This window comes from Papaver somniferum, chromosome 10 (genome assembly GCF_003573695.1).
Source record: "Papaver somniferum cultivar HN1 chromosome 10, ASM357369v1, whole genome shotgun sequence".
NCBI lineage: Eukaryota > Viridiplantae > Streptophyta > Magnoliopsida > Ranunculales > Papaveraceae > Papaver > Papaver somniferum.
In genome coordinates, this window is record NC_039367.1 from 91,230,452 (window position 1) to 91,374,630 (window position 144,179).

Below are 144,179 nucleotides of genomic sequence, written 5' to 3' on the forward strand. Positions count from 1 at the left end.
CATGCCTCTATGTGGTCATCTCTTGGCGAAAACGTGGAGTTGCGTTGTTCATCTACTTGGTCAGGGAACATATTTTACATACGCACCGAAATACATCATTTGGGATGAATCGCTTAAGGATCGAAGAATTCTTTTATTCAACCATAAAAACATACATTATATCGGTTTTAGACTACGTGAAGATTGTACCATCCATATGTAGGTTTCATTAGGACTCAGAGATCACCAAGGAATGGATGAAAAAATACGAGTCCAACATGAAGCGATGGGAAGAATTGGTCGGGTCGGATCAAATCAAGGGTCTCCAAGTGTTGGAATAAGTATTCTCCTTTTGTTAAGAACACGAACTATCAAATGCTTATATTTTGTCGCTTTCATATATTGTATATTACAAATTGAACCAAGCTTAATGAATAAAAGTGATTTATCTTTTTTGGTTATATTAAATTCAAGAAATTTCTAAGAGTATCGGTCTATTTATATGTTATTAAAATCCGATTATGAAGCTTTTTCAGAATCGTTTTGTATGGCATGAACTATAAACCTATTCTAGATTCAAATAGGAATCAGCTTACTTTGATGTCCCTATAAACCATTTCTGAAGAAATCTTGCCTGGGAATTCGTTCAGAATCGGTCTACGTAGTTGAAAATGTAATCCGATTTTGGATGAAATAAATTACAAGAAAATAGACAACTTTTAATTATACAAGCGGACTACGTACATATAATCTAACATGCCCCGATTATGGTCCATTTCCAATTTGCATAAACTCTTAAAATTCAAACTTAGTACATTACGGTATTATACCACCACATTGATCTTGTAACTGCATAAACTGAATTTTTTTTATTTCTTAGTGCCAGATTTAATTATCAATGCAGCTTCGAAATGATAAAATGTCTCTCATCTCCATTCGGTATAAGCATCATGTGCCACAAACCTGTCGCCTCTATGCCTAGTGAGAAACTCGTTGTACTTGTAGCATAATTTCTTAACGTGAATTATCCTTGAAAAAACGTAATCGGGTCGATAATGATGGCATGGTTTCTTGTACTTATCGTCCATCTTTGGAACGAAAGGACCCGATGCAACCTGAACCCAAAATATACTCTCATGTTGATGTTCTTCAGGAAGATAATGTAATAATTTTTAACCCATTCGGTCTCTTCCTCAACATTCTTTAATTTATGTATTAATTTGAATTGATGTTGACCTCGTTGATAAGCATGTAAGTGCGACACTATTATATTTATACTAGCTAAGCCTCGTTAGTTGGTTAATAATATCATTTATGTGATTTGTAGGAATCACAAGGAAATACAATCACCTGGTGAAAGAATCATCTAGAATGGTTGATTAAATTGGAGGCTAGTTGGAGTTTGCGACTTTCGACATCAGGGACCGAGCTTAATAAGATGGCCATGAATGTCACATAAATGGATGCAAATAAGGCTTCATTTCTTATTCCAAGACTCCAAGCACGTCGATTTCACTGAAAGCCGAGCGAAAGTGGTTGAAGGATTAATGTGTCCAACTATCTACCACACATTTGTTTTTATCAAAATAGAAGAAAAAACATTTCTTTCTAGCAGCTGAGTCCACATTTCTCTATGTCATTTTCCTCTCTTCACTTATGAGAAAGAATATCTCATTTTTCTTACTCAAGCAGCAACTTCTGGGGACATTCAGGTGAAACTCTACGGAGAAATGCATATGGTAAATCTTAGAGCATAGCTCGGTACGTTGAACCTACCAAGCGTTGGTGTGTCAAGTTTGATTGTTATATTTTACTATCAAAACTCATCTAAAGTGTCTTGATTAAATGTACTATAGTCAACTTCGTTTAGGTTAGACTAGAAAGTCTAGGAATGTTGAGACTTACAAGTATTACTCTGAAGACCTAAAGAATGTGAAGAAGTAACGAATATTTATTTACTTGATTATGTGTGGGATATAGGTGTAGTTTCATCCTAGGAAACTATGTATTATTACATTGGTTTAAGGAAGTAGATGTATGAACTTGTTTAATAATCGAAAGGGAAATAAACAAGTGTATTGGTCCGGTTTTTCATTGAAGATTATTTGGATGACCAATGCAATGACAAGGTAGAATCGATCTTAACTTATGTTGAAAATCAAGGTATAACTGGTCATAGCCTATATTGTGTGACAAGGTATAACCGATCATAACTAGTATTCGGAGACAAGGTATAGCATGTCATAACCTATATTGAGTGACACGGTATACCCGATCCTAACTAGTATTCGGAAGCAAGGTATAACCGGTCATAACCTATAGTGGGAGTCATGGTATAACTGGTCCTAACTTAGTTTAGGAGTCATGGTAGAACCGGTCCCAAGAGCAAAACTGAGTTTCTAATATTCACATTTATTTATGTTGTGCGTGAATTTGGAATTAGGGTTGGCTAAGATAGGAAACTTCTAGATATCGACATTATATGAACATATGCATAACTCTTATCACTAATTGTTCAAGGATATTCCTTGATGCTCAAGGCGATCCCAAACCGAAATATTGAAAAACATTTAATTTTGATTTTCGATTTTATATGTTTTAATTACCATCAATTAAAGCATATACTCTAGAAAAGGATTATTAGTTAATGTGTTAAACTAATAATAAAAAATTTCTAAGAGAGATTTCGAAAATATTGTTTGACATTTATTGGAAATAGAGAAACCGAAATTAGATACTTTAATGCATATCTTGAGAATATTTTCAGTTTTGGAATTTCCTTGTTGTCTAAACATCCTTGGTCTATAAATACTTGAGTTTGCATTTCTGCAAACTATCCTAAGAGCCAGGCAAACTTCATTCGTGTTGTTTCTGGTGGAATCGTCAATCTGGAGAGGAAAGTAACCTAATTACGCGAAATCTCTTATGACCGCTCTTTTATAGACTTCTGTGGGATCAAGAAGCTCTACGAGTACCGTTGGTGGGAAACTACATAATTGCATTGTTATTTTAGTTCTCGATTATTGATTTGATTGACTAACGGTTGTTGAAACTTTGATTGCACTAATTTGATTATTCTTGAGAGCTTTCTCTTCTGACATAAGGGTCACTCGAACTAGATCAAAGTATCGACGGGATCTTTAGAACTGTTATTAGATCTAAAGATATCTTGTGATAATCCATTGTTAACAGACTCCGTTCTGTGCGTGATTGATTACAAGAGGATTCAAGTTTTTGTGTGCAGGTACTTTAAAGATAATCGAAGATTTGAAGATGAAGAAGATTTATCTAATTAGTTTTTGTATCTTGTGAATTTTACGCACATGTCTTGATCGGATGGGATCCGACTTAGATCCAGTTTATCTCTTAATAGATTTGATCATAAAGTCGTTTAGATCGGCAACTATCATTTGGTGGTATTTTTCAATATGTGAATTTGATATATATAGTTGTGAATCTGAATCTAAGTTACTGATTCAGATTAAACTTACTCGACAAAGGATTTTATTAGATTAAACACAAGAGCCTTTCTCAACAACACAACAAATCTTTACCATAAAGATTATTGAAGTGATTACCAAAAATATTTGTTCCTTTAATGTTTGGAATGTGATCAAAAGGAGTTTAGTACATAAGACTTTACTGGGTAAAGAAATTCAAGATAGTTTTTTTTATCTTTTGATTCATGTTCGTGAACAATAGGTCGCGAAGACGCAGGGATACTGAGGAAACTAAGTAACTAGGGGTACTTTACTTGGTCTCAACTATACGAAGTTGGCTTTTGTTATTTGTATAGTGACTTAATTCTAAGAGTATTCAAAACTGGACTAGGTCTTGGAGTATTTCTGCATTTGCGGTTTCCTCGTTAACAAAATCTTGTTGTGTTCTTTACTTATACTTCCGTATTATAATTGCGTTATTATAATCAAGTGAATTACACTTGTGCGTTAATCCTAATCACTTGATATTGATCCTATGGTAAATCGATTTCGGACCATAACTATTATCAAGTGAATATCTTGAAGTTTTATTGTCCCGACTTTGTCCATAGACGATCACTTAAGATATCAGACTTATAGGTTGAAATAAAAGATTGTGATGTATTTGGGTACCCTCGTCTTTTCAATTGGTATCAGAGCAGACAAACATGAAAAGATCTAACAATTAGTGTTTGGTGCGATCTAACCTATAAGAATGAATTTGAATTCACATGAATCGAATTCGGTTAACGTACCGCCAATATTTCATGGAACTAACTATCTGTGGTGGAAATCTGTTATGAGATCTTTTCTTCAATCTCGTGATTTTAATCGTTTACAAAGCAGAATTCAGATGGTTTGAATGCTATCATACATGCTGTAAGTCGAGATCTGTAACATCATGTATCCACATGCCAAACTTCAAAGGAAGCTTAGGATAATCTTCAGATTGTATCCAAAGGTAATACATCAGAAAATGAAGATAGACTTCAAACCCTCACTTCTGATTGGGAAAACCTTTGTATAGATGATAACGATACTTTTGAAGAGTTTCATGTTAAGATCTCTTAGATAGTTATGCTTCTTTATCTCTTGGAAAGACTATTTCTGAAAAAGATATAGTGTGCAAAATTCTCAGATCATTGTCATCTAGATACGAATCTAAGAAACATGCAATCAATATATTCAAGCTAAAGAAATTGCTTTTAAAGCTAAAAAAATTCCAAAAGCTCATGTGGAGAAAAATAGATTGGTAAATGATTCCAATGAATTGATTTCAGAAGATTCATACGATGATATTGAATTAACATTGTCATTGATTACCGGACAGTTTCGGGATCTCTTAAAGAAAATAAATAAGAGATTCGTAAAGGATAATCATCATACTTCTCGTCCTCATGATCGTGTTCCAGTCAAGACATGAAAAGATCAAGAATAAGATGATGAATATCATCCTCAGTGCTTCAAGTGTAAAGGTTTTGGTCATTTGGCTAAACATTGTCCTAATCTAAGAAAATACACTGGAAGGTAGGCATTAGCTGTAACTCTGGATGAGACCTCAGATTCATACAACTCTGAAGAAGAGGAAACAAATAATATTGCACTAATTATTAATTTAATCCCGTCTTGTTCCGAAAGTGATTTAACCATTTTGAAAATGGATACATCTTCCGATGTTGAAAATCCTACTAATGGTACAAGGGAAAATAAGACAAAGTGCACAACTATCTTTAATCCAAGAAATGCGAAGATGTCCTTGTGCAATTCCAAAAATCATCAAGGTGATCGATATCATCTTAACCAATCTCCAAAAATTTCGGTGTATCAAGGTAACAAGAGAAGGTCTAAGAATCATACTTCACTTGATCAAGAATATCATGCATATTTTAAGTCCCATAATGAGAGAAAATCTCATACTCATGCCACCTAATCGGTATTAGATTGCATCCTCACCTTTGTGTGCAAATTGTGTGTGAGGAAGCAAATTTAAGGCACTTGTTGTGTATATTATGGGAATAAAATATATGATTGAAAATATATATAAATATATTTTTATTTGTAGGAATATTATATTTTCGGTAATATGATAATATTTGTTAATCTTCTTAATTTATATATGATGTGTACATAGAAGAGTTTTTAGTTGGCAGCTGAGCGACAAGCCGCACCATATGATAAACTGGAAATATTTTTTCGGAACTTATAAAGGATTCTCCTCATTCTGTGGTCATTCTTTGGCCGAACTATGAGTCGGATCCGATGTCTTCTCTTTTAAAGGTGCTTTATCTAAAATAGTTCTTTATGAATAATTCTGCACCATCCCTTGCTAAGAAACAAAAAGAGAAAACATACTGAAGAAATCTCTATTGCAAATAATAAGAAATCAAAGTCTCCAACAGTTCGAAAAAGGAAAGGGTCGTCACAAGAATATCCACAAAAGGGTAACAACAAAAATTATAATTTTTATAATACCAAACATTCTTATTTTTGTGGTAATAAAGATCATTTGCAAAGAAAATGTAAGATTTGCAGGATGCCAAATGCCCTTCTATTTGTATCAAAGGAATTGGCAAAAACTTCGTTTCATACGAAGAACTATGATCATCGTTTCTCAACACACATACAAATGAACTACTGTAATAGTCCATGGTCTGTTCATTATGTTTAAAGTCATTAAAAAGGGGTACAAGAAAAATTACTTTGAAAAGGCAAAAACAACATCTGTTGCTCATCCTTTAAAAGAGCAGCTTCAGAGACAACTTTTGAATGTGATGATACATCATATCTCAAATAGAAGAAGAAAAACAATAAAAAATAACGAACTTTTACTTAAAACAATTTCTTCTTACCCAATCACTATTTTGTGATTTAGAGATTTGTTTGCACAATATGGGTACTTCTAATTGTTTTCTCTTAATAAAGATTTCCGAAAAATATACAATTATTTCGAATAAAAAGTTTCTTTTTATAAGAGGTCAAAGTCTTATAAGAATCCTACTTATATTCGAAATCTGCTTCTCTTTCATGATTCTCTTGGAAGAACCATGAAAGACCTAAAAAATATTATATCAAAACTGATATACTCTTGTAGACTTCTATTATTTTAACTATAAAACTTTATATAATTCTTTTCACAAAGAATGGGAAACTTTACAGTGAATTTGTTGGAGAATACTGTGTTCAGCAAGTAGAAAGTATTCTTGATACCTCTAATAAGGGAAGATTCGAACTCTGTTCTGAATTGTGCTCGTTCCAAATTATGCCCTCCTTTACTGAAGTTAGGGAAACTAGTCTTTGTGAAGGGGTTCTTGAAATTATTGGAAGAAAAGAACTCTTGAAAGAACTATTCTTAATTGCTCACAATGAGATCATTTTTCATGCTGTCTGTTGGGCATCCCATAAAGTTTTTTATTATCTTCAAATGATTAGATTTCACTATGCCAATCTGAAAATGTGTGAAGAAAATCTTGAAGAAATCTTGGAGACCGAGGAGAACAAAGATGAATAAGTTAAAGATCTATTCAGATAATAGACATCAATTTGTTAATTTATTTCGATACTTTGTATAAGGTCTATTTTTGAATAAAACTATCAATATTTATTTATGAATGAATAAAATTAGTATTGTTCCATTATTTGATAGTTCCGATTACATATCATGTATATGAATGCTTATATTTTATGCTATGTGCTTTTGGATTTATGAGATGTTTAGTTTCGGTTTCTATTAACCTAAATATTCGATCTGATATAGTGATAACCCTTATGGTTTGTGTGACTTTTTGATTTTGTGAGATTAAGGTCTAGCCTATGTTGGTAGGCTTTATCAAAAGATCATAAGGTGTTCTGATTGAAACTCATATGTTAAAAGTCACAATATGTTCATAATCAATTTATGTTTACATAAAATACGTGTTTCCGATTTAAACTTTTGCTATTGGCACGCATTAGTTAAAACTGATTCAACCTTTCTCTGGTAAATAAAGAAAGGTTGAATCGGTTAAACGAATGCGTGCCAATAACAAAAGTTTAAACCCAAAACTCATATGCGTTGCTAAACACAACTTATGTAAACATAGTAAACATAAATTGATATCAACATCATTGTGACTCTCATACATGATTTTTAATCATATCTCCTTATGATCCTTTGAGAAAGTCACCTAAAGAGGCTAGAAATTAACCCCGCTAAATAAAAAAGCCACACAAATCATACGGGATATCACAATATGAGATCGGAAATTAGGTTTTAACAAAAACCGAAACCATCATAAACCGAAAGCAATAGCATAAAAATATAACCATTCATCACAAGCTTATGCAATCCGACCTATCAAAGAATGAGACAAAGAATTATACGATAAATTTATTCATTTGTAATAATTGATCGTTTACACAAAACATTCAAATAAATAAACAAATTGATTAGTATATTTTTATAGTTGACGCATTTTTTTGGGGTTGCTATTTTTGTAGGGATTACTTAGACAAGACAAGATAAGGTTACTACGAAATAACCTTGATCACCAACATGTCCAATCAGGTTCAACAACAACGTTAACAACATCCTTTATGACTCTAGATTTTTGCAAACCGTGAAGGTGTTAACATCGGTAAGACATTACACACATACTTGTTAGACTGTGAGCTTGATTAGGTGTTTACGATGACTCTTATAATGCTAGTGCTAATGATGTAGTTGTTAAAAATATGAAGGATAAATTGTGATTGCATGCTTGTTAGATGCGACGCTCATGTGCTCAAACTTGTGCCAAGAGATGTTTTCAGTAATCATGAGTCAATTACATGAATTAGGAAAGTGGTCAATTGTGTATGCTTCGAGTTCTCTTTCCAATTTGGCAAGATTTAAGTAGTGTGTTGCTAATAAAAGATAAACTCTAAGGGATTAACTTTAGATGTCAATACAAGATGGAACTCTACTTTTCTGATTTCTCAATATGCTGGCCGAGATACAATTTGATGACAACCTTAGAATCTCTCTTGCAAGGAGTTTGTTGTTTAAATAGGAAACTATATTTCTTTTATCTGCAAGAGTTGTATGTGCTTAAATAGTATGAATGGTGATAGAAAAAAGGCAAAGAAGAAGAAGATTCTGTTAATAGTAGAGTCTATGAATTTCGAACATGTTATTTTACATCACAAACTGTCAAACAATAGACATATCTCTGAAAATAATTTTATTCAATTTTGGGTTTAAAATAATTAAAAATTTTACTATTAAATATAAATATATAACATTAAAGTCCCATGCTCATGTGGATTCAGAAATTTTGTGAAGTTTCTAAAGGTATCCTTGGATCCTAGCTAGTGTTCAGTCTTCAGTAGCTACATCTGTTAAATCAGATTCTTTCATGGCTAATGTAATGAGCGACAGATTTATTGAATTAAACCGAGCAACAAAAAAAAAAGTGAATTAACGTTAGACTTAAAATATTATGTGATTTGGACAGGATTCCATAGTTAAACAGCTGTGCATCCCAAGTTGGAGAAAATCACAATAAGGTTACAGAACAAAATATGGGATTCGCAAAACAAAAATAACCACACTGAAGTTAAGGAAGTGCGAAACATGAAACGGATTACCTGTCTAGCTAAGTCATAGCTAGGTGCTCTAAATATTCGTCAATCGCCATAAATCAATGTTTTTAAAACAAAATAATGAAGAAGAAGATTTTTCTTTTGAAGCATCCGAAGAAGAAGATGATGTCGCCCTTTGTATACTGCATGAGTTTAAGAAACAAAAATAACAAAAAGAGCGTCTAGGGTTTTTATTTTGACGAGGGTTGCGTGAGTTGGCCACTTTCATGGGTCAATAAGGCTTGATCCATTAACCTCGGTACAATACGTTTGGGACTTCTTTTCTCCTTAAATATTGAATCGGATGATGAAAAAACTGCGATCCCCGTTGAAGTAAAAAGAATACAAATCTTATTAACTGCGATCCTCTTTTATGTTGGATTTTCTTTTTTTTTTAAATAAATAAATAAATTCGAATACCTCAAATACAGTTAAAATCACTTCTTCATTTACACAGATCATCTTGCAATCCGTAGAGACTGTCATACTCGTCTCCAAGCTAGAACCATCAGTGGAGCTAAGTGGTGTACTATACAGATCAATTGGCTCTGATGCTAAGTTTCTCATTCCAGCGTTGTGCTTTGGTTGATGATTCCGTCCGGATGCCTCTACCCTTCTCAAACCTTGAAGATCTGCTGCTATTTGTTGCATGCTAGGCCTATCTTTACCCTAAAGGTTGAAGATCTGCACGTGCACCTACGTACGTATCAATTATTTACATCTAGACATTATCATTTGCATGTGTAAGTCATGTACTAAAAAATGAAGCAATAAAATTAGGAAGAACGGGTGATTTATATATATAGTAAATATCAACAAGGAAATTACCGAGCACCACCATCAATTTTGGCGATTCATCTTTGTCAGAAGTGCAACCATTGCCGTCTTTCCTCCCATCCCCCTTACCTCCGTCCGGACAAGAGCATTTGTAACCTCCTATAGTGTTTGTACAAATTCCTGCACAAGGATTGTTGTTGCGATCCTCGCACTCATTCACATCTGTTAATCAGTAAGTTGTTCAAGCCTCAATCAAAATTCCTAAATGGAATGTAAACATAGAATAGAATCAACAGATATGCACTAGTAGATATAAATATATATACCTTTGCATCCAGGACTAAGGTAAGAATTTCCCTCGTAACCATCACGACAGGTACAGCGGTATCCAGGATTATCATTGATTTTGTCAGTACAATCACTATTATCCTGGCAAGCATAAGTTGTTGAGTTAACTTGTGCCTCTTCAGACGTCTGATCTCCGATGGCCCAATCGAGCACTACCGGTACTATGACCTTATTCTCGCATTTCTGATGCATTTTTGTGGTATTCAGAGTAAGATCCACGGAATCAAATTCATACTGCCCTAGCTCAGCCAGTATGTCAAAGCTGGTCAAAGTTTGCCCCGAAAAAGGACCTATAGTACTCTTGGTAGAAGTTCCATTCACAGCCATGATAAATGACTTCAACCCCGTTGGGACGGTTGTCTGGCAACAGCCACTGCCACTCAAGATCCTTCTACGATATTCTCACAGCTTGATTGACACTCTTTGTTTATGTGATCCACCGTCCCTAAGAGATCAATGAGAACAGCAACTAAGCCGCATCCAATCCCATATAACTTGTTTTTAGTATATGCATGATACCGTTAATGGGTTATTATCCAAGTTGAGAAGTTGGGGTTCTCTATCTGTTTCAACGAATGCTCTCGCTTTAGCAGCCATTGCCCGTAGTAGAAACGTTTGTTGTGGATCATCCGAAACACTTGAATCATGTTGGAAACAATATAGAAAATTCACAAAATAAATCTCAAACAACTGAGTCGCGGATTAGGTCGCTATCTTTAAGGTATTTCACGACTCAGCCTCTTTGATTGTGCTAGCAATCAAAATTGTCGAAAAACCTATGGGATAAAACAGCTGATACTCTCTTGTTCGATTTCTCTGCACTATGAGAAATCGAATCACAATACTCTTTCAACACTTGCTCAGAACTCAAAAATAGATGTAAAACTTTGTTTTTACATCATCTGCAAAACTAGTCTAATATAGTTCAAGAGAATCAATCAAATTTAATGAAAATAAATTTTGAGTAACTCCCCTCAATTAACTTTTCGTAACAGTAAGAAAACGGGCAGAAAAGACTGTCAAAATTAAAGACAATTAATTAGAGAATAATTACCATAAACGTTTTTCAAAACCAAAAGTCAGATGTGCAAAAAAAATAAGACCCCGCTCTCCCGGATTTTATAAATATAGATATATAAATATACCTGGTCAAATGCATGGGGTGAGACTTGAACCCAAGTCTTTAGTGTGGGAGCCCAAAATAATACCACCACACTATCTCTCTAAGTTTGGTGTAATATTACAAAATTATGTTTTTAAATATACATATCCCAACAAATCATCTGTAGCATTCCAGTAGAAGTCGCGATTGAACTTAGTGAAGAAATTTCTGATGCGAACTTCTGTCTCTGATATGCTTAAAATCTCAAGGTAATTACCAGCTGTTTTCATAAAGGGCTTAGGAGGATTATAAGAACTATTACAGATGATAGTGTATTTGATATTGGCATCTAAATCAATCATGGAGCAGTTATTACCTATACCAAATGGGTACGGAATGGTAACATTCCCACATTTCAATTGGCAACCGGGTTTTGCTTGTGCCAATTCAGCTGATGATGACAATGATGGTATAGATACCATATAAAAGATCATAATATGCAGGAATAACCATATTGGTTCGCGAAACATTTTATTTCTGCTGCATATACGGTTTCTCTCAATATATTGAAAAGATTTTTAGCAATGGCTCATAACTTAATTATTAAAGAAACTGTGTATATAATCCTCGTATCATTTTCAAAAAAAAATATATAATCATCGTATTGGTCCAGTAGTGTGCGCCACATATCCTGAAGACATGTAAACGACCACTGAATATTTATCAAGTGGCAATTGATTTAATTGGAAGATTAAGTACTTGAATAATTAATTAAGTTTGAGTTTTTCTTGCTAAACAACGTGGAGACGCTACTTATATAGACAAAGTAAGCAGCTGAGCTGCACTTACCTGTCCCGCGGTTTGTCTCACGCATGACACAGCCCCTATATCAACAAGACAAACTGGGTGATACGACTGTAAGGTTAGCATTTCTACATAACCGAGTAAGAAGAAGAAAAAAAATGTAAAACGACAAACAGAAGATAACAGATTTTTCTGTCATACGGATAACTAAAAAAAACTGGAGGTTTTCAAGCTTTCACTAGTTGATTGTTTTGATCCATGATTTTTTTTCTTATCAATCAAAAACAAGAGTACCATTAATTTGGATTTCATTTCATGTGATGTAATCTCTAAATGGTCAACAAGGTCAAGGCAAGTCAGCTGTTTGACCGGTATCTGCGAGATATTTGGGACCCTGCGGTGAAAATGCATAGGACTCGGAATACAAAATAACCCTTAGAAAAATTTGGTGGTCAATTTTTTGTTTGCTTGATCTAGGTTGATTATTTTGATTGAGTTTTCAAATAATTAATATTTATTTGAAAATTGATAAAAAACTGAAAATTGGCAAGCCACACAGAAATTCAGTCCACAAAGGGTTATAAGACGAAATTTTGCATACAGAACAGAACCACCCATGCTTCTTTTTTATTTCCACCCATCCTTATTACAACCAACTTATTGAGTTCAGTTGAATCAACCACCTCCTAGATGACTCAGTGAGAATGTACTGTGATATAGGATGTTGTTCAGCAATTCATCGAGACACATATATACACCATTCATGCTTGTAAGGATATCGTACTCATATCCGTAATTTCAATGTTGATATTAACCTCCACCACCCTTGAATTGGTAACTCGAAACTCACATGAGCTTTTGAGCCGAATAATACCTCTGTAGAACTTGTAACCTCTCAAGCAGTTTCTCGAATGTTGGACGTCTTGTTGGGTCACTACAGTATCAAGTTGCAGCAAATAAAAAAGAGAGGAGAAAATGGGTTAAGATGGGAGTATTATACTAAAATGTTTACAGTACACTATACTGACAGAAATTCAGACCACTTCAAAAGGAAAACATGTTGCTGGACAAGAGCACCTGTTCAAGCAATTCTCAATTAGAGATGCCCATTGTGGGTGGGTGTCTTTTGGGATCTCAATTTGTTGGTCCATGAATCCTACAGCTGCAATCACCTGCATAATTCACCTCCAAAACTGTAACATCATCCATCTGCACAAAGGTTACATGAATATACCTGCATTGAGTTCAGGTCATCCCAGGGGATTTTGAGTGTGCCAAGCTCCCACAGGATTACCCCAAAGCTATATACATCAGACCTGAAAGATTCCCCGTGTATTAAACAAGATTATAAGCAATTTAATTAACAGCACGAGAATGAGAATAATCATTGACGAATGATTAACAGCACGAGAATGAGAATAATCATTGACGAAACATCTGAGAGAATTTGAACCTACTTTTCATCTGCTGGCTCATTACGAATAACCTCTGGCGCCATCCATTGTGGATGCAAAAAAACAAGGCAACTTCAATGGCTAAGCAAATAATTCAATAAACAACACCATATAGGATTTTTCAGATGATAAAACCATCTCAATCCAAAACTATTAAATCAAGAAAGAAAAGGCGATGTTGTGAAATATATTACCGTTCCTTCCCCAATATTTGTAGTCAAAAATGTTGCATGCTTCAGACGTGAGAGACCAAAATCACCAACCTAATAATGAAGACAATTAAGAAGATGGGCAGATGTTTCATTCACATTGGTACTGTGTGTACATATTTCACCATCAACCACGTGTTTATGAAGAAACACGTGGAAGGCATGCGAATCAAGCCATCAAAACATGATGAGACACGCTTATAACCAAGAAGCATATCCCATCAACATCAGATCTTCGTCCAGATAATCCGATGGCAGAAAATTAAGGTGTACCGAAGTATGATGTTATTGCGGAGCACCAAATAGCTCCCAAAGATCTACTTTCTCTTATCCCCAGAAAGAGTCAAGATCAACGGCGAGGAGAAATCTGACTGACACGGATGTGACAGGGGCAGAAGACACTTGTCTGACACGAGAAAGCGTTTCAACTACCCGCATTAAAGACTCTGAGCAGTGTACGTGTCAATCAACCCATGGAACGAACGAGAACAACCCTTCGTGATCAAGCATGGAACGCAGGGGGCATCGTAAAGGACGTAGACCTCTGCGTGATGGACACAAAGCACAAGAAGATAAGGTTGCAACGGCTCTCAGAAGTAGGTCCCACGGTCCAACCCTATAAATACCCCTCTCCACCAAGAGAGAAGGAGGTCGACCAAGTTAGAGTAATTAGAGGAGAAGATAGGAGAGAGAGAAATAGGAAGAGTAAGTATATCCTTTATCTCCACAGACCTATGTACAATCAAAAGTCATTCGACTATCTCTGTAACCGTTCAATACATAGTGAAACACCAACCCCGTGGATGTAGGCCTTAGTGCCGAACCACGTAAATCTCCATCTTATTTATATTTTAGCACTTTTATATTCATCGTATATCCTTTACGTTTCTTATTTATGTTCGTATTTGTTTTCTTACTCATTATACGATCAACTCCTGATATTACTCGACTAGGCAATGATGAGCCCGAAGGCTTTGAGTCGATGAATCGATAGTATCATCCCTTTTACGCATCTATCATATTTAATTAAAGAATTTTATGTATGTGCGAACTTTGTTTGTGAACACGTGGACTCCCTCGTGATTTGTGTGTTCACAATCTGGCGCTAGAAACAGGGACTTTGTCCCGGTAAAAGATTTATCTTATCCTGTGATTTCACCTTAAACGCGCACTATGGCTTTGCTCTATTATTTTTAGCATCACTTATCTGTTTATTAGCCATTTAATACTAAGGCTTCAGCGTGCTTTCAAAACCTTTTTTATTCTGGGTTTACTGTCTTTATCTTCAGGGACACCATTTCAAAACAGACAAATCCACGGCTATCTATCACAGATCTGCACGTTCGGCGTATTTTAAACTAATTAAAAGACTTAATAATCAGATTCATGGATATTCGCTACGGATCTGCCTTTTCAAAAGATTTCCTATTTTTATCTTCACTACGGATATAGATCCATGATGGTTTATTAGAGGATTTGTACTGCGAAAACAAGATCGTTGAATTCTTTATGTTTTTTTCTTTTATTAAGGACCTCGGACAACTCTCTTCTTCCTTAAGGTAAACATTTTTTATTCCATACATTTTACGAACACAAATAACACTAACCCGATCCACACGGATATCTCTGGTTCTCTTTATTTGAAATTCCCCTATGCAGAAGGACCCAAGATGGAAAAGACACTAGAGGCAGGAAAAACCAAAGCCTCATCAAAGGAAACACCGAGGACTACCCCGGTCATGACCCGAAGTAAGCAGAAAGGAGACAAAGCTAAAATAGCAAATCAGAGGCAGGATGCTGCGGAAATCACCTCACCTATGAACACTAACTCCATTGCAGCCGCGGCTCTCAAAGCAGCAGCAGCGAAGAACTGTGCGACTGTTGCGGCCTTCCATGCTGCAGAAGCTAACAAAACTTCGGCTACAAACCAAGTCCATCAACAAAGAGAAGGGGTGGCAGAATCTATGACACATCAGCCCGCACACCCACCAGCCTTCGGAATGCCGTCAACGAACGGTCAGAATCAAACTATACCAGCGGTTTTAGCACCGCGGGTGGAAACTCAACCGAGGGGACCAAACTTGGAGATACCAACAATCGAAGTTGATCCTCTACCACCCTTAATACACACATTAGATGAAGGGGGCACCTTGGACGTAGGGGTACAAGCAGGAACTCCCAATCAGGGGTCTAACCAGTCTCATCGAATGATGGCAGAGCTCGAAGAATTGAAGAAGAGCCAGCAGGTCTATGTAGGATCAGAATTTCGCGACAACGATATGCTCGCGAAATTCTTAACAACGCATTACAAAATTGTCGCAGAGCACTTTGAGAAACGATACAATAGGTGATATTAGCTTAAACATAAGAAAAATGTAATAACTTTGCAAAGATTAGAAGATCTGCGAAATTAATATTTGTAAGCTTGCGATATCATCGCAAGCCAGATCCGAAATTAGGAGAAATATTAGCTGTATATGAGTTGTCATCCACTAGGTAGCATCCTATATAAAGAGAAAGGTAGGAGAGAGAAAAGGAACTTGTATTATTATTATCTTCTTATTCTTCCCCAAAAACCAGAGAGAGAGAGCACCAAATACTCATTAATGGAGTCTCAATGTAATTCATATGTAATTCAATGATCATAGTGAAACCTAACCCCGTTGATGTAGATCAAATTGATCGAACCACGTAAATCTTGTGTCTTATTTTCTATTTTCATTATCTTTATCTTTATCTTTATTTTCATATCAAATAAGTTTAGATCTAGAAATCATAGTCATGATAATACAAGGGGTGTGTTGTAGGATTTCCTGCAACTACAGTCTACGCAGATGCCGTAGCTCTGCTGGCCAGAGAAAATCAAGACTTAAAAGATCGGATTGCCCAAAGCACGAAGACCAGCCAACAACTTGAAGAAGCAAATTCTAAGGCACCACAACCTAATCGAGACCGAAGAATCATCCTAGAAAACGCCGCTAGGGGAAGCAGTGCATTTGATCCGGATTATGCCGCCGAAGACTCAGATTATTACGACAGTGAGGATCGAAGAAAAAAACGCTCAACTGAGTATGAGAACGTGGGGCATCACCGCGCGATGGAAGAGCTGCGTGATGAGATGATGACTGAGATCAGCAGCTAAAAGCCAGACAAGGCGGAGGAAGGCTAGAAGAGGTGATAAAAGAGGCTACATCCACGCCCCTAACTCATCGCATGGCAAACACCCCCATTCCGCTGAAGTTCCCTGTCCCAACTTTCGAATGCTATGACGGGTCCAGTGATCCCGCGGCACATATTCGGTATTATAATCGTATCTTAGCCCGATGGAGTCAAACGACGTTGTCCCCTGTAGGTATTTCCCATCAAGTCTGAAGGGGTCAACTTTTTCTTGGTTTGACAACTTGCCACCTGACTCCATCAATTCCTACGATCAACTCGCAGAGAAATTCTTGAGAACCTACATGTACAACAAAGCTGTCAACACCGGAATGGATAAACTCTTTTCGCTGGCAATCGGTTACAAGGAGAATACAAGGGACTACACCAACAGATGGCACAAGATCTGCCAAGCTATAAGGAGTGTAGATCCCGTAGTGAGCATCAACTGCTACAAATGGGGATTAGACCGAATGAGTCCACTGTTTGTTGAGATCCACGGAAGAGTACCTAAGATAGAAGTAGATCTTCGAATAATTATTAAGAAGAATGCTCGTCTTGAAGAAATCCAGCATGAGAACCCGAGGGCAAAAACGCAAAGGTCTCACCGTACCAATTCCGCAGAACAAACCAGCGGGGCCAAAAACAATAACTCAGTGGAACGACCGCACGAAGATAGGAAGGAACGAAGAGATGATCGACAAAAAGGCGATCGAAAATTCGAAGATCAGGTTTATACGAAGCTCAATGCTAGCTACGCTCGGATCTTGCGAGAGATCAAGGGACGGGAAAATTTGGAGTGGTCATGGTCTAAGGTAAAACAACCCCCAAGGACCGAGAAGTCAAAAGATTATTGTGAGTATCATTGCTTCAATGGTCACCAGACCGAGAAATGCAAAAACCTCAAAATAATGATCCAAAAATTGATTGATGCTGGCGAACTCAAGCAATACATACAAAAAGAAGTCACCGAGGATAGATCCAAACGAAGCAAGCAAGTCCAACTTCCAGAGGGAAACCGCACAATCAACACCATTTCATGTTCTGAAGCCGTAGGACCCTCACTTACAGCGCAGATAGGAAAGAGGTTAAGAAAGCAATTCGAAGATTACTGCGAGTTATATAAGATTGATGGTAGAGGTGGACGAGCACGAAGAGTGGATGGACGCACCTATCACCTTCGATACTGAAGATATCGAAGAAGATATGGAAGAACATAACGACCCTTTGGTCCTCACACTACCGGTGGCCGGATGTAACCTGAAAAAGATCCTCATCGACGGGGGAAGCTCAGTTAACGTTCTATTCTACGACACCTTCAAACGGATGAAGCTCAATGATGAGAAGCTGATGCCATCTTATTACACCATCTACGGGTTCAACGGAGCACCCACAAAGCCATTGGGAGACATCGTGTTACAGGTGGACGCTGGTCCCATGAAGGTAGAAACACGGTTCAGCATGGTAGACCCCATCCCCCTATAACGCCATTATTGGCCGAAAATGGGTACACAAACTCAAGGGAGTGGCAGCAACTTACTACCAATATCTCAGATTCCCTACACCCAATGGAGTAATGGAAATCAAGGGAGATCGAGTCTCTGCAAAGGAGTGCCAGGCCACTCAAGATCGTATCAACAACGAACAGGAAGAGCAGCGAGAAACCCGAAGGGCCGAAAACAAAGAAGCTGCGAAAGAAAAGGCCATAGACTTGTTCCTCAAGGAAACCGAGGGGAAGAGCTTGACAAAGAATGATAATATTCTTAACACAGAGGCAAGCACTTCAGCAGCCAGCGAAGAACAGGAACCTACCAAATAGCAATTAAAGAATGTCCCTATCCTTGGGGACCCAAAGCCGATGTTCACACCAGTGGAGCCCGTAAAAGTAATCAACATAGGAACGGAATAAAATCCGAAGATGATCAAAATAGGGACCATAATGAACGAAGAAAGAGAAGCTTCCTTAACCAAACTACTTAAGGAATACGCGGATGTATTCGCCTGGAAGTTAGGAGACATGCCGGGGATTGATCCAAAGATAATCCAACACGAGCTACGCATCAAACCGGGCACGCCACCTTTCAGGCAGAAAATAAGAAAAGTTGCACCGGAGTATCACAAGGCAGTAGAGAAAGAGCTCCGAAAACTGCTAGAAGCAGGCTTCATCAAGGAAGTCAAGTACCCAACATGGATCTCGAACATGGTCATCGTTCCCAAAAACAATGGAGGGGTTAGAATATGCATCGACTTTACTAACCTCAACAAGCATGTCCAAAGACAGCTATCCACTACCGAGCATAGATCAACTGGTTGAAGCAGTGGAAGGGTACGAAGAGCTATCATTCATGGATGGATATTCTGGTTACAACCAAGTAGCCCTGGCAGAAGAAGATCAACAACACACACATTCTACACCCCGCGCGACCTTTATTGCTACAAGAATGCCCTTCGGACTTCGAAACGCAGGGGCAACTTACCAAAGAATGGTCGATGCTATCTTCAAGCCATGGATTGGTAGTACCCTGGAAGTCTACGTTGACGACATGCTCGTCAAAAGAGGCTGCGCAAAGATCACCACCAAATCTGAGAGATTTTTGAAGCAATGAGAAACATCACATGAAAGTAAATCCAGAAAAGTGCACCTTCGGTGTCACCTCAGGGAAATTTCTCGGATATCTGGTAACAAAAAGGGGCATTGAGGTAGACCCCGCAAAGATTCAGGCCATAGTGGAAATGCCATCTCCGAAGAATTTGAAAGAAGTGCAAAAGCTCAATGGATCCTTAGCAGCCTTGGGCAGATTTATTGCCCGATCCTCGGAAAATGCAAACATTTTTTCAATATTCTCAAAAAAGGGAGTAAGTTTGAATGGACCACAGAGTGTGAAGAAGCCTTCCAAAAAATCAAGGAATACCTGGCTTCAATTCCGATCCTACAAAAACCTGATCCCGATGAGGTTTTGGCGCTGTACATAGCAGCGACAGAAGACGCAGTTAGCGCAGTGTATTGGTCAAAACCAATACGAAGATAGAACACCTATCTATTATGTCAGCAAGACCCTCAATTCTGCGGAAAGGAATTACACGAAGATCGAACAACTCATCCTGGCATTAGTATGGGCTACTCAAAAGCTGAGAACCTATTTCCTAACTCACTTCATCCGCGTCCCATGCAAAGCACCATTGGAAGCAGTCCTCAAAGCAAAGAGGAAAGTAGGAGAATAGCCAAGTGGAACACCCACCTGGACCAATTCAACATCATCCATGAAATTCAACACTCCCAAAAATCCCAAGTATTGGCGGATTTCTTAGCAGACCTCCCCTGGACAACGATGAAGAGATTAGGGGCATACCAGAAGCTGACGAGGAAAAAAGGATCCAGTTGATGTCCTCGAACCCGAGTCAAAGACAATGGGAAGTCTTCGTCGATGGTTCCAAAAATAAGGAAGGGGGGAATAGGCATTGTCATCACCACCCCAACCGGAGAAAGGATCGTACATGCACTCAGTTAGAATTCAAAGAGCATACTAACAACATCGTCGAATACGAGGCAGTCGTACATGCCCTCCGCTTGATAATAGAGATGGGGGTAACTGATGTAAGACTGACAAGTGACTCGCAGCTTGTCATACGACAATAGGGTTCGAATACAATGTATACGACGACACCCTCTCAGCTTACATGGCCTTGGTCCAAACATTGGCATCACAAATTCCGAACATCAAGTTCAGGCACTTATGCAGGAGAATCTCAGGCACGCGGATGCCCTAGCATATATATCATCCATGCTGAAGGACAAAATATCGAAGCTATCAAAATAACAAGAGTATACGAGCCTTCAATTGCATCACAAGTTTCCTTTGCTACCAATCAAGATACAGTGGAAGAAAATATCGAAGATCAGGTGGGAGAAGACATCCATAACGATTTCGACGAAGAAGAAACCCTGTTGAGAGCAAATCAAGACGAAGATTTCAGCAACGAAGATGATTGGAGAATGGTGATTCATGCGTTTCTCAAGGATGGGACCTTACCCGCGGATCATAAACAAGCCAGGAAAATACTCTCCAAAGTAGGAAGATATGATCTTCGGGATGGGGTCATGTACAAGAAATTTTTCCTCGGACCGTTACTACGTTTCTTATCCAGGAAAGAGGGGCATCGAATTCTAAACGACATTCATTACGGTGATGCAGGGAATCATAGCGGCATGAGATCACTAGCCGACAAAGCGAAAATGCAAGGATATTACTGGCCCACAATGATACAAGATGCCGCAAGAATGTCCCGACGATGTGAAGAATGTCAGCGTTTCTCCAAAAAGATACACGCACCAGCAACAACGCTAAATTTTGTGGATAGTCCGTGGCCATTTGCAAAAGGGGGCATAGATATCGTTGGGCCTTTCATCGAAGGGTCAGGGAAAAGACGATTTTTGATAGTAGCCACGGACTACTTCATTAAATGGGTGGAAGCTAAAGCCTTAGCCAGGATCTGAGACGTGGATGTGTTTACTTTCATATTCCAAAACATCATTTGCAGGTTCGGCATACCAGCGGAAATCGTGTCCGATAATGGTAAGCAATTACAAGGGAAAAATATAGACATGCTCTTCGACACTTTCAAAATAAGGAAGAACAAATACACACCCATATACCCTCAGAGCAACGGACAAGCGGAAGCTTCTAATAAGACCCTCGCCCTTATCCTCAAAAAGCAATTAGACGAACATAAGGGGCGGTGGTGTGAGCAGCTACACAATGTATTATGGGGCTACAGGACAACACGAATATCTGCCACCGGGGAATCCCCATTTCTCCTCACTTATGGAGCTGAAGCAGTCATCCCAACAGAGATCCTCATGCCAACCACAAAGACCGAGGCATGGGAGAAAAATCACACAACAGACATGATGTTAGAGAGACTGGACGACCTGGAAGAAAGGAGGGAAGCAGCATTGCAAAAGATGGAAAATTATCAACGAAGATTAGCGAGAGAATACAACAAAAAGGTTAAGCTTCGAAATTTTGTAGAAGGGAAGTATGTGTTAAGAACAATCCCGCAGTATCAACGAGAGAAGAAATGGGGCAAGTTAGCACCTGCATGGGGAGGACCTTTTATAACACACGACATTGCGGGAAACGGTTCCTACTATCTTCGAAATCTGAAAGGCGACGTCCCCTTACACCCTTGGAATGCTAAATGGCTCAAACCATACTACCCATAGGAGCAGCGCAGCTTTGCATCTGCGTGAAGAATACCAGAAGAAGAAGGCAGCGTAACCGCTCTACATGTTTCTATCTCTGGACGAGGAGTAGCAGGCCTCAACCTATCAATCAAACAAACTTTTTGCAAAATCTTCGAGCAAACGAAATGGTCAAAAGGCCTGCTGGGTGAACGCATGTACATTACATAATAAATTAACAATATTTGGGAAAGTAGTTAATCTACAATCTCTCAGGGCTCCCCTATCAGTGTCTATGAGTGTAAGACCATGGGGAAGCACCCAGCAGAAAGAGATACCCAACCAATTTTAAGGCAGCGGGTCGACGGAATGGGTGCATGTAAACATTTCAAATAAGCATCCCATATCCTAGAACGCTGCCTCGGCCCCCACTGTTTGGGAATCCTCTGGCCCAGGATTCGCCAATGGGGTGACAGGTCTCAAGACGATCACGAAGATACCTACCTTCGGTGTCGCACCCAACACTCGAACTTTTTACAAAGCAAGTTATTTCTAATTTAACGCCTCACAAGACTTAAAATAAAAATAAATTGATAACGCAGGTATGCCAAAAGGATGATCCATTCCATAAAGAGTTGATTACAAGTTCAGCAAATAAGATAGAGCAAGAAACACATCAAAAAATGATCTGAAACTATATAATCAACGAGGATCAACTTTCTATGACTAATAAAAGAAATCTACTTGGACGATACAGATCCATCAGCAGGGTTGTCTTTGCGAGATGAAGGTACGCTACCACCTGAAGAAGGCCTAGAAGAACCAGGCAAGGGCGCGGGTGGGAGATGGTAGGTTTCTAAAAAGACCTACAAACTAATACCGCAAGTGCACGGTGTCGAGGTGTAGAACAATGCAAATACGGGTCGATCCACAGGGACAAGGTGTGTGTAGTTGAAGCTTAAGGTTTCACTAAAACTGAGTTGTAACAAAGAGTCTTGGTTGTGTTAAAACACACTTGAGATGATGGCAGTGACTGAACTGAAAAACAGTAGAATGTAAAGCAAGTAAACAGGAACATGCTAGGGCTTTTGAATCCACTTCTTGATCCTAAACTAAGGCAGATCCTAATCAAATCATGTTCTTGCTTCATCTCAGGGAAGATTATGGATGATTTACTTAACTAATCTTACTAACTTACCCCTAGCATCAACTGTCTTCTCACAGTACAGCTGATCACATGCTTGTTTGCTCAACCAGTTATCTAGCAATCCACATTGGTGGAAGGTTAATCCCCTAAGTTCTCTAGTTCACCCCTAGCATTGAGTGTCTTCTTACAGCACACTCAATCACAGGTGCATTTGATCACTAAGTTTACTAACTTCCCTACTTCAATTAAGCACAGTCCTTCAAATAGACTGAATCCTTAGCTACTCTCACTCTTACACCCCTAGAATCAGCTGTCTTCTTACAGCACAGCTGATCACAGGTGCATTCACTCAACTAGCTAATTATCATTCCTACTTAGTTTCAGCACTACAAGAACAGTGACATGAACATGGACTATCCTAGCTTACAATTCAAGAGTATCATCTAACCCCTAGCATATGAAGTTAGAGAATAATGAAATTAAATGACAATGGAATTGAAATTGTATAAAACATTGAACCGAACTTGAACTGAAATTGAAACTAAAATTAAACTTGGATTGAGAAGTGACAGTAGAGAGCACTGGCTAGTCCAGGCCTCTAATGGGTTGTGCTCTGGCTAATCCAGGCATGAACTCAATGTTGTTACAGTTCTTCAATTTATACCCAAAAGAAAAATTAGGGTTACACAAAAAGTAGCAGTAGACAATTTTTTTGGGTTACTCAACTTACCCATGCCCTGAATTTGTCTCCTCTGTCGAACCCCTCTCTCTTCTGCTATTGTTTGCTCGATCAACTCCTCGATTTGGGTCTCCTCTTCAACTGTGATGAAACCCTAGTTTCATCTCTTTCTTGATTGTAGCACCTAGGGAATGGGTTTATGGGGTTTTTGGTGATGGACAGGGTATGGAGATGGTGGCGCAGAGGGTGAGGGGTGAAGATATGGAGTTGCAGAGCTCTGGTCGGGGAGAAAATAGTTTTGGGAGAAAGGGAGAGTTTGGCTCGACTGGTGTAGAAGATATTTGATGATTCGGTGTTGAGCGGTACATCGGAGTCTGATGCACAGCGAACGAACGACGCTGGATGATCAGTTTTGGATGTAATTGAACGTCACGATGGGATGAAGCTTGAAGCGACCGTTGGATGATGAGATGCAACGAAACTGACGGCTCAAGATGGGGTTAGGTACTATGGTGTTTGACAGGAGCTTTGGATTTTGATGCACAATGATGAGGTGGTCGTTGGATGATGAGATGGATCCAATCTGACGGCTCTCATGGAAATGGGTATGGATAATGGAAATGGATTTGGGTAAGGGTTTTGGGTCTTGGGTATGCCAAGCCCATATCTTCTTTAAGAACAATTCTTCCTCTTCAAGCCCACTTCTAATTGATTCGGCTCTTGCAAACATCATTCTTCGCTTCCTTCTAGCGGGAGTCTTTGCCGTTCCTTTGCTCTTTTCGCTCCGTGAGATAACCAGGCTTTATTTAGTACCTAAAAATTCAAAATTAATTAAAAAAAGTATTTATTCTTGAAAACAACGAAAACACAGAATATGGGATAAAATGTAGAATTAATGCACAAAAGATGAGTTAAATGCCAAGAAAAATATATAGAAATATGCACTTTTTAGCACTCATCAAATACCCCCAAACCTGAATTTTACTTGTCCTCAAGTAAAACAAAACTAAGGAAATCCTACCTATACCACTGTCGCTGGTCTCTCGAATGCATTTAGCGTATGCACTAAGCCTTTTAAACCACTAAGTGTCCCTAGTGGACGAGTGAAGTCTCGTGAAGGTTTGCTTAGAACGTACCTACAAAGTTCTAGGTCAAAATATAAGCTCATATTCCATCAAATGTGACATGTGCAAGACAGTTTAAGCTCACAGCAAAATGGAGATGTCAATCTAGCTATCAAAGGCACAATCCTAGCAATGATAACAAATAAAGACATGTGATAAGAGTGTAAAGTGTATCTACACATGTGTAAAGAAAGATCGGATGTTATGACTACTAATCACCAAGAGATAGTTTCTCAGGCTAAGAACCAAGGTCGAAATCTAGCTAGCTGTCCGGACTTTACGAGAATTGTGAATGAGTTGGAGGTATTTCACAATTACTCGCGTTGTACATCAATGGCATACACCCTTCCTTGCTTATTGCAATAAAACACAAAAGATGACTCTTTACATGACTCTTATTTACATTGACTACTCTCTTTTATTTTTGGAACAAGAGAGGATGAAATTGATAAATACTTGATTGATTTTTTCATTTTTTTCATTCTTTTTTTTTTTTGACTTTTTTTGACTTTTTTTTTTTTTTTTTTTTTTTTTTTTTTTTTTTTTTTAACAAGCAATACTTTTGATACATATACAAAAGGAAATAAAAAAATTACATGACTCTTAGCAAGAGGTAGCCCTTTTTGATGCACCCAGTTAAATTTGATGGTTGTTTTCTTAATGTAACCTCCACCTTCTATCCCAACCAACCAAAGAACAAGCTAGTCAATTTTCGTTCAGTATTCTAAAGTGATTGGCAACTAAAACTTCCGATAGAACACCTCAAGGATGAGGTTATACATGTATTGGTAGATCGTGCGCGTGCAAGTTTCTTATCACTATGTGAATTGTGCTAGAATCAGGGTGCCTAAATATCTAGACTAAGACTCCTAAAAATTACATATTTGCACAAGAGTCAACATTTCAAGGTAAATGAGCTCCATTTTTATGTTTTTTTATCATTTTTTAATTTTTTTGGAATTTTTAAATTTTTTTCAAAAAGAAGGAGTTCTTGTTTTCAATTATGGCATATTATCAAAGTATCTACTTTTCACCCCCAAACCTAAACTAAACATTGTCCTCAATGTTTCAAAATATGAACAAAATTATAATACAACATATGAAGAGTATCATGTTGAGTAGAGAAAAAGGAAAGAGAATACCCGATTTCGTCGAAAGCAATATTAGAACTCCGTTATTCAAGGCAAGAATCCAACATATGTCAGCCGAGATCATATTGGATTAGCAAAATATATACAAAAGGAATAAAAGGATTTTTAAAATTTTTATCTACTGGATTATATACAAAAAATTCACCATACACTAACAATCTAAAGAGTTGAGGATCAACCCAAAAGACAAAGTGTAGAGGTTTCAACAGCTTCACACAATAATAATATGATAGGCATGCAAGTGAAGCTGTGAAACAAAATGAGCTACCCCCAAACCTGGATTTTTCAACAGATAAAATTTTGGATACAAAATCTCGCAGTTTTTGGGGTTCATCATGCACAAGGTCTAATTCGAAATGAACTTTGCTAGGGACGGGTACACATGATAATTCCAACTGTGGTTCCTCAAAGATATTATACTTAGATGCAAAATAGTCCAAAAGGACTTGGGAAGCACACAGTTCCAAACCTAGATTAGGGACTCTCAGTTTTTGGGGACAAACCAACTCTAGGTTGGGTGGAAGGCTATCAGATTGTGACTTAGGCAAGAAAGTGACATCTAAGTGTCTCACATGCATGAGATCAAGAGTATCAATATTATCAGTTACATCAGCATTATCTAAGTCACACTCAAGATGTGTAGCATGCTCATCATCACAAAAAATTTGCACAAGTCCTAATTCAGAATCGTGGTTATCCGATATATTCAAATTATCATCAACAGAAGCAATATATTGTGGCTTAAGTATGGAATCAGACACATCAACTATGTTTTCCTGCATAGGATCATTAGTGTCAACAGAAGATTTACCTAAGTCATGTTCTTCACAGGATAATTGCACAATATCAAAATCAGTATCAACATCACATGCATATGGAATATTAGAAGAAATATCATTCATGAAGGTCGAGGCAGAAAAGCCTATTGTATTTGAAACCAAAGGTTCCACAACATTTTCAGCATAGACATGTTCTTCTAACATAACATTATCATCATCATCATCATAGTAATATGCATACTTGTCCCTATTAGCAGTTGTGGTGTCATTAGTCAACTCATGTTCCTCTAGATTAGGTTCATATTCAATATCATACACATGAGAAGGACTAGACATGTTATTTTCAAAGTTCAATTCATTACCACCTATATCATGTGATAGTGTCTCAGTTTCCCTAATGGATTCCCATTGACGGGTTTTCTCCGCAATCTCAGCTAAAAATTTCCATGCATCATCCACAGTTTTATCAAGAAATCCACCATTACACATACACTCAACCATGGCTCGATATTTAAAGTCTAGTCCCTCATAGAGGATAGCGACAAGTCTCCACTTCTCAAATCCATGGTGTGGACATTCGCTCAACAAATCATTAAAACGTTCAAAATAGTCAAAAACAGTTTCCTCATCAAATTGGACAAAACAATTGATACTTTGACGAATAGCGATGGTCCTATGATGTGGAAAGAATTTTTTTAAAAATAGATCTGTGAGTTGGTCCCAAGTGTTGATTGATTGTGGTCTCAAACCGTAAAACTATGTTTTGGCCCTTTCCTTTAGAGAGAATGTAAACAAACGCAATTTCAGAGAGTCTTCGGACATATGATCAGGTTGCATAGTCCGAAAAGTTTGTTTAAACTCTCTTACATGAGTATAGGGGTTCTCAGAATCGAACCCTCGAAATATAGGAAGTATTTGTATCATGCTTGCATTTATTTTAAAAGGGTTATTGGTTTGAGGTAAGACAATACATGATAATGGAATTTTTATTGTGGGATACATGTATTCATGGAGAGCACTAGGTTGGCCCATATTGAAAAGACACAAAGCCCACTATTTGGTTTTAAAGGGTTTTCAAAATTTTGGTTTTTTATGGGAAAATTTTGGTTTTGATGGGAATGAAAAACATTTGGTTTTTTAGGGGTTTTGAAAAGAAAATTTGGTTTCAAATGGGAGCAAAAATTTTGGTTTTAGTATTGGGAGCAAGCCCACATTGGTGGGATAAATTGCTTTGCCAAGGGAAGGTGAACTAAGCCCACAATGTGTATGCAAACTGAAGCCCAATGTAGCTTTTGAAATAGCCCAACTGTTGCTTGTTTGGTTTGAGGCCCAGTTGGGCTTTCAAAAGTTCAGTTTTTCTAATTTAAAACTACAGGCCCAAATCAATCTAACACCACAAGCCCACAAGAAATTAAAGAAACAAGCCCACAAGTAATTAAGATTACAAGCCCAAAGAAAATATAAGCCCAAAAAAGGGTTTAATATTACAAGCCCACAAGAAAAATGGAAGCCCACAGTTTGGGTTCTCTTAATGGGTTTAGGCTTACTTGCTTAAGCACAGCCCAGCTGTTCAGTTTGGTTGCAAAAGCCCAGTTGGGATTTGGATCACAGCAACAGCAGCTCCAGCAGGAGGTAGCAGCAGCTTGCCTTTGCACAGCAGCAACAGCTGAGGCACAGCAGCAGGACCAGGAGCAGCAGCAGGAGAAGCAGCTCAGCAGCAACAGCAGCACCACAAGTTCAGCAGCACCACAAGCAGTAGCTGAACAGGGGCAATGTTGCAGGCTTGGCAGTAGCAGCTCTATTTGGGCTTCACAGCAGCACAACAGCACCAGAGGTTTGTTCTCAGCCTCACAGCAAGGTCACAATACCTGGTCACTCAACAAAAATGTCAAGGACAACAAAGAAAGGCAGTGAACAAGAACTGTAACGCAAGATTGACTGCAAGAATGTAAAGATGACTAATATGCAAATATGATATGCAATCAGGACAGCAAGATGCAATGAGTATGCAATGCAAAGATGAATATGCAGTAATGAATGCAAGTTATGATGAGATAAATGCTTACACTAAATTATTATACGAAATGCAAGATATGCAAGTGAATAGCAGCAAAAGAAAGCAAGGAAAAACAGCAACCACACAATGACAAGTCCCCGGCAGCGGTGCCAAAAACTTGGTAGGTTTCTAAAAAGACCTATAAACTAATACCGCAAGTGCACGGTGTCGAGGTGTAGAACAATGCAAATACGGGTCGATCCACAGGGACAAGGTGTGTGTAGTTGAAGCTTAAGGTTTCACTAAAACTGAGTTGTAACAAAGAGTCTTGGTTGTGTTAAAACACACTTGATATGATGGCAGTGACTGAACTGAAAAACAGTAGAATGTAAAGCAAGTAAACAGGAACATGCTAGGGCTTTTGAATCCACTTCTTGATCCTAAACTAAGGCAGATCCTAATCAAATCATGTTCTTGCTTCATCTCAGGGAAGATTATGGATGATTTACTTAACTAATCTTACTAACTTATCCCTAGCATCAACTGTCTTCTCACAGTACAGCTGATCACATGCTTGTTTGCTCAACCAGTTATCTAGCAATCCGCATTGGTGGAAGGTTAATCCCCTAAGTTCTCTAGTTCACCCCTAGCATTGAGTGTCTTCTTACAGCACACTCAATCACAGGTGCATTTGATCACTAAGTTTACTAACTTCCCTACTTCAATTAAGCACAGTCCTTCAAATGGACTGAATCCTTAGCTACTCTCACTCTTACACCCCTAGAATCAGCTGTCTTCTTACAGCACAGCTGATCACAGGTGCATTCACTCAACTAACTAATTATCATTCCTACTTAGTTTCAGCACTACAAGAACAGTGACATGAACATGGACTATCCTAGCTTACAATTCAAGAGTATCATCTAACCCCTAGCATATGAAGTTAGAGCATAATGAAATTAAATGACAATGGAATTGAAATTGTATAAAACATTGAACTGAACTTGAACTGAAATTGAAACTAAAATTAAACTTGGATTGAGAAGTGACAGTAGAGAGCACTGGCTAGTCCAGGCCTCTAATGGGTTGTGCTCTGGCTAATCCAGGCATGAACTCAATGTTGTTACAGTTCTTCAATTTATACCCAAAAGAAAAATTAGGGTTACACAAAAAGTAGCAGTAGACAATTTTTTTGGGTTACTCAACTTACCCATGCCCTGAATTTGTCTCCTCTGTCGAACCCATCTCTCTTCTGCTATTGTCTGCTCGATCAACTCCTCGATTTGGGTCTCCTCTTCAACTGTGATGAAACCCTAGTTTCATCTCTCTCTTGATTGTAGCACCTAGGGTGTGTGGGTGCTAAGAAGGAGAAAGAGAGGCAACTAGGGAATGGGTTTATGGGGATTTTGGTGATGAACAGGGTATGGAGATGGTGGCGCAGAGGGTGAGGGGTGAAGAGATGGAGTTGCAGAGCTCTGGTCGGGGAGAAAATAGTTTTGGGAGAAAGGGAGAGTTTGGCTCGACTGGTGTAGAAGATATTTGATGATTCGGTGTTGAGCGGTACATCGGAGTCTGATGCACAGCAAACGAACGACGCTGGATGATCAGTTTTGGATGTAATTGAACGGCACGATGGGATGAAGCTTGAAGCGACCGTTGGATGATGAGATGCAACGAAACTGACGGCTCAAGATGGGGTTAGGTACTATGGTGTTTGACAGGAGCTTTGGATTTTGATGCACAATGATGAGGTGGCCGTTGGATGATGAGATGGATCCAATCTGACGGCTCTCATGGAAATGGGTATGGATAATGGAAATGGATTTGGGTAAGGGTTTTGGGTCTTGGGTATGCCAAGCCCATATCTTTTTTAAGAACAATTCTTCCTCTTCAAGCCCACTTCTAGTTGATCCGGCTCTTGCAAACATCATTCTTCGCTTCCTTCTAGTGGGAGTCTTTGACGTTCCTTTGCTCTTTTCGCTCCGTGAGATAACCAGGCTTTATTTAGTACCTAAAAATGCAAAATTAATTAAGAAAAGTATTTATTCTTGAAAACAACGAAAACACAGAATATGGGATAAAATGTAGAATTAATGCACAAAAGATGAGTTAAATGTCAAGAAAAATATATAAAAATATGCACTTTTTAGCACTCATCAGGAGACCATGTTCGGATTTAAGATCAAGTTCAATCTTGTCTAGGACTTTGTCGGTCTCCTCAGCTAACTGACATCGAGCTTTATATGTGATAGCAGCGGTCCGCTGGTGGGCCTGAGACAACAATGAAGATAGGCGTTCCGCCTCTTTGGAGGCAATCTCTGCTGCTTCCTCACGAGACGCGGCCAACCCTTTAAAATAGTTGGTTTGTCCCTCCTGCTGCACTAAGGCAGATTGAGCTTTTTCAAGCTCATCATTTGCTGCTTGAAGCTGTCCCTCGAGCGCTGAAAACAAGAAATACCAAGGGGTTAAAACAAAGAAATAACATAATCACACTCGATAAAACGAGGTTATACCTTCGACATTAGCCAAAGCCTCTTCATACTCATTAACAACTGCGTCCCGTGCCTCGTCAAGAAAGTCATACTCGTCGGATAATTTCTTATAATCCATTTGAAGGTTCGTAAGAGCAAATTGACTCGCATCTAAGTCTACCTGCTTCATTGAATCCAAGTGACAAAGATGGTTGACTTCATTATTCATCTCCCCCATCCTTTTATGGAGTCGATACACATTTACTTCGAGATCTCTCTCAGACTCCACTTGGCGGGCAACATCAGCTCGGGACGCTGCTAGGGATTTACTAAGAACGCCGACCTCGGCCCTATCATTATCTCTTTCTTCGGTAAGACGCAGCATACTATCCCTAACCCCGGGGCCTAAGAAGGAACGAGCCTGTCGTAACTCTTCTTCCAAAAGGCGCACTCTAGCCTCTAAGTCCGAAGCATGTCCTCGAGCTTCCCGCAGGTTATCACGCATCCATAGCAGCGTACCATTGAACAGACGACGGTCATGGTTGTACTTATTTTGCATATCAACCATTTGTGTTCGCTTTTCACGCCACTCAGCTGCTAAGGCGTTGTGTTCATCAGCACGAGCGTTCCACTTTACGGCTTCGCTTTTCATCTTCTCCACCAACTCTACAATACGGGATTTCTGTCGTTCCCTTTCTTTCCGAAGCCATATCAGCTTGGGGACTCCACCCACTGAAGATAGGGTGGGGAGACTCAGACATAACACAAAAGTACAAATAGGGAATCACGATGAGTGAAAGATTGGTAAAATACGAACTTGTGAGGGATGATACATTTCTGCGAGTCTGCTCCAATTCGTTGCGGACTGCAGCAAGCTCTAAACGAATACTCTTCTCAACGTTACCCAGTTGTTCTTTTTTCCTTAAGGAGGCCCCTCAATCCATTTATCTCCACCTCAGCCGCAGACAGTTCCTCTTCTCTATGACGAAGCTTAGACTCCAACTTTAAAGACTTTGCTTTGAAGAATTGGTACAAAACATGGTTACAATGTTCGCTCCTCATCATCTATGTCTCAAACAACAAACATTATTACACCGAAGGGTTCGAATATCACGAAGAAAAAAGTACAAGGATTTACCTCCAAGACACGCTGCTAGGGAAAACCGTACTGGTACCCATCAGTTATGGCCATCATATCAGCAACAGAGGATGGAGGGTCAACCACGAGGTTAGCTTCCGAAGCTCTCAAATTCTTCTCCCACATCTCCGCAACACGGTCCTCAGAAGACAATTGCATCATCTGACGAGTATAAGCGTCGGAATTCTTCTCACCAGTGACCACTGGGGCAGGATTAGGGACGAACATCAGATTCTTCTTCTTAAGCCAATCCAAGATGGAATCTTCACCCTCAGGCATCAGCGAGTGACGGAAATCCTCCGAAGGAGACTCAACCGCAGACTTCTCCCTGGCTGTTATTTCCTCGTCCGCGCAAGTTTCAACATCATAGCCCCGGGCATGACCACCTGCGTTTTCAGCCTGCTGACCAGTGACACCCTCTTTACCAAGATTCCCAAGCACATCCCAATCATAATTTGGGGAAAGCAATGAGAAGTCTTCGGCAAGACCCATGGCAGCGTTTACATCAAAGGATTCCCCTGCGGAATATATCCTACCAAAGGAAAATTCTGGGGAAATAACAGGCAGAGTACCCACAACCTCATTCCCACCAGCAGCAAATCCTTCACCACCCACACCACCAGTATTATCTCCAACAGGGGCAGATCCCTCCTCGCTGGTACCACCTGAGATAATATTACCCTCAGCTTCACTATCACCACCCGCGACAACTTCTTCCTCACTTATACCACCCTCGTCATCAGGGGGATAAGTATCAGTGCGTTCTTCTCCATCGGACATTTCTTCATCCTCAGCAAACCCTTCGTTCACATGACTAGTAACCTCCTCATAAACCTCAGCCTCACCAGTCACAACAGTAGAAGATTGCTTGGTTCCAATTTTCTTCTTCTTCGACACCTACAAACCAGTACACGTCCCAACAAAGGCTCATTTTCTCCCTCACTTAAAAAAAAATTTCAACCAAGGAAAAAAAGGGGCAAATAGAATAGAGAATATAAGAAGAAACTATACCTTGGCAGTAGCAGCACTCTTCGTAGGAAGGGTAGCACCAGAACCCTCATCCTCATCTCCATCAACGACATCAAGAGCGTAAGGAAAATTCATACCCGCAAAATTCAGACGCCAAGGACAGAAATCTCCATAACGAGCAGGAGGAGTTTCACGAGGCTTTCTGTTTTCAGAAGGACGCCAACCGCGCGGACCAGGAATCCAACCGTAAGCCCAAGGGCCAACAACTTCAATGACAGTAGCATGCCACTCATAATCATGATCACGCTTAATCCTTTCACGAGCAGGAAAGAGTTTCTGTTTAGCAGATCCCTCAGTGCCAGGAACATACTTCAGCTTGGCATCGCTCACCTCACTTAAAAGACGAATTTCACCCCGAGGAGCAGCAATGTTACGAAGACTAACACTCCAAGATTTACGGTTCCTACTGTTGACATAATCCCCAAAGGAGCTATTAAAATTTTGAGGAGTGTACCATTCTCTCTCAGCAGGATTTGGAACGTAGCAGGTCATCATCGTCTCCCCCTTGCTCCGCAGATAACATTCCTTCAGTGCACGAAGATAATTCCCAGATAATTGCGACACAAAACGATTATGAGTGTTTGTGGAAGAACCTTCACGACTAGCCATCACATCATAATAAAAGGAGTCACCCGACTTATACAGGGGCAACATGAGACCCGCCTCGAAGGCTCCAACCGTAGTCAACAGATGAAACTCATCAAACTGATACTTAGAGATGAGTTCGTAAGTGATATCATCATCAGGGGCATAGAAGCGAACCTCAAAGGCTTGAAGATCATGTTTTTCCTGGAACATCTCAAGATCAATATGCTTGAATGTGACCTTCTTATTACCAACCGAAACGCTGCGTATCACTGGGGCAGCCTCTTCCTCGTCTGCAGAATCTGACGTGGGACTCAATTCTGAATCCTTCCTTTTGGAAGGAAGATTTTTAGGCGTATCAGCTTTCAACATAGTACCCTTGGAGTACTTCCCCTTGAAAGAAACCGTTGGAGGAGGCGGCAAAGAGCTCTGCAGGGGAACTGAAGGGGGAGCCATGGAATGAAGGGGCGGAACATACAATGTTTCACTACGAGGAGGAGGATACCGTGTACTCCTAGAATCATCACGGGGGGAAGCCTGCGTACTCCTAGAATCTTCACGAGGACGAGAAGGAGCGCGGTTAACAGCGTACCTAGACCCAGAAGGACCCTTCGGCAGATCCCCTTTCTTAGTAGGCAAAGCCTTCGTACCATAAGAAGATGAAACCCTATGACCACGAGGATCCGTTTGCGAAGATTTAGAGGACCTTCCCCAAGTGGATATCTATCAGAGTCTCTACACGGAGGGGATCTGGGCGGACTAGACGGCGGGGTCTGGTAAGGAACCCGCAGACGATCAGACATAGCTACGAGGAAACACAAAAACAGTTTAGAGGTGAATACGAGGGGGGCCACCAAAGATCAAAAAGAAATAAATTGACAGTTCATCTTAGTCTCTCCCAAAAACCCTAAAACTAGAGAATAATCAATCAATCAAAATACTGGCTTATTCGCTTTGTAAAGAAAAACAGGGGCAAGCATATATGCTTCGACATATGTGTTCTTCATCACAAAACAAACAAGTTACAGCAGCAGAAGATAAACAAGTCCATACAACAGCGGAAGATGGACAAACCAACAGCAGAAAAAGTGAAAAAAAACCCATACCTATATAGAAGGAATCCACAGCACCACAAAGAAGAAGACAAACACCAACGAACGGGCAAGGGCAGAAGAATCAGAAAGAATCAGGAGCAGCGCGTGATTAATGATAGGACAAGAGCAGTTAATATCTAGAGAACAAGGAGAAAGAATAAAAACCTCTGAAAAAATATATGAAGACTGACAGAAAGAGAATGAAATTTATTTCTAGAAAATTTTCATATTCTCTCTCTTATTAATAAGCTTGGGAGAAGAACCATAACCGTCCTCTTCCTTTAAGAGAGTAGTTATTACATGGGGTGGGAAACGTTCCCAAATATTTAGGGGAAGTTATTAGGAGAGAGAGATGAGGAATATGTAACGTTATTTTTCTTCTAAACTCCCACTAACACCCAAGTCAGAAGAAAAGGGGCAAACTGTATGTACATATTTCACCATCAGCCACGTGTTTATGAAGAAACACGTGGAAGGCATGCGAATCAAGCCATCAAAACATGATGACACACGCTTATAACCAAGAAGCATATCCCATCAACATCAGATCTTTAAGATAGTCCGATGGCAGAAAATTAAGGTGTACCTAAGTATGATTTTACTGCGGAGCACCAAATAGCTCCCAAAGATCTACTTTCTCTTATCCCCAGAAAGAGCCAAGATCAACGGCGAGGAGAAATCTGACTGACACGGATGTGACGGGGGCAGAAGACACTTGTCTGACACGAACAAACGTCTCAACTACCCGCATTAAACACTCTGAGCAGTGTACGTGTCAATCAACCCATGTAACGAACGAGGACAACCCTTCGTGATCAAGCATAGAACGCAGGGGGCATCGTAAAGGACGTAGACCTCTGTGTGATGGACACAAAGCACAAGAAGATAAGGTTGCAACGGCTCTCAGAAGTAGGTCCCACGGTCCAACCCTATAAATACCCCTCTCCACCAAGAGAGAAGGAGGTCGACCAAGTTAGAGTAATTAGAGGAGAAGATAGGAGAGAGAGAAATAGGAAGAGTAAGTATATCCTTTATCTCCGCAGACCTATGTACAATCAAAAGTCATTCGACTATCTCTGTAACCGTTCAATACATAGTGAAACACCAACCACCGTGGATGTAGGCCTTAGTGCCGAACCACGTAAATCTCCACCTTATTTATATTTCAGCACTTTTATATTCATCGTATATCCTTTACGTTTCGTATTTATGTTCGTGTTTGTTTTCTTACTCATTATACGATCAAAACCTGATATTACTCGACTAGGCAGTGATGAGCCCGAAGGCTTTGAGTCGATGAATCGATAGTATCATCCCTTTTACGCATCTATCATATTTAATTCAAGAGTTTTTTGTATGTGCGAATTTTGTTTGTGAACACGTGGACTGCCTCGTGATTTGTGTGTTCACAGGTACAATAGAATGTGCATTCAAGAAAAAAAAAATGCATACCTTAAAGGTCCAGTTCTTGTCAACCAACAAATTCGATGACTTCAAATCACGGTGAATGATCAGTGGTTTGTAATGATGAAGGTAATTCATACCTCGTGCCTTTAGAAATATCAGAATGAAATGTAATAATTAAAATTTCAATTTCACAACCTAATTCCAAGAAAACTAGCATGTTATTAAGTAGAATTTGCTGCCAAAATAGCACTCACAATGTCCAAAGCCATGGGAACACGTCGTTTCCATTCTAGAGGAGTCTTACGTCGAAGCAACTGAAACAAACTTCCACTGAACAAAAATATCAATTGTTAGCCCAGTAAACAGGTTATGTGGAAGGTAACTGAACAAAAATTAACATTTAGAAAACAACAACAAACATCTTCAGTAGAACGTAATATAAAACGACTTAAAGTGGAGCACAAACCGCGGAAGGAACTCAGTGACAATGCACAGATGCTGCGGTGAAGTCACTGCTCCAATAAAGAGTAACACATTTGGATGCCAGAGTCTCTTCATAAGTATTACCTTTACCGAAAAGTACACTTTTAGATCACTGAAAATTGTACTTTCAGGGAGAAATTACGAAAAGAAAAATGCATAACTGATTCAACACAAGTTTTTATGTAACACGAATGAATGACAATGAAGACGTCTTTATCTTTGGTATAAATATTCAACTTCGATTCAAAAACTACCTCTTGCTTGAACGAGCGTAGCAAGTCATCTGAGTACTCAAATTTGGGAAATACCTTTACCGCAACATCCTGCGAGAGAGCGGACTTATCAAGTTTACGCTCTGGATGCTATATACATTCCTCTAGAACATCTCAGAACTTGTTTCAACATATATAAAAACAAGGCAAAGAGTCAGATTTGACCCAAACCAATGCGTGGTTAACAGATCATGAGTTAGAACGCCCCAGGCAGGTTAAGATCTGCCCACAGGTTACAGCAAATTCTCTTTCTCATAGGTTTTTTACCGGAAAAATGCTATTTAAGGGAGACATACATACATACTACATTCAAGTAAACTAGACATACCGAGCCACACCAACAGCCCCGATAAACAGCTGCACATGAACCTGAGACACATGAATCCGGAATTAAAGATCGGCGAAAAAGAACCATATAGTTGAGATATCACTATAAAGTAAAAAGAAATTAGAAAAAGGAAATACTATGCACCTCGCCCTACTTGTTCACCGAATGTCAAGTCTTCCCACGAGATATCATAATTCAAGGAGTCTGCTTCCACGTTGAATTCATGGTGTGGCCTGATGCTGCAACGTTTACCCAGATTGCTTCTTCGATCAGCTTTAAAAGTAGGTGACAGTGAGCTAGAGGCTTCATTTCTACCGAACGGGCTACTCCCAACAACCTGCAGGTCTTGTTGGTCAGACCTTTTCTGCGGGTTGACAACATTTCCTTGTTCATGAGACACTACACCAAGGGTGGCAGTCCTTGCTGCAAGCCCATTTTGTACACATGGCAAGAATATTCCCTTCACCCTAGACTTTATCATTTTGCAGAACACCACTTTACCTTCATCCTCGACATCAAAACCTCCAAAGAGTTCTCCCTGGGGTAGGTTTTTCAAGGCATCCACCCTGGGGCCAGAGGACCCAGTCTCTAAAGAACCTTGTTGATTGTAGTACCTGTTATTTCTACCCTGAGTTGTCCATTTAAAATTTTTCTTCTGAGTTCTGATTTTTAACTGTACTATTTTGGTCATTCTTGATATCTGCTTCGAGGCTCCGTTAATTAAGAGACGGAATACAAAATAGAGATAGATCATAAAGAAACCATGCAACTACAGTAATATATGAAGTTCAACTTACCAGATTCAATATTTTGGAAGCAATCACAACTTGAAAAGGTTTTCGCTGATACTGAAGACCAGAAGTTGTTGGTACACCACATCTACGTGGCTCACAAGAGCCGTGGCACGCGGTTACAGAAGAAGGATTTGTTCCAGTAGAAAATGGTGTTAGCATTTCTAGAAAGCACTGAGAATCACTTGATAAACAAACAACCCCAGCAAAAGCACCGCAATCATCATAAAATGGAGTAGTGGTTATATAAATTTGAAATCGTCTCCCTTGTTTATTCCTGACTGGAAACTGTCCTGTCCACTGTTGCCCTAAGGGACCTCTGCGTATTATTTCGTCTGCTACATTGAAGTCAGGCTCTTCAACAACGAGGTGAATAATACTCCGACCAAGCGCTTCGGACTTGGAGTAACCATAAAGCTGCTCAGCCGTACGGTTCCTGTAATAAAATCACACAAGAAAGCTCTAGTTAATATAACTCACTAAACCTCCGTAACTACTTACCCATAAATGCTGTTTAACGCAGATATGAGGACTAACAGAATTAAAACTCACCAGTAAGTTACCAGACCATTCTGATCATAAACATGAAGCGCCTGACCCATTGACTGCAAGATATTCGAACACTGTTTATTCATGATGTTTACACTTCCTTCTAGAGGGTTTGGATGATCATGACTACCCTTTCTCTCTGGATTACCCAAAGTCGGTTGCTTAGCTGAATTCGAGTGACGCTGCTGGTTACATGAATCAATTCCAGAGTCGAAACTGGTACCATGAAGCAACAACTTTGGCATTTCTTCTACAAGGCTGGCATCAACAGCTTCAAGCGCGGTGATCTACCTCAGCAGTTTCTCTTCTAGTGAAGCTTCCATGACCATGCAGATGAAATTGATAACAGAACAGTTCTAAACTTGTACAGTATATTATTTGAAGTACTTAGAGAGATGCTTTCAGGGATTCATTATATAGTGGTGCCACTGAGATTGAGAGGCCCATTTTAGGTAACTCAGCTATTTGTTTGATACTGTACATTACTAATTTTGTCTTTACCTATAAGTTTTGTTCCTTCGTTTAGTTTTGTATTTCTCCCCATCTGAAGCAAGTTCCAAGATTTTTCTCTCATTAAATGTTTTTATTAGAAGTTTCTCGCACTAGTATTATTTGGCTTCTTCTTCAGATTGTCTCCTGGAGGGATGGAAAATTTAAGCATGGGATTTACTTATACCTGTCAGGAGAGGAGGGGGTCTACGTAAACAAGGATTTCAAATATAAACTCAAATGTTAAGACCAATTAACAGACAAAGTAATCAAATGGGCTGGCATGAGTCAGCTCTTTGGATACCATCAAGGGACATTAAACATTTGTGTATGAACTGTTAAGGTGCAGCAGACAACTACGATGAGCACAGGAAGGTATCAATCAACTTTGATTATAATGTCAATAATCACTAGCCACGTTGAAAGTTTGAAACAATAACAGAAATCAGGAAGCTTTACAGATTTCAAATATTGGCAATATTCTATGGCTGTGTAATTGTGCCTGTTCTGCGAAGCTTAATTGCTTATGGAAGGTCTGTAACAAGAAATGAGCTTACACTATTTACACACGCATTTACAGACCCCAAGTAACAATATAACAACTGCAAATCTACACAAATTGAGATTGACTAAAGCAGCTTTGAATTCTCAACAAATTGGCTGATTTCTGAAACAGTGTGAGATATCCAGTCCACTGTTGTCCCAAAAAAGAGCTCCCAAAACCAGAGATCCAGTGCAAGAACTGAAGAGAATATGAGCAGAGCTAAGGTTTGGTACCTGTTCAGTGGCCAACCAGTTACTTCGGCCAATGTCTTGAGAAATGGAATTGCCTCGCTGTCGAGCTCTTTGTTTCTTATAGACCATGCTGTTACCCATTCTACCTGTGATGGAACCATGTCAAAATCCTCTCTTAAACGCCTACCCAGATCTGGCATGTGCCCACCCCCATATAATACTGCAATCTTGTTGCACCCATCATCAATTGCCCTCTGCAAAGCCAAAGTTGCTACTCTGTTCCTCTCTCCTATAATCACAGAGCTCTCTTCTACATCTGATGTTACTTGTGAGAACCTTCAGCAAGAAATTCAAAGTTAGTTTTTTTTCTTTTCTTTTTATTTTTCCTGGTAAAACGACAGCTTCTACGACAACAAAAATCCACGTTTTCTTCAAATAGATTGAACTTTAATTCCTCAAAAATGCTAACAAAAGTAGGCCAAACAATCTAATGGCACTCTTTCAGTTTGTTTTTTTTTTTTACTGGAAAGGGATATAGGGTATTAGGGTGTTATGTAAATATTACCAATCAGCCATTGTGCACAATCTCATTAAAGTAGACAATAAAGAGAAATCTGGTGGGAACAGTATTTCTGCTTGATAATAAAAATACGAAGATTGAATTCGGGTACTTACTCAGAGGTCAACCGCTTGGCCAGGAAAATCTTCAATGCACCACCAATGTCCAGTCTAGACAAAGCCTCCAGCTCTGGGTAGTCAGAACCTTCATCTCCCTCGTCATAACAAACACTTCCAATAAGGAGAAGACCGACAAGTGGCATAGGCAACACTCGAGAAGCCCATAAAAGTTTGGATCTCACTGGATCTAGACCCTTGGGTACAGCAGCTGCTTGCACAAAGGCTTTTGTAGATTTGACAGTCATATCTCGAGCAAATGTAAAGAAGCTTTCGCCTCTTTCAAGCTGAAAAAGTGTCGGGACAGATCAAAACCCAACACCAACATTAGCCACTGATAACTGGAAATATCCTTAAATCTAAAACAGGAACAGTTACTCTAGCTACGTTACAAGACATTATCAGAATGATCAATCAAAATATTGATCAACCAGCGCAACCATCCAGAACTCTTCTTTATTCTATTAAAGTGAAAAACAGTGCAACAGCCAATTTTTTTGAAATGCTAGCTAGTGGAAAATTATGTAATTTGGCCGTCTACACGGGACACGCTTGATAGTGCTGTGTGCATGTTTCTACTGTGCCCTTAACACGTCTCAGAACTCAACTCAACTGAGAAAATTACATTATTGATGAAAACCAAAGAGTTGTTCTAAAGAAAAAGTTTACAGTAGTCATCCATACATGAACTGGAAAATCAACAGAACAACAACCATACCTGGAGCAATTTAAATGTCTCAATGTCGAGGTCTGCGTGGTACCAATTTCTAGCGTCATAATTTAGACAGTCTAATTGGAAATCCAGGGTAAGAATTCGAGCCATCTGACGCTGAATGCAACCAATAATATTGAAGCCCCGTGAACGTCCTGCTAGCCTTTTGGTAGCAGCTGGGTTTCCTCTATTCTCTAAATTCTCTCTACTGGTTACCATCTCATACAGCACACAGTCATAAGATTCAAGATCCTTCTGAAGAGCCTCGAAGTATCTGCACATATTATTAAACACCGTGAGCATTTAGAGTTTCTTCAATTTAACAAACTAAGCAAACTTTCAAGTCTTAAGAAATCATACACTTCCATCAATCACACAACTGAAACATAAACATTAAAACAAATTCTGGAATCAATCCAAAAGAGAAACCCAATTTACTAAATTGTAGAATCTCCCAACTTTCGTTTCGGCATAGAATGTGAAACCTAATTGACCCATAACCAAGAAGATACTTGACCCTAACTCAACACTTCTTCACACATAAGTCTATGACAACAAAGTCACCATCCAAGGAGTGTGAGCTAACCCCCAATACCAGTCCTCAAAACCTAAATTCTTTATAAAAATGCTGCAAATTTCCTAGTTTTTCAAGTAAATATTTTCCAATCCCCATTCAAACTTCATCCAGATAAATTTTATACTACACAAAAATATAACCAACTAAAAACCAAAACATAAAGTAAGATTACATACTCTTTATCGCCAATGTGAATCGTCGAAACCAGATCAACCTACATATAAATAAATAAATCAAAACATCAAACAAAAAAAATATAAAAAAAATTTACCATAAATTAGAGTAATTGCAAGTACCTGAAGAAAGGGTTTCAATAAAGACCAAGGAAATTTCTTTCTATAACTAACAACGGCAGTTTGTAATTCACCACTACTTTTTTCATTTCCTTTTCTAAACCTCATAAAATCTGCAATTGAATTATTACCAACAAATTTCTCACCATCTTCAACAACCGAAGAATAAGAAGCTCGAATTTTACAGGAAAATTGTTTTTTATTTCTAGAAAATTTCAAGAATCTATTACTATTATTATTACTACATGTAAAAGAAGAAGAAGAAGATGAAGTAAGGAATGATGATGATGATGATGATGATGAATCGTTATTGATGGTGTTAGAGTTGGCGGGAAATGAAGATGATGTTGGAGATAAGATTGATACTGAACCACCACAACAGACCATTTTTTTTTGGAAATTCTTTAAGTGAAACCCTAATTTCGGATTTTTAGTGGTGGTTCAGTTTAGGCTGTGTTAGCTATGCTGAGAAGAAAGAAAAAGATCTCTTTTTTGCTTTTACTTGTGAATTCTGATTTTGTTTTGGTTTTCATTTTTTTGTGTGTAAATTTTGCTTGCACGTATAGGATAGAGATACTGATATTGTACTCCCAGGAGTATGGTAATAATAATTAGCCAAGAGATTGGGTTGCTGTTTACATTTTGCTTGGTCATCCACAGCTGCTGCAAGGTCACCGGATTCTGTTGGGTTGCCAAACTCCGTATGGTGTGTTTTTGCATCGCATGGTGTATTTTTGCTCGGTACTGGTAATTTCTCGTGGAATCTGACAACCTCATATTGGTTGTAGTAGTAGCCTAGTGATCATGTTGGTAATTTCAACTCCATTTCATCACTAAAGATTTCAATTATTCAATCGAGTATGTTTAAAGAATGGAAAAAATACGTTAAAAATATAATTCTTTAGAAGACGGAGAAATCATCACCAATATTTATACGAGTATTCACACTATGATTGCAAAGTATTCACGCAACCATATCAGCATCCTCTATTCCCAATGAAGCTATTGGCCGACACAATGAAGCTTCATTTAGTAGAAGGCAAGACAAAGCCAAAGTTGCAAGATGCAACATGCAACATGCGAGTTGGCGTGTTGTCATGCGGCATGTTGGCATGTCCGTGGAATTGAATTGTCCCAAACTCAAGGACGATGCAAGCATGTAGAATAGACTAAGGATTAGTCTATGTGTGAGTTCCAGGCAGGGCCAAAGCTTGGACAAGTGCAAACAAGTTAGTAATGCAAGAGTGGCACTACTATTGTCATCCAAGTTGTCAAAGTGAAGCATATGACGCATGAGTAACTAGGGTGAGCTTATGGAGCTAGCCTTGATGTTTGAAGCATAAGGATTGTTCGTGCATGAGTTTAGAGTGATAAGCATGCAGGGCCAAGAGGGTTGAACGTTGGAGCAAGACAGAATCCATTATGGTACAACAAGTGTGCAATACGGCTCAAGTGACGCTTGCAAGTTAGTTACGAGCTTCACAAGCGTGCCAATGATGTGTGATGATGTAGAACGGTTGTAAAGGAGTTTATAAGCGTGGGAGAAGTGTTCATAATCACCAAGAACAGGTGTGGCATCTGTTGGTTTGACAACACAAAAGGTGGCAGTTGGAAAAGCAAGATGTCGGTTATGGAAACTACCTGATGGGACACATGGCTGTTCCATGCGTGTGCAAGTGTTGTGCACGGTTTTGGCTAGTGAGTTTGATGTATAAATAGTCCTAAGGAGTGGGAAAAATCAGTAGGCTTACATAGGAGAGTTAGTCTCATGTTAGAGAGAGTTTTAGGCATTCACCAAGAGGGTGAATGGCCTGTTTTTGGTTCATGTGATGGACGAGTTTTGTAATCTTCCTTTAGTGCAATAAAATGGGTTTGTTGCAGTATATCTTTGTGTTCATTATGTTGCTGGCTTGTGTGAGAATTGGTTAAGTACATGGCAGAACCTCTTATGCTTATGGGGGCATGAAGAGTTAGAGAGAAAGAAGAAAAGACTTCCGTTGTGCAAAGCCTTATGAGTGAACGCAGATGCGTACTTTGATGCAAGTATGCAAGGCTGAACGATTTTGGGTGATGTTGAGTCACTGAACCACAATCATTGTCGGTCATGTCCCATAAAAATTTTAGACGATTAAATGGGCATGTGACACCTAGTGATCATGTTGGTAATTTCAACTCCATTTCATCACTAAAGATTTCAATTATTCAATCGAGTATGTTTAAAGAATGGAAAAAATACGTTAAAAAAAGACGGAGAAATCATCACCAATATTTTTACGAGTATTCACGCTATGATTGCAAAGTATTCACGCAACCATATCAGCATCCTCTATTCCCAAATCTCAATTCACTATCTTAAAAGAAGAAAATACTAATCCCTCCGTTCTTTTTTAATAGGCCAGTTTTGTTTTTAGCGAAATTTAAGGAAATTAAGAGAACTAATCATTGAAAGTGGTCCTCATGACACTTGTCAATAAAAGAAGTGAAGTGAAATGGTCCCCATGACACTTGTTAGCAAAAGAAGTAAAGTGAAGTGGTCCACATGACACTTGTCATCAAAAGAAGTTAAGAGAAAAGTGGTCCCAAAAAAATAAAATAACATTTGACTTTCCCAATTAGGAAACTGGCCTATTTTTTTGAAACTTTTATTTATAAAAACTGGCCTATTAAAAAAGAACGGAGGGAGTACTATAAAACAAGGTGTTAAAATGGGGATCACAATCTTGGTCCGCTTGCTAGTAATAAGAGATGATTTATGGAAGTATGGACATTCGGTGCTTATTACAATTCAAATTTGGGCTTATGCGGCAGAAATTGATTCAGTCTTATTACAATGAAGATTGAGCAGGCCATGATGTATTCAAGTCTAGTTCAATAAGACAAAGTTCGGGGAGAATACAACTCCCATCATCACAATTCAATATTTAGAAATTTAGGATCAAAGAAAGAAAAAAAAAATGCCAAAGACCTTCAACTACTCTCATTTCCAGCTTCAATATTATGGAATTTCAGATCAAAGTAAAAAAAGAAAAAAAACAAGAAAACTAAAAGAAAAGAGAACAGAGCTTCAAGTGCTCTCCTTCCCATTTTATACAAGCATTATCGAACCAGACGTGTAGATGTAAATATACCAGAATCCAAAAAAAAAAATAAAAAAAAAATAAATGGAAGACGTAAACTGAATACAAACTCATTGAATCTAAAATTCTACGTATTTTCCTCAAAATAAATTCCCCAACACCCTATACATCAAAAAGGGAATTACCGATTCTCATATCAGAGACTGTACCCTCCCTATATGGTTAGATACCAATCAAATCAAACCATTATATCATTGTGGAATATGGATACTGCAAACAGCAGAAAAAGAAAAGAAAAAGACTATATTTCTCGGCAAAATCTGTGTACCTGGGGAGATATCACGGTTTAATATCTCCACCTTGCTAATTGTAAATCCTTGGTGTGAAAACAAAAACATGCACATTATCTCTACTTCGAGGCATCAAATTGTCCAAACTTGTGTTTTTCTTCATGCAACTGCTTGATCACATCATCAAGCTCTGGAAATGCTGATACCAGAAGCATCTCAAGAAGGTCGTAAACTAACTGCTTTAAACAAACAGAAGACTGCACCAAAAATGGCCATAAAACAAGACATAAGGAACTGTAAAATGACCATAAAAGAATGAAAACAAGACATAAGACACAGAAAGGAGGTCCATTTATAATGTTGTTAGGGGTCCATGCCTCTTAGAAATCAAACTTTCTGTGCTTTGACATAAGACAGTTACCTGAGAAAAGAAATATAGATCCTTCACACAATTTTCGTACTCCTTGCGGCCAAAAAGACTTACTACAGTTGCTGGTGCTTTATCTGCAAAATGACGACAGATTGGAATAGGATTAATTGAGAAAGAGAGAGGACAAAAGATGCTCGAGACTGGAAATGAGTGTTATCATATTGAAACTCCAACGAAAAGATAATAACAGAACAAAATGTATTATTGTGTACAAATATCACAAGGTTTTCATCTGAGAACTCCGTGCAAAATGTATACAGAGTCTCTGTCCAGTCGATTTCAGTTTTCGAACAGGCTAAATCATCATCAGACAAGGTAGAATTCCGGAAAACTGTCTAGAACGATAGTCTCAAGTTTCCAGGTTGCTTCATCTTTTTATGTTTCCAAACAGAATTCAACATTGGCTGGAATAGTGAAGAAGTCATGCAGATGGTCTAATCTTACTTATATACAAAAACACTGGATGAAATCACAAGCCGGAAGGATATGCATCAAGTATCTGGATGCAGAACTGCCTCGATATGTGGTCCACACCGGAAATAGATAGATATGATAACCAGAATAACCATGATGACATTTATAACCATGATTACCTATCATTAGCTCATAAACAAACTTTGCACGTCGAACAGCTTCTTCTTGTTGCTGTTCATCTGTCAACAAATTGTTGTTCTCAGGTAGTTTTTGTTCATCCCCGGGTCTAGAGGAAGACATCTTTGGAGATTGTCCCGCAGATTGTGGACTTTGCGGCTGACTCACAGATTGAGGTGGTCGTTGACGCTTTGGGTGTTTGGTTAAGAAAATCCCATCAGGCCAAAGAATCTGTTTAACTGAGAAACCAGATCAGGAAAAGCAACCTAAAGAATAGCAGATCTTACCAAATAAAGAGCAACAAAAACTCCATCACCTGCTCAAGCCGCTGGACTGCAGAAGCGATTACTGAACCTCTTCGTAAAAGCTGAATTTTCTCAATTAGCCAGTCATCAAAGGCATCACCCATCCCTAGCTGCAATACTTGTTTCACCACCCAGAACGCCTGTCGCCTATGACATTAACGATACTGTTATGAAGAATCTATCTTGACTAGCAAAATCATCAAGGCAATTTATAAACGTAATTACGATTAGGGGACTACTGAGATAGCTTGCCCCTGATACATGAGACGTGGAACCCATGAGACACTGAGATGCTGTATGCAATCAGCTTATACTCAAGAGTTACACTCGTTCCATCATGACTTCAAACTGGTTCCTATTGCTCACATGTGGGATGTGGCCATATATGAGTCAACGCAGACAAACTCAACCTGTATTGTCTTGAGGACGAGCAACGTTTGAACTGTTTCAGGTAACCCATTTAATCGAATACAGTCAACTCAACTAAGTACCGGAGGATCAAAGCATAGTTTCCACTTCAAACCATGATTGCAAAACCTCAAAAATCACTAGCTAAAGGATGTTTAACTATGACAAAATCATAAATTAGTCAATTAGTATATACCTGATCCATCCACCATCCTGAAGCTGGAAAATAGTATCCACCAAATCCAATATTGGGGCACTTAGATTTGGAGGCATCCACTGCATTTAATAAGAAAGTGTTACCAGAGTAACGAGGTCTCAGACCATAAAAAGCATCAGCTGAAAGAAAACAGAAGTGACTGATAAAAACTGGGAGGAACAAATCAATTAATCAGCTTCTATACCTCCAAGGGTAGAGTTGGATCTGTAACAGCATCAAGAAGCAACTTAGCCGTATCAGTTGAGCCATCACTTCCACTATCTTTTAATGGTTTTGCCCTTTTTGTAATAAATTTACCATCTGAATCAGTCCCTGACTCCTCCAAAATATTTCCACCTTTACCAGAGGCTGTTACAGTGGAGTGTGTTACGTTATTCACTTTCAGGCTCGAATTATCAGATATCAGATTCTGCTTCTTCCGCAACACGTTTTCCTTACTATTCGTGCCCTGGTTCTGAGCTCTGGAGGATAAGAGATCATCTACAGGCTTAATTACATGCTGACCCTTCGCACTCTTCTCATGTTGTTTATCATCTTGGACAACTTGGGGATGGTATAGCAGAAGGAACAGTGATTAATTAGTCAAAAAGAGAGATTATGCGAATGATCAATAAAAAGCAAGGCACCCAGAACTTTGATGAGAAAATCACTCACCAGATAATGTTTGGACAACAGAAAGATAATCTGAGAATAGGTACGTCTGCACTACATAATGCATACAAAATTAGAGGCTGTACCCAAGAAGAACAGGTTAATGAGTAAAAGGAAAATAAGTTAACCTGTGAGTCAACACTAAGGAAATCCCAAACATCTATTGATCCAGATACAGTTGGAAGTTGTAATAGTTTCTGAAAAACAGCAATATAATAAATACAACATCAAAAAATAAGATTATAAACTTCTGGAGTAACACTAAGCAATGCTGTGGCATCAAGAACAATAATGACAATGCGTAAATCTACTTATCATCTATTCAAAATGACGAGAGTGTCACAATGAAGTGTTGATATGAGCTATTACGCAAGTCACATATTCCCCTGCAGACGTAAGAGTGACAGGAAAACACAGGCATATATGCATCCTCGATATCATAAGGTCAGCATCATTACAGACCAAAATATTAACATACAAATCTTGTTCCTAACTTCAAATTTCTTTCCTGGATTTTTTTAACAACATCTCCAAACTTCCTAACTAGAGAGATGAAACACAAAGCGAATTATGTCAGCTCATCACCTTTAAATACTTATCGAGCAATGAACACCTTTCTTGCACCACAGTCATCTCCAAACCTGAAGACAAAAAATGTTTGGGAGGCAAACTAAGATTATACTCAGGATAATGTTTTAACCGCCGATGTAGCTCCTCAAAATGACGAAACCTATTAAACGGGGAACAAAATAGGTTTTAGAAGCTACACAATCATCTACCATTATCCTAATAGAGTAACAGTGATAGAGCACATTTAAATAAATGAGTGCCCGATTTCATGGACTTATAGACACCATAGAAGCGAAAAATAAACAGAAAATATTACTCCACTATCTTTAGCACCTTCTTTTAATTGACCAGCTTTTGTTGTCTGCATCTATAACAGATATTGAATACACAGCAAATGTTCTAGAATCGCTCTTCACAATATTAGCACCTAATACCTGTAACAGAGAATAAGCTCACATTCTTCAACTGTATCAGAATTATCAGATACGGCAACAGCTAGATAATTTCAAGCAGAAGTACAAGTTGAGTTTTTTAATTACTACCTCACATCTTAACCTTAAGAATGGATCAGCCAGGGCAGGGGTTCCAGGAGAACTCTGGGATAAATAACGAGATCCAGAAAAAGACGCCAGAGATGAAGAAGCAGATGCCCCACTATAAGCTCTACCCCAGCTTTCCAATTCAGAATCATCACTTGATTCCTCCACTCTAACATCTTTCGATGCATTTAAGATATCCTTTCCATCTCCCAATAAGAAAGATGTTCTTTCAATCTCCTGCCATGTCTGAACCTTCTGGTTGCTCAGCCTAGATCTCTTCCTAGTCGAATGGCTTCTATTTACTTTCTTGAACTGTGCATTCCCTTTACCACTCTTCTTCACTTTGTTCCCTTCGAAACTTTCAAGGGGATGGTGAATAAATGGAACACCACCATTTCTCTTATTTTTGCTATCCCACACTTTAATCCCAGGAGAATCAAGGCCTGTCACATTGCTGTTTTCATCATCTTCTGTTGGACTAGTGCTATCACTCTCCAATTCAGACTCCTCCAAGCACATCGTACTTTGCTCGAGCTCATCATGATTTGCTGTAACTGGAGGGTGAGTTAAGTTGCTTCCACCAGCACGGACAAGATGCTTTTCAACCAAGAAATTTCTATCGGACGGAGGGAGAGAAGTGGTCTTTTCCGCATGACCAATCTTAATATTTCCTTCTCTAATACTGCTCTTGGGTAACACCTTGGAGTGATCCATAGCATGACTCGCGGACGACAAATTCTGCGGACCTTGTTTATTTGATTGGTTATCACTTCCTTTCACATTATAATTCCTCCCTCTAGTCCACATATTTTCAAAATGTTCTGGAGCAAGAGCTTGAGTCTTTCTGTGAGAAATCTTATCTAGCAACTGACCCCATTCTCCGTCGGATTGTTGTCGTTGGATATCTCCGCTGTGATCAGTTGGAGAATCTGATGGCAACGAACTCCATGAACGGGACGATCTAGGATCAACAGAAAGTAAGGGGTCCTTCTGATTAGTTGATCCATTCGCATTTTTCTTCACAGGTTCACTGGTGTTAACTCTGGAGTTCTCATGCTTAAACTGCACGAGTTCAACTCCACTGATTGAACGATCTTGTAACCCTACAAACTGACTGGAAGAAGTCCTTGACGCCTCATTTGGCTTGTCATGTGATGCCTCCTGCGTTGTAGGAGTAGCTCCTTTGTTAGCCTTATTTTTGGAAGAAAGAACCAAAGATTCGATTCGTTCATTAATAAACCTGCCATACAATATGAAGAAAACTGGGTAAGGAAACAGGAACATATACAGCAAGTAAGGAAAAATAAAATAACCAATGAACACCTCGGATTAACCATGTTCATGACAGGTCGCATCACTGCACAAGAAAGCAGCTCTCTGACAATATAACGGAAGAAAGAACACTGCAGATCTTCATGTCTGAAGGTGTAACTGATGAGCCCTTCCATCAAATGTTGTAAAACCTGCAAACGTATAGAGTAGAATAGCATCATAACCACAAAGGTTAAGCTGGTCCAAATCAAAAGAACTCTATTTGATGGTAGTAAGTTAGGTGACTTCATAATATTCCAAAACCTTGTGCTCAGCTTCGGCAGAAAATAAAGCAGGATGTAACTTGTTCTCGGCAGCCAGAACTAACTTTAACTCCATATCAAGATGGTCAATAGTTAATTTTCCATGCTTCTGTTTCTCAATCTTGGCTTGACTTGTACGAAAAACTTCCAAGTGGGTAATGATAAGATTGATAATATCCCTGTATCATCCAAGGTTAATTAAATCCTTCAACATAAAATTTTCAGAGTGTGGGCAGATCAAAAATGTACATCATACAAAATCACAGATTAAGGCAGATACCTAGTTAGAAGGTCGATAAGATTAATTTCCCTTGCACGGCATGAAATCTCTCCAAAAACGCCATTTATAATTTGCACCAGCTCCTCTGGACCATCCTTATCAGGTGTTAAACGGGAATACCAGAGATCAGTCACCCACTCAGAGATTAAGTGTTTGCTAAACTGATCGATTGCAGACTCAACTCCGGGAGAATTCACCTTCCTCCGCCAATTGTTCTTTTCATGGGAAACAGCTTTTGCGGCTACAAAAGGTTCCTTTAAATCACGACCGACCACAGGTGGTTTGCTCTTGTATGCCGCTGCTCTTCTTTTCATGTCAATGTCCACCGATAGGTAGCGGAGAAGAAAAATTAAAGAGGCAGCAGCAGGTAAATTAACCCAAACTGTGGAGCTGGTAACTGAAAAGGAAATATAGGAATGTCCTGAGTCTCATGACCAAAGAGCAATCTTCAAATATGATAACAAAACCTGTAGGCTAAACCGTAGTCTTGAATGAAAAATGCTTGGCGATATAAGACTGTTTAGATGAACCGGCAAAGAAAAATCACTGTAAGAGCTATTTCCAGGTATGCCAAGACCAAATTACAAAATCTAGACACTGACAGACCTAGTGCTTTGACAATAGCTCAGTATTGGGACAGAGGGTTAACAGTGCTTTCTGATTGTTAACTACTGCTGTGATATAGCATTGATTTTAGTAGTAGCATTTGCGTTCCCATTTACCAAAAACTTGTGCGAGTTCAAATAAATGATACCAAAAAAGCTATTATTAACGCATCTGTTCTTCAACCTTACATTCAAAACAAGTAAGAAAGTAGCATTTGCTTTGTTCATCTACTCGATACAAAAAATGAATGACAACCGTAACTCACGAGAAAACTAGCAAGCTTAAACGATCTTGAGAACCTTTAGGTTCATACAGTGAATGAAACTATCCAAAAGTGAACAAGTAACCCCGCATATCCCAAATGCACATGTTTGTACCCCAAATGCACATGTTCGTATCTCAAATGCACAATGCATACTCTCAGTTCACTATACTCTTTTGATCACTGATACTACCGTTTTTCACTCTTAAATTCAAAACAAGTAAGAAAGTGTTTGTTCTTTAATCTACTTAAAACATGAAACTGTACCATAATCACAAAAAATGAGGTAGCTAACAAACTTAAATGTACTAGAGAACCTCTAAGAAGTAATGCAGTAGCCAGTGAGTGAAAGTTACTAGTAATGAATAACCAACCCTACATATCTCAAACGCACATATTCATTCTCATGATTTGTCCCGTGTTCCATATAACAAACATTATACTCTTCATATTTTCGTCATTACTAAGGACATGAAGCTGAATAACTCTAGATCTTACTTAGGTTAAAGACACTAAAAACTACTCAATATATTACTCAATTACAATCACATCTACCATTTAATAGTGCCTAAACCTACAAATACTGCATAAGAACATAAACTAGGTTACAATCTCCACATTCCCTATCCCTAAATTAGAATCACACCTAAAAAGAATCGAGAAATTTGTAAGAAAAAAAAAATTACTTACGAGACATGAGATAAGACAATCCAACAACACATACAGCCACCAAAACAATCCGTTTCTTTGCTTCATCGATAAGGTCTCGAACTGTCTGTTGCTTCCCTGTACCCATCTCTCCACTATCCTTGTTCACAAATTCATCATTTTCTTTGATCGATCAAATCAAATTCCGAACCAAATGAAATCAAATCAAAATCTAAACCTAATTCACCATTTCAGTGCGGGAATCTGAAACTAAACAAACTTGAATCAGTAAAAGAGTGTGTTATAGGTTAAAATTTCTTCGTTCTCTCATTTCTTTAATCTTCTTTCTGATTTTGTCTCTGTGGATTTCGTTTTCAGAGAAGGAAAAAAGAAAAATAAAGAGAGTTCTGTTTTTGTTTGATTGTTTCCATAAAAACGCGAATATTTACGTTACTTGCATTTTCCCGTAAATGTAAATGGTTGCGCCGTGTGGATTACGCACCCTAACTGCCCCAAGTCCCGACATGAAGCCATTAACCCAAATGGGTGCGTGTTGGTGGACACGGACCCATGCTCATGTGATTCAAGAGGCTCGGGCTCTACTACCAACCCCATCTCTTGTACGCTGGCTCAATCTTAAGCTTAAAGTCTATTTAACATTTAATGATTTTTGGCATCGATGGAATTGACAACAACTTATATAAGAAGATATTTTGAGTTTAATACGAGTATAAAATTATGAATGAAAAAACAAATTCTTAATCAACTAATGAAAGTAGAAACATTTGAAAACATTAACTAGTTATAATTTTTATCTTGATGGACATGTATTTTATTCAAATGATTAATGTGAACCAAGACATGTTATTCAATACGTCAAAGAATTTGTGAAAAGGATGCATATGATGTAAGAGTTGAGATATTTTTTTCATGTGATCAGGTAATTAAGTCCTCTTCTTCGCTTTCTTTCTCTTTGTTTTAAATTTTAATATGTCTATGAAGAATTTTCAGATATTATAGTATACATGAATTTATATCAATTATGGTTTTGTTGGTTACATGAATTTAATATTATTACACCGCTTTTGTATTTTAAAATAAATATGACATCAAGAAGAAAATTACAATAGCTTGAGACAAAAATTCGACATTTGATGAGAATTTGCAATAGATGAAGTTGTTTCCTCTATGCCTCAGAAGTATCATTCAGTTCTTAAGAGTCAACTGTTTTTCATTTCTTTCGTATTTGGGCTCAAATACTTGATTATAATCGGCTGTCGAAATCTTTAGTTGCTTAAGATTTTGGAGGTTTAGAATTTTAGAGCAAGGGTCACTCCATCTCCTTCAAAATTAAGGATCAAGCCTATAACGTAGTTAAAATTCTACCATAGGAATTCTAGTAAACTAAAAAAATACTACCTCTGGTAGGACAAATTGGAAAAATGATACTATCTCTTTTTTAAAAATTGTTAGAGCATTGCCCGGTTGAATCCACCAAGCGTTGTTATGTCAAGTTTGGTTGTCATATTTTAGTATCAAAAGTCAATTATAGTTGCTTGATTAAATGTACTAGAGTCAACTTCATTTAGGTTAGAGTAGAAAGCCTAGGAATATTGAGACTGAAAAAGCGGGGGTCTAACAACATCACCCAATATTTCACTTAGCAATCTGTATGGACAAAGTCGAATATACTTTTAAGAGAATCAACAAGACTCAATCAATTAAAAGTATATCAACGAGTTTATATATCTCTATTGATTTGATTTACTCAAGCAGGAACTGCGAGTTCTAATCAAATACAAGGAATAACTCGGATGGTACCAAAGACCAATATCCGAGGATCAATCAATGACAATCAACAACCAAATGTTGGATTACTCTAATTGATGATCTAACGCACAACCTGTATTATTTCAATTATAAAGATAAGACAATATAATGCGGAAACTGAAATAACACAGACACCAGAAATTTTGTTAACGAGGAAACCGCAAATGCAGAAAAACCCCGGGACCTAGTCCAGATTGAACACACATTGTATTAAGACGCTACAGACACTAGCCTACTCCAAACTAACTTCGGTATGGACTGTAGTTGAACCCCAATCAATCTCACACTGATCCAAGGTACAGTTATGCTCTTACGCCTCTGATCCCAGCAGGATACTGCGCACTTGATTCCCTTAGCTGATCTCACCCACAACTAAGAGTTGCTACGACCCAAAGTCGAAGAATTTAATAAACAAATCTGTATCACACAGAAAAGTCTACGATAATAGATAAATCCGTCTCCCACGAATATACCTACGAGTTTTTTTCTGTCTTTTGATAAATCAAGGTGAACAGGAACCAATCAATAATACCAGACTTATATTCCCGAAGAACAGCTCAGTATTATCAATCACCTCACAATAATCTTAATCGACACAGCGAAAAAAAATATTACGGAATCACAAACGATGAGACGAAGTTTGTTTGTGATTACTTTTTTATCTTTCCTATCGGAGATATCAATATCAAGCCAATTATTACAATTGTACTCGTACGATAGAAACAGCAAGATCAGATCACACAACTACGATAAAAGTAGTATCGGTCTGGCTTCACAATCCCAATGAAGTCTTCAAGTCGTTAACCTGGTTTAGAAGAAGAAACCAAAGGTTAAAGGAGAATTGACTCTAGCTTAGCACAACTAGTATCACATAAAATGTGTAGGGATTAGGTTTCCCAGTTGCTAGAGTTCTCCCTTATATACACTTTCAAATCAGGGTTTGCAATCAATGTTAGCTTAGTAACAAAGCATTCAATATTCACCGTTAGATGAAAACCTGATTAGATTCAAGCTAATATTTCTCAACCGTTAGATCGAAAACTTATCTTTTCACACACAAATGAAATGTCCAATTTTGGGTTTATGAACCGTACCCAAACATTAACATTTGTTGGTTCGACAAGTCAACCAAAAGGTTAGCCATATGATTACTCTCATATCAACCTTATTCTTCTTCACCATAACTAGTTCAAATGACTCAAATGAACTAGTTAGAGAGTTTTTCAATTGCAAGGAAATCTTATGTAACTACACAAGACACAATTAAAGCAAAATCGGTTTGCTTCACTCGAATCGGTTCATGAACTTTATATCCACGGTTTGCAAAAGCATTCCTTAGTTTATTTAAAAATTAGTTCAAGAACAACCGACTGTAGATATAACCTGCTCAAGTTCGCGGACTGGGTTCGCGGACTTAAGCTCATGGAAGGAGTACACAAACTCCAGCAGAAAATCTCGGGCCGAGAAGTTCCGCAAGTTCGCGGACTGAATTCGCGGACTTGGCTCACGCCACTTCCAACTTCACTTGATCAACAAAGTTAGCAAACTTTGGTTCAAGGAATAGGACTTATGCATATATGTGTTTCCACAACAATAATTATATCCACCAATGGTTATGTAATCTAAACTCTCATTTCAATCATTGAAATATTTTCAGAGAACGTTATATAGCCGTTATTCACAGACCATTTTTCGTCAGAGCAATTTTCAAAGTGATTGAAATATAACAAGACTTTCGTCACTTGGTAAAGATGAATTCGACTAAAGCGAAAGCTTACCAACACACATTTCGAGAAATAGATATGCGAGATAAACTCGGATCGAAATAGCAAATATGTATAATGAAAGTCTATATATAAAAACGACTTTTGTCTCAAGAGTAGGAGATAGAGTAAATATACTTTTGAGTGACAGATAAGTTCAAGTCTCCACATACCTTTTAGTCGATGAAGATCCACCAGTTCCTTGAGTAGTCCTTCGTCTTGTATGATGATTGCCATGGAGTCTTGAGCTCAACTACACTTTCTATCCTAATCCAAAACCTTAGCTCTAATAGGCTAGTAATCAAGACTTATAGTTTTGATCACTAATATTGACAAACATGCTTGAGATAGCAACGCATGCGAGTTCGGCCGAGCAATGCTCTAATAGAGACATACAAGTATTACTATGAAGATCTGAAGATCGTGAAGACGTATCGACTACATTGAAGACATCATCCTTCCACTTGAGGTTAGTGATACTGACTTGACTTGTTTCCATTCCTATCGTTGCTTTTAAATCGTTTAAGATTCAAAACATAACATGCGAGGTTATATTTAATATTCTAGTATTAGACTTGGTCATTTTATTATGACCAAAGTGTCAAGGAAGAATATTTAGTTACGAAGTATAACATTTATTTTTTGAACTTCTTAAATGCGACATCGACATAATCCATGTAACTTGTTACTTTATTGTGTATTGGATATATGTGTGATTTCATCTTAGGAAACTATGTTCCACTACATATGTTTAAAGGAAGTAAAAATACGAAACTTGTTTCGTAACCGAAAAGAAATCAATAGATGTTTTGGTCTGGTTTTCTATGAAGATATATTGGATGACTAATTCGAACCTAAGGTGGGAATTATGGTAGAACCGATCTTAACTTATGCTGAGAGTTATGGTACCGATCCCTACCTACTTTGGGATAAATGGTAAAACGGATCCTAACTTGTGTTGGGAGTCTTGGTAGAACCGATCCTAGATTTTGTTGGGAGTCATGGTAAACCGATCCCTACCTATATTTTGAGACTTGGTAGAACCGATCTTAACCTATGTTAGATGTCATGGTAGAAACGATCCTAAGAGTAAAACTGATTTTCAATATTCAAATATTACTTACGGTTTTGTGTGAGTTTGGAATTAGGGTTTGCTAAATAAGTGCTAAATTAATATTAGATATTTTGTAAAGAGGGATTTCAGAATTACAGGTTGGATATTAGTTGGAAATATGAAAACCAAAATTAGGTACATATTTCATATCTTGAGAATCTTTTGGTTTTCGAACTTCCTTGTTATCCAAACAACCTTGGTCTATAAATAATTGAATTTGAATTTCTTGCAAACTATCCTAAGAGCCATGCAAACTTCATCTGTGTTGTTTATGGTGGAGACGACTATCCGGAGAGGAAAGTACCCTAATTAGCCGAAATCTCTTACGTCCGCTCGTTTAAAGAATTATGTTGGATCAAGAAACTCTACGAGTACCGTTGGTCTGGAGAATTGCATTGTTATTTTAGTTTTCGATTATTGATTTTATTGACTAACGGTTGTTGAAACTTCGATTGCACTCAGTTTGATTATTCTTGAGAGCCTTCTCTTCTAACATAAGGTCAATCAAACTAGATTAAAGTATTGACAGGATCTTCAGAACTGTTTTTAGATCTGAAGACAACTTGTGATCATCCATTGTTAACAAACTCAGTTCCGTGTGTGATCGGTCACAAGTGAAATCAATTTTTTGTGTGCGGTTAAAATTGAAGGCAGTTGAAGATTTGAAGACAAGATTTTTCTGATTGGTTTTCGCATAGCCACGGTTTGAAATTATGCATTCCTTAGTTTATATAAGTTTAAGTTCACGAATAATCGTTTTTAGAAAATAACCAACCTAAGTACGCGGACTTAAGTACCCGGAATAAGTTTGTTTTCAGTTCACAAACTCCAGCAGATTTTCGCGGGACGTGAACTTCCGATGGTGCGCGTACTAGTACGCATACTTTAGTTCCGGTTTTCATGAGAAGCAAAGTACGCATACTTTGGTTCAAGGAATAAGGACTTACACATATGTGTAACTACACAATATTTATATCCTTCCAAGCTTATATATTCTAAACTTTCATTTCAATCATTGAAATATTCTTAGAGGACGTTATATGATTGTTATTCACAAACCGTTTTTCGTCAAAGCCATTTTCAAGTAATTGAAACTTAAGATGACTTTCGTCACTAGTAAAGATGAACTTGGCCAAAGCGAAAGCTTACCAACACATATTTCGAGAAATAGATAGGCAAGATAAACTCAGCTCGAAATAGCTAGTGTGTATAATCATAGTCTATATAACAATACGACTTTTGTCTCAAGATAGGAGATAGCGTAGATAAACTTTTGAGTGATATATAAGTTTAAGTCTCCACATACCTTTTAGTCGATGAAGTTCCACGAGTTCCTTGAGTAGTTCTTCGTCTTTGTATGATGATCGCCATGGAGTCTTGAGCTCAATTACACTTTCTATCCTAGTCCGAGACTTAGCTATAAGTATACTAGAAATCAAGACTTATAGTTTTGATCACTAACATTGACAAACATGCTTGAGATAGCAACGCATGCGAGTTCGACCGAGAAGTGCTCTAACAATCTCCCCCTTTGTCAATTTTAGTGACAAAACTATCAATACAAAATAAATAAATAAACTTTGTAGCTTCTCTTCCACATGTCTGATCTCCTTGGTTCTTCAACATTACTTGAAATCTTCGTCACTTCCAAGTACTCCAATGATTCCAAAGGTTGTAAGTTTAGTATCATCATTGTTGAAAATCCGTAGCTATAACAATGAGAAAATGAGACGCCCCAACCTAATCACAGTCTTAGCTAATATGATTACAACCTAATTGAAGCCTCAAATTTAGATTGCCAAACTTAAGAACCGTAATTACATAAACTAAACCAGAAGCAAACCCAAACTGATATTATGTAAGAGTAAATCTCTCAGGTGATATGAATACAATAATGTGTTGTTTTACAAAATAAATAAAGAATATATATATATAAGATTCATAATATCTCCAAACATCGCTACAAGCTTTAAGCTACGAAAACGGATATCGTCAAGTGCACAATTTCTTCTGATTACTGAAACCGAAGTGGGAAGAAGTGAGCACATCATCCCCAAAGGGGTGCCCAATGGAAACATATAACCTTCAAGTAATCACTAACATGCTCATGGTTCTAAAGAAACGACAACTTAAAAAAACAAGAAGAAAATAAACATTCGGCATGTCATGCATCATGAAGTAAGTGTTACTCTAACCTCGTCAAACTCATTGGAGAAAACGACGCGAGAGCAACCCCAATCAATAATAATAACATCGTCCACATGAAGTGTCCGCCCAAATCATGATTCAGAGTATTATCATCAATACCGGAAAGTTAGACAAAACAAACATAATATGCACATGAGTGAATTCCCCAAAATAAAATAGTATATATAATATTCAACCGGCTTACCCCGACCTACTATGTAATATTCGACCGGCTTACCCCGACCTACTATGTAATATTCGACCGGCTTACCCCGACCTACTAACATAGTAAAATTAAAAATGCGTAATATTCAACCGGCTTTCCCCAGTCTACTAAGAAAGTAAAGTGCGTAATATTCAACCGTCTTTCCCCGGCCTACATAGAACTTAGCAAGAAGCCGTGGGGAAAACATGGTCATTCCTTGCTGGGGATTCACACAACATATATTAAACACACATTTACATTCATTGTAACATTTGTACATACAGAATACATGAATAATACATCATGCTCGCCTATCAAAGAAATCTTAATGATTACAAGAAGGTTACAGAGTTCCCACCTGATTTGATGTCAATCCACGCCTACCTTGTAATCCACAATCCACTGGTTCATCCTTGGAATCGTTCGTTGTTAATATAAACTAATTGTTAATCACACAAGTACTCTAAGAATTAGCCAAAAGGCTCATAACATAATCTCATACAATTCTCTAATTATACCTAAGTGAATTATTTAATGGTTCTATGCCCATTTATGGTTCTATATCTTATTATTCTATATCTCTAGTTTATCTGACAGTTTATGGTTCTATATCTTATTAATCTATATCTTTAGTTTATCTGAGAGTTTTCTAATCCAATTAGATTGGTCCTATATTCCATTAGATATGTCTTATGAGTATCTACAACTTTCTACAAGAGACCAAATGTTAATTCAGACCACAAGGAACCCCCTACTATATGGGTTCAACCATATACAAGCCCCACAAAATGGATCTTACACCCTCAACTCCACACTTTCCGTTTTTGATATTTCTAGGCCCAGAAATATTTTTTTTGGGGCCTGGTTTTCAATTTTCCCGGATTGCTGACGTCATCAGGATTTTTAATAAAAGTAAAAATACCGAAATTAACCTTCCCTATTTATAGACGTTTTATACCTACCAGAAACTGAAAACCAAATCAGATTCAGCTCTTTCTTCTCTCCGCTCTCGTTCAGAAACAGAATTGGAGATTTTTCTTCAGACGAATTCGTGAATTTTGATAGTTTCATACTGATTTTCGTTAATTTGATAGGAAGAAAACGAGAAGAAGAACAACATAAACGAGAAGAAGAAGAAAACGAATTTTCTCTCAATTCGTTGAGGTGTATTCGTCTGTTTTTCAGATTTGACGAGATAGTGAAGCTGCATTGATGAACAACAAATAGGTTTGTTCGTTTTTAGCTTTTCTGTTGCTTGATTCACTAGTTTTCTCATCGATTTTTTGAATCTCGATCTTCTACTGATTACGATTTTTGTTCTGCTTCGAATTTGTTGAGTCTGAGAAGAGGAAGAAGACAGTTGGGAATACATAAATCAAAATAGGTACGAATTGTGATTTCGATTTAGTTTTCAAATTCAATTGATTTTGATTTTACCGTTTCGATCTATTTTTGTCACTTTTGATACTTACACATGTTTTTGTTGATGCTTACACATGTTTGTTTGATACTGAGAAGAGGAACAAAATAAACATTGTTTCAGAAGAAAGAAAACAACAAATCTAGGTAAGAATTTTATGTTGTTTTTGATTTCAGATCTGTTTTCAATTTTTTTTTTTGAATTATTTTGTTGTTCTTTCATGTGCGATCTGTTAATTTGTTGTTTTACTTTTTGTTGATACTGAGAGAAGTATGAAGAAACAATTTTGTTTCAAAAAAACAACTTCAAATTGATTTGTATACATGCTGTTTTTTTTGTTACAGTATGTGTAACTTGAGGTTACACATATATATCATGTTGTATTTTAAGCATGCTTAAAGAAGATGCAGATGTTTTTTAGTTGCAGCATGTGTAAATTTATTTTACACATATATCCTCTTTGTATTTTTAAGCATGTGTGAGGAAGATGCAGATGTTTTTTTAGTTACAACATGTGTAATTTTAGTTTACACATATATATCCTGTTGTATTTGAAGAATGTGTAAGTTGAAGTTACATATATATGTCCTGTAACATGTTTTATTTGTAAACAATTGTATCATCTGTATCTTTTACTTATATTTAGCTTGCCGCATAGAATATACTTCTCACGAGGGGGCAACGCCCCCGAGTGAATTGCGTTCGTTTTCAAATTTTGATATTCTTATTGTGTATTTGATATTTTCAGGTTGTCATGGCTGTTGTTAGTTGCGCTGCTGTTAGTTGCATTGCTGTTGTTCGCTACTTTTCTGATTTCATTACCCTGCGTGTTAATACTGATATCAAACTTGATGAGTTTAAGGAACAAGTTTGCAAGGAATGGAAGCAGTATACTCCACTTGGTATTACTTTCTTCTTTCGAGAAAGTGGGAAAGATTTTCCGCTTGACTGTGATTTTTCTTTGCAAGCTCTTATATCTATCACAAATAGTAAACAGAAGACCAGTGTTGATATTTTCTTGCAAAATGTTCCTCGTGTGGCCTCTTCCTCTAGCTCTAGGGCAGATTCTTCTATTTCTAATGGGTCTAGTAGTTCGTCTTCGTCCACAAACAATCTTACTGTTGCAATGTATTTGGAAGATAAAAGTAAGCCAGCGAAACCTTTGTTATCGGATGGTTGGCCCAAGGTTCTTGGTGATATTGGCCATGTGTTTGTTGAAGGAGTTAAGCAAGTCAGGGTTGCTTTTACCAAGTATCGTCTTCGCACTGGTTTCCAAATGATTGTAACTCACAATGAGCGTTCTAGGTTCACGGCTAAGTGTGCAGATGAAAAATGCGGCTGGAAATTCCATGCAGCTTCTATCGATGAAAGGAATGAAATGTTTCAGGTAGGTTTTCCGTGTTCTGTCATCTAATGCTTAGCATATGTTATGTTTTGTTACAGTATGTGTAACTTTGGTTTACACATGATGTTTTTGGCACCATATTGTGTTTTGGTTGAATTGTTTATATTTTGTATGAATCTCTTCAGGTCAGGTCTTATAACCCTGAGCACATTTGTGGTGCTGGTGGACGCAACTTGAACCAAACTTACTCCACCAGCTTCTCGTCTAGTTTGATTGAGGAAGAAGTTCGCAAAAATCCTCACAAGAAGCCCAAGCAAATTGCTGCTGATTTCCAGACCAACTATGGGATCAACATGGAGTACTACCAGGCATATAATGCTAGGGAAAAGGTTTATGATACGATTTATGGCGACGATGTCAAGTCCTACTCGCACTTGGTATGGTATATTGATGCTATAAGGGAAACCAACCCTGGTAGTGTGATAAAGTTTGAACGTGAAAATAAACAGTTCCAGCGGATTTTCATCGCATTTGCTGCATGCATCAAAGGGTACCGGTTTTGTCGTCCAATGGTATACTTGGATACTACTTTCCTGACTGGTACATTCAAAGGTTGCTTGATGGCAGCTACTGGGATCAATGGTGGTAAAGGTATGTTTTTTCTATGTGTTTTTTTTTTTATGAACAACTTCAGTTGACAAATAACTAACAGTTACACATGTGTAACTCTCAGTTACACATTACTTTACTCAGTGTGTAACTAAGAAAATAGCATCTGTAACCTTAAGTTAAATATTTGTTTTAGCATGTGTGAAACTTATTATTCTTTCGATTCTGCACAATTTTTTTGTAGGATTTTTCCCCCTTGCTTTTGCACTAGTCGATTCTGAGACGATCGACAACTGGGAGTGGTTTTTAAGGAATTTGAAAGAAGTTGTTGGTGATGGGAGGCCAATCACCTTCCTTTCGGATCGCCATGAAGGACTCTTGCAAGGTGTTCCACTTGTTTATCCAGATGGGTTCCACAGCTTCTGCTACTATCATTTGACGAAGAATATACCCATCACTGCAACAGATCCTAGGTACTCACTTGTGATGGACCATTTCCGAGAGGCGACATACGCACTCTCACCTGAAAACCATGCGAAAGCCATACAGAAGATTAGAGATTTGAACTGCGATTGGGTGGCTGATTACATCGAGACAATCCCACCTGAAGCATATGCGAATGCCTATTTCAAAGGTTGTCGGTATGGACGAACATCTAGTACTCTAGCAGAATCAGTCAATAGCTGGGTTCTGGTTCACAAGAAGATGCCTGCATCTGCTCTTCTTGATCAGGTTAATTGAGTGTGTGTGTGTGTTTTGTTGTCTTTTTATTTCATGTTTTGTCACTTTATGCATTGATGAGTTTTTTTCTCCTTTTCAGATTAGGAGGAAAATAATGTGTTTGATGGCGGAGCGTCGTGAAATTGGTGCTAATATGATGACTCCATTAACCCCTGAGTATGAAGAAAAGCTTGTGGCTCTTCAAGATGAAGGTTTGGCTTGGGAAGTATTGGTTGCTAGCCCTACCGTGTTTGAAGTTATTAGTGAAAGGTCTCACATGGTGGACCTCGAACACGAGACTTGCACCTGTCAAAGGTTTGGTTTCTTATGCTTTTTTCTTCTCTTTGTATGTTCTTTTGTTTAAGAATGTGTATATCCACTTTACATTAGATATATGCATGTGTTAATAATAGTTACAAATTTATTTTATATGTGTAACTTAAAGATACACATCCTGTACATGCACCTGTAGCTAGCTAATTTTGAGTGTTTTATGATTTGTATGTGCAACTAACTGATTTTTGATTTGTTTTTTGTTTTCTTCCAGGTGGCGCGTATATGGTTTTCCTTGTGCTCATGCTCTTGCAGCCATACGCAAGATTAAACGTGAGGCTATTGATTTCATTTCACCGTATTTTACAAGCGACTATTTTAGGAAGACTTATATGCATGCCATCCAACCGATTCCCAACTACAACAGGCCTGTTGAATATCATCCAGACGACACCGTCAACCCACCTACCGTGAAGAAGCATCCAGGTAGACCACCAGGGAAAAGGATTATAAGTAAACACGAGAAGAAGGTGAAGAGGAAAGTTCATTGCAGCAACTGCAAGGAAACAGGTCACAACAAGGCAGGTTGCAGGAATCCTCGGAAGTTCACACCCCACTAGCTTGAGCCTAACAAAATTCATTTCTGCAACTAATGATTTGATTGTTATTTATCTTTGATTATTTGTTTTTTTAATTTTCTTCATGTTGGTTTTCATGGACCAAACGCTTTTATTTTTCTTCAACGTTGATTATGTGTAAGGATGATTCATTCAGATTTTGTCAGTTCACAGTTGAAATGCGTTTTATTCTATTTTTGATTTATTGTATACGTCTGATCAGTGGTCAAATGCTTTCTGTAACTTTTGTTTACACTCAAATATATGGATATGTAACCGGAAGTTACACTGCTGTGATTGCATGTGTAACATTAGCTTACACATGATAAATGCTGGTGTAACTTTATTTTGATTTATTGGACAATCCGATCAATGGCTTGTGTAACTTCAGTTTACACTCAAATATATGGATGTGTAACATTAGCTTACACATGATAAATGTATATGTAAACTCAGGTTACACTTTCTGCATCAAATTAAGATGTGTAGTTACTTAACCTGTTGCATACTTTCTGAAACCTGTACACACAGCAGTAGTAGTTCTAACAAGATAAAAAAATTTAATTCAAAGAATTTCAACCCAAAATATTTTGCAAAACTAAGAACTGCTAAAATCTACTAACTGACGAAATTTAAAAGTTTCTAACAACATATTTTCCAAGTCTAACATCTGTTTGTGGCTAACAACATATTTGCGAGTATAGAATTTTTTCTAATCCTAATGACTGCTTTACACATCTCTAGATGGATCCGAAAGAATCTTGTATAGCATGCTTCCTCTCATGCGGTTCAGCTTGTCAGTCCACCATAGCATCATAGTTGAGGTTAATTTTTTGTCAAGTGGTTTATTCTTCATCCTGATCTTCATGTAATTGCATACACATGGAAGACAGTCAGGAATTGTACCTTGTGGGGGCGCATTGAGATTCTTGGCATTTTCATTCATCCCAAGAGCAAAAGGACAGCGTAGTCTGAGTTCTGTAGTAATTGCAAATGCATATTTCTTGGCTTGAAGAAGGTGTTCACCCTTGAGTTCCTTAACGTTTGACGAGTTCATGTAGGACCAAGGATTAGAGCTCCTCAAGTCATACTCCAGCAGTGTGTGTGGTGTTGTTGTTGCACATTGGGGCGAAAAGTCTGACTGCATCGTTCTTGTACTTGACATACTCCTTCGCAAGCTTCGGAATCCAAAATTTCTTGAATTCTTCGTAATCCTTCAAGTAAGAGATCTGCAAAAACCATTTGGAATGTCAAACTCACATTTTTAATCAAAAGTTACAAATGAACAAGTGATTATGTAAACAGAAGTTACACACAGGGCCTTGGGTTTTACACTGGAAAAAAAATCTTGAGTATGTTATCATAATCTTACCACATATACTACACATTATAAATGCAATAAGATTTTAAATATATTGAAGTACTTACGTATGCTTTTGGCGACAGGAATATCGCTTTGTCATACTTGCTGTTAGAGTTCATCTTTGTCTTCAATCTGCTAATGTAGAAGTCGATGAATTCTGACTCCAAATAGGATTCTTTCTTTGTAAGCTGTAGCATTAGTTCTCCAGATATATCAAACATCTGGTTACCATCTTCGTCGCATTCTATCCAAGCAATGTCTCTGCATTACAAAGAAGTAAACTATTATCAATCAAGATAACAGAATCAAGTAGTAAAATACAACAATCAATAACAGAATCAAGCCTACTTGGAGTCAAGCTACTTACGTTTTCGGATGAGTATTGAAATATTCAAGCACTTTATTCTTTTTCTCGCCTTCCAGCCTTTCGATAACTTCTGAACCTTTCACATCGTTTCTCATTGTTCCATCATCTTCTTCAGCAACCTCAGCCATTCTATCTTCTTCTACTTCTGGAACTGCGGCCATTTCTTCTTCATTAGCTTTCTTCTTAATCCTCTTTGAATTTCTTTGATATTGTTTCAGATCTTGTGTTGGGATTTTTCTATTCCTCAGCACACGTTGTTGTATTAATGATGGTTGCCTTTCTCTTATTGTATTTGCAGCTTCCTTTAGTAACTCTCCTGCAGGTTTTGGAGTTTTTTCTAATCCAAGGCTAAAAACGTTTTCCTGCGTTGTAGCTGCACAAACAAATATAGGCAGAATCTCAGTAAAATTAGCACATGTATGTAACTTAAAGTTACACAAGCCAAAATAATAATGTATTGTATGTAACCTCAAGCTACACATGCCTTTTACAATGTGTAACTTGAAGTTACACTTCCATTACAAACAAAACATAGAACGGAAGAGTGGTTACCAGTTGAGGTAGGTTCTGCATTCTCCGTCACTGCGGGTCCATGTTCAGTTTTGTTAATGTTGCTGACGATCTCATCTATCATTTCACTCACTTCAACATTCGTCATATCATCAGGGTTAGCTCCTAGTTGGACCAAACTGTAGGTCTGAGCATTGTCAGGCTGTGTTTGCGGTGTTGTAGCAGTTATCACCATGGAGTCCTCAAACTGTGTTGAAGCAGAACTGTCATCAAAAGTTCCAGGTGTATCCTCATTGACTTTTGCAGCTACATCATCACCTGCCCCATCCACAACTCCACCATCTGCAGCTTTCTTCTGTGCCTCATCCGTAACAGGTGTCTCTTCAACATCTTTCTTCTGCTCCTCATCAACATTATTTGTAGGAGTGGGCTTTTGCTTTGCGACAGGCTTTTTCTTTGGTGGAGTCTTGCAAGTTGTCACACTCTTCATACTCGAACTATATGTCCTGAGTGGTCTTTTGTGCCCCTCTGCAGCAGTTTGAGCTTGCAGAATTGTTGGCGTATTTCCAGCTGCAAGGCTCATACATGGAACTGCACAAGTATTGAAACGAGAATTAGGATGATGATGATGATGATGTTAAATTTTTTTAATAAAATTTCAAGAAGAATATATCATGTGTAATCGACTGGCTTGGATAACTAATATGTGTAACTTCATGTTACACATGAATATGGCATGGATACCTAGTGTAACATGGAGTTACACATGCATCTAACTAGTGTAACCAGAAGTTACACATGCATGTGGCATGTGTAACTAGGGATTACACATCCATATGATCAGTTTACTCAACATTTATTAAGTCTAATCAAGTTAAACAAGCAAGTTAAAAATGAACAAGTAAAATATGAAATTAAAAAGGTTCAAAGACCTTAGTGTCAACTAATTGGGTACCTCATCAAGTTAAAGAAGCATATTAAAAATGAACAACTACTTACATTCTTCATTGAAGGAAGTTTCCGCGTCATCTTTCTCTTTCTCTTGCTCAGTACTTCCATCTCCATGTACATCATCTTCATGTTGCATAAACTCTTCCTGGGTCACTTTGTAAGGATCAATACCCATTGCTTGGATAATTTGGCAACTAAATTTGTGAACCTTGAATTCCGCTGTTCCTGAAAGGTCCCCTTCTGATATCCCTTCTCTTGCAATTGCATACACTGCTTTAAGCATTGCTTGCTTTTCTTGCAGTTGCTCTTTCAGATGGCTATTCTCAATAGTTTGCGCTTTCAGCCAACTTTGCAGGTCGTCCTTGCTGGGTACCACGGTTGATATACCCAGCTGCTTCTCAAGCTGTGAAAACTCAGCCACAAAGCTAGGAGTTGGCTGCAATTAACAGATGAACATTCTAAATATACATTTTTTCGGTTGTATGTGTAACTTAAAGTTACATAAGCACATTTTATATGTGTAACCTATAGTTACATAAGCACATTAGATGTATCTAATGTAAAGTGGATATGTGTAACTAAAGGTTACACAAGCACATTTAAATGTGTAACTTATAGCTACACATGACAATTTTGATTACATCAAAGTTTTATCTAAATTACATTACCATAAATTTACAAAACCTAAACCAACTGACATATAACACTTACCGAAAACTGTGTCATGTCTGTTTTCCAAATGTAATCAGAAATCTGGTATATATCCCATCTCCCAACCCTCGGATATCTTCCTCGTGGTTCTCAACTTTCGGGATTAATCCTGCTGGCGTGTGTTCAGCAAACAATAACTGCAACATATAAATTTTAATTAGTCGATTGAACAAAAATATCCATCACGTAACACTAAAACTGCTGGAATAGAAATTACACACAAGCTTTTTACCAGTAGGTATTGCACACAAGCCTTCACATTTGACAAACAACTAAGATTAGTATGAATCTCTTCAAACAAGTGCTCGTGTATTAAATCAGGCCACGACACCTTGAGCACCGTATCATAAGTTTCAACGATACTAAGATATTTCGCGTTCACTCCATTGGCATTTTTGTCGCCAAAAAACAATACACAGCAAAGATAAAGACCTATCAGGCAAACTAGATCCTTTTCATCAACTTTCTTTCTTTTCCCACTTTTTCTCCTTTTTGCCATAAGTTGTTTTATCTTCTCTAAAATGTTTGTCTTAGTCACCGTCGTCTGATGCTTTGTAGATTTGATATCGGTGAAGTATTTGCTGTATAAAACATTGTCAGTCAAATCACTAGGACAATAGTACTTTAACAGCTTCTGACCCTTTCTGCTTCCAATCCTCTGCATGCAAAATATACCAGCCAGCTTTGCCGGTGTAGACTCTATAATCTTATCATCAGCAAACCTGAATGAACATGGTGTCTCACAATCCATGTCAAAGCAGTTCAAGAGCTTCAAGACGCGGTGTTTGTTGGTAGTTATCTGTCTTGTTGTAGTTGGTACAGTTGTATCATAGTCATCGTAATACATCATTACGAGTTCTCCGTAAGCAGCTCTCCTAAGATATCTTTGAGCCCTATCAGTCAGTCCTATAGGCTTTATCACCTTTACTAAATCCTTTACTGCATTCAACGACTGCCTTAGGTTTCCTGTACACATCACACACAAAAATAGCATGAGTCAGTATGTTGTGTACTTATCAAATACACTCGTTTTTAACTACAAAATGAAAATCATGTTACAAACTATGTTGTATTTGCCAAGTACAAAACTGAATCATTCTATTCTGTGTTGTGTACCTAACTTACATGCATATGAAGGTTATGTTATTATGCATGTGTAACTTAAGGTTACACAGTCAATTGGCAAGTCAGTGATTAGATTTTCAATGTGTATCTTATAGTTACACAACCACTTTGCAAGTCATTGGTAACATCTTGAATGTGTAACTCACAGTTAAGATGTGCAACTACAAGTTACACAGCCACTTCTGCAAGGCTCATTTGTATGTGTAACTACAAGTTACACACTCAATATACAAACCACAACATAGTGGTGAGATTTTGAAATGTGTAACTTAAAGTTACACAGGCCCTTGTTTGCGTAGTTATACATTCAAAAGCATCACTTACATTAGAAACTTTTAAATTTCTTCAGTTAGTAGATTTTAACTACAAGTTACACACTCAATTCTAGACATTCTACAAGGTGTAACTTTAACTTACACATGCATATTAATGAGTAACTTCAATTTACACAACCAATTTTCTATGTGTAACTACAAGTTACACATCCTAAACACAACCAATTTTTATGTGCAACTACTAGTTACACATCCCTAGGCAAGTCAGTGGTGACAGGCTCACTTGGTATGTGTAACTATAAGTTACACAATCAATATACAAACCACAACACAGTCAGTGGTTACATTTTGAGTGTGTAACTTATAGTTACACATGTCCTTGTCTGTGTAATTACATATTCACAAGCGTTATATGAGAAATAAACATGAGACCATGACAACAATAGTTTTCACAACTTAGTACCTGTAATTGTATCATCTTTTCTAGGGGGATTCATTTTTCCTTTCACCATTTTTATTCCAAAAGAAATTTGATTCTGAATCTGCAGTTGATGTAGTAATAAAATCAAGTTAGTTGATTGCAATTCAACTTAGAGTTTCTAGGGTTTTCAAACAGTAACATCTCAGAAATGAAATCCACTAAATCAATCAGTTATATCACATCCATGACTTACCTTTGTTTCTATTTAATCAGTTATTTCATGGATTTTATGCACAAACGATTGTTCTCCTTCTCCGATCTGTAAAATTATCAGTCAGAATGAGTTATGTTTGTTGTAATCTTATTACAAACCCTAGTTCAGAAATTTTCGACCCACGAATCAGTAACAACAGGAATCAAAACTAACAGCTTCAAATCAAAACTTACCTAGTGATTAATCGTCGGAGTATTTCATCAACAGGAAAGTAACAACGGCGAATAATGAAACTGAATCTGAAACTGTTTCTTTTGATTTTTTTTGGTTTTTGAATCAGAAACTTTTTCGATCTGTTTCTCTGATTTAGGGGTTAGCAAATGATGAATAGTTTTTGATCTCGATCTTTGTTTTGGAACAGATTTCAGGAAGATTTCTTGATTTTTTCGGTTTTTTTCTAGATTTCTTTCTGTTTCAGGTGAGTGAGATTTGTTTTCTCTCTCCTTGGAAATGAAATAATGGCGTCTGAACGAGAGAAAGGTAGGTGACGTCTCTTATATACTTGAGGCTAATTTAGTCTTTTCGCTTTTATTAAATTTATTTTTTAATTCAGGGCCTACTAATAAAACTCTTTTATCTAGGGGCCTCATATTATGGGTTATCCATGGGTTGGGCCTGAGCCTAATTTTCCCAACTAGGAATACATTGCACTAGGCCCAAGTCCACTAAACTCGGGCCATTATCTTAAGGCCTGGTCCATCTGATTCACCTAACGATCCCTAACAGTCAATGGGGTCAATTAACAGTCAACGTATAATGTCAAGGTCGAAGTCCAGTCAAAGGTCAAGGAAAGTCAACTGGTCCTGTCTGGTTTTGGCTCACTGGGCCAGTTCTGAGTCGAACCGATTCAACTCAGTAGGATATCCAGAGTTAGCTAAAACATAGTTTCAGTCAGATAATCTGGCTAGGATGACTAATAGGCCAAATGCCTAAGTCAAACATCTAATGATAATAATTGTGCAACAAAAACAAAAACAACACAATAAAACTCTAACACACTTCATTCAACTCTTATTCTAAACAAGAACAACATCAAATCAACCTTTACACTTTCTAAACTTCAATTCAAGTAACCCTGCTCCTACAACCTGAGTTTCCTCCAGTACTAAAGCTCAGCTTTTCCCAATCCTATCACTGCAGTTCAACTCAACAGTCAAACACCACCAGTTCTCCTTCTCAACAACCACCACCACCTGCAATATCATTTCAATATCCTCCACATCTTGAATTCAACACAAGTTCAGTTTCCTCACCTTCTACAATTTCACCTACAGCTTAATAACATCACAAGTACTTACGTTCCTGCAATTTAAAGTCTAATTGCCACACCCTTAGTATCACCACCTTCTTAACTTCATTCTTTGTAACATCTCAACTCCAGTGTCTCTGCATCAACTCATCAGTTCTCCACCTTAACATAACACCACCCTCAAGAGTTCAACCATAACACCACCATAAGCTAACACAAATATCACAGTTCACAAGTCCATCTGTACATCTATATCTTCACTGAAATCATATCCATTGTAACTCATTTCATTCCCTGCAATCACTTCTCTTGAACCCAACATCTCTTCCAGCTCTTCATTGTCTCCACTAACATCTCAATTAACAGCAACCGCAACTCCCATCATCACTATCTTATTAGTCTTATTCTCTGTATTTCATCAATCCCTCCTTGTATACATTCTTCCATTGCTTCCATCAATTCTTCCTCAATTCAGCTTATTCTCATTAAATTCACCATCAATCCATAACTCCAACCTAGTACAGTACCAACAGATTTCACTTGCAATACCAACTGTATCTCAATTCAACATCACTCGTTCAGTACCAACACAAATACCAGACCCTCACTATCTAATTTTTCTTCATCCCTGGTAATTCACTTACAACTTTAACTTCCAAACTTCACAGACCTCAAAAAAATCTTCATCATCTTCTTGTCACAAACCCATAATTCTAAACCTTTATCAACAAACCCAATTCACCAATCTATATCTCTACCAATACCAAACTGTTAAATCCTAAATAACAACTCAACCCTGACTTCTATTTCTTCTCAGCGAAAACTCTAAATTAAAATCCCAACCTCAATCACCCTAAACCAAATCATCTTCTTCATCTTCAAAGTCCGACTCAACCAACCTAATTTACAAGAACCCTAATCACTGGTTTAATTTAGGGAAGAACAGAAACCCTAGTTTCTATAAAATCAAACTTAAACTTCATAGAACAACTCTATACTTTAATTAGCAACAAACCCACTCTATAATTAATCAAAACAAAACGATTTCATAAAGAAATATCAATCAATTTGAAACCTAAATTACCTGATTTCGATTCATTATCAAAACCATCTTCTTCTTCAAATATTCACAGAACAATCACCCCTTCTTCATCTATCAAACTAGATACTTGATTCCCCTAAGTTTCTTTTTGATTTCACGGCTTCAGAAATGTTTCTCAGAATCGCCAGAGAGAAAACGAAGAAGAATAAAATAGCAGAAGAAGAAATAAGAGAAAAATGATTTCTCTTTGACACGTTTGGTGATGATAAGGCCAACGAAAATTACTAAGGCACCCACGTTTTGGATAAGGGCAGCCAGGTCGGTCTAAAGAAAAATTGTTATTTTTCCCTTTCAACTATTTTGATGATATCCTCGTCGTCTGGTATCCGATTGACACGTTCGAGTAATCTATTCCGCGTAACTTTTCGAGATCTATCTAGTGATACTAGTTTTGAATCTAAATCGTTGTTAGATTAATTTCTATTAATTAACGTTTGTCTCTAATTAATCGAGTCATTAGCGGCTTAGTCGTCTCTTGACTAGTCTAATAGCGTTGACGAGCTTGAGGGTCCTTACATTCTCCCCACCTTATAAATTTTCGTCCTCGAAAATCGAAACGCTCTTCTGGATTGCAAAACTCCCCACCTTATAGAGAAAGACTATCTCTCAAATAGATTCAAGTATTGGTCATACTTACAAACGCACGAAAATTAACTCATTTTAAATGAGTTCAAAGCAACATAAAATGAAACACAAATCTAGATGGTGTTATACAACTAAGATCTAGAATTTGTGGCTCTAGGTTCAGTATATTAATTTCCATTCCAATAGATTACTGGTTCTAAGTACATTAGAAGTTACTCTATAGTAAAGTTTCTATTTGAATCTATAATCTATCAATTAAAATTATCAAACCTCAGTTATACTGATTTAAGCAATAACATATAAATAAGTTTAAGTTCTTCACACTAATTTTCTATCTCAATAAATTAATAGTTCTACGTATGAGTAAAGGTACTCAATGAGTTTCTACATGACATCCGGGATCTATCAAATATGTTAATATCACTATTTTTCTATTATTAGATTGTCTACATGTTCATAAATATTAGACTAATTATTCTCTAATCTATATTAGCTTCGCAAAACATAAAGTAATTGGTTTACCCTACAAATTTTTAGTTCATTACACGTGCAGACAACCAAACAAACAAATCAATCAACCAAATAAATATTTTAGCTATTGATAGCTTTTAGTGATTAAGATTTATCTCACAACCCAATCTAGTTCTAAACTAATATAGTTCACCAATTGACACTAGCTATAAACCATTGTTGCCCATGTAAGATCTAATAGTGAGCTTTGATACCAACTTGCGACGCCCCAACCTAATCACATGCTTAGCTAATATGATTACAACCTAACTGAAGCCTCAAATTTAGATTGCCAAACTTAAGAACTGTAATTACATAAACTAAACCAGAAGCAAACCCAAACTCTCTGATATTATATAAGAGTAAATCTCTCAGGTGATATGAATACAATAATGTGTTGTTTTACAGAATAAATAAAGAATACATATATATATATATAAAAGATTCATAATATCTCTAAACATCGATACAAGCTTTAAGCTACGAAAACGAATATCTTCACGTGCACCATTTCTTCTGATTACTGAAACTGAAGTGGGAAGAAGTGAGCACATCATCCCCAAAGGGGTGCCCAATGGAAACATATAACCTTCAAGTAATCACTAACATGCTCACGGTTCTAAAGAAACGAAAATTTAAAGAAACAAGAAGAAAATAAACATTCGGCATGTCATGCATCATGAAGTAAGTGTTACTCTAACCTCGCCAAACTCATTGGAGAAGACGACGCGAGAGAAACCCCAATCAATAATAATAACATCGTCCACATGAAGTGTCCGCCCAAATCATGATTCAGAGTATTATCATCAAGACCGGAAAGTTAGACAAAACAAACATAATATGCACATGAGTGAATTCCCCAAAATAAAATAGTATATATAATATTCAACCGGCTTACCCCGACTTACTATGTAATATTCGACCGGCTTACCCCGACCTACTAACATAGTAAAATTAAAAATGCGTAATATTCAACCAGCTTTCCCCGATCTACTAAGAAAGTAAAGTGTGTAATATTCAACCGGCTTTCCCCGGCCTACATAGAACTTAGCAAGAAGTCGTGGAGAAAACACGGTCACTCCTTGCTTGGGATTCACACAACACATATTAAACACACATTTGCATTCATTGTAACATTTGTACATACAGAATACATGAATAATACATCATGCTCGCCTATCAAAGAAAGCTTAATGATTACAAGAAGGTTACAGAGTTCCCACCTGATTTGATGTCAAGCCACGCCTACCTTGTAATCCACAATCCACTGGTTCATCCTTGGAATCGTTCGTTGTTAATATAGACTAACTGTTAATCACACAAGTACTTTAAGAATTAACCAAAAGGCTCATAACATAATCTCATACAATTTTCTAGTTATAGCTAAGTGAACTATTTAATGGTTCTAAGCCCATTTATGGTTCTATATCTTATTATTCTATATCTTTAGTTTATCTGAGAGTTTATGGTTATATATCTTATTATTCTATATCTTTAGTTTATCTGAGAGTTTTCTAATCCAATTAGATTGGTTCTATATTCCATTAGATATGTCTTATGAGTATCTACAACTTTCTACAAGGGACCAAACATTAACTCAGACCACAAGGTCCAAAACATCAAACTAGGAATACATTGCACTAGGACCAAGTCCACTAAACTCGGCCCATTATCTTAAGGCCTGGTCCATCTGAGTCAGCTAACGGTCCCTAACAATCAATGGGGTCAATTAACAGTCAACGTCTAATGTCAAGGTCGAAGTCCAGTCAAAGGTCAAGGAAAGTCAACTGGTCCTGTCTGGTTTTGGCTCACTGGGCCAGTTCTGAGTCGAACCGATTCAACTCAGTCGGATATCCAGAGTCAGCTAAAACATAGTTTCAGTCAGATAATCTGACTAGGATGACTAATAGACCAAATGCCTAAGTCAAACTTCTAATGATAATAATTGTGCAACAAAAACAAAAACAACACAATAAAACTCTAACACACTTCATTCAACTCTTATTCTAAACAAGAACAACATCAAATCAACCTTTACACTTTCTAAACTTCAATTCAAGTAACCCTGCTCCTACAACCTGAGTTTCCTCCAGTACTAAAGCTCAGCTTTTCCCAATCCTATCACTGCAGTTCAACTCAACAGTCAAACACCACCAGTTCTCCTTCTCAACAACCACCACCACCTGCAATATCATTTCAATATCCTCCACATCTTGAATTCAACACAAGTTCAGTTTCCTCACCTTCTACGATTTCACCTACAACTTAATAACATCACAAGTACTTACGTTCCTGCAATTAAAGTCTAATTGCCACACCCTTAGTATCACCACCTTCTTAACTTCATTCTTTGTAACATCTCAACTCCAGTGTCTCTGCATCAACTCATCAGTTCTCCACCTTAACATAACACCACCCTCAAGAGTTCAACCATAACACCACCATAAGCTAACACAAATATCACAGTTCACAAGTCCATCTGTACACTTATATCTTAATTGAAATCATATCCATTGTAACTCATTTCATTCCCTTCAATCACTTCTCTTGAACCCAACATCTCTGCCAGCTCTTCATTGTCTCCACTAACATCTCAATTAACAGCAACCGCAACTCCCATCATCATTATCTTATTAGTTTTATTCTATGTATTTCATCAATCCCTCCTTGTATACATTCTTCCATTGCTTCCATCAATTCTTCCTCAATTCAGCTTATTCTCATTAAATTCACCATCAATCCATAACTCCAACCTAGTACAGTACCAACAGACTTCACTTGCAATACCAACTGTATCTCAATTCAACATCACTCGTTCAGTACCAACACAAATACCAGAACCTCACTATCTAATTTTTCTTCATCCCCGGTAATTCACTTACAACTTTAACTTCCAAACTTCACAGACCTCAAAACAACCTTCACCATCTTCTTGTCACAAACCCATAATTCTAAACCTTTATCAACAAACCCAATTCACCAATCCACATCTCTACCAATACCAAATTGTTGAATCCTAAATAACAACTCAAACCCCGACTTCTATTTCTTCTCAGCGAAAACTCTAAATTAACATCCCATCCTCAATCACCCTAAACCAAATCATCTTCTTCATCTTCAAAGTCCGACTCAACCAACCTAATTTACAAGAACCCTAATCACTGGTTTAATTTAGGGAAGAACAGAAACCCTAGTTTCTATAAAATCAAACTTAAACTTCATACAACAAATCTATACTTTAATTAGCAACAAACCCACTCTATAATTAATCAAAACAAAACGATTTCATAAAGAAACATCAATCAATTTGAAACCTAAATTACCTGATTTCGTTCATTATCAAAACCATATTCTTCTTCATATATTCACAGAATAATCACCCCTTCTTCATCTATCAAACTAGATACTTGATTCCCCTAAGTTTCTTTTTGATTTGACGGCTTCAGAAATGTTTCTCAGAATTGCCAGAGAGAAAACGAAGAAGAATAGAATAGCAGAAGAGGAAATAAAGAGAAGAAGAAAAATAAGAAGAATAAGAGAAAAATGATTTCTATTTGACACGTTTGGTGATGATAAGGCCAACGAAAATTACTAAGGCACCCACGTTTTGGATAAGGGCAGCTAGGTCGGTCTAAGGAAAAATTGATATTTTTCCCTTTCAACTATTTTGATGATATCCTCGTCGTCCGGTATCCGATTTACACGTTCGAGTAATCTATTTCGTGTAACTTTTCAAGATCTATCTAGTGATACTAGTTTCGAATCTAAATCGCTGTTAGATTAATTTCTATTAATTAACGTTTGTCTCTAATTAATCGAGTCATTAGCGGCTTAGTCGTCTCTTGACTAGTCTAATAGCGTTGATGAGCTTGAGGGTCCTTACAGAAAATAAGAATTCTTAATCATTGTTAACAGTGTCATAATATTATTTCACAACATCAAAATTCAATTGTATCAAAACCTCGACAACAATACTATGGTGATATGTATCGCTCCCCCTTAGTCAATACTCCATCTCACATGGAAACCACTCCCCTTACATAATGATCCGAAAACCATATGTATTTGTAGTGTGAACTACACATTAATTCTCCCCTTTTTTGTCAATAAAATTGGCAAAGGTATGAAAGCTAGTGGGATCCTAATGAAATTTCCATAGAGACATTTCATAACCAAAAACAAGTACATATCAACTTTTTAGATGCAATCATATAGCCGAAGCTAAATGCTTTCATCAAGGAGTTTATAAAGATACAAGATAACTCCTATAATATTCCACAGCCGCACTCCCCACAAAGATTTGGAAATTAAGCACAAGTTCAATTAAGAACTCTCCCCCATAAAATGTCACTCTCGAAAGAAGAACAAGAGCGACCTTACTTTCACAAGAAAAGAAGTATTTCTTTGGACATGAAAATCACATACGAATATGAATTTGAATCCGTAAATACTCAATTAAATTAACCACAAGAAAACCCATGACTAATTTAATCGGAAATTCTCAACATAAGAGAATTTACGGAGCAACACAGTATATTCATAAGAAATATGGATCAAGGAAGATCAATACTTCGGAATAGACAAGGATTCGTCCAATTTTCATCACTATTTGCACAATGACATACAATAGACAAAATCCTTGTAAACAAAAGTTTTATCCTTTCTTCCATCAAAAAATGACATAAAAGGCTTTTAACTTTTGTAATGTCAAAAGTGCATTCATTCTTTTATCAATACATGCATATCGACATACGAAAGACTTAAGTTTTGACAAAGTATGGGACAATGATAGTTCACGAACGCAAACATACATATCCCATAACATATTGCAATATATAAAACCATAAAGATTAATACTGCAAAAATTATCTTCCAAACAATTTTAGAATTTAAACAATTAAACCTAAAAAAATGAAGATGAAAACATTGGACATAGTTATGTGTAATCACAATAATGGCTATTCCAAAATCTAGTTATTCTTCTGTAGTTGCAGGAAATCCTACAATACACCCATCGTATGATTTTATCGTTGATCATCCTATTTTTAGGTTTACACTCTTAATTTTATTGATTAATTTCTGAATATTCTTACAAGGAAAATAAAGAAATCAAGAATGATCTCTACTCTCAACTTTCTCTCTCCTATTTACTTATCTCTCACTCAAAAAAAGATCTCTCTCTCCTTTACAACTCGAATGACTATTTATAAGAAAATACATAGTGGATGACAGCTAATCTGTCCTTTATTTTCGGATATGGTTTGCGATATTCTCGCAACCTTATAAATGTTAACTTCGCAAGGTCTCTAATTTTCGCAAGACTATCACATCTTTCCCATGATATTTGCTGACGTTGTTTTCTGAAACTGTTCTGCGACGCTATTGTGCAATTCCATTGATGATTTCGCTGAGATACAATTGTTGCGAGAATTTGATCCTACATCTTGCCTCTTCTCAAATCTTCTCTGCAAAGTAGAGAATGATTTGAGAAATGTCGCAACTCCTTATCTTTTCATATTCCATATTTATCACACGTACTCTCTCTCTTCCACTTATTTCTTGACACGTCTTCTGTAACCGCTACTTTTCAACCGCTCACGTCTCTTCGTCTTAATGGTGTTTATTTCTTCGAGAAGTAAATTTTCTTTATATACTCTTCTCCCTCCATCTTTCCATTTTTCTTTTTACTTTCTCTTCTATTTTTATTCTCTCATCTCTGCAACTTTGTCATTCTTCTGCAAATTCTGCTGCTGTAATTTTTTCTTCCTTCAATTCTTTTACTTTCCATACATTCCCATACCCTTTATTCAATCATGGCTCCAAGTGGTCATAGATATGAGAATAATCTTCAAGATGTCCAAAAAGATCTTGCTAATAAAGGTCTTACACTCTCCCTCATTCCTGATGTGAATGCCAAATCAATTCTTTCTGTCAAGCTTTTCTCCAATCAAAATTGTGATGATCAATCAATCATAATTTCGCTAGGTCAAATTCTCATAGGTCTCCCTCTTCCTCTTTATAACCCAGACATCCCTTTATTTTATGAAATTCTCGCTCATCCGGGATTTTCGCGAGCCATTTTCCAACTAAGTGGGGATTGTATCCATCTAATGCTAGAGTTCGCTAATCGTGGTGCTGGTAGAGGATCTCTTTACTCCAGTGAACTTAGGGATCCAAAATTCGCAAACCTAGAAATAGTTGCTGAGAAGTATATAGTGGAGAATTTCTTTGAAAATTACGAACTTATCTCCATGAAGAAAGAGAATACTCGCTGGGGTATTCGATTAAGAAGAAAAGATAACATTGATCAATCTAAAATTCTTATGCAAGATATTGACTGGCATTCTGGTAAAAACGCAACTCCTCGCCAATCCAAAGATGACAAATGGTGCGTGTTTCCTTTAATGCTAAAGGGTCCTTACATTGCTGGATCAAACGTTCTTCCTGTGAATCTCTCAGCATATCAACCTTGGGTTTTCTCCTGGACCGAAAAGGAGAAGGAGGTATACTTATCCCCTTTAACTCATTTTATACTTCTTTATTGATTTTTACTATTATGTTCGCTAACTCTTGCGATATTCCGCAGATCCAAAAACTAAAAGATAGTTATAACAGGACTGGGAAATCTAGTACTATGTTGGCTCTTCGCTCATATACAGATGAGGTAAGAAATTTTCTCTTATGACTTTAAATAGTACTGTCATTCCCATGCTCCCATTTCTTACTTCTATCTGTATGCGAAGATTATTGCTGAAGTAGAAGAATTTGCTGATGCTGCGAAGATCGGCGATAAAAGTAAAGGTGCTCTTCGCAGAGAAAAATCAACTGGTCCTCCTCCAAAGAAAAGAAAAGTGCGTTCTTCTTCTCCTTCAAATGTTCTTCCTAACGAGAATTCTGAAAGTGACAAGGATGATGAGGATAATGATGATCTCGCTGAGACTGAAAATTCTCCTCCCGAATCTTCTATGGCTAAGCTTTCTGGCCTCTTTTCTGATTCTCTACAAGGAATGGGAGATAGACAGTTCGCAAATACCTGCAAAGCTCTTGCTACCCTCTGTGATGTCCCTTTACTAGATGGTGATAGCTCTCTTCGCGGAGTTTCTAGATCAGTGACTCCCGACTTCCTGCATTCTCTCAATAGTTTGGTATACTTTCTTTTTACTTATTCATTGTTATAACTCAAAATCTCTTTCTATATTAATTTTTTTTTATTTATTTTCGCAGGTTGGAAAAGCTTCTTTTGCGGTTGCCTCAGATCTAGAGAGAAGACGCGAAATTCTTGAAAATAAGAATCTTCAATTTCGCAAAAGGAATGAAGAATTGGAAGTTGAAGTTAAAGGTCTTCGCGAGAAGAATCGAGAATTAGAAATTGATTCTTCCTCTTATAAGAACAAAATTTCTAGTCTTCAACAAGCTAATAATCATTTTTACGGTATATTACTTTTCTCTTTTCTCTTTATTCATTCATCTTGTTGTTTTATCTTATTTAAATGATCTTTTTTGCAGACATTTATGGTCTTTCTGATGAAGCTACCCTTCTTCGTTCATTTCCTAATGCCTTGGATAATGATACCCTTCTTGAACATCTTAACAATTCCTTAAATAGCTTTTCTAATGATAGAATTTCATCTGTTTCTCTAAATGAACTTAGATCACAATTTCGCCTCTTAGAAATTGATCATAGATCCAGTTTAGGCTTAGCTAACAGATTTAAACGTCTCCTTATTGATTCCAAAGAGAAAACCAATGAGTTGAGAACCAAGATTAGCGGTCTCATAGATGATAAAGATCGTATCTCTGATCAAGGTGCCAAGGCTCTGGCGAAATTCCAAGAGGCTCTCCTTGAAGTTCAACTTGAGCGAGATGAAGCTAACCGCAAGAATATTGAACTCTACGAAAGGGAAAATCAAATTCGTTCTCGTCTTCTCATAAGTAGTGAGGAAGAATTTGTCTGGGCTGCGAAAATTTTAGATGATGCTAGAAAAAATTTAGGCGTAAATGTTAGTCTCCAAGTTGAACATACAGCCTTGATTAGAGACATGATTTCTGACAGAGAAGGTTGCTAATTGCTCTTCTTTACTAATCTTTTGCTTCTTATAGATTTTCATCAAGTTAATAATTGGTTGTCTTTTGTTCGCAGATTCTGAAAATAGATATCGTGAAAAGATTGAAGAACTTGAAGCTGAAAGGGAGGAACTCGCAAGAATCTTTCTTCTCGCAACGACAAGTATTCTAGATTGAAGAATCAAATCAAAATCACCATTGAAAATTTTAAGAATGATGCTACGCATTTTCGCAATCAAACCATCCAGATGGTTTGTGATGATCATAATATCCCACATTCTGATTACCCTTGTCTTTTAGAGGAAATCCCACAGAATACTCCCAATTTGATTATCTCTGATAGTGACGCTGACGATGAAGAATCTGATAGTGATGGAAGTTCTGATGGTGATGAGGATTCTGACGCAGATGAAGAAGGAAATAAGTCTGATGAAGATAATGAAGGATTAACCAAGAAATAGTCTTTATTTCTTCTTTGATTCTTTGTAGCACTTGTATATTTATTTCTTATTTCTGTATATTTGTGTTTCTTTCATTTTGGCCTGCGTAAATTAAAACAATTCTTCTTTGCAATATAGTTAATCAATATAATCATTAATTCTTGAATTTTTGAGTAAATCTCTTATATGGAGACAAATAGCATTTTCTAATTTCATACATTCCCATACTTGCCTCTGTTATTTGAATCCAAATGAGAGATTTCATAAACTTTTTCTTATTATACAATTTCGCAAGCTCTTGCGAAGTGAATTTTGTTTCTTTTCAAAATCTCATTCCTGTGTGGTCTTATTTTGCCTTCCTAATTAAAGGTCTTATTGTGCCACCTCTTGTCATTACGACAAAATCACATGACGTCCTTGCACTTTTATGCAATAACCCATTGATCTCGCCTTAACTTTTTCTTCTGTATTATGGCCTCTTCAGGAATATTGAGACAATATGACATGCCTAAATATTCTTGCGAAAATAAAGCCCCATGACATTGCCGTCTTGCGATGAAATCGCAGGACGTCTTCGCACTTTCATGCGAAAACCCATTGATCTCATCTTATCTTTTTCTTTTGTATTATTGCCTCTTCAGGAATGTTGCACAAATATGACAAGCCTTAATTATCCTTGCGAATAATAAGCCTCATGACATTTGCGTCTTAAGACACTTATCAGCTCCCTAATGGAGGGTGCCGCCCTTATCTTCCCCCTGGTTGCCCCTTCAAGGAGGCGTACTTCTACCATACAAGGTTAGCTCCTCCCATCCAGTCTTAACAACAACCAGTTGTTTTCGTAGCCTCTTATCCCTTTTACCTATAGGGATTATGGTTACGAGACTGCACCCTAAGTGGGGTTTTCTTCGGGTCGAGTGCAGTATAAGCCAAGACTTGTCAAGAATGGCAAGGACGCTTCAAACGCTCTCGGAACTCTTGACTCAACCGTGTACCTCGGCGCTTTGATCAGATCCGCACTCCTTGGGAGAGTTCTTATTACCTTAGTCGCCCAACCTAAGTCATATGCTTAAGTTGAGAATCCAAGGTGCCTCCCCGGATGGGCTTTATTGACCCCAAATCTCCATGACTCAGGTTCCGGTGGCGGTGTAGCCTTTCCCTGAGTCATGTAACAGGTACCCCCTAATATGACGTACTTTAGGTCTTACATTTTCCTCTTGCGACATTTTATTCGCGAACTAGGGTGTACGCCATAAAGGTTCGCCTCTTTATCTTTTGTCATTCTTTTTTGATTATTTTCTGTAAAATTCATTATCTCTGCGAGAGTCTCGCAATTCATAAATTGTATCTGAATTTCGCAATCTAAATTTTGTTATTCAATCAAATGTATTTTTGAGAATTTTACTTATTGCGAGATTATCGCAACAACTTAATCATTCATACATTTCTTGCTTTTATTACTTTTGCCCTCCTCTGCTTCTTTATGATTTTCTGCTACTGCTTCCTTGGTAATGGTATGTTCATCCTTTTTACCCTGAGATAGCATTGATTTTGTAACATCTCTTCTCCTTTCTTTTCGATTGTATCCACCATCAACTTCTCACTTCTTTGTACATCCTTGACTTTATGTCGCCATTTTTCCTTCTTATTTGCTCTTCCTTCGCAAGATTCTATCTCAGTTTCGTAACATTTCTTTCCTTCAATCCAATCTCCCTTTATGATTCCTACACCATTGGGGTGAGGGAATTTGATGTATTGATGGAAAGTTGAAGCTACACCCAAAATCCCATGTAGCCAAGGTCGAATAATTAATGCATTGTAGGGTGATTCTACATCAACAACACAGAATGAGATTTCTGAAGATATTCCCTTCAACGAAATTTGCATAGTAACCTCCCCTTTAGGCTTGTTTGCAGTACCATTAAAACCATATATCTTATATGTTGATGGTATAAGATCATCATCTCTTCCACCCATGGTTTTATAAGTATGATAAAATAAGATGTTCACAGAGCTTCCAGTATCGACTAGGATTCTATTGATTGCCCATGAATCTTCATTTTCATCATCCTCATGTTCTTTTGGTTTTGGATTAATCTCTAATTTTATTACCAATGGATTGTCATGCATCTCTTCTCCTTCGGGAACTTCTTCTGCGGTAAAGGAAATTATTTGTTTCTGCCATTCCTCTAGTTGCGAAATTTTCGCAATATTCATAATTTCTTTTCCATTATTATCTATTGCGAACACTCGACTTAAAACATTATCATGAAAGTCTTCAATTGTCTTATATGAATGTACGATAGAGTGACAAAATAGATTTTTTGCTTTTGCACCCACTTCTATGAACAATGTTTCTTTCTTTTTTATTGTATTTACTTTGTGATGTTCTGGTGGTGGTGGTAATGGTTGAGGTTATGGATGCCCTACCAGAAAGTCGTTTAATTTTCCTTGATCTATCATTCTCAAAATAATCCTCTTTATATTTCTGCAATCGTTTGTGGTATGCCCATGAAAATGATGATAAAAACAAAATTCATGACTTCTGTGATTTGGAGGTGGTTCCGTTCCCATGTTCCACGATGTTGGTATATTTTCCATCAAGATTATAGCTTCCCATATCTTCCCCACACTTGCATTTAGAGGTGGCATCTTGATTTCTTCCCATACTACCTTATGACCTCCTTGTCCTCTATTAAAGTTTGGTCTTTGACCTCCATAAGTTTCTTGTGGTTGATCGAGTCTTTGAATCTTGTTATTTCCTCCACGACTGTAGAAATTTCTTTCTCTTTCATACTCTTCTTGATCTCGACTTCCCATAGCTTCCAACTTCTGCTGATTGTTACCTGTCACCTTTTCTTGTTGTACTTGCGAAGTATTCGCCACTGTATTTATTAACTTGGGTAATAAGCTTGCATTCGCTGCTGGTGAGCTGGTATTCGCAACTGGATATGATTCAATTTCATTTTGTCTTTCCTCCAAAACAGTGTATTCTTCTTGAAGTTCTCGCAATTCAGTCATTGTAATTGTATTCTTGACTCTGAAAATTTGGACATACAACAGGTTTGTTGCAAACATAGCATTGATAAATGATAATATGAGATATCTCATCTACACGGCCAGCCATTTCGCTACACATGGTTCTCCATCTTTTAGTCAAGTGTTTCAAACTTTCACCAATCCTTTGTTTTAATCCAAACACATCTTCTATACCAGGTCGTGAGGAATTATTACTTATATATGCTCCCAAGAATGTGGTCTGCAAATGATTGAAGGAGGTTATTGTGTTCTTTGGTATACCTTCAAACCATTTTAACGCCTCTCGTGTTAAGCTGGATGCGAAATATTTGCACAATACCGCATCATGATTTTCCCATTGTAACATGCACCTCACATAAGCTTTAATGTGTTGAATTGCACAAGTTTTTCCATCGAAAATGCTGGTTAATGCGGGCAAATTGCATTTCGGTGGTATTCCTCCTAATTGTACTTCTCTGGTAAATGGAGTTTTCGCAGCTTCTTCTATTGCTTCATCCAATTGTCTTCTACCTACTTCTCCTCTGTTATTCAACATTCCTCTCATTTCTTCTAATTCTTTCAAGATTTGTTGATTTACTCCTGAATCTTGACCCATTGGTCTCTTTAATTTTGCTTCTCTTCTTCTGCGTGCACGTTTATCTTCTCTTGCGAAATTTTGTATCTCTTCTTCATTATCCTCATCTCGTATTCTTCTGTGATTCTCTTCCTCATCCCTATCTTGAATTCGCAAGTGACGATGTCGTTCATTTTCCCCTCCATAATTTTGTTCATTTCGTATCAACTCAATTCGCTGTCTTTCAGCCATTCTCTTCACTCTATCATACTCCTCATCGAGATTATCATTATTCCAGTTTTGTATACGCCTTCTTTCTCGGTTGTCATGATTGTTCTGGCGAATTGTGTCCTGAAGCTCTTTCTCTTCCATTTTCGCTCTCAACTTTTCACGTTCGCAGATTAAACGTGCTTGTTCAACATTATGTCTTTCAATTTCTTCTTCAATTGTCTGTTGATTTATTTGATTTTCTCTCACATGTAAAATTCTTCTTCCCTCCTCTTGATTTCCTTCGCCATCTTGGTTACTTTGCCTCTGAATTTGCCCGTTCTCTTGATTTCCTCTAATTCGCCTATCATCAAAAGTTTCATTTTGTGGGTTGTAACGATCATCAATTCTTTCTTTATTTTCGCGATATTCTTCATTAGGATTTGACATTTCTTCCTGAATATTGTTTCCAAGATTGATTGTAGGTGAATTTTGCCTCATTTCTCTTCTAGTTGATCTGGAATATGATTTTGTAATACTTCTCGATCTTCTATTCTGCAATCTTATATTCTCCATTCTTAATTCGTGATTTTTTTTTGTTAAATTTGCACGCTCTTCCGCCTCAACTCTTCTTTCCTCATGTATTCTTCGTCTAAATGTTTCTAACGCTCCAATTTCTTCATCTCCATAAATTATTCCTTCATCTGCTTCTTGATTTCTCTCTTCTGGTCTGTAATTTCTATTTTGTTGCTCTTCTTCTATTTCTTCTGCTGAATTTGATCGCCAAGTGTGTACGTTCACTATGTCATAATCTGTATTTCTCTCTTGAACTAGTGTTTGTTGAATTGGTGATTGAATTATATTTTCTCTATTATTTCTCCTTCTAGTAGATTCTCCCACTTTACTTCTTTCTCTTCCAGCCATTATTTTGCTTCTTCTAATAGTAGTTGGTTGTTCGGATGTATTTCTTCTTCTAGCCATTTCTTCAATGCTAACAGTGTTTCAAGAAATTATGAAAAACTCTTAATCAACTACTTTAAATTTTCACAAATCTCAATGTTAATCTTCGATTTTTTCTAGAATAGTCTTCAATCTTCAATCGTCCCTGTTTCTAGCGCCATTATGTAGTTGCAGGAAATCCTACAATACACCCCTCGTATGATTTTATCGTTGATCAGCCTATTTTTAGGTTTACACTCTTAATTTTATTGATTAATTTCTGAATATTCTTACAAGGAAAATAAAGAAATCAAGAATGATCTCTACTCTCAACTTTCTCTCTCCTATTTACTTATCTCTCACTCAAAAAAAAGATCTTTCTCTCCTTTACAACTCGAATGACTATTTATAAGAAAATACATAGTGGATGACCGCTAATCTGTCCTTTATTTTCGGATATGGTTTGCGATAGTCTCGCAACTTTATAAATGTTAACTTAGCAAGGTCTCTAATTTTCGCTAGACTATCACATCTTTCCCATGATATTTGCTGACGTTGTTTTCTGAAACTGTTCTGCGACGCTATTGTGCAATTCCATTGATGATTTCGCTGAGACACAATTGTTGCGAGAATCTGATCCTACATCTTCCTAAAACACAAGAAATAAAATTCTCATAAGAAGATTTACTAGACAAAATAAAATCAACAAGCTAAAAAACAAAGACAGACTCTTAAACCATCAAAACCGAACACGGACTGATCAAATAGACGCTTCGGAAATTTCACGATCCTTGAGATCTTTGAGCTTGTGATTGACATCATCTACTGCTTCTTCAGAGAAGATATCCTCATTGAGAAGATCTTTAACATGTGTCTTTATGAGACCAAGGTCAGAAGTAACCTTTTCCAATTCAGTTCTTAACACATCAAGACTCTTTAAAGTATCAACGAGCTGCAATTTTACTTCCTCGAAATATTTAAGATAAATCATGAACCACTTCAGCAGAGACCATATTCTCATTCTCAACATCCTGATGTGTATTGGCATAGTAACATGAGGCATTAGGATGATCATCTTCTACAAGGGTTCTTTTCTTCCTTCCCTTGGACTCAAAACCAATACTTTTGTCAAGAAACCCTTTTGCAAAACCGCTAGAGTTAGAAGAAGACATTCTTGACAAACTACAAAAAATCCCAGAGTATGCGTACGAGACTCAAGGGTTTTGGTATTTAAATGGTTTCTTAGGGAAGGTAACTTTTAGGGTTTCTAAAAATTGATTTGTGACAGTAACACGGGTACTCGTACGAACACAATCTTGACCCAACAACAAAGGTACGCAAACGATCGTGTTTTTACGACAAGACAAAATTTCTGCTATGTGAGAAATATCACAAGATTTTTGGCTCAATAAATTTTTATATCTCCATAGATAAATAATTTAGAGCACAAGAGTAGCAGGCAACAAAGTTGCAAAGAAAAACTTCTTTGAAAACGAAAAGGCAAAACGAAGAACCTCTTTAGACAAAACAAATACTTAGGCAAAGTTGTCTGTAGACAATAGTTTAGCTATAGACGATCAGAAAATATCTCAACTAAACAGAAAACAATTTTGACAGAAATATACCTGAATATTAATACAACTTACCCAACAGGATTTTTATGAGTAAGTTCTCAACCCTTGCGATTAATTAGCACAAGAATGAACTCTTAGCTCATTAAATGAACGAAGTTCATGGTTGAGTTTCTTTTTCCTTTCAAATCTTTGAAAGAATCTCTTTTGACGTGAAAAATTGTCATAAAACTTGTTTTCATCAAAATACGAGAGATAGTTTGAGTTCTTACAAGAAGAATTTTGACTTGAGGAGGTTGACAACCTGTTGACAATTTCTTTATAACCTTCAATTATCTCCTTCAGGTTATTTCTCATATCATCATTTTTGCTCCTTTCTCCTGGAACTTTGTTCACATCAAAGATAACGTTATCTCCTCTTTTAACAGAAGAAAGGACTTGATCTTTCCTTGGACGATTTTTGTTAAGACGTCTTTTCTACTTCTGAGTATTCGAGTAACTCATTGAACTGACTTTCCTGGTAGCATACACAAGGTAAGTACGAAAACCACTTGGTTTAGACATACGAATGTCAGTTACACCTTTGAGAATTAAGTCTAAGGTGTGTTGAAGTCGAACAATGGAATTGTTATTCAACCTAGAGTTTCTCTTTAGCTTAACATGCCCTTTTGAATCACAAAAGAGACATACATTATGATCACCAGAGTGATTAAATAGTGCAGTCTTAACAACCTCGTTTGGAGATTTCTTCCCTCCATGTGATGTGGAACAACCTTGATTAAAGGAGGTGACTAACACATCTTTTCCAATAGGAAGGGATTCAGGTTTTACTTCTAGCACTAGAACTCCTTCAGTTGTGGTAGAAGTACATGGTATATTAGACTGATTAGAGAATCCTTGAATTGAGAGTTTTCTCAAGCGATGTTCAATTTCCAAAGCATCCTTTTTGAGGCTTGCCTCGAGTAACATACATGAAGAATGGTCTTCAGTATTTTCTTTGGATTTACAGTCTCTTATTAAACCAGGAAGAACATTGACATGTTTTTTCAACCGATTAAATCTATCATCTTGGATTCTAACAAGATTTAGAATCAGTTCACTCTCTTTAGTTGGTTCCCTTTCATTAATAGAGATAGACTCGTCTGAAGGGTAATCGGAATAACACACGTCAATGTCTGTCTGTCTCGTTCGGACACTAGGTTCACCTATATTTGAGATTGACGAATCTTTCCCTTTAATAGATACAGTCGAGACAGAACTTTTATTTCTGGTGATGCGTTTATCAGAGATAGTACTCTTGTCCATAGAGTCAGATCGCTACAAACACAGACTTGTAAGGTCTTTAAACGTGTTTGCCTGCTCTGATACCAATTGAAAAAGCGGGGGTCTAACAACCACACCCAATATTTCGCTTAGAAATTTGTATGGACTAACTCCAATATACTTTTAAGAGAATCAACTAGTCAGTCAGACTCAATCTTAATAAAAGTATATGAAAGAGTTATATCTCACTTTCTCGATTCAATACTTACTCAAGCAAATAGAAATCTGTGAGTCTAATTGAATACAAGAGAAATCACTTGAACGGTACCAAAGGTTGGATTTCCCAGTTGATCGATTCAACACACAACCTGTGATATTTCAATTATATAAAAAAATATAATGCGGAAAAGAAATAACACAAACACCAGAAGTTTTGTTAACGAGGAAACCACAAATACAGGAAAATCCCGGGACCTAGTACAGATTGAACACACACTATATTAAGACGCTGCAGACACTAGCCTACTACAAACTAACTTCGGTCTGGAATGTAGTTGAACCCCAATCAATCTCACACTGATCCAAGGTACAGTTGCGCTCCTCATGTCTCTGATCCCAGCAGGATACTACGCACTTAATTCCCTTAGTTGATCTCACCCACAACTAAGATTGCTACGACCCAAAGTCGAAGACTTTAATAAAAAAATCTGTATCACACAGAAAAGTCTACGGTAATAGATAAATCTGTCTGAAAAGGCGGGGGTCTAACAACACCACCCAATATTTCGATTAGCAATCTATATGGACTAACTCGAAATACTTTACTAGAGAATCAACTAGACAGTCAGACTCAATCTATATAGAAGTATCTCAAGGAATTAATATCTCTCTCTTGATTTGATTTTTACTCAAGGTAAAAACAATAGCGAGTTTTTATCAAATACAAGGAATAACTTGGACGGTACCAAAGACCAATGTCCAAGGATCAATCAATATCAATCAACAACCAAAGGTTGGATTTCCAATTGATGATCACGAACGCACAACCTGTATTATTTCAATTATATAAAATATAATGCGAAAAATAAATAACACAGACACCATAAATTTTGTTAACGAGGAAACCGCAAATGCAGAAAAACCCCGGGACCTAGTCCAGATTGAATACATACTATATTAAGCCGCTACAGACACTAGCCTACTCCAAGCTAACTTCGGACTGGACTATAGTTGAACCCCAATCACTCTCCCACAGATCCAAGGTACAGTTGTACTCCTACGCCTCTGATCCCAGCAGGATACTACGCACTTGATTCTCTTAGCTGATCTCACCCACAACCAAGAGTTGCTGCAACCCAAAATCACAGACTTGATAATAAACAGATCTGTCTCACATAGAAAAGTCTATCAAAGGATAAATCTGTCTCCCACAGATAAACCCTAGGTTTTGTTCCGTCTTAAGATATAAAATCAAGGTGAACAGGAACCAATTGATAATCCGATATTATATTCCCTAAAAACAGCCTAGATTAATCAATCGCCTCTCTACAATCCTTCCTGACTACACAGGAGGTTTTTCGAGGAATCACAAACAGTGCGATGAAGATGTTTGTGACTTGTTTATCTTTCCTATCGGAGAACTCTCACGATCTCAAGACATCAATCGATTGTACTCGTACGATAGAAGATGCAAGATCAGATCACATAACTATGATAACAGTAGTATCGGTCTGGCTTCACAATCCCAATGAAGTCTTTAAGTCGTTAACCTGGTTTTAGAGAAGAAAACCAAAGGTTAAAGGAGAATCGACTCTTGCGAGCGCACTAGTATCACACAGACATGTGGGGATTAGTTTTGCACAATGCTAGATGTCTCCTTTATATAACCTTCAAATCAGGGTTTTGCCTTAGGTACAAAGCAATCCTTATTCACCGTTAGATGAAAACCTGATTTAGATTCAAGATAATATTTCTCAACCGTTAGATCGAAAACTTAGCTTGTCACACACACTTGGGTAGACGTTTACTGGGTTTGTGAAAACCATGCCCAAACGTGTACGTGTATGTTGGTTCAACATAGTAACCCAAAAGGTTAACCATATGAGCATTTCATATTAACCTTGTTCTTCTTCACCATAACTAGTTCAATTGACTCAAATGAACTAGTTAAAGAGTTGTTCAATTGCTATGAGATCTTATGTAACTACACAAGACACAATTGAAACAAAGATGATTCGATTCGATTGAATCGGCTCATGAACATTGTAGCCACGGTTTGCATAAAGCATTCCTTAGTAATTTAATGTTTCATGTTCAGAGCACATCTTTAGATCATAACCTCTTAAGTTCACAAACAAGTTCGCGGACTTAAGTTAATCGGTTGAGTTTTCCAAACTTAGCAGAAAATCTCGGAAAGAGAACTTCCGCCAGTTCGGGGACTGGGTTCGCGGACTTAGAACACAAACGAGTTTTGGAAAATCCAGCAGAAATTCTCGGTCGAGAACTTACGACAGTTCGCGGACTTGGAAAGCCAATTCCACAATCCTCCCGATTTCTCTTGATCAACAAAGTTCGAAAACTTCGGTTCAAGGAATACATGGTTATGTAATTTAAACTCCCATTTTAATCATTGAGACATTCTCAGAGGACGCTATGTAGCCATTATTCACAGACCGATTCACGTCAGAGCAATTCTCAAAGTGATTGAAACTTTTCATGACTTTCGTCACTAGGTGAAGATAAACTTGATCAAAGCGAAACGTTTTACCAACACACGATATCGAAATAAAAGATAAGCAATGAATGCTCATCTCAAAATGTCAAATGTGTATGATATAGTCTATATAGCGTACGACTTTTGTCTCATAAGAAGTAGGAGTAAAATAGATAGACTTTTGAGTGATAGATGAGTTCAAGTCTCCACATACCTTTTTGTTGATGAAGTTCCACGGTTCCTTGTGTAGATCTTCGTCGTTGTATGATTAATCGCCATGAAGTCCTTGAGCTCAACTACACTTTTCTATCCTAGTCCGAGACTTATCTATGTTAGTTTTGATCACTAACATTGACAAACATGCTTGAGATAGCAGCGCATGCGAGGTCGACCGAGCTATGCTCTAATAATCTCCCCCTTTGTCAATTTATGTGACAAAACTATTAATACATATGAAATACAAAAAGATAAACTTTAGTGACTCCTATTCCATAGTCTAATCTTCAACGTTCCCTGAAATCTTCGTCCTTCCAAGTACTCCAATGATCCCAAAGGTTGTAAGTTTAGCATCACCGTTGTTGAAGATCCGTAGATATAACAATGAGAGAAATCGAGATTCTCGATCATTATTATACAGTGTCATAGTATTATTATGTAATATCAAAGCCCAATTGTATCATGACTTTAACAATAATACTACGGTGATATGTATCACTCCCCCTTAGTCAATACTCCATCTCGATCATGGAAACCACTCCCCCTTACACAATGATCCGAAAACCATATGTATTTGTAGTGTGAACTACATTATTTCTCTCCCTTTTTGTCAATAAAATTGGCAAAGGTACAAGAACGGGATCATAATGAAATTTCCACAAGAGACATTTCATAGACTAAAATAAAAATACATACCAACTTAATTTAGATGCAATCATAAAGCCGAAGCTAAATGCATTCATCAAGGAGTTTTAAGATACAAGATAACCCCTATAAAATTCCACAGCCGCACACCCCGCAAGATATTACCATTAAGCACAAGTTCAAAAGAACTCTCCCCCATTTGATGTCATTCCCGAAAGAACAACAAGAGCGACCTTAATTTCGAAGGAAAAGAAGGATTTTTTAATTAGACACCAAAAACCATAGGAATGATTTTCTATATCCAAAGCTCAACCAAATTAATCACAAGTAAACCCATGATTAATTCAATTGAAAACGAAACTAAATCAAACCACAAAAGTGATCAATTTAACTAAAAGTTCTCAACATAAGTAAACTTACGGAGCTACGACTAAGGTAATCATACGGAGATGACTAACTTAATCGTTCACATACTCAACATAAGGAAAGCCTTACGGAATATACGACTACATTAACCAATAGAACATGATTGCCGTTCATATACTCAACACAAGAATTTGTGGAATATATGAAAACTCAACTAGATTAATTACAAGAGAACCTATAATTAATCTAATTGGAATACAAACAACCAAACTAATCACTGAAGTAATCAATTTAATTATTTTGGGCTCAACATAAGAGAACTTATGGACCCCGACTAAGTTCATCATAGAATATGACAACCTTAACCGTACATGTACTCGACATAAGAAAGAAAACTTATGGAGTACAAACTAAATAACCAAACTGGTTGATTAATTTAGTTCCCAATGCTCGACATATAGCCTCTTATGGAACAACCAACAAGCCAATAAGAATAATCGACTTAGTTGTATCGTGCTCAACAGAAGACACTCAATGGAGCCTTCACGGTAAAACATAACAAGATGGATCAATGAAGATCAATACCGTGCATAACATACAAGGATCTATTATATTTTCCATCATAACGATATAATAGACTTTATCCTTGTCAAACAAAAGATATCATCCTATTTTCCATCAAATACATGACTGCATAGGCATAACTTTTGTAATTGTCAAAAGTCCATTCGTCCTTTCATCAATACGAATAGTAATTCATGAACGACTTTACTTTTGACCGCAATACGAGACCTTCAAGTTCAAGGACGTAAACAATACATATCCGATAAACAAATTCCAATATCATCATCCTCCAAATATTTTTAGAATTTAATACCAATAAACCTAAAAATAACATAAGAAGATGAAAACAAAAATAGCTATGTGTAGTCACAATCATCATTATTCAAAGCACTAGTTATTCTTCCAACTAATCCAAAAATAAGACATAATAGGAAAACAATTAGAACCAAGGTCAGACGAAAAAATAAATCATGTCTGCAACCAGGATTGAACAAGAGCGAGTTCCTCAGTTGCCTTCCTTAGTTCGTCTTTTAGGTAGTCTAGATTCCGTGTTGCGATACCAAGTTGTTCGCGAACGAACTTGAAGTCTACCAGTTGTGAAGAAATCTGAACTGGCAGTTTGTCTTCGTTTTCATGATCAAGAGCATGAAAGCAGGAAATATGAATAGGACATAGCTCAACATCATCAACCTTTTTACTTCCCTCCATTGTGCACCACAAATACTTTTAGAAAATATTTTTGCACCTCTGGAACACATTATAAAAATAAGGGATTCCATCAAACCCTAGGAAACAAGACGTTCGTGAGGGTTGGTGCGTGTACTAGAGAAACGGGCCTATGATAGACCAAAGAAGCCCAAAGAGAAAGAGAAATAGATGTTTGAGGAGCAAACGTATAAGTAACATCGAATGCAGTACAATCCTGACAGTTTTCTCAAGATGAAAATCTTGAGAACCATGAGCATCCCTTTTTAACAAGACAAAATAAAAATAAAAAGAGATGCAACATGAAGATGTCAGGTTGTAATAAGATGAGCATCTTGCTCATCATTATTCACTTCTTATTTTTCCTTTTCATCGGTGTTTAACAAACTACCTGGTTTCGTTGAAGAATCATTATCAAGAGAAGATTTAGAAGTACCTGTTTTAACAACATTTCATGTTTTCTTGATATTCCGTCTCAGTCTATTTATGTGAATCTTCAGATCAGAGACTCGATTGTTTACATGTAAGAAGTCTGAATTGGAAGTTTTGGATTCACAGTCCTTTTTGAGAACATTAGGGGAACTTGGATCGTTTTTCTTTCTCATGTTCCTTTTCTCCTACCAGACTGATTTACAGCATCTGTCACACTTTTGTTGTTCCTCCTTCCACCATTGTAGGTATCCTTCGGTTTGAATACATAATTAGGAAAATCCCTATCACAGTATTTCCCTTGAGGCCGGACATGAATGATTCCAATCTGTGATATAGTTTTAACAACTTATTTAGACATCCAAGTAAGAATGTTGTGAAGTTTTTCATTCCTAATCCGAAGGCGACACCTTCGCTCAGAGTGTCCTTTGTTTCCGCAGTAATAGCAGTTGAAGGACCCACGTTCAGTAGTTCTCTTTTGAGCAGATTTAGAAGAAGTAGAATCCTTGTTTTTGCAAGCTGACACAGGTTCTTCACATGGAGAAATATTAACATATTTAACAAACTTAGTCTCACCACTGTTAGGAGCGTCTATTTCTTTATATCCCAGACCACGTTTATCATGATGTTCTTTACAGGCTCCCAGCATAGAAGACAGTTCTGTAGAGCTAGAACCGAACCTATTTATATTCTCTTCTAGTGATTTTACCTTATTAAGAGCAGCACTGAGTTTGGTTTCCAAGGACTTTTCTCTGAGAAGAAGACTGCGATCTTTGTCATTGAAATATTTCTGTTGAGATTCACATCTTGCTTCACTTTCGGCAAGCCTCTCTTTTAATATACAGAGGTTACGAAGAAGATTATCACATTCAGATTTTTTTGAGCGAACCTCTTCTTCATGATCTTTAACGGTAGATTGTAACAGTTTGTATCCACCATCATAACCTTTGAAGAGTTTTCTCAATTTTCTGTTTTCTTGACAGAGAGGACTCATATACTTTCTTAAGCAAGTAGTTTTCCTTGTTTCCTTCATTTCACGATTAAACAACTTGATGTATTGAGAAACTTCCTCATCAAGACTCTGTCCTTCTTCAGAATCACTATCATTCGAGAGATCATCCAACTGTTCATCAAGAGATTTCCTCCAGTTGGATTCAGATTCGGTTGAAGGAGACGAGAAGGAGTTTTCCTCAGTGGTTTCAGATTTTTGAAACTTATCTGAGTAGTCCTGTACTGATGTTGCGTTGTCATAGATAGTACTATTGTCCATAGAGTCAGATCGCTACAAACACGGACTTGTTAGGTCTTAAACGTTTTTGCCTGCTCTGATACCAATTGAAAAAGCGGGGGTCTAACAACAACACCCAATATTTTGATTAGCAATCTGTATGGACTAACTCCGAAATACGTTACTAGAGAATCAACTAGACAGTCAGACTCAATCTAGATAAAAGTATCTCAAGGAGTTAATATCTCTCTCTTGATTTGATTTTTACTCGAGCTAAAAAACAATAACGAGTCTTTATTAAATACAAGGAATAACTTGGACGGTACCAAATACCAATGTCCAAGGATCAATCAATATCAATCAACAACCAAAGGTTGGATTTCCAATTGATGACCACAAACGCACAACCTGTATTATTTCAATTATATAAAATATAATGCGGAAAAGAAATAACACAGACACCATAAATTTTGCTAACGAGGAAACCGCAAATGCAGAAAAACCCCGGGACCTAGTCCAGATTGAATACACACTATATTAAGCCGCTACAGACACTAGCCTACTCCAAGCTAACTTCAGACTGACTATAGTTGAACCCCAATCACTCTCCCACAGATCCAAGGTACAGTTGTACTCCTACGCCTCTGATCCCAGCAGGATACTACGCACTTGATTCCCTTAGTTGATCTCACCCACAACCAAGAGTTGCTGCAACCCAAAATCACAGACTTGATAATACACAGATTTGTCTCACACAGAAAAGTCTATCAAAGGATAAATCTGTCTCCCACAGATAAACTCTAGGTTTTGTTCCGTCTTACGATATAAAATCAAGGTGAACAGGAACCAATTGATAATCCGGTCTTATATTCCCTAAGAGCAACCTAGATTAATCAATCACCTCTCTACAATCCTTCCTGACTACACAGGAGGTTTGTCGAGGAATCACAAACAGTGAGACGAAGATGTTTGTGAATTCTTTATCTTGCCTATCGAAGAACTCCCACGATCTCAAGCCAATCAATCGATTGTACTCGTACGATAGAAGATGCAAGATCAGATCACACAACTATGATAAAAGTAGTATCGGTCTGGCTTCACAATCCCAATGAAGTCTTTAAGTCGTTAACCTGGTTTTAGAGAAGAAAACCAAAGGGTAAAGGAGAATCGACTCTAGCGAGCGCACTAGTATCACACAGACGTGTGGGGATTAGTTTTGCACAATGCTAGATGTCTCCTTTATATAGCCTTCAAATCAGGGTTTTGCCTTAGGTACAAAGCAATCCTTATTCACCGTTAGATGAAAACCTGATTTAGATTCAAGCTAATATTTCTCAACCATTAGATCGAAAACTTAGCTTGTCACACACACTTGGGTAGACGTTTACTGGGTTTGGGAAAACCATGCGCAAACGTGTACGTGTATGTTGGTTCAACATAGTAACCCAAAAGGTTAACCATATGAGCATTTAATATTAACCTTATTCTTCTTCACCATAACTAGTTCAATTGACTCAAATGAACTAGTTAAAGAGTTTTTCAATTGCTATGAGATCTTATGTAACTACACAAGACACAATTGAAACAAAGATGATTCGATTCGATTGAATCGTCTCATGAACATTATAGCCACGGTTTGCATAAAGCATTCCTTAGTAATTTAATGTTTCATGTTCAGAGCACATCTTTAGATCATAACCTCTTAAGTTCACAAACAAGTTCGCGGACTTAAGTTAATCGGTTGAGTTTTCCAAACTCAGCAGAAATTCTCGGAAAGAGAACTTACCCAAGTTCGCGGACTGGGTTCGCGGACTGAGTTCGCCGACTTAGCACACAAACGAGTTTTGGAAAATCCAGCAGAAATTCTCGGTCGAGAACTTCCGACAGTTCGCGGACTGAGTCTGCGGATTGGGTTCGCGGACTTGGCAAGCCAATTCCACAATCCTCCCGATTTCTCTTGATCAACAAAGTTCGAAAACTTCGGTTCAAGGAATACATGGTTATGTAATCTAAACTCTGATTTCAATCATTGACACATTCTCAGAGGACGCTATGTAGCCGTTATTCACAGACTGATTCATGTCAGACTAATTCTCAAAGTGATTGGAACTTTTCATGACTTTCATCACTAGGTGAAGATAAACTTGATCAAAGCGAAACGCTTTACCAACACACGATTTCGAGATAAAAGATAAGCAATGAATGCTCAGCTCGAAATGTCAAATGTGTATGATCTAGTCTATACAGCATACGACTTTTGTCTCATAAGAAGTAGGAGATAGAATAGAGATAGATAAGTTCAAGTCTCCACATACCTTTTTGTTGATGAAGTTCCACGGTTCCTTGTATAAATCTTCGTCGTTGTATGATGAATCGCCATGAAGTCCTTGAGATCAACTACACTTTTCTATCCTAGTCCGAGTCTTAGCTATGTAGGCTAGAAATCAAGACTCATAGTTTTGAACATTAACATTGGCAAACATGCTTGAGATAGCAACGCATGCGAGGTCGACCGAGTTATGCTCTAACACTGTCTCCCACAGATATACCTACGAGTTTTTGTTCCGTCTTTTGATAAATCAAGGTGAACATGAACCAATTGATAAACCAGACTTATATTCCCGAAGAACAACCTAGTATTATCTATCACCTCACAATAAACTTAATCGACTAGCGAAACAAGTTATTGTGGAATCACAAACTATGAGACGAAGGTGTTTGTGACTTCTTTTATATCTTGCCTATCGGAGAAATCAATCTCAAGCTAATCTTACGATTGTACTCAACCATGATAGAAACAACAAGATCAGATCATGCAACTACAGAGAAAATAGTTGGGTCTGGCATCACAATCCCAATGAAGTCTTCAAGTCGTTAACCTACAGGGTCTCGAGAAGAAACCTAGGGTTAAAGGAGAATCGACTCTAGCTAATACAACTAGTATCACTCAGAAGGTGTGGGGATTAGGTTTCTCAGTTGCTAGAGTACTCCTCTATATATACTTTCAACTCAGGGTTTGCAATCAATGTTAGCTTAGTAACAAAGCATTCAATATTCACCGTTAGATGAAAACCTGATTAGATTCAAGCTAATATCTTTCAACCGTTAGATCGAACTTAGCTTGTTACACATAAATTAAATGCATGTTTATTTAGGTTTGTGTAACCGTACCCAAACATGTACACTTAGTTGGTTCAACAGTAGTTCACCCAATGGTTAGCCATATGAGCACTTCCATATCAACCATATTATTCTTTACCACAACTAGTTCAAATGACTCAAATGAACTAGTTAGGGAGTTGTTCAATTGCTTAGATCTTATAGAAGTATACAAGACACAATTGAAGCAAAAACGATTTGATTCACTCGAATCAATTCATGAACTTTATAGCCACGGTTTGCAATTATGCATTCCTTAGTTTTATATAAGTTTAAGTTCACGAATAATCATTTTTAGAAAATAACCAACCTAAGTACGCGGACTTAAGTACCCGGAATAAGTTTATTTTCAGTTCACAAACTCCAGCAGATTTTCACGGGACGTGAACTTCCGATGGTGAGCGTACTGGTACACGGACTTTAGTTCCGATTTTCTGAGCAGCAAAGTACGCATACTTTGGTTCAAGGAATAAGGACTTACACATATGTGTAACTACACAATGTTTATATCCTTCCAAGGTTATATATTATAAACTCTCATTTCAATCATTGAAACATTCTTAGAGGACTCTATATGATTGTTATTCACAAACAATTTTTTCGTCAAAGCCATTTTCAAGTAATTGAAACTTAATATGACTTTCTTCACTAGTAAAGATGAACTTGGCCAAAGCGAAAGCTTACCAACACATATTTCGAGAAATAGATAAGCGAGATAAACTTGGCTCGAAATAGCAAATGTGTATAATCATAGTCTATATAACAATACGACTTTTGTCTCAAGATAGGAGATAGAGTAAATAGACTTTTGAGTAATAGATATGTTCAAGTCTCCACATACCGTTTAGTCGATGAAGTTCCACAAGTTCCTTGAGTAGTTCTTCGTCTTTGTATGATGATCGCCATGGAGTCTTGAGCTCAACTACACTTTTTATCCTAGTCCGAGACTTAGCTATAAGTAGACTAGAAATCAAGACTTATAGTTTTGACCACTAACATTGACAAACATGCTTGAGATAACAACGCATGCGAGTTCGACCGAGCAGTGCTCTAACAAACTCGCTTACATATTTCTCGAAATATGTGTTGGTAAGGTTTCGCTTTAACCAAGTTCATCTTATATTCTTGACGAAAGTTAAAAGATGATCATGTGAAAATCGCCTTGTAACATCTTACATGATTTGTGTGATACAGTCATTTGATTTAGACACGGAATGTTTCATATTGATCATTTGATCACTTGAAAATTGCTTTGAACCTAATAGTTTGTGTGAGACAGCTATTGTCGTCTTCTAAGAATATTTCAATGATTGAAATGATAGTTTAGAACAAATAACCATGATTGGATATAACACAGTATGCGTACTTGTATGCTAACTGTTGCAAGTTATTCCAAGTCTGGGAACCATAGTATGCATACTCGTTTGCGTACTGGTTGGTTAACAAGTCCGGGAAATTAGTATGCATACCGGTATGCGTACTGGCGTGAGTTTCAAGTTACGGGATTTAACTGAATTTGGTGGTATGCGTACCCATTCGCATATTGGCGAACCCAAACTTAGTCCGGCCACTTAGGTACGCGTACCCGTATGCATACTTGAGTAGGTTATGTTCTAAAATCGGTTTGTTCATGAACTAATACATTATATAATAAGGAATGCAATCTTTTACAAACCGTGGCTATAATGTTCATGAATTGATTTGGTTGAATCAAAATCGATTTTGCTTCAATTGTGTCTTGTATACTTCTATGAGAATATAAACAGTTGAACAACTCTAGAACTAGTTTCATTTGAGTCATTTGATCTAGTTATGGGTAAGATGAATATCGTTGATATGAAAGTGTTCATATGGCTAACTTCGGTTAACTATTGTTGAGCCAACAAAAGTGTACACGTTTAGGTACGGTTACTCATATCTAAATGAAGTCACTTTTCATTTGTGTGTAACAATCTAAGTTCGATCTAACGGTTGAAAGATATTAACTTGAGTCTAATCAGGTTATCATATAACGATGAATATTGAATGCTTTGTTAGCAAGGTAACATTGATTGCAAACCCTGATTTGAAGACTATATAAGGGAAAACTCTAGTAACTGGGAAACCTAATGCCCACACCTCTTGTATGATACTAGTTGCGATTAGAGTCGATTCTCCTTTAACCTTAAGTTTTTCCAAAACCCAGTAGGTTAACGACTTAAAGACTTCATTGGGATTGTGAAGCCAGGCCCAACTATTTTCTCTGTAGTTGGTTGTTCTGATCTTGTTGTTTTCTATCGTGTTGAGTACTATCTTCTCTAAGATTTGCTCGAGATTTAATCTCTGATAGGCAAGATAAAAAGTAGTCACAAACATCTTCGTCTCATCGTTTGTGATTCCACAATATCTTGTTTCGCTACCATACGATTAAGATTATTGTGAGGTGATTGATATTTCTAGGCTGTTCTCCGGGAATATAAGTACGGTATCTCAATTGGTTCCTGTTCACCTTGATTTATCAAAAGACGGAATAAAACTCATAGGTATATCTGTGGGAGACAGATTTATTTATTCAATAGACTTTTTTGTGTGAGACAGATTGGTTTATCAAGTATTTGACTTTGGGTCGCAGCAACTCTTAGTTGTGGGTGAGATCAGCTAAGGGAATCAAGTGCGCAAAATCCGGCGTGGTTCTAAAGGCGTAAGGAACGCGACTGTACCTTGATCAGTGTAAGATTAGTTAGGGCTCAACTACATTCCAGTCTGAAGTTAAGTTGGAGTAGGCTAGTGTCTGTAGCGGCTTAATACATTATGGTGTTCAAATCTGGACTAGGTCCCGGTGTTTTTCTGCATTTGTGGTTTCCTCGTTAACAAAATTTCTGGTGTCTGTGTTATTTCTTTTCCGCATTATATTTTCTATATAATTGAAATATCACAGATTGTGCGTAAGTTCAATCAGTTTATGAATCTGACCTTTGGGTTGTTGATTAAATTGATTGACACTTGGATATTGGTTTTTGATACCGTCCAAGTTATTTCTTATATTCAATCGGGCTCGCCAATTCCTATTTGTTTGATTGCAGATTGAATTGAGAAACAAAGATATAACTCTTTGATATACTTTTCTTAAGATTGAGTCTGACTGTCTAGTTGATTCTCTTGAAAATATATATTGGATTTAGTCCATAAATATTGTTAAGTGAAATATTGGGTGTGGTTGTTAGACCCCCGCTTTTTCAATTGATATCAGAGCAGGCAAACACGTTTAAGACCTCATAAGTCTGTGTTTGTAGCAATATGACTCAATGGACAGAAACACTATCTCTATAAATGTACCACCAGTCTTCGATGGATCGAATTATCTATGGTGGAAAATTGCTAGGCGTTCCTTTCTTCAAGCGCGTGATTTCAATTATGGGCTCGTGTAGTTAATGGCTATAATCCTCCGGTTGTTACAGAAGGCGATGTAACTGTTCCAAAGGATATTGGTGCATATGATCCTGCCAAGATTCTAGCTGCAAAGCAAAATTCTGACGGATTAAATGCTATCATCCATGTCGTTACCCCAGATCTTCAGCACCATGTGACTACATGCACTAAGTCTAAAGAAGCTTGGGATATCTTATAAACTGTATTCGAAAGAAATTCCTCTGAGAAAGAAGCTAGGCTTCAACCAAGTTCATCTTATATTCTTGACGAAAGTCAAAAGATGATCATGTGAAAATCGCCGAGTAACATATTCTATGGTTTGTGTGATACAATCATTTGGTGTAGACTTGGAATGTTTCGTTATAATTATTTCAATAACATGAAAATTGTTTTGATGCTAATAGTGTGTGAAAACGGCTATTGTCACCCTCGAAGAAAGTTTCAATGATTGAAATAGAGTTTAGAATACTTAACCATCATTAGATTATGAACATAGTATGCATTCTTGCATGTATGTGATCCATGATCGGAACTATAGTATGCATACCCGTATGCGTACTTATAGTTGTGGAATTCCGGGTACCTAAGTACCCATACCCGTATGCGTATTGGCGAAGGGTTTGGGTCTGGAAATTTATGTTGTGTTTGGATGTATGCGTACCCGTTTGCATACTGCCAAAACCCAAACTCAGACCGGGGACTTAAGTATGCGTACCCGTTTGCATACTTGAGTGGTTAAAGTTCTAAAATCGGTTTGTTCATGAACTAATACATTTATATATTAAGGAATGCATTCTTTGCAAACCGTGGATATAATGTTCATGAATTAATCCTAGTGAATCAAACCGATTTTGCTTCAATTGTGTTCTTATATACTTCTATGAGAATATAACAATTGAACAACTCTATAGCTAGTTTCATTTGAGTCATTTGACCTAGTTGTGGTTAAGACGAATAAGGTTGATATGAGAGTACTAATATAGCTAACCTCGGTTAACTACTGTTGAGCCAACATACTGTACACGTTTAGGTACAGTTACTTAAACCTAAATGAGGGTACATTTCATTTGTGTATAACAATCTAAGTTCGATCTAACGGTTGAAAGATATTAGCTTGAGTCTACTCAGGTTTTCATCTAACGGTGAATATTGAATGCTTTGTTACCAAAGTAACTAAGATTGCAAACCTTGATTTGAAAACTATATAAGGGAGAACTCTAGCAACTGGGAAACCTAATCCCCACACCTTCTGTGTGATACTAGTTGCGACTAGAGTCGATTCTCCTTTAACCTTAGGTTTTTCACGAAACCCTGTAGGTTAACGACTTAAAGACTTCATTGGGATTGTGAATCCAGACCCAACTATTTTCTCTGTAGTTGCGTGTTCTGATCTTTCCCTATTCTATCGTATTGAGTACTAATTTCTCTAAGATTTGCTCGAGATTGATTCTCCGATAGGCAAGATAAAAAGTAGTCACAAACATCTTCGTCTCATAGTTTGTGATTCCACAATATTTTGTTTCGTTACCATACAATTAAGATTATTGTGAGGTGATTGATAATACTAGGTTGTTCTTCGGGAATATAAGTCTGATTTATCAGTTGGTTCCTGTGCACCTTGATTTATCAAAAGACGGAGCAAAACTCGTAGGTATTTCTGTGGAAGACATATTTATCTATTCCAATAAACTTTTTTGTTTGAGACAGATTGTTTATCAAGTTTTCGACTTTGGGTCGTAGCAACTTTTGGTTGTGGGTGAGATCAGCTAAGGGGATCAAGTGTGTAGAATCCTGCTGGGGTTCAGAGACGTAAGGAGCCAACTGTACCTTGATCAGTGTGAGATTTTTTTGGGCTCAACTACATTCCAGTACGAAGTTCATTGGTAGTAGGCTAGTTTCTGTAGCGGCTTAATACGGTGTGGTGTTCAAAGCTGGACTAGGTCCCGGAGTTTTTCTGCCTTTGCGGTTTTTCCTCGTTAACAAAATTTTGGTGTCTGTGTTATTTCTTTTCTGCATTATATTTTTTTATATATCAGAAATATCACAATTGTGCGTTAAGATCAATCAATTAGATAATCCAACCTTTGGTTGTTGATATAAATTGATTGACACTTGAAAATTGGTCTTTGGTACCGTTCAAGTTATTTCTCTTATTCAATCGGGCTCGCAAATTCCTATTTGCTGATTGGAGATTGAATTGAGAAATTGAGATATAAACTCTTTGTTATACTTTTTTCTAGATTAAGTCTTACTGTCTAGTTTATTCTTTTGAAAGTATATTGGAGTTTATCTATTCAGATTGCCGAACGAAATATTGGGTGTGGTTGTTAGACCCCCGCTTTTTCACATTGTTCGTAGGGGTACCCAGGTTACTTTTCACGAACCAACTATAGAAACCCTAAAATTTCCCTAAAACCGTTTATATATTTTTCCTTTTTATATTGAGTTATCTCTCTCAAGGTTTTCTATTATCAATAATGTCTTCTCCTCCTTGTTCTTGGGATTTGCCAGAAGATTTTGTTGATAATGCAATATATTTCGGTTTCGATGGGAAGAAGAGAAGAACCATTGTAGATGCTGACGAATTAAATCCTAATGTATCATGCTATTATGCATATACTCATCAAGATGTTGAAAAGGTTGAGATAGTCTCTGTTGAAGTGGCTCAGGATTATCTCAAATACTTTATGAAGGCAAAAGTGCAGCTCGTTGATACTATGAAGGGTCTCGATGTGTTAAAACCTGAGTTGAAAAAGGTTAACTCTGAACTTTTTCTAATGAAAACACATGTGAAAGATCTTCTCAATGAGCATATCTTCTCCGAAGAAGCGGTTGAAGCTGCCAATCACAAGCTCAAAGGCCTTGAAACCCGTGAAGCTTCCGAACGTGAACTTTGATTTAGCTGGTGGTCGGTTTTTGTTTTTAGAGTTGTTTTATTTTATCCAGGAAACTTCTTATGAGAATTTATTCTTGTGTTTTAAGAAGGATAACTAGGATTTGGAATAGCAATTATTGTGAGTATACATAGCTATTGCCAACGACTTTCATCTTGCAATGTTTTTAGATTTATTTATTTAAATTCTAAAGTTTATTTGGAAGATGATTTTGCAGTATTAATCTTTATTGGTTTTATATATTGCAATTTTTTTTATGGGATATGTGTGTTTGCGTCCGTTAACTATGATTACCCCATATATGTCAAAAGTTAAGCATATTATGTCATTATGCAAATATTGATGGAAGATAGGATGAACTTTTGATTGCAAAGATTAAGTATATTATATGTCTTTATGCCAAAATTGATGAAACATAGAATGAATCTTTGAATATTTCGCAGTATTCGTCTTTCTCTGATCCACTTCTATGTGAAAGTACTGTGCGGCTCCGTAAGTTCTCTTATGTTGAGCATTTCCGATTAAATCAATCATGGGTTCTCTTGTGGTTAATTTAATTGAGTTTTTTCTATAAAAATTCATGTTTCATGTGATTTGTTAATATCTAAAGAAATCATTATTTTCTTGTAAAAGTAAGGTCGTTCTTGTTGTTCCTTCGGGAATGACATTATATGGAGGAGAGTTCTTAATTGAACTTGTGCTTAATTGCCAAATCTTTGTGGGGAGTGCGGCTGTGGAATATTGTAGGAGTTTTCTTGTATCTTTATAAACTCCTTGATGAATACGCTAAGTTTCGACTATGTGAAATCATCGAAACAAAGTTGATACGTTCTCTTTTAGTCATGAAATATCTCTATGAGAATTTCATTACGATGCCACTAGTTTTTGTACCTTTGCCAATTTTTATTGATAAAAAATGGGGAGAATTAATGTGTAGTTCACACTACAAATACATATGGTTTACGGATCATTATGTAAGGGGAAGTGGTTTTCATTGTGAGATGAAGTATTGACTAAGGGGAGTGATACATATCACCATAGTATTGCTGTCAAAGTTGTGGTACAATTGGACTTTGATGTTGTGTAATAATACTATGACATTGTATAACAATGATTGAGAGCTACGGTTTTCTCATTGTTATAGCTACGGATCTTCAACAACTATGATGCTGAGTTGAACACGTTCAGAATCACTGGAGTACTTGGAAGTGACGAAGATTTCGAGTAATGTTGAAGAACCAAGGAAATCAAGCATTTGGATGAGAAGCTACAAAGTTTATTTATTTTGTAATCCATATGTATTGATAGTTTTGTCACTAAAATTGACAAAGCGGGAGATATTTAGAGCATTGCTCGGTCAAACTCGCAAGTGTTGCTATCTCAAGCTTGTTTGTCAAGTTTAATTTCCAAAACTGTAAGTCTTGATTTCTAGTATACTTATAGCTAAGTCTCGGATTAGAATAGAAAGTGTAGTTGAGCTTTAGACTTCACAGCGTTCATTAATTGAAGACGAAGAACTACTAAGGGGAGCTTGTGGAACTTCATCAACAAAAGGTATGTGGAGACTTGAATTCATCTATTACTCAAAAGTCTTGTTAGAGCATAGCTCGGTTGAACCTACAAAGCATTGGTATGACAAGTTTGGCTGTCAAATTTTAGTGAACCAAAACTCATTTAAAGAGTCGCTTGATTATTTACTAGAGTCAACTTCGTATAGGTTAGCTAGAAAGTTACTAGGATATGAAACTTACAAGTATTACGTGAATACTTGAAGAATGTGAAGAAGTAAAGAGCTACAACGACGACATCATCCTTCCTCTTGAGGTTAGTAATATTTGACTTGAACTGTTTCATTCCTAACGTTATCTTTCAAGTCGTGCATTTTGAAAACATAACTGCGAAGCTGTGAATGATTATACTCTAGTTAGACATAGTATTAAGGAATTACAATAAGAAGTATAACGTCTATCTTTTGAACTTCGTATATAAGACACCGACATAATCGTATGAATGCTATTGTGATTACGTATGGGTACGGGTGAAGATTTCGTCCTAGGAAACAATGTTTTACATTCGTTTAAAGGAAGTACAATTCATAAACTTGTTTTGTGAATCGAAACGGAAATCGCTAGGCTTATTGGTATTGTTATTCATTGCAAATCTTTGGATTACCAATATGTGTGTTTAGTATAACCGCTCATAACTTGTTTATGTATCTTGGTAAAACTATTCACAATGCCTGACTTTTGTATTGGTATGACTTTTATTAGTAAAACCGATTTTAAATAATCACCTGAGATGGTATGATCGATATTTTGTAATTGGTATGACCAACTCTATACATTGGGTAACGGATCCTGGTAAGAGGTGCAACCGATCACAAGAATGTGGAATCGATCCTTGTAAGAGGTATAGCAAGTCTTAGTAATTGGTAACCGATCCTATGACTTGTGCAACCGATCACAAGTAAATACCATAATAATGTGGTAACCGATACTAGTACCTAGTCAACCAATTTTTGGAAAGCTAGTGTGACCGATCCTAGTACCCGCATGGAGGTGGAACCGAAGCTTTGTGTTTTGGTAGAACCGTGAAACCCATTAATGGTGATTTGATAGGATAATCAATCATATAGTTCTTGGAAGTCAGATGAACCAATTCTAAACTTGTTTGGAAGTGTGGCGAATCGGTTCCAAGATTGTAAATATGAAAATGGATTTACAAATTAAAGATGTCGACATATTTTGAACATGTGCAATAATTCTTATCTTTTATTGTTCAAAGATATTCCTTAATAACTAAAGGAGAATCCCGGATCGAAATAAATTGAGAATCTTTTAATTAAGGTTTTTAGTTTTTATATGCTTTTAATTTCCATCAATTAAATGCATATCTTTAGAAAATAAAAATTGGTAATGTGCATTTACTAATTGGAGATTTTCTACTGAGATTTCGGTCAATATTTGGACAGTGCATTTCCAGGAATTATGAAAACCGATTTTGGCTTTATTGCGTATCTTTGAGAATATTCGATTTTGGAAATTCCTTGGTGTCCAAACTTCCTTGGTCTATAAATATTGAAGTTTGCATTTCGAGCAAACTAATCCTCAGAGCCAGCAAAACTACCTAGTTGTGTTGTTACTGGTGGAGCCGTCTATTCGGAGAGGAAAGTACCCTAATTAGGCGAAATCTCTTACGACTGCTTGTTTTAAAGACTTCTTTGGGATTGAGAATCTCTACGAGTACCGTTGGTGGGAAACTAGATAATTGCAGTTTATTATTAGTTTTCGATTGATTTGATTGACTAACGGTTGTTGAACTTTGATTGCACCTAGTTTGTTTATGCTTGAAAATCTTCTCTTATGATATAAGATTCACTCAAACTAGATCGAAGTATCGACGGGGATCTTTAGACTGTTTGTAGATCTAAAGACGTCTTGTGATAATCCATCGTTAACAGACTTCGTTCTATATGTGATTGATCACAAGAGATTCAAGTTGTTTGTGTTCAGGTGTTTATTGAAGATGAAAATGCGGGGGTCTAGCAACCACACCCAACGATTCATTTGGCAATCTAAGAGGACTTACTCCAATATACTTTCTAGAGAATCAACTAGACAGTCAGACTCAATCTAGAGTAAAGTATATCAAAGAGTTTAATATCTCTGTTTCACAATGTAATCATCAAATCAAACAGATAGAAATCCGCGAGCCTGATTATTATGTGAAACAACTTGAAAAGTACCAAAGACCAATGTTCAAGTGTCAATCAATTTAAATCAACAACCAAAGGCTGGATATTCTAATTGATTGATAAAAAGTAGCCACAAACATATTCGTCTCATCGTTTGTGATTCCACAATATCTTGTTTCGCTACCATGCGATTAACATTATTGTGAGGTGATTGATATTTCTAGGCTGTTCTTCGGGAATATAAGTCTGGTATATCAATTGGTTCCTGTTCACCTTATTTTCCAAAAAACGGAACAAAACTCATAGGTATATTTTTTGGAGACAGATTTATCTATTCAATAGACTTTTCTGTGTGAGACAGGTTGGATTTACCAATTGATCGATTCAACGCACAACCTGTGATATTTCAATTATATAACAAAATATAATACAGAAAAGAAATAACACAGACACCAGAGTTTTGTTAACGAGGAAACCGCAAATGCAGAAAAATTCTGGACCTAGTCCAGATTGAGCACCACACTGTATTAAGCCGCTACAGACTCTAGCCTACTACCAATTAAATTCAGACTGGACTGTAATTGAACCCTAATCAATCTCACACTTATTCAAGGTACATTTGTGTTCCTTACGTCTATGATCCCAGCATGATACTACGCACTGGATTCCCTTATTTGATCTCACCCACAACCAAGAGTTGCTACGACCCAAAGTCGAAGACTTGATAAAAAAATCCGTCTCACACAGAAAAGTCTATAGATTGAATAAATCTTTCTCCCACGGAAATACCCAAGAGTTTTTGTTCCGCCTTTTTATAAATCAAGGTGAACAAGAACCAATTGATAAACCAGACTTATATTCCCGAAGAACAATCTAGTATTATCAATCACCTCATAATAATCTTAATCGCCTAGCGAAACAAGATATTGTGGAATCACAAACGATGAGACGAAGATGTTTGTGATTTCTTTTATCTTGCCTATCGGAGAAATTAATCTCGAGTCAATTATTTCAATTGAACTCAATACGATAGAATCGGGCAAGATCAAAACACGCAACTAAAAAGAAAATAGTTGGGTCTGGCTTCACAATCCCAATGAAGTCTTTCAAGTCATTAACCTACAGGGTCTCGATAGAAACCTAAGGTTAAAGGAGAATTGACTCTAGTTATGCAACAAGTAACACACCGGAGGTGTGGGGATTAGTTTTCCCAGTTTCTAGAGTTCTCCTTTATATAGTTTTCAAATCAGGGTTTGCAATCCAAGTTACCTTGGTAACAAAGCATCCAATATTCACCATTAGATGAAAAACCTGATTCAACCAAGCTAATATCTTTCAACCGTTAGATCGAACTTAGCTTGTTACACACAAATGAAATGTATCCTCATTTAGGTTTATGTAAACGTACCTAAACGTGTACACCATGTTGGTTCACAAATAGTTAACCGAGGTTAGCCATATGATTACTCTCATATCAACCTTATTCATCTTAACCATAACTAGTTCAAATGACTCAAATGAAACTAGTTAAAGAGTTGTTCAGTTGCTATATTCTCATAGAATTATACAAGAACACAATTGAACCAAAATCGGTTTGATTCACTCGAATCAATCATGAACATTATAGCCACGGTTTGCAAATATTGCATTCCTTATTATATAAATGATTATGTTCATGTTCATAACCGATTTTGGAACTTTAACCTTCAAGTATGCAAACGGGTACGCATACTTGAAATACCTGGACTAAGATTGGGTTTCGCCAGTACGCAAACGGGTACGCGAACTTTCAATCCCAACAGAAATTCTCGGACATGAACCTGTACGCCAGTACGCATACTTAGGTTCCCGGATTTCTCAAACCAACAGGTACACAAACCATGTAATATGTTACTCGGCAATTTTCACATGATATAAGATGAACTTGGTCGAAGCGAAAGCTTGCCAACACATATTTCGAGAAATATGTAAGTGAGATAAACTCAGCTCGAAATCTCAAATGTGTATATAGAAAACTATATCGTAATACGACTTATGTCTCAATATAGGAGATATAGTATAAATAGACTTTCCAAGTGATAGATGAGTTTAAGTCTCCACATATCTTTTGTCGATAAAGTTCCACAAGATCCCCTTATTAGTTCTTCGTCTTCAAATGATGAACGCCGTGAAGTCTAAGCTCAACTACACAATCTATGCCCTAGTCCGAGACATCTATAAATAGTCTAGAAATCAAGACTTATAATTTTGATCACTAACATTGACAAACATGCTTGAGATGGCAACGCATGCGAGTTCGACCGAGCAGTGCTCTAACAATCTCCCCCTTTGTCAATTTTAGTGACAAAACTATCAATACATATGGATTACAAAATAAATAAAAATTTGTAGCTTCTCATCCAAATGCTTGATCTCCTTGGCATCTTTAACACGACTCAAAATCTTCGTCACTTCCAAGTACTCCATGATTCTAAACGTGTTCAACTCAGCATCATAGTTGTTGAAGATCTATAGCGATAACAATGAGAAAACAAATGCTCTCAATCATTGTTATACAGTATCATAGTATTATTACACATCATCAAAATTCAATTGTATCACAACTTTGACAACAATACTATGGTGATATGGATCACTGATAGACACATTTATGTGTCTATTTTGTCCTCAATGTTTCGTATTGTTAGTACTCGTTTTCGTCCTTATTATGGTGTTTTGTGTGTTTGTAGGTATTTTTTGGAAATAAATATTGTTGAAAAATTCAGCTCGAAAAGTTGCTCGGAGCACCCCCGGAGGACATTTGCTATACGGACCCCCACTTTTGCTACGTGTCACCCACGGCTATGTGTAGCCCATTTGTCCACAACACCCATTTTTGTCCACAACACCCATTTTTTATTCGGCACCCAAGACGTTGGATAAGGGATACCCATCCTCTTCATTTTCAAATATGAATTTTGGCGGGAATTTTAAGTCCATCAATGGCAGAACTAGGGTTGCGACTTTAAGCTTGCTGCAGTGAGACTAAAGGGCTAGAATCAATTGGGTGTGTTTCTATGGGCTAGACAGGGATGGTGTAGGAGTTATTTTCGATCCAGTTTGGCTGGATATTCCGCGAGGAGAAATCAGGACACCGGCAAAACATGTTCATGGCAGCGTAATTTTGGGTTTGCATTTTGGTCGTGAAACAAGGAGACTCAATGGCTGGGATTTTCCGGGATGAATTGGACGTACCAAACAGGACTGGTATGCCAGTCGGATTCGTCTAAATTTGGCTACAATCTCGCGTGGAAGCAAACAGAGTACACGAGTTCTCCACGGGTCTCTGTGTTTATAACATATTATGTGTGTGTTGGAGTGTGATGAATCGAGACAGAGGCATTGAAGAGTGAAGAAAAGATAGTGTACGAATAATTGACAGCTGCATATGTATGGCGCAGGCAAGAATGGAATAAAAAATTCTCCAGAATATTTTCATTGACTGCCGAGTTATGGCGAGATTATATGGAGTTATGAGGTCATATTCTCGGTCGAGTTGGGTATATAAAGGGTCTACGGGAGTCAGTAAGAGGGGATGGAGTGATTGGGAGTAAGACAGAGCAAAGAATAGAGTGCATCCATCGTTGATTCATCAACAGGGAAGAAAGAAGGTGAAGTACAGAATATAGTCATAGACCACAGTTTTTGGCTGTCATCTATTCTTCCCTTCCGTAACAGTATTTTTGTAATAGTCAATACACCCTGTAACAGCTATAAAACCGTTGCAAAACTCTATTTTCTTATATAATCATTTTGTAAGCACTTTGAAAGCAATGAAAAATTCCTTTGAGTGTGTTTTCACCATGTGGAGCTAGAACCCATCACTGGGACAACGGAGGAAGCTGGATTTCATCCTTGGGGTAATTTAATTAGTTCCTTATTTACTTTTTGCACCGATTTTAAATGATTTACGATTTCTATTAATCAATTGTTATCTTGTTAGATAATGTATACTTAGTCTTAGGTGTTTTAGATACACTATGCTTGTAATTTACAATTGATGTTTTACGAAATCTACTTTGGCAAAGAATAGAGTCATTGTTTCTTTTTTTTGAGTTATAAATGTCTAGGATAAATTTATGAATCCCATGAACATGAAAAGCAGTGGAATCCCGAGTCTCGGTCCCTCTTCATCATGTGACTTTATTTTGTATATATATATTTTCTTATTTTTAGTATTTTCTTTTATTAAAACTTATAATCAATCCGACAAGTCTTAGTGAACGATAAACTTTCTTACCACTATTAAAATTCGATCAATTTTTGGCGCCGCCGACTTGTGGATAGATTTGTTTTTAGGTTTTATTTTTATTTCTATTATTTTTGTTCTTTTTTACGCCTTTTGGTATTTCTTATTTGTTTTCAGATTTGGAGCTGAGCTAAAGAAAAAGGGAGAAAGTGCTGAAAGCAAAAGCGAAGCCAAAGAAGGAAAGAAAAGAGGAATCCAAAAGGAGTGAAGAAGAAGATTTTGTATATTATTTTATTTTATTTTTTTTAGAAACTGTAATTAAGGTTTTTATTTTTGTAATATTTATTTTTGGACATTTATTTTTTCTTTTCTTTCGGACATTGAACTTTGGGACTTTTTTTTTAAACCTTACGGAAGGGTAGTTTTAAATATAAACTGTGTGCAGAGAACGACGGCGATTATGATATCGCCTGGGACCCTCGGGTTCGTACATGACATAGGAGTCGTGGCCCGAGTCGACTTTAATGGTTCATCCCCCATCTGGAACGGGAGGTAAGAATTCTAAACACCCGTGAATCCCCTGTCACCGGGTTTACTGGCTGATTTTGTATGCATATATGTTGAGGACCGGAAATCGAATTTAATTTTCTAGTAAAGGGAAAGGCCTGGCCAAATCAAGATAAGGACTCGGATTTCATCACCGTTTCTTTCTTGCCCGCCTTAGGAACACGTAACCTACGCGAACCTAAGCTTAAAATATTGACTAGAACGAGACCGATAGGGTAACGAGCTTAATAGGAAAGTCATTCGAAAAATATTGGTTACTCTTTTAAGCATACTTCGAAGTTCATGATGGTTTGTGTGAGTTGAATGCGCCGCATTGTAATACCGGTGAGGCCTTGGGTATCAAAGCTCCACCGAGCTTCCCTCGCCTCTATTCAACTTACTTTGACTCGGATTGGTTCCAGAGAGGTTTGCTTAAATTGTAACGAATTCCCTTTCAAAGAATTAGAAGCTGGTCTAGAAACAATCTATGCGGATCCTTCATGCTTTTTGTTTGCTAGATAAAATAGGCTTGTTGTGGTCGAGTCAGACTTCTTTGTGCTTGTTTAGAATTCCCTTGCAGTTAGGATGTCAAACTGGTATTATAGTAGCCAATACAATGAGTATCCGACTGAGCAGCTTGGACATTATCCTTTTTATGACCATAGTGTGAATAGTGATTGGGAACGCGAAACTTTTAAAGGTTGTGGTCCATACCATTGTGAGCCCAATTACTATCCACATACCCACAGGTCATACGAGCAAAACAATCCTTCTATTTCTCTAGAAGAGTCTCTCAAGAGTTTCAATGAGTCAACACAGAAATTTCAATTATTTATGAAAGAGACTTATAATATTCCGCTCCCAGAAGAGTCTGTAGAGCAGTCAACTAAGATGTCTCTAGAAGAGTCCCTCAAGCAATTTACTGGGAGTACAAATAGGATTGTTGAAAAATTTGTTCAAGATAGTCTTAAATACCAATATAGTGTTCCCAATACCACCCTTGAAAATAAGGATAGTTTTTATTCACATAATCAAGATGACGAGGTCAGAATTGGTAATACTACTTATTTAAATGGGGTTCGATCATTTTCATGTTATTATAATGATGATTGTGATGAGGATAGTATTGATGAAGAACATAAAATATGTAGGCATAGTGATCAGGAATTTGTTACTCCGATTGAGCTTTATAATGATAGTGTTGTTTCTAGTACAAATTCAAATAATTTTAATAATTATTCACCTATTCAAAAGGATGAGGATTTGACTAGAAGTACCCCCGTTTTAGACGATGTAGTATTTCCTTTTCACGAAGCCAACGAAGGTTTAGAGGAACGAGTTTATTTTGAGTCTAACGATTTAGAAACAATAGTTTTAGACAAAGAAAGTGAACTCGTAGAGATGAGTGAGGATGAACCTAACTTAGAAGAATCAATTGACCATTTCCAGGAATCTGATGACCTAGAAATTAGGGAAGTTGTGACTAGTCTTTCTAGAGACACTGAAAACTCTAAATTTGGGGGTGATTATCATTCTCCATATGCTTTAAATCTTAGAAAGGTCCCTCACTTGGGACTTGATATATGTGCCTCAACCATTGTGCCATATTACCTTTATACTAGATCTCCCGAACCTAATAATGTCCAGGAAGAAGTTCAGTTGTTAGAAACCCATCCTCTGGTTGATGTGGTTTACCCAGGCGATAATACCCAAATTAACTTTGTTTTCCCACCAAATATTTTTCAACCAATTGTGGGAACGTATAAGTTTCAGATGTGTCAATTATTAAGTTTTGAGACTAAACCTAATTACTTTAGGAGATTAGGGTCGACACATTTGTTTAAGGAAGACCACTACTTTCATCGTGGTCAATTGTGTGAGTCAAAACTGATTGACTTAAAGGATCCGCAATTATTTAGGTTATTATTATGTGCTTCCAAGTTTTTACATACTCTAATACCTGAATCGGACCTTAGCTACGAGGAAATGCAGTCCATGAAAATATTTTATCTAGACCCAGTTATAGAACCTGAAGCTGAACCACATCTATATGTAGTTGTCTTAAACTTTAAACTAGACAAGGGCGTACTTTATCCATTAATTTTCTTGGCATGTTGCATATTTCTTTTACTTGTGATAGCCCTATTTGGTTTTGGTGATCCGCAGTTATTCCGGCTATTACTTTATGATTCTATAAGGTGACTAATCCTTTCTTAGTCTGGATGAAGACTTTAAACTTAGCACTTCTTGGGAGGTAACCCAATATTCATGCGACACGATAATTTCTTTCCTTATCTCTTTTGCTTCAATTGGTAACAATTTCTCCTTGTTCATGCTTTTAATTTCATCTTTAGAACATTGAGGACAATGTTAGATTTAAGTTTGGGGGTGGAGAAGAACTTTTTAGTCGCATTTTTGAAACTTCTAGCGTCACATAGTATCCGGTTAGCTAAGTTTACATACTGTTTCTCACCGAAAAGATAGAAATTGGAATGCTAGAGATAACAATCTTTTGAGACATTAGAGAAAAAGACATTGAGATCTTTGAAATTCAGGAGAGAACTTGTTCCTTTTAGAGGGTAACCGTGATGGACCTAACCATCCATGATGGAAAGGAAAGTAGGTCATGAAATGCCAAAAAGACAAAGCAACCTCACAATGTAGTCCTAGTTACTGGATTGCGGCTCTCTCTCAGTAGAAACTTATCATCATCAACAAGCGGAGCGACATCAAAATCTATGAAGAAAGTTGAAGACGTTTAAGGTTTAGAAGCAACAATAGAAAAGAATAATTCAAAAATCAAAGTTGAATACTTAGTTACAAGAAGTTATAAGAGCAAATGATATAAGTTATTGTAATTCATGATACCAAGACATCATAAGTTGCGAAGATCCAAGTTTTCAAAGTCCTTCTCTCATGGCCATGTAAATTTTTGTCTTGTAATTTTTGTTCCAAAAGAAAGAAAAAAAAATGAAGAAAATGAAAAAAAGAAAAAAAAAAGAAAAAAAATATCATCATTACGTTCTTCTTGTTCTATAATTAGTTTTTTGTTCAATAAGGCCATAAGGGAAGTAGAAATTTTTAAGTCAAGCAAGAAATCAAAGAGAAGAGTTAATTTAATTGTCAAGGTTCTATGAGGTTCGATAGTTTATCATCAACAGTTGAAGACCGAAGAAGACGTTGTTTCTACTGAGCACTATGAGAGAGTCCAAGAAAGATACATTTTGGTTGCTTTGTTAGTCCGCTTTCTATCTGGCACAAGATCTTTCTAGCACCGGTTTAACTCATCACACGTAATTAGTACAGCTGTGTAGTAGATGTCCCTCTCATCTTTATCTCTCTCCTAATCTTATCCAGCTGTAAATCAGCGGACGCATCTTACAATGTTTATCTAGCTGTGTAGCGGATATCTCTTTATCTAGCAGTGTTGCGGATGTGTCTCCCCTTTTCTTTAGTCAGCTTTAGAGCTGGCACCTTTAATTTCTCTGGCAATTCTAGTTACTTGGAGATAGGTTGAGAATATGTATGTCCTCATAACTCTTTGGATACTTGTGACCAATTAGAAGTCATGGTTTTGTGGGTACACCTCTGGTAAACCCTCCCGATATTAACTCGTTTTTGTTTTTTTATTAGTTTTGCTCGAGGACTAGCAAATAATAAGTTTGGGGGTATTTGATAGACGCATTTATGTGTCTATTTTGTCCTCAATGTTTCGTATTGTTAGTACTCGTTTTCGTCCTTATTATGGTCTTTTGTGTGTTTTTAGGTATTTTTTGGAAATAAATATTGTTGGAAAATTCGGCTCGAAAAGTTGCTCGGAGCACCCCAGAGGACATTTGCTATACGGACCCCCACTTTTGCTATGTGTCACCCACGGCTATGTGTAGCCCATTTTTCCACATCACCCATTTTTTTCCACAACACCTATTTGTTATTCGGCATCCAGGACGTTGGATAAGGGATACCCATCTTCTTCATTTTCAAATATGAATTTTGGCGAGAATTTTAATCCATCAATGGCAGAACTAGGGTTGCGACTTTAAGCTTGCTGCAGTGAGACTAAAGGGCTAGAATCAATTGGGTGTGTTACTATGGGATAGACATGGATGGTATAGGAGTTATTTTCGATCCAGTTTGGCTGGATATTCCGCGAGGAGAAATCAGGACACCGACAAAACATGTTCATGGCAGCATAATTTAGGGTTTGCATTTTGGTCGTGAAACAAGGAGACTCAATGGCTGGAATTTTCCGGGATGAATTGGATGTACCAAACAGGACTGGTATGCCAGCCGGATTCGTCTAAATTTGGCTACAATCTCGCGTGGAAGAAAACATAGTACACGAGTTCTCCACGGGTTTGTGTGTTGATAACATATTTTGTGTGTGTTGGAGTGTGATGAATCAAGACAGAGGCATTGAAGAGTGAAGAAAAGATAGGGTACGAATAATTGACAGCTGCATATGCATGGCGCAGGCAAGAATGGAAAGAAAAAATTCTCCAGAATATTTTCATTGACTGCCGAGTTATGGCGAGATTATATGGAGTTATGAGGTCATATTCTCGGTCGAGTTGGGTATATAAAGGGTCTACAGGAATCAGTAAGAGGGGATGGAGTGATTGGGAGTAAGACAGAGCAAAGAATAGAGTGCAGCCATTGTTGATTCATCAACAGGGAAGAAAGAAGGTGAAGAACAGAACACAGTCATAGACCAAAGTTTTTGGCTGTCATCTATTCTTCCCTTCCGTAACAGTATTTTTGTCATAGTCAATACACCCTGTAACAGCTATAAACCGTTGCAAAACTCTATTTTCTTATATAATCATTTTGTAAGCACTTTGAAAGCAATGAAAAATTCCTTTGAGTGTGTTTTCACCATGTGGAGCTAGAACCCATCACTGGGACAACGGAGGAAGCTGGATTTCATCCTTGGGGTAATTTAATTAATTCCTTATTTACTTTTTGCACCAATTTTAAATGATTTATGATTTCTATTAATCAATTGTTATCTTGTTAGATAGTGTATGCTTAGTCTTAGGTGCTTTAGATACACTATGCTTGTAATTTACAATTGATGTTTTACGAAATCTACTTTGGCAAAGAATAGGGTCATTTTTTCTTTTGTTTTGAGATGTAAATGCCTAGGATAAATTTATGAATCCCATGAACATGAAAAGCAGTGGAATCCCGAGTCCCGGTCCCTCTTCATCCTGTGACTTTATTGTGTATATATATATTTTCTTATTTTTAGTATTTTCTTTTATTAAAACATAAAATCAATCCTACAAGTCTGAGTGAACGACAACCTTTCTTACCACTATTAAAATTCGATCAATCACTCCGCCTTACATAATGATCCGTAAATCATGTATTTGTAGTATGAAAGTACACATTAATTCTCCCCCTTTTTGTCAATTTAAATTGGCAAAGGTACGCAAACTAGTGGGATTCTCATGAAATTTTCATAGAGATACTTCATGACCAAAAGAGAATAACATACCAACTAATTTTGATGCAATCATAAAGCCGAAGCTAAATGCATTCATCAAGGAGTTTATAAAGATACAAGATAACCCCTATAATATTCCACAACCACACTCTCCGCAAAGATTTGGCAATTAAGCACAAGTTCAATTAAGAACTCTCCCCCATTATATGTCATTCCCGAAAGAACAACAAAGGCGACCTTGCTTTACAAGAAAATAAGGATTTCTTTGGACATAACCAAATCACATGAAAACATGGATTTGAATCCAAAAATCTCAATTGAATCAACCACAAAAATGATCAATTCAATTGGCCATGCTCTATATAAGAGAACTTACGTAGACACACAGTATATGCATAAAAAAATGTGGATCGGAGATCGACCAATACTGCGGAATACACAAGAATTCATTCTATTTTTCATCACTATTTGCACAATGACATATAATAGACTTAATCCTTGTAAACAAAAGTTTTATCCTTTCTTCTATCAAAATAATGACATAAAAGGCTTTAACTTTTGTTTGTCAAAAGTTCATTCTATCTTTTATCAATACTTTCATACCGACATAATAGAGATAACTTTTGAACAAGTATGGGACAGTCACAGGTTCGCGGACGTAAATAACATATCTCATAACAATTTGCAATATATAAAATCATAAAGATTAAAATTGCAAAAATCATCTTCCAAATAACTTAGAATTTAAATAAATAAATCTAAAAAATATTGAAGATGAAAACGTTGGAGATATCTTTGGGTACTCACAATAATGGCTATTCCAAACCCTAGTAATCCTTCTAAAGACACAAGAAATAAATTCTCATAAGAAGTTTCCTGGACATCAAGACAAACTCATAATGCACATATAAGATGATTTGTCCTTGGAGGGTAGAATCAATTTTTTTCGCATGTATTTACACCAAGAATAACTACCAAAGGCGAATAAAAAAATTTCTTAACAAAGAAGAACATATAAAATCATTAATGACCATGTACCATAGTTTACATAAGATGATTGTGAACATTCAAGAATCCCATAATAATGCATACTACTGTCCATTCTTGAACTTCCTTCTTTGTGATTCACCAACAACATTCTTGTAAAAGCTACAAATGAGCTTAGAAGAGTATTACTCCAAGAATCCAAGTGCCCAAGTCCAAGAAAAGTGGAACAAGTGCGACGAAACGGAGCAAAATACTGAAAAACAAGAGACAAGACAAATACTAATCTTAACTCATCCAAATTCAAGAATTCTTATCTCCATTTCGAAGAGAATTCAAAGAGGAAGGGAATGCAAAAATAAATAAATGAGGTCATTCCGAGTTCAGACGAAGAACATACAGCCAAAACAAGTTTACCGAATATCGACGTTTACAGGCCAGTATGCATACGGGTATGCAAACGGATTTGCAGTATGCAAACTGGTATGCAAACGAATTTCCCTGGATTTTATTACAAAAACTCATTTGTAAACTGGTATGCATACCTGAAGTGTACCATGAAGGCCAAAACATCACGAACAACTATTTTCAAACCGGAACATTTAAGAACCTTAAACACAAATCAAGTTAGGTAGACATGAATGATACACAAGGTACAAAGATCATCATAAAACTTGCTCAAGTTTAGAGACATACCTTTTTAGAAGAATCCGATCGAATTCTATAACATTACCAAACATTAAAAATCATACCCAACATAATATGTGTGCCTCAATTCTTGTGCTTCCCTCACCGTATATATAACAGGGCATTTCTTGGTGAGGATGCACTTTCAACACAATCAAGTTGTGTTGAGGTGAACAATGTCTTGCTCACCATGGCACCAAGAAAGAGTTTTTTTCCAACTACTTTTGCATTCAACAAAGTTGAGAAACATCCAAGAATCTGTTTTTACAAGTTTTGCAAAAGACTTTAGAGAGCTACACAAGAATTTGAGACCCTGATATCTCATTTTAAAACTTAATAAAAACAGTGTCTGCAGATAATGTTTAGTACTGCGCAAGGAAACTCTTTTGGTGTAAGAAGGCATCCTGACATGTTTACAACAGTAAACAAAAAAATTATCATGACACAGTGTATCAGGAATTTACCAATGAACTTATTCATGCTTTGAGGTGATACCGTCAGATGACTGAGATTTAAATTCCTCTTGTAATACGTTTATTTTACTACAACCAAGTAGCTTACACATAGGAGGAGCATTGCTCTCACTAATTAGTAAATCAATATCAACCTCGACATGAGTATTATTTATCATAACTTGATTTAGCTTTTCAAGAGATTCTTGTTCTTTCTGGAGGTATAACTCAACATTAAGAGATAAACTTTCAAGTTTTTTTCAATCCCTGAAAACACTTCAAGGGATTTTAAACCTGGAGGAGGTTTAGATAGAATTTCTTCTACATATTTTATTAGATCAGACATGGAAGAGAATTCTGAAATCCCTGGATATGGTGGTGCATTTATTGAGATATCACTTCTGTCCATTATTCAAATCGCTACAAACACATACTTATAAGGTCTTAAACGTGTTTGCCTGCTTTGATACCAATTGAAAATGCGGGGGTCTAACAACCACACCCAACAATTTGTTTGGAAATCTGAGAGGACTTACTCCAATATACTTTCTAGAGAATCAACTAGACAATCAGACTCAATCTAGAGTAAAGTATATCAAAGAGTTTAATATCTCTGTTTCACGATGTAATCAGCAAATCAAACAGATAGAAATCCGCGAGCCTAATTATTATGTGAAACAACTTGAAAAGTACCAAAGACCAATGTTCAAGTGTCAATCAATTTAAATCAACAACCAAAGGTTGGATATTCTAATTGATTGATAAAAAGTAGCCACAAACATCTTCGTCTCATCGTTTGTGATTCCACAATATCTTGTTTCGCTACCATGCGATTAACATTATTGTGAGGTGATTGATATTTCTAGGATGTTCTTCGGGAATATAAGTATGGTATATCAATTGGTTCCTGTTCACCTTGATTTTTCAAAAAAAGGAACAAAACTCATAGGTATATTTGTGGGAGAAAGATTTATCTATTCAATAGACTTTTTTGTGTGAGACAGATTGGTTTATCAAGTCTTAGAATTTGGGTCGTAGCAACTCTTAGTTGCGGGTGAGATCAGCTAAGGGAATCAAGTGCACAGAATCCAGTGTGGTTCTAGAGGCGTAAGGAACGCGACTGTACCTTGATCAGTGTGAGATTGGTTAGGGCTCAACTATATTCCAGTCCGAAGTTAACTTGGAGTAGGCTAGTGTCTGTAGCGGCTTAATACAACGTGGTGTTCAAATCTGGACTAGGTCCCGGGGGTTTTCTGCATTTGCGGTTTCCTCGTTAACAAATTTTCTGGTGTCTAAGTTATTTCTTTTCCGTATTATATTTTCTATATAATTGAAATATCACAGGTTGTGCGTTAGTTCAATCAGTTTGTGAATCCGACCTTTGGGTTGTTGATTAAATTGATTGACACTTGGATATTGGTTTTTTATACCGTCCAAGTTATTTCTTCTATTCAATCGGGCTCGCAAATTCCTATTTTTTTGATTGCAGATTGAATTGAGAAATAGAGATATAACTCTTTGATATAATTTTCTAAAGATTGAGTCTGACTGTCTAGTTGATTCTCTTGTAAGTATATTGGAAGCGAAATATTGGGTGTGGTTGTTAGACCCCCGCTTTTTCAGATTTATGTCAATTTTTGTGTAAAGTCTATTCAAAAAACTATCAATAATATGAATGATTAAGCTTTTATTTAAATATTTCGTGTCATTCTTTTTGATAGTATCGATTGCATTGTTTATGTGAATAAATATCTTTTACGCTTTGCTTTCGGTTATGAGATGTTATGTCGGTTTTCACTAACCCTAATTTCCGATCTCATATTGTGATGATCTCTTATGATTTGTGTGACTTTTTGATATAGCAAGATTAGACTCTAACCTTTTTAGGTAGGCTTTATCAATTTATCATAAAAAGATACTGTTTAAAACTCACAATGATGTTTTTATCAATTTATGTTCACAAAAGTTGCGTATTTAGCATAACATATGAGTTTTGGTTTAGGCTTTTACTATTGGCACGTATTAGCTAAAACCGGTTTCAACCTTTCTCTGGTAAAGGTTGTTTTAGTTGTTGTTATTTTGTTTTTGCAGGGGAATAACAACTAACAAGGGGATAATTCTTATTGAACTGGTGTTTTATGATAAGTCTTTATGGGGAGAGTGGTTGTGGAAAATCGAGGGAAGAATTATGCTTTTAATATTTCCTGATATGAAAACTAAGTTAATTCTGATCTTAGTTTGTCATAACGAAGCGTAATGTACGATTTTTTGTGTTAGTTAATCGTCTTCCTGTTAAGAAAAGCTGATTTAATTGCTTATTCTTTGTTTTTGACTAAAAAAATAGGTGCAATTGTTATATTTCTATTATTTTATGTGGATTGTTATGTTTTAATTGTTTCCGGTTAAGAAAAACTGTCAATTCTGATTTTTGTTTTTGCTTAACGAAAAAGGGATAATTTGTTTTAGTCCTTTTGATTCCTAATATGATAAACTAAGTTAATTCTGATCTTAGTTTAAGCTTGTCAAATTTAGGATTCGATTACTCAAGTCTAGTCGATTATTCAAATACATAAGATTTGATTGTTTTCCTTTCATATTTGGGGTGAAAGGAATATAAGAACTTTCACGTAAAAAAGGTAATTACCAGCTAATAACATCTTACAAAAGATTGTGGAAGATGTCAGATTGAGAATGGCTTAATGCACATTATATATGCCTGAATGCAATGAGTCTAGATCCTTGATGGCTAGCTTTACATGTACATCTTAATTATCACTTTCTCTCTGCTCGAAGAGTTGTGCCATGGGAGAAGCCTAAATGGCAGAAGTGGCAGTGAGAGATAGTTCTTTCAGTGCTTATGGTGCTGATTTAGAATCATTATTCAATTGGTGTTATTACTGGAAACTCATCTTCATCGTCCATTATGCTTCATGAGATGTAAGGTATTGAAGCAGGGTTATATCTTGCTAAGGTAAAAGGGGCTTCCAAAGATCTCTCTTTAGTCTGATTATGTTAGAGCATCTCTCAGTCAAATTCATAAATTTTTGTATGTCAAGCTTGTTTTTAAATTTAGTTGATCAAAGCTATATCTTAATTTATAGTCTACTAAGGTGAGTCTCGAACTAGGAATAAAGCATGGTTGAGTATCAAAATTCACCAATCGACCTTGAATATTGAAAACAGAAGAACCACAGAGATATCTACAAGAACTTCATCAACAAAGGTACGTGAAGATTGATTATCCTATTTACTCATATTATCTACCATTCTATCTACTGATACAATCTCGTATGGCTTTAGTATCATGATGAATATTGAAAAGAAGAAATCTTAAGTTCCGGCTAGTACTTGATAAAATTCAAATCATAAATTCAAGCAATAAAGGACTTATCGCATAATAGGTTGATAACAATTTCACCTTTTTTTGTGTGGATGTACAGGAACCATTATATAAATGAGGGAAGAGACGCGAGTGCGTTCCCTCGTTTACAAATAACTAAGAAAAATATCAACGTAACCCAAATTTAATAACTTCACATTGACTTCACCGTTCTTCTCACTACCTTGACCCTTTTTCATCGACTTTTTAACTTCCGTTTACCTATAAGTTTAGGTTTTGGATAGAGAAACGAACACCTTATGGCTACAAAAAAAGTTAACAAAAACTAATGAACAATTTGGACATCTAAACACATTGTTCATCAGAGAAGACATTTTTTTATCTATCTTTTTATCTAATCTATATTTCTCTGTTTTTTTTTAAAACCCAACACCTTGTTTCATAGATTCACATTTCAAGTTGTTGTATCATCACAAAGTAAACATGTTATCCTATAGATATCTGGAAACATGTTAAAACAAAATTTCTAAACCAGTGACGAACATAAAATTTCTAAACAAAACTACCAAAAGAGTTTAAAAACAGGACAATCTTGTAGAATTCTGTTGAAACACATCTTCCATTATAGATTCACCATTTTAGATTCTTGTCTTCAACAGATTCCCCATGTCCCATCAAGGTCAACATCTTGAGAGGTGAGTCCGATACTCAGCCTCCATCTTGAACTCTTTAAAATACTTGATCGTACCCTTAATTACAAAACATCTATCACAAAACCAAAACGGTCGCTTACCATTTTCTTATTTTTCGCAAGTGAACCAATGATCCTTGTAACAACAAACGGGTCAGGAGCATTCATTTCAATATAGTTTTTCAATGAATTTGAGATAGAGAGAGACGAAATGTGTTTGGATGATATCTCAATATTTCTTTGTTGTTAGTCACTTATTAGTTCATTTGTTTCCATCTAAGTAATTGGGTTACCAAATAATCTTCTCTAGATTCTGACATCTTAAAAATAATTCAAAAATATAAATATCTTATTCTTGTTACTATCTTATATACTAAAACAAAGAAAATAGGTATTTTGGTTGGTCACAAAATAACAAAATAGTTTGGTGTAACCCTGATATTAGTAATATGACCTTAAATATCAACTACCATTACACATATTCACATAAATGCCATTTTTTTAAAAGTAGATCAAAAGTTTTAAAAACTTGATATCTTTCAAAATACACATCAGACTTTTGTAAATTAACATTTTTGGAATGCTCTTTGAATTACCTACGTAGTGAGTAAAATTCAAGCATGTGCATTGCACATGTTGTTTGACTAGTACTAACTAATAAAGTATAACCCCTTTTTTGGTGAAGCTTTTTTTTTTGTGAAGCTTTTTTCTTATCACCAATACAACCTCTATTTATCAAAACCTTAAAACCAAAAAGAGAAGCTCTGAAAAGTATTATAGAAAACTACGAAGGGTAAATCTGTAATAGGGAGACTAAAAGGTGGGTTGTTCGAATCCTGCTGAAATTTTTTTTGTCGACTTCAATTTCTCATGTTCTAAATTTTTTTGGGGAAATTTTCATAAAAATCAAAATTTTGAATCAAATTATCTGATCCGGACAATTTACCTTCATCCCAGATTGAGGACAAAAGATTATGTTTGTCCATTTATTCAGGTTTCTTTTTGTTCTTCCTTGTTTACCCTTCAACCATAGTTAATAAGGCAACCATAGTTATTCCTTACAATAGGGTTTGGATATTTGTTTGTAAGCCCCGAATCTAATGTGGATATTATATGTATTTAGGTTAACTTTTTCTTTCAAATTTAGCCAAGAAAAAAAATTTAGTTTTTTTCTAAATTTCTTATTTTTACGAACTACTAAAACAAAGAGTTACTATAAACCCTAATGTTACTCACTTTATTCTCTCTTAATATCTTTTGTCTCACTGATAATCTTTAGATCTCTTTGCTATATGTGAAGCGGAAATGCTATTCCACGCCCTTTTCTGCTCCCCACTCTCCTCCCTATCCAATGTGGCAAGCTGAGGTGGAAAGAAAATAAAAAAAAAACAGGGAAGAGAGTAAAAGATTTCTTCCCCCTCTTTCTTCGTCCTAATACTTTTTTTTTCTCTGCAACTAATGTTACTGTATCTTTCCCTTTCTCATTTCTCTCCATTCTCTTCATCTGTAACAATGAACTTATCACAAAAAAAGGATTTTACTGTAAATACACCAAATGTGCAAAAAAAAATGGGTAAGGTGAAGCTAATTTTATTTTAGACGGAATTAAATGATTAAAAAAAAAGTAAACTCGGCCATTACTATCGTGTCTTTTATTCTTAACAGAATCAATACTTAGAAGAGAGAAACTACCTAGGTTGCAATGGCTGATACAACCAGCAACACGGTTTTTTTCCCTAGGTTAAAGTGGTTCAACATAGTTCAAAGATCTACTTCATCTCAACAGAAGAAAAAAAAAATCTAAACACCTAAATTGATTGATTCATTGAAAAACATGATTATTCAAAGTCTACCTCATTGATATGATTAGAGAATATCAAATATGGTTTTGGGATTGATCTGAAGAAGGTGACAGTATAACAAGTATAATACAAATTCATATGATGTTGAAGATTAGAATAAGATCATACATAAGTTTGATAAGATCATATTTTTAGTCCATAATGATATTTCTTCTTAACCATATTGGTATATGCGACTTGATCAATAATTTTATTTGGTGATGGATCTTGTTTTAATCAAATTTAAGGCTTTTTTTTATGCAATTTTTTTGATGCAATGTTGATGGGATGGAAAGAGGAATCATATGCAATTTGTTTTCTGATGCAAAATGATTGTATAGTTAAAAAAGTTTTTGATGCAATTTAAGTCAGAGCTCTACTTTATCTCACCAAAAAAAAAAAGAAAAAAAAAGAATAGATTTGAACACCAAACTTGATGGATTCATTAGAAATTAAGATTATCCAAGTTCTGTTTAATCGATATGATTAGAGAATATCAGATAGGGATTTGGGGTTGTTGTAAACAAGGTGACAATATAACAAGTATAATAAAAATTCATTTGATGTTTAAAATTGAGAATCAAGATCATGGATAGGCTTAATAAGATCATATTTTGGTAATTTGGGTCATTAGTTCATATTGATATTGCTTCTTTAACATTTGGGTATGTGCACTTTGATCAATAATTTGATTTTGGTGTTGGATCTTGTTTCAATCAAATTTTATCACCATTAACCATTCAAGACAAAATGATGAAAAGGAAAATAAATAAGAAGAAGAGTTGAGGAAGTCAGGATCAGATAGAACATGTCAGAGAAAGTCAGTGTAATTATGTCCACCCAAGCTTGCTACATGGGATAAGGAGGAGAGTAGGGAGCAGAAAATGACGTGGAATAGCATTTCCGTATGTGAAGGCATATTTTAAAAAAATTATGATAACATTAAATATTTTATATTTAGAAATCAAACCTTTGATTAATGCAACTCGTGCAAATATGTGGAAAACAATATAATGTAGATGAAAATATCTAATTTTGTGATATTTTAACATTTTGTTTGTATACCTTCTAAGTGTTTAAGTAGTCTACATGAGATTAAACATAAAAGAGTAATAAAATATTGGTGTTATTTTAATTTGACTTTTTCATGTCTTTTTATGTTAGAAATACTGTTGACTACATCAATAGTTTTAGATTACTTAAAGCCTCTTGGTATTCAGTGTTACCACTAGTTTGTCATCAAATCACCGTACAACCTCTAGCTCGTCAAGTCATGGCTTGTTGTTTCCTTTTCTTTCTACTACAAGACCACTCTAGTGGTTTTTGTGTCACTTATAATCTTTTAGATCTCTTTGTTGACTCCAACTATGTGTAAAGACACATTTAAAAAAAAAAAACTATGAATAATGTAACCTGTGCAAATATGTGGAAAACAATAAAATGTGGATGAAAATAGTAATTATTGTGTATATTTTAACGGTTTAATACCTTGTTTGTGTACCTTTTAAGTATTTAAGTTGTCTATATGAAATTCAATACAAATCATACATTCAGACTAATAAAATATTGATATTTTTTTTAATTTGAATTTGCCGTATATTTTTTATTTCAGAAATAATATTTACTACAATAATCGGCTTCGATTACTCAAAACATCTTGGTATTCAGTGTTCCCTCTAGGTTTGTCATCAAACTACTGAACAACTCATAGGCATAAAATCTTAAATTAATAAATTTAAGAGTAGTCTAGGGACCATTGATTAATGTAATAAAATAAATATTTTTATATAAGTAATTTTTTTTCTTTCTTTTACTTTGTTTATAAAATCCAAGAAGTACAAATATATAAGATTATCAATGCAACTGAACCTCAAGAAGAAAAACTACTCAATATTGTATAAAGGTGATTTTGCATACTAGAGAGTATTCAAAGGGATCTAACAAATTTATTTGGGTTGGTAGGCAACAACTTGAGTGTCCTCTTATGAAGTTCGAAACCTTACTTTATTATTGTCTTTCATAGTGAGTGTTAGAGCATCACTCAGTAAAATTCACAAGTTTTGGCATGTCAAGATTATTGTCAATTTTAGTCGATCAAAGTCTATTAAAGTTTGTCACGGACTAGGAATAGAGCATGGTAGTTGAATATCAGAATTCGCCAACCGACCTTTAAGATTGAAGAAGGAAGAACAACAGCTTCAGCGGAAACTTCATCAACAAAGGTATATGAAGACGGGCCATCCTATTTACTCATATTATCTACCATTCTATCAGCTGAGACATGTTGTATGACTTTAGTATTATGATGCACATTGCAAAGAAGATTTCAAGTAATAAGGAGTAGTCAAGTTAGTTCTTAAAGTTCACTGGATGTTTTACTTAGTTCAGAACTTGAACTTATAAAAATAAATACTTGATTAAATAAATTTCAATTAACTCGTGTACACAAACTGATTTTCTCAGTTAGCTAACTAGTCGATTTTGAAATAGTTCAGGATACCATTCAATTCAATAGTATACGAACTGATTTATGCAGTTTGCGAACTAGTTTATTTTGAATATTTCATGTACACCTTTTGTTTTCAAGTACACAAATTGTTTGATAGTTCGAGAACTTGCCAATTTCAAAAGGCTTCAGAGTTACGAGACGACTTTTAGTTCATAAACTGTTATGACAGTTCACTAACTGATTTTGATCTTGTGATATGTACTCTATTTATGTTTGTCGATTCCAAAACTACTTAGTCGTTGTTCCATTGCAAACTACTTGGTACATTAAGCATACTTATGGTTGCACATATCTTTTTTGTAATTCAAAGAAAACTTTTCACATGTTTATATGTACCATATATATGGATAAATTTAGATTGCTTGGTTATAAAATAATTCGTAAACATGGAAACTAGTTCACGAACCTAGCTTTATTTGTAAGCTACCAAGCCTTGTTAATCAATATAAATAGAGGACTCCTTGCACACTAGAATATCAATCTTGGCACTTATGTGTCCTAGTTGCGACTAGGATCGTCCTCAAAAAAATCTAAGTTCCCTCCGATAAAACTGTAATAGGACGATTTTTAAATACTTCTAAGAGATTCGTGAAGACTAGTCAAACTATCTTTTGCCCGATAGATCTTTGTTATCCAGATCTTTTTCTGTTGTAGTTTCCTAATTATAAATCAGGAACAAGATAGATAGAAATCACAACGTACTCTTCGTATCAGAATTTATGATTCCATAAAATAAATATCTAAAACACTTCGATTTTGATTAGTTTAGATTTTTGTTGTAAGGTGGTAGTGATCTAGGATTCTCATTGATAAGAGCGTAAGTGTTCTGGATCTTTGAGGTTTGCTAGACATCATATATTGTTAACAAATTTCCAAGCCTTAATTGAAACATATCTGAAGAAAATCAAATAGGTACCATGTTAGAGGAATGGTTGCAATAGTCTCAGTGGCTGAGCCAGGATTTCAAAATGGGGGGGGGGGGGGGGGGGGGACTAAAAAACATAATTCGGAAAACAAAGAACAAGTCACATAAATTTGATATTCGTAAATGTGCTTGCTACCACATGCTGTCTATTTTTCACAGATGTATGACTAAGTACCACTAATTTTGGTTGTTGGTTGTAAAAATAACCAACGATCACCCCTAGCCCTGCGAATCAACGAAAAACATATACAAAGATAGTAATAAATCAAAAGAAATTAAAGATTGATAACTTTTTGAATATAAGTAGAGAGTTATTTCACAATTGTACCCTATATCCATGGTCATCTAGGTTGAATATTAAACAACCTTAACAATATTTCAAAGACATCAACAATCCGACCAAAATAATATGAAATGGTTAGTATTTAACTAATCTCTCTAAATTTATTCGTTCATGAGTCACAAGAGAACACCATAAATACAAAAAAAAAGTTGTTATATATATATATATATATATATATGTATGTAATAGTATTTATTGATACAAACATACAAAAAAGTGTTTTACCAAAAAAAAAATAATCAACCATTATCCATTAGATCCCCATCTATCACTACTTCATTCGTACCTTGCATTCCTTGAGAGAAATAAACTCATCAATTATCGGATTTGTACTGACATTTCGTGCAAGGAAACTTTCGATGTAGAGCATTATGCAATCTCTAAAAAAAATTTCCTCGATTTTGTTACAAAGGGCTGATTTAACACACGACATTGTTGAAAATACTGTTCTGATGTTGCCGTAGAAACCAGAAGAGTTAATATAAGACAAATCAACCTATAAACTAGAGGGTATATCTATGACTTGTTTGTTTCCACTGACCGCCGACATAACTATGAAACACTATATAAGTTCTTAAAGCCCGGATGGCTGACTACACCTTGCCCATAGTGCTGTAATTCATTTATCAAAGTGTGTACTTCTTGTGGACTGAAATCTAGAGGGTATAACTTTTCAGCAAGTGTACAAAAATTCTCAACATTGAATGACTTAAAAGATTCTCGAGGATCCAAACATGATCTAATAACAAGTAATTATATTGTATCCTCCGGAAACCTTCTATTTAACTCTTTTAACTGAAAATCAATTGTAGCATTAAAAATATCAATGTGATAATTATGATCCACAGTGATGTTATCATACTGTTGGCAAGAACCACCTGTACCTACCATAAAACGAGCCTTCATATAAGGAATTTCAATATCATGCTTAATAGAAAATAGGCACACCATCTCATTAAAATGTCTTCAACCATTTTCTCTTAATTTTCTAAGTAAACTCTTTATCTTTGATATTAGAATCATGGCATTAATAATGTATTTTTTTGAAGGCCTTGACATAGTATTTCAGTGGTTCCTGTTAGAGAATTGCTCGGTCGAACTCACAAGTGCTTTTATATCAAGCTTGTTGTCAAATTTAGTTGTCAAAACTGTATCTTGATTTCTAGTCTATATTAGTTAAGTCTCGGTCTAGGGTATAGGTAGTTGAGAAACGAACCAGTCATCATTTGCGTTCTACCGCTTGAAGGTGAAGATCAACCGAAGCTTTTAGAGAACTTCATCAAAGGTAAGTGAAGACTGAACCACCTATTTCCCAAGTTATATTCACCTTTCTATCTTTGAGGCGATTGTCACATAAATAATTAGACTAGCATGCATAGCCAAGAATTTCGAGTCGAGTACTAATTATTTAGTTTAAAAAATTCTCGAAATATAATGACTAAGCTTAATGAACATTTGTTCATACTTGATCAAATTTCGGTGGAGAACAATTTATTATTCGGAACCAAATCACGATTCAAGTTTATCATTCAAAAATAGCCCGGAACAGTGATATGTGTCATTGATGTTATTCAGGAATGTTTCGAATTGATTTAGAGAAATATAGAACTATTATATTCGAAATACAAGACAATGTTATCAGTCTTACAAAATGAGAAAACTATTATATGTATGAAGCCGTATTATATGTACTTGTACACGTAGCGGAGTAGCTATATATCGACTTTTAGATTTGTGTGATTTGCATATTCGTATGTACATCATGGGAAAATCTTTTTGTTTCATGATCCAGATAGGTATGCATATTCGTATGCAAAGCATTTTGGAATTGTGGTAAGGGAACCGAGTCAAAATAATCAAACCGGTATGCGAGCCAATAAAGTTCTATGTTCTTGATACAGTTAGTACCTAAACCAGTACGTGAACTGAAAAAGTTTTATGAACACCGGAACCGGGAAAAGTCTTAAATTTGCAAACCGGTACTGAACTAAAAAAGTTTTGTCAACTCTAGAACTTTGAGTTGCACCTATCTAAGTTTTTAAACCGGTACGTGAATGTAAAAGTTCTGTCAACTCCAGAACTCGGTTATTGCTTATAAGTTTGCAAACCGGTCCGCATACTATGACTCAGCCGACTCACGAACGATCCAAGTAATTGTACCTTGTACGTTTACAAACTATGTCGATTATGATTCAATTGCAATTAAATTATTTCTATGAAGTTATTTGTATTTGGTCAATTCTCTAATTAACACTGGACTCATTTGATCACATGATTGTGACTCAAGATCAATGTCTTAGTGGACATGAAAATGAGTGTTATGCTTTTAAAGTTCAAATCAGCTAGTTACGGCTAACCATGTTGAACATAGTTTTTATACACGGTTCGGTTACGGTTTACCTAACCAGGGTGTATATCTTGTATATGTGAATAAGATTCAAAGCTTTCATCTAACTGTGGATATTGTTTGCTTGGTTCCAAAGCTATCTTAGCTTAAATCTAAAACAACCTAGGATTTGAAGTCTATATAAGGGGAACTCTTGGCAGCTGGGATCTTTGAATCATGAAACTATTTTTGGTGTGTCCTAGTTGTATCTAGAGTCGTCCTCTCCAGAAACGCTTTTAGGGTTTAGCGACTACAAAGACTTCATTGGGATTGAAGCCAGGTCCAGTTATCTTTTATCTCGATAACTCGAGTATCCTGATCTTGATTGTTCATAAAGCTTGCTCCAACAATCAAGATGGATAGTAATTATCAAAGTTCTCTTCGTCTCATACTTTTTTGATTCCACAAGTTTTATACTTATGAGGTGAATAATAATCTAGGCCGCACTTCGGGTTGCATAACTCTGGATTTTGAGGATAGCCAGACTTTTGTCAAGTTGCTATCGATTTCCATTACCTGGATCTTTCGTTTGATCTGATCATCCGTTTAGATCGTAAATCAGGAAATCAATCATAGACTTAATCCATGAGAGATAAATTTGGTTTAAAGTCTTCAATTGAGTTGAAACAACTCTTAGGTGGTGTGAGACCTTCTAAGGAAATCAATTCCGCGGAGTCCTGCTGGGATTCAAGAAGAAAAGGAGCGCGACTATACCTGAATCACTGGGAGACTGAGTTCGAGCTCCATTCCAGACCGAAGTTAACTAGTAGTAGGCTAGTGTTTGTAGCAGCTTAATACAGTTTGGTGTTCAATCTGGACGAGGTTCGGGGGATTTTCTGCATTTGCGGTTTCCTCGTTAACAAAATTTATGGTGTCTGTGTTATTCTTTTTCCGCATTATATTGTTTATCTTTATAATTGAAATATCACAGGTTGTGCGTTGATCAATCACAGTAGATAGGTCCGATCTTGTTTGTTGGATAAGACTTGAGTGATCCTTGGATATTGGTCCTTGGTACCGTCCAAGAACTCTCTTTATAGTTAGGTTCACGGATTCAGTTCTGTAAATGTTTTAACAACAAGAGAGAGAGAGATATAAATCTAGACACTTTCCTCGATTGAGCTTTAACTCTCGGAGTAGTGTTGAGTTAGTCCAGGATCGCCTACGAAAAAGTTGGCGATGTATTTTGGTACCCCAGTGTTTTCAGTTCCCATTATATATCAAATGCAACAAAAAGCAACATTAAAGTCTCTAATTTCTTTAAAAATACTTTGTGCTTGACCAACACCCCATGTCACATTTGGATCACTCGTACTGATATTTCCTATCGTTGTACAAGTTGCATCAAACTTGTCAATTAAACTGCATACATAATTATAATAGGAACTCCAACGAGTATCAGTAGCTCGTGTAAACGTACCTATTTGGTTAGCCCCTTTACCCGTCTCAAGTTCACCAACAACCAACCTCTCGTTGATATCATCTTCTCGAGCTGATTGGAAATCAACTATACGCTGTGAAGAACCAGTGACAAGATTAAGAACAGAGGTTAACATTGAAAAAAACTTTCAAACTGGACCCAAGTTTTCAGGTGTTTTAACAAGAGAAAATTGTAATCGATGTGCAAAACAGTGAACATAATATGCGTGTTTACAATCTTCAAGAAACAAAGATTACAAACCATTCCACCTACCACTCATATTGTTCGCACCATCATAACCTTGACCACGAATATTTTCAATTGGAACAATATAGTGATTAAGAACATCAACTATACCTTTTTTTGAGTGTTAAAGCACATGAATTTTGACACGCTGAGTATCAAAAAATCATTCTTGATTATACCCATTTCTATCAACATATCTTAAAACAAGCACCATCTGTTCTTTGTTTGAAGCATCTTTAGATTTATCCACAAGTATACAATATGCTCAATTACCAATTTCCTCATGAATCATGTTTCTGACTTTGTTAGAAATAACATTCAAAATCTTTTTTTGAATCTGAGGCGAGGTATAAGTAGCAGTTCGAGGAGCATTATATTTTACATTCTCGTTGAGTGTAGATGAATATCTTACTATCTCAATAAAATTACCACCATTCTTTGAGCTTTTTGACTCATCGTGACCTCTAAAAGCACACTGCTGAAATGCTAGCCATCAGACACATTCCATTATTGTTGTGAGTCATAACTTGTTTCTATGTATCATCTTCTTTGACTGTACATTGATAATAGTAGAAATATGTTGTGATGTATTCTTCAAATTCTGACCTGCCTCTACAACCTTGAAGTGAAAAGAATTAGGTTTCCCCATCTGTGCCAAAAATGCTCACTTAGTTCCATTCTTAACGTTATGCCAATTTCTAAATCCTTCACAAGTATACTCTGATCTGGTTGGTGGATTCGTCTCAAATAAAAAACAGTAGAAACAATACGCGACATTTTTAGGTTTAGAATACTCAACCCAATGAAACTCAACAAACCACTTAGCAGAAAAATGACGATCTTGCACCCCCATTGTGGTACCTGGATACTTAACAAGTCATATTACGCCCCATTTGTAGATAAGCTCCGTGAACTTCATCGCGTTTGTTAACCGATGCGGCATACTTGGAGTAGTAATCCAAGGTCCCGTACTAATGAGGAAATATATGCATTTTCGACAACTTCAGGTACATATCGAGATTAAGTACTCATAGCTTCAAATTCAATTCTTCGGCCCCCAACTTCTTCATGTTCATTGTTTACAACCGGTACTTCTAGCATTTGGTGGAGATGTAAATTGATCATTACTTGTTGATCCTTCTTCTATTTGATCATGTTTTTGAGGATTGAAATACGCTTCCAAAGTACTTCTCCACCGTTTATGCCCTTGATGATGAGGAGTAGACATTGTAACCTGTTATGCATAACCTTAACAGTTTAGCAATTTTTGTAACAAACCCCTGAAATTAAAATTAAAACAAGTTCAATTTCATCCAAAAATTGGAGTAAAACTTCACAATTTCAAAAAAAATATAAAACTCAAACCCTAGATACTAACTAGTTACAAACAATTTCAATAATTAATGATTCAATATCATTCTACCAATATTAGGAAAGAAATAACTCTTGTCTCTTTATCGAATTCGAAATCAAACCCTAGGAAATTAGAAAAACACTAAACACCAATCAATTTTTTCCAAAGTGGAAGTAACATGAGGAAACATTTGAGGTATTTGGGTACTAGTGAATGATAATAATAGAATGTATAAATGAAAAATCCCTTACCTAAAGAAATCGGTGATTAACACTTGCATTCACCACCCGCTTTAACTGTTTCTCTCAGATCTCCTTTTCTATCTATTCTCACTCTATAAACGTAACCAACGATTGAATTATGGAAAGTGGACATTTGGGCTTAGGTAGTGGGCTAAATTAGTTTGAATTGGTGGACTAATTTAATAGACTAGGAGGACTAAACTATAAAATTTATTTTCTAAGGGGTAATTTGCTAATATAGTAAGGTTTTATACGAAAAAGGGAGGGCTACATCCAGGGTTGGACCCCCTTTGGCTCCGCCACTAACTAGTCTTCACGAAGAACTGTAAGGAATTTTCTAAAGAGAATTGATGTTCTGCTAGAAGATTTACAAGAATAACTTCTAAAAAGATCAATTAGGATTCTGCTAGGACTTTTACAAGTGCTTGAACACGACTAAAGCAGGGAAATTTTGTAGGTATACTTTGTCTTTATTACATCTAGTCTGAAGTCTGATGGGGCAAGGTGGCATTAGTCTTCACGAAGGATTGTGGATCAACTCTCCTAAGCATGTAAAGAACGCCAGCAGGGGAATCAAGTGCTTAGGGTGTGAGATCCAAGATACATAGGGGAATAACTGCAACTGAATAACTTGGAGAATACATTCGGTCTCGACTACATTCCAGTCAGAAGTCTGATAGTGGGCTAGTGTCTGTAGTGGTTTAAGTGTATTCAATCTGGACGAGGTCCCATGGTTTTTCTGTTACATTGCAGTTTTTCTCGCAAATAAACTTTCTAATGTCTTATGTTATTTCATTTCTGCATTAAATTGTCTATCTTTATAATTGAAATATTACACTAATCAACCATGAAGGTTTCTCTTGTCAGTATAGATCTAACACGACTTGTTCTTATTGAATTTTGATCTTGAAATATATATCATACATGAATTTTACTTCATTTAATTTAGATCTTGAAGTTTCAAAATCTTACTAGGTTGTTCTTGTATCTATAATCTTAAATAAGAAACTTGCCAAGACAAGTTCTTGTGATATTAAGGTCCGAACGTATTGATTGCACAAGGTTTGTTCATATGGGTTCACAAACGAAAAAAATTGGTGATATACTAAATACTCTCCCCTTTGCAAACGTATTTTTGTATAGGTTATACAAAACCCATTATTTAATATGCAATGTCAGTACGAGTTATGGAGTATCATATTTTGGTCTTATATATAACAAAAATAAGTTCATCTGTAGCAATCATTCTTTTTTTTCCGACACAACTTTAATAGAAACAAAGGAACCAACTGCATCACTCCGCCTATAAGGTATTGGATTCCACATGAAAAGTAATTTTTCGAGTTAGTTAAACTGGAAAGTTAAAAGTTAGTTTGACAACTAAATTTGAGAATGATTTCTGGAAGAAAAAATGTATCTTTTTCGTGGAACAATTGCTTTTCTGCTTTTCACTTGTAAAAGCTACTTCAGCAGTTCAGCTTCTGGTTGCCACGCCGCTAATGAGATTGTAGGCGGTCTTTCCTACCATATGACCCCTTATTGAAAATCAGTGTCCCCATAGTAGCCATCTTTGATTCCAGTCACTAATTTACGCCATAGGCATACGATTACATGGTTGTTGAGAGAATCACCAATGGGCTGAGTCGGACGACCATTGTAAAGCTCGCAGTCAGCCAGGTCTCAGAAGTTAGAAGTCTCAGTCTCTCCTTCAGACACTTCTGTTGATGATCGAAATCCCTAATTGATCAAATTTTGAATCCCTAATCAAACAATGGCTCCTCCACCACAAGCATCGAAATCTCAATCTCCATCTCAACCTTCTGGGTAAGTTCAAACAAAATTCTCAAATTCCCTAATTTGACTCCAACAAAAGCCCTAATTGACTCGTTTTTCTCTTTGCAGGAAAGGAGAAGTATCAGATTTGAAGCTACAGTTACGACAACTAGCTGGAAGTAGAGCACCAGGAACAGACGATTCAAAAAGAGAGTTATTCAAGAAAGTGATATCATACATGACAGTGGGAATAGATGTATCATCATTGTTCAGCGAAATGGTTATGTGTTCAGCAACACATGATATAGTGTTAAAGAAAATGTGTTATTTATATGTTGGTAATTATGCTAAAGGGAATCCAGATCTAGCATTATTAACTATTAATTTCTTACAGAAAGATTGTAGAGATGAAGATCCAATGATCAGAGGATTAGCATTGAGGAGTTTGTGTTCATTGAGAGTTACGAATTTGGTTGAGTATTTAGTTGGTCCGTTAGGTTTAGGTTTGAAAGATGGGAATCCTTATGTTAGAACTGTTGCTGCTGTTGGTGTTTTGAAATTATATCATATTTCACCATCTACTTGTATCGATGCTGATTTTCCGTCTACGTTGAAGATGTTGCTGCTTAATGATTCTGATTCTCAGGTATCCATTCATCAGTTCATTCTTAGACTTTTTTTTTTTTTAATCTTTTTCTTTCTAAGTTATCTTTTTTGATCAGTTATTGTGGTTTGTAAGTAATGATGATTCGTTGAATTTGAAGCAAAATGCTCGAATGCTAGTGCAATTGGTGCTCTATGGTGCCCTATTCATGTGCAATCGTTAACCCCAATGGGACTTGCTCATCCAACAATGGATATGGCATCCACATGGGATGCATGCACCAATAATGTTGATTAGAGTGGGAAGAAAAACTATAAACTTGTTGATGGAAAACAATAGTACTGGATTAGGATAGCCCAATGGGGATTAGGGATGGTAAGGAGATATAAACTTGGTGGTTGAGAATAGTAACCGATAGTAATAACAGATTCTATTGTATTTGCATGTGGCAAACTAGGATTTATCTGATTCAAATGATATTAGGGATGTCAATGGGCTAGTAAATTGGGTGAACTATTGGAGAGGTTGAAGAAAGTAGGTTTTACAAGGCTGAGGTAGCAAAACACTATGGGCATTCAGTTTTAAGTTTCTTGTTTGGTTTGCTTTGGTTTGAACATAGACTCTTTAGCACTCGTATTACTTTCAACCTGTATAGAGTTTCTCTACTTTTTTTGTCTTTTTTTTGGGTATACGAACCAATTTTATTCAAAAGCCAAAAGGTTACAAAAAAGTGAAGACAGACAGACCTGACAACACAGACCAAAAGGTTACGTTAGTTTTCCACTTGTCTGTTTGTGAAATGAGAAAATGTAGCTCATGTAAATGTTAAGGTCAAATGTATACTGATCTTTCAGTGCAGTTTTAGCTGGGCTGCTTTAACCAATCGGTTTACTTATTCAATTCCTCATGATAGCCATAATCCTCTCGTAATGAACTAGTTACACTTTTGTTTGAAAGAGAGTACGTTTGCCATCATATCTATTTCTGTTGAAATTAGCCTTACGTGTTTTAGTTTTCAAATATACATGTAGGATGCCTATTAATTTGGTTGTTTTGGTGTGATGTTTTGCCAGGTAGTAGCAAATAGTTTATCTGCTTTACAAGAGATTTGGAGCTTGGAAGCAAGTAACTCTGAAGAAGCTTCTAGGGAGAGAGAAGGTTTGCTTAGCAAGCCTGTAGTATATTACCTCTTGAACCGGTTCGTTCTTTACATTCACTGGTTCAATTACATAGCTTTAGTATGTTCTTCTCAAGAAATAGTTCTGTCATGCTAGTTATGCTTCTGTACAATATGTCAACTCCGTATTAATCATATGAATCAAAATGAAGCATCATATGCAGCAACTTCTTAAAAGGGTTATGCTTTAATCAGCCTTTTTCTCCCTTGGTTTTGCAGGATCAGAGAATTCAGTGAATGGGCACAGTGTCTTGTACTTGACTTGGTCTCCAAATATGTACCCACAGATAGCAATGAGATATTCGATATTTTGAATCTCCTCGAGGATAGACTTCAACATGCAAATGGTGCTGTTGTCTTAGCAACTACTAAGCTATTCCTGCACTTGACCCTGTCTATGGCGGATGTTCACCAACAGGTGCTTATGACAATATTCTCTTTTCTTTTTCTATTTCATTTATTGTTGAATAAGTATCTTGTAGAAAACATACTATAACTTTCAAATATGGGATCTACGAAAAGTAGCTTCATATCAAGAGGAATCTTTCTGTACCAATACAGATTCAATTGGGGTTCTCCGTACTAAATGAGGAGCATCTTCACAAGTGAGATGAGCATCTTATGCTCCCTCATTTATCCTTAAGTAAACAAACATGTGTACCAGAAACAGAAGGCTAAAAAAGTTTAAACAGTAAATCTACAGTAAACAAAATGTGTCAGCCTTTGGACGCGAAAAAGAATGGAGGCATAAAAGCCATCAGTTGTTGCGAAACTTAATATAATTATTAGAGTACAATGAGAGTACTGCTAGTTGTGCTTTTTTTTTTGAACACCTGTTATGGCGTTAGTTCAGTCGATTTTGACTGACTGGCTGAAGCTGGTGGTCTTGTTCCCATGATAGCAACCAATTCTCTTGTTACTTTCTGAATTTAATTGCATTTCTTTGAAGTGCAGGTGTATGAACGTATTAAAGCACCTCTGCTCACTCTAGTGAGCTCTGGAAGTCCAGAACAATCTTATGCTGTATTGAGCCACTTACATCTTTTGGTTATGCGAGCACCAATTCTTTTTTCTTCGGACTACAAGCATTTCTATTGCCAGTACAATGAGCCATCTTATGTTAAGAAGTTGAAGCTCGATATGCTGACTGCAGTGGCAAACGAGAGTAACACATATGACATTGGTAACTAAGCCATCTTTTTGGCATATCTTTATTTCTTTCGTTTCGTCTCTTAGATGAGTCCTTCTCTCATCAAGCTATGCTCACAGTCGATAGATTTTCATATACTGTTGCATGACTTTATTGAGTCATTTCAGTGACGGAGTTATGTGAATATGTTGCAAATGTTGACGTGCCCATTGCAAGAGAGTCAGTGCGAGCTGTTGGGAAAATAGCACTACAGCAGTATGATGTTAATGCTATTGTTGACAGACTTCTTCAGTTTCTTGAGATGGAAAAGGACTATGTGACTGCTGAAACTCTGGTACATTTATTTTTTATGAATACAGTTGTAAATATCCATTATACAATACAACTCAACTGTTGTTAGCAGATCTGATGCTGTTGCAATTGCAGGTGCTTGTGAAAGATCTCTTACGAAAATATCCTCAATGGAGTCAGGACTGTATAGCAGTTGTTGGGAATATCAGCAGCAAGAATGTCCAAGAACCCAAGGCCAAGGCTTCTCTTATATGGATGCTGGGAGAGTATTCTCACGACATGCTTGATGCTCCCTACGTTCTGGAAACCCTTATTGAAGATTGGGACGAAGAACATTCTCCAGAGGTGAAATCATCTTCTTCTTCAAGTTATCCTTGTAGTATGCCCCTTATAACTTCTTTTGTCTCCATGTCGTTCTGATCTTGGAGAAGTTCAGTAGTTGGAGAGGCCTATGTAAACCAAGACAGCCTACTGGTATCCAATGGTCATGCACATAATTTACGTCCACATTTTCCCTCTCAACCTTCTAATAACTTTATAATCTGAATAGGAAGTCATGGGAAAGAAACTCAGAACCATGAGATTAGTCTGTTTTGATAAGACTCGCTCTTCTTATCGTTCTTATACATTTGATTACATATCAATCTGTCATATTTTTACAGGTCCGACTGCACCTTCTTACTGCAGTTCTTAAATGTTTCTTTAGAAGGCCACCCGAGACACAGAAAACTCTGGGAGCTGCATTGGCTGCAGGACTTGCTGATTCTCACCAGGTAAATGTTGATCTGCATTAATGTTTTCAAAGCAGAAAAACATGTTAAGAGTTCTAGTTGATGTACTTCTACGGTGTATTAACTACTTTGCACGAGTGTTCTATT

General features: G+C 36.7%; 5 protein-coding genes across 6 annotated transcripts in view; 1 reads left to right on the forward strand and 4 right to left on the reverse strand.

The window, feature by feature from the left end:
• Nucleotides 1–10,682: 10,682 nt before the first annotated feature.
• LOC113315926 (serine/threonine-protein kinase EDR1-like) lies at nucleotides 10,683–39,356 on the reverse strand. Its single transcript, XM_026564170.1, has 14 exons — nucleotides 39,115–39,356; nucleotides 38,569–38,998; nucleotides 37,916–38,471; nucleotides 37,772–37,812; nucleotides 37,426–37,494; nucleotides 37,155–37,255; nucleotides 36,943–37,018; nucleotides 36,734–36,832; nucleotides 13,737–13,804; nucleotides 13,545–13,595; nucleotides 13,322–13,403; nucleotides 13,165–13,259; nucleotides 12,938–13,021; nucleotides 10,683–10,818 (listed from the first exon to the last, which is right to left on the reverse strand). Exons 1-14 carry the CDS (start codon nucleotides 39,354–39,356, stop codon nucleotides 10,683–10,685), a joined length of 2,130 nt encoding a protein of 709 aa, XP_026419955.1.
• A 620-nt stretch (nucleotides 39,357–39,976) lies between these two features.
• On the reverse strand, nucleotides 39,977–43,112 carry LOC113318724. Its single transcript, XM_026566944.1, has 5 exons — nucleotides 42,596–43,112; nucleotides 42,476–42,513; nucleotides 41,729–41,996; nucleotides 41,011–41,297; nucleotides 39,977–40,671 (listed from the first exon to the last, which is right to left on the reverse strand). Exons 1-5 carry the CDS (start codon nucleotides 42,977–42,979, stop codon nucleotides 40,230–40,232), a joined length of 1,419 nt encoding a protein of 472 aa, XP_026422729.1. The 5' UTR covers nucleotides 42,980–43,112; the 3' UTR covers nucleotides 39,977–40,229.
• A 2,522-nt stretch (nucleotides 43,113–45,634) lies between these two features.
• Nucleotides 45,635–53,486, reverse strand: LOC113317779. Of its 2 annotated transcripts, XM_026565913.1 has the most exons (15): nucleotides 53,083–53,486; nucleotides 51,525–51,921; nucleotides 51,246–51,423; nucleotides 50,994–51,133; nucleotides 49,674–50,910; nucleotides 49,465–49,565; nucleotides 49,147–49,291; nucleotides 48,690–48,758; nucleotides 48,565–48,610; nucleotides 48,095–48,453; nucleotides 47,890–47,969; nucleotides 47,297–47,432; nucleotides 46,983–47,211; nucleotides 46,381–46,463; nucleotides 45,635–46,216 (listed from the first exon to the last, which is right to left on the reverse strand). In XM_026565913.1, the coding sequence occupies exons 1-15, from the start codon at nucleotides 53,186–53,188 to the stop codon at nucleotides 46,079–46,081; spliced, it is 3,444 nt and encodes a 1,147-aa protein (XP_026421698.1). In that variant the 5' UTR covers nucleotides 53,189–53,486; the 3' UTR covers nucleotides 45,635–46,078. The 2 variants fall into 2 exon arrangements, with proteins under 2 accessions (XP_026421698.1, XP_026421699.1); XM_026565914.1 differs by lacking the exons at nucleotides 45,635–46,216; nucleotides 46,381–46,463; nucleotides 46,983–47,211; nucleotides 47,297–47,432 and adding an exon at nucleotides 47,483–47,727.
• A 15,696-nt stretch (nucleotides 53,487–69,182) lies between these two features.
• LOC113315927 lies at nucleotides 69,183–71,409 on the reverse strand. The gene is made up of 4 exons (XM_026564171.1): nucleotides 71,294–71,409; nucleotides 71,100–71,165; nucleotides 70,889–70,967; nucleotides 69,183–69,991 (listed from the first exon to the last, which is right to left on the reverse strand). The coding sequence occupies exons 3-4, from the start codon at nucleotides 70,935–70,937 to the stop codon at nucleotides 69,183–69,185; spliced, it is 858 nt and encodes a 285-aa protein (XP_026419956.1). The 5' UTR covers nucleotides 70,938–70,967; nucleotides 71,100–71,165; nucleotides 71,294–71,409.
• A 68,539-nt stretch (nucleotides 71,410–139,948) lies between these two features.
• The window catches only part of LOC113317889 (beta-adaptin-like protein A), a 6,669-nt gene continuing 2,438 nt past the window's right edge, over nucleotides 139,949–144,179 (forward strand). Inside the window, exons 1-8 of the mRNA XM_026566010.1 lie at nucleotides 139,949–140,130; nucleotides 140,209–140,725; nucleotides 141,757–141,881; nucleotides 142,080–142,278; nucleotides 142,815–143,043; nucleotides 143,178–143,344; nucleotides 143,437–143,646; nucleotides 143,964–144,074. Coding sequence (XP_026421795.1) covers nucleotides 140,078–140,130; nucleotides 140,209–140,725; nucleotides 141,757–141,881; nucleotides 142,080–142,278; nucleotides 142,815–143,043; nucleotides 143,178–143,344; nucleotides 143,437–143,646; nucleotides 143,964–144,074 — 1,611 coding nt within the window. The 5' untranslated portion in view covers nucleotides 139,949–140,077. The remainder of the gene's footprint in view (nucleotides 140,131–140,208; nucleotides 140,726–141,756; nucleotides 141,882–142,079; nucleotides 142,279–142,814; nucleotides 143,044–143,177; nucleotides 143,345–143,436; nucleotides 143,647–143,963; nucleotides 144,075–144,179) is intronic.

Coding starts and splice junctions, on each gene's coding strand:
- LOC113315926 (XM_026564170.1), bottom strand. CDS start 39,356: ATGCCAAAGTTGTTGCTTCATGGTACCAGTTTCGACTCTGGAATTGAT. Junction 37,256..37,425: donor TACGCTCGTTCAAGCAAGAG/GTAGTTTTTGAA, acceptor TTTTCGGTAAAG/GTAATACTTATGAAGAGACT. Junction 37,019..37,154: donor GTCACTGAGTTCCTTCCGCG/GTTTGTGCTCCA, acceptor ATTTTTGTTCAG/TGGAAGTTTGTTTCAGTTGC.
- LOC113318724 (XM_026566944.1), bottom strand. CDS start 42,979: ATGGTCTGTTGTGGTGGTTCAGTATCAATCTTATCTCCAACATCATCT. Junction 42,514..42,595: donor TATTGAAACCCTTTCTTCAG/GTACTTGCAATT, acceptor ATTTATATGTAG/GTTGATCTGGTTTCGACGAT. Junction 41,298..41,728: donor AGACATTTAAATTGCTCCAG/GTATGGTTGTTG, acceptor ACACTTTTTCAG/CTTGAAAGAGGCGAAAGCTT.
- LOC113317779 (XM_026565913.1), bottom strand. CDS start 53,188: ATGGGTACAGGGAAGCAACAGACAGTTCGAGACCTTATCGATGAAGCA. Junction 49,292..49,464: donor AGCTGGTCAATTAAAAGAAG/GTGCTAAAGATA, acceptor CCCGTTTAATAG/GTTTCGTCATTTTGAGGAGC. Junction 48,759..49,146: donor TGCTCGATAAGTATTTAAAG/GTGATGAGCTGA, acceptor GCTGTTTTTCAG/AAACTATTACAACTTCCAAC.
- LOC113315927 (XM_026564171.1), bottom strand. CDS start 70,937: ATGGTGAAAGGAAAAATGAATCCCCCTAGAAAAGATGATACAATTACA. Junction 69,992..70,888: donor AAAAGATGATACAATTACAG/GTACTAAGTTGT, acceptor TGATGTGTACAG/GAAACCTAAGGCAGTCGTTG.